Source organism: Phyllopteryx taeniolatus, chromosome 18 (assembly GCF_024500385.1).
Source record: "Phyllopteryx taeniolatus isolate TA_2022b chromosome 18, UOR_Ptae_1.2, whole genome shotgun sequence".
NCBI classification, from domain to species: Eukaryota; Metazoa; Chordata; class Actinopteri; order Syngnathiformes; family Syngnathidae; genus Phyllopteryx; species Phyllopteryx taeniolatus.
The window spans coordinates 1213865-1358043 of record NC_084519.1 but is presented as its reverse complement, the minus strand read 5'-3'; the positions used below and the strand labels follow the sequence as shown (position 1 = coordinate 1358043).

At 44.2% G+C, this 144179-nt stretch overlaps 5 protein-coding genes across 18 annotated transcripts in view; 2 read left to right on the top strand and 3 right to left on the bottom strand.

Annotated features, from left to right (window-relative positions):
• The window catches only part of tab2 (TGF-beta activated kinase 1 (MAP3K7) binding protein 2), a 67785-nt gene extending 50263 nt beyond the window's left edge, over window positions 1-17522 (top strand). For all 9 annotated transcript variants that reach the window (XM_061753370.1, XM_061753368.1, XM_061753369.1 and 6 more), the window contains one exon: window positions 16095-17522. In XM_061753370.1, coding sequence (XP_061609354.1) covers window positions 16095-16219 — 125 coding nt within the window. In that variant the 3' untranslated portion in view covers window positions 16220-17522. The remainder of the gene's footprint in view (window positions 1-16094) is intronic.
• Window positions 17523-22488: 4966 nt separating this feature from the next.
• Window positions 22489-37923, bottom strand: LOC133468021 (probable ribonuclease ZC3H12D). Of its 2 annotated transcripts, none has more exons than XM_061753373.1 (6): window positions 37786-37923; window positions 35360-35756; window positions 32706-32845; window positions 26198-26432; window positions 26006-26112; window positions 22489-25548 (listed from the first exon to the last, which is right to left on the bottom strand). In XM_061753373.1, the coding sequence occupies exons 2-6, from the start codon at window positions 35644-35646 to the stop codon at window positions 24701-24703; spliced, it is 1617 nt and encodes a 538-aa protein (XP_061609357.1). In that variant the 5' UTR covers window positions 35647-35756; window positions 37786-37923; the 3' UTR covers window positions 22489-24700. The 2 variants fall into 2 exon arrangements, with proteins under 2 accessions (XP_061609357.1, XP_061609358.1); XM_061753374.1 differs by having other exon boundaries at window positions 35360-35721.
• An 8505-nt stretch (window positions 37924-46428) lies between these two features.
• On the bottom strand, window positions 46429-61326 carry ppil4 (peptidylprolyl isomerase (cyclophilin)-like 4). Its single transcript, XM_061755047.1, has 13 exons — window positions 61142-61326; window positions 60814-60881; window positions 59547-59611; window positions 59350-59467; window positions 58257-58399; window positions 58056-58152; window positions 57614-57730; window positions 57405-57529; window positions 57258-57324; window positions 55189-55300; window positions 55014-55110; window positions 54778-54916; window positions 46429-46893 (listed from the first exon to the last, which is right to left on the bottom strand). The coding sequence occupies exons 1-13, from the start codon at window positions 61209-61211 to the stop codon at window positions 46699-46701; spliced, it is 1413 nt and encodes a 470-aa protein (XP_061611031.1). The 5' UTR covers window positions 61212-61326; the 3' UTR covers window positions 46429-46698.
• Window positions 49442-71223, top strand: ginm1 (glycoprotein integral membrane 1). 4 transcript variants are annotated; one of them, XM_061755048.1, is made up of 10 exons: window positions 49442-49692; window positions 54864-54899; window positions 59872-59999; window positions 65805-65870; window positions 65943-66042; window positions 66122-66276; window positions 67381-67540; window positions 67609-67829; window positions 68789-68952; window positions 69509-71223. In XM_061755048.1, the coding sequence occupies exons 3-10, from the start codon at window positions 59895-59897 to the stop codon at window positions 69609-69611; spliced, it is 1074 nt and encodes a 357-aa protein (XP_061611032.1). In that variant the 5' UTR covers window positions 49442-49692; window positions 54864-54899; window positions 59872-59894; the 3' UTR covers window positions 69612-71223. The 4 variants fall into 4 exon arrangements, with proteins under 4 accessions (XP_061611032.1, XP_061611033.1, XP_061611034.1 ...); XM_061755049.1 differs by having other exon boundaries at window positions 54864-54965; XM_061755050.1 differs by lacking the exons at window positions 49442-49692; window positions 54864-54899; window positions 59872-59999 and adding an exon at window positions 61247-61413.
• A 101-nt stretch (window positions 71224-71324) lies between these two features.
• Window positions 71325-105153, bottom strand: katna1 (katanin p60 (ATPase containing) subunit A 1). 2 transcript variants are annotated; one of them, XM_061755045.1, is made up of 11 exons: window positions 104821-105153; window positions 97424-97589; window positions 97212-97351; window positions 94695-94890; window positions 94249-94364; window positions 92386-92491; window positions 92157-92315; window positions 90747-90873; window positions 90475-90609; window positions 81300-81426; window positions 71325-76600 (listed from the first exon to the last, which is right to left on the bottom strand). In XM_061755045.1, exons 2-11 carry the CDS (start codon window positions 97583-97585, stop codon window positions 76402-76404), a joined length of 1467 nt encoding a protein of 488 aa, XP_061611029.1. In that variant the 5' UTR covers window positions 97586-97589; window positions 104821-105153; the 3' UTR covers window positions 71325-76401. The 2 variants fall into 2 exon arrangements, with proteins under 2 accessions (XP_061611029.1, XP_061611030.1); XM_061755046.1 differs by lacking the exon at window positions 104821-105153 and adding an exon at window positions 99077-99097.
• Between the last annotated feature and the right edge of the window lie 39026 nt (window positions 105154-144179).

Genomic DNA, 144179 nt, shown 5'->3' with positions numbered 1-144179 from the left:
TTTATAAATTGATAGTCGACTGTTGATCAACATTACAGTCTCAAATCTTCATATTTTCAGTGCTAACTAACTGCCCAAATTATAATGCAAGTAATGCTAGCATTGAAGCATGTTGTTAGCCTGCAAGCTAATTAAGTATGTAAGTCCAAAGCTATATCTTATTTAAAATGGTACAATTTTAATAAATAAATATTGGATATACTTACTTTACCTGAGATTCTTCACGAGTTGGGAGCTCCAACCAAGTCACTGTTGATCGCAAACATCAACAAGTTTTGCACATGTGCGTGTGAAGAATCGTGGTTTGTTTTCGTGTAACCTGCCTGTCACCTACGTGACGTCATTTGGACATTTTCTGATTCGTACCACCCAAGTAGATTTGTGTCCACAGCAGAGATTCATAGTCATAGAAATTAGAGACTGCGCTCACATCTTTTAAATTCATACTCACAAAAAAGCTCTCAACCAAAACCTTTTGATTCATACTCACGTAAATAAAATTCTAACCTAAATAATTTAGATTCATGTGTGCAACAACATTATACGAATACAAATTAGAATCACGCGTACACCTTTTTGATTGCCAGCTTAGTCCATATATATATTTACTCCCCCAGCTGATGCATGCAATAGATGTTAAATGCATTTGGCCCTAAGTTTTGACTGTTCAACATTGTTTTTTTACTCCACGTAATGCATAAGCAACAAATCAATTCTGTGTAAATATTTAGTAGCCACTACAAATATGTGCTGCAGTGTAGGGTTTGAAGGGCTGGTGTAGCGCACTCATGATCGAAGTAGTAAAAATTAAGTGTTGACCATATTTGACTTGAATTTAATCCCACTGGAAACAAAGCATTAAATGAATCTGTTGTGATAGTAATAAACAGAGGTGGGTATAGTAGCCAAATATTGTACTCCAGTAAGACTATTGTTACTTCAGAATAATATGACTCAAGTAAAAGTAAAAAGTAGCCCTCCAAATATTTACTTGAGTAAGAAAGTAAATGGTAACCTCTGATTCTTTCAAACCAAAAAATCAGAGCATGAACGTCAACTAAAATCAAAATTTATAATATATGGTTGCTGAACTGACTTATTGATTGTGTGTCTGTGTCTGTGTCTGTGTGCGAGGGAGAGAGAGAGAGCGATGATAATAAATAGAAACATCTGCAAAAATGAGTCATTTTCATTGGCCCACAAAGGCTTTGTGTGCGGTCATGTGACTGCCTTATGTCGTCTGATTGGTGAATTGAAGTCAAATGACACTAGTGTTCAGATTGGATTGGCGCAACTGCGCCTTATCGGAAGTTGACAAAATGTAAAAATAGAATGCGCACGCGATAATGGATAAATAAAAGTAGTGAGCGGCATGTCAATCTTTGTAACGGGGTAAAAGTATTGATTATTCTTAACATAAATACTCAACTAAAAAGTAAAAAGTGTGATGCATTCAAACTACTCTGACAAGTACAATTTATCCAAAATGTTACTTGAGTAAATGTAACAGAGTAAATGTAACCCGTTATTACCCACCTCTGGTAATAACTCATTCGTGGAGCTCATTGATTTGTGACACAAGTCGACGATGTGGCATCTTTGTCGTCTCCATGAAATAATGACATCAAGGAGCAAATGTCTCGGAATTTGTCCAAACATTTTTCCCTCCTTGCTCCTCTGTTGTTCTCTTCATCTCCTTGATGGTAGGTGCTGTCTTGTAAGAAGATCAAAAAAATAAGATTTGGCCTCAGTCTTGCTCCATGATGTGACATCACTGACGTGTGAAGCCGTCGTCACCTTTCTCAAAGCCGCAGACAAACCAAACTCGAGAAAGGTTGTCATATTTTCTAGTTTAGCTAGTTTGGGTTTTGCATCACATGATACTGTTAACACATAAATATGTATGCATTGTGCTAGCGAGAGGAGCTGTGAAACCTCTGAGTGCATGCCAAGACGTGCACATGGTTTAGGTCCCATTCATGAGTTTTTAAAGTTTCTATACAGTAAGTGAGTTCACTCCAATAGTTTGTTTGTGCTGTGGTTCCCATACTGACATGCATGTTATGGCTTGACTTGTGTGTGTGTGTGTGTGCTTGAAAACACATACATGCTCGATGCTGACGCCCAAGCTGCCATTTGCAGGTCTGTTTCCTTTTGGCGGGTAGCACAGTAACTCACACGAGCCACTTTGGCAGGTTGAATTGTATTCACTTTGTTCTACGTGCATATTCTGTTGCAATGCTGCTGTCTGTCTCTCTTCCACTCTGCCTGGGCACCTGCCGCCTGGCTCCTCCCCCTCCTCGTTGAGTCTACACACAGTGGCGTACGCACCCCTCACATGTACTCGTTGCATGATCGGCTGCATGTTTTTTTTTTTGATTGTTTTTTCAGGCAAATTTTAGCGAGCGTCTTTCAGTGGTTTTCATTGTTTAATTTGCATCATTGCGAACTAAACAAAGAATTATGTCACTGTCAACACCCATGTCCGCCATTATACACTATAATGCAGCATTTTAAAGTTGTGTAAGTTGCGCCTTTGTGACATACAACCCCAATTCCATTGAAGTTGGGACGTTGTGTTAAACATAAATAAAAACAGAATACAATGATTTGCAAATCATGTTCAACCTGAATTTAATTGAATACACTACAAAGACAAGATATTTAATGTTCAAACTGACAAACTTGATTGTTTTTAGCAAATAATCATTAACTTAGAATTTTATGGCTGCAACACGTTCCAAAAAAGCTGGGCCAGGTGGCAAAAATTTTAGGAATGCTCATCAAACACCTGTTTGGAATATCCCACAGGTGAACAGGCTAATTGGGAACAGGTGGGTGCCATGATTGGCTATAAAAGTAGCTTCCCTGAATTGCTCAGTCATTCACAAGCAAAGATGGGGCGAGCTTCACCTCTTTGTGAATAAGCGCGTGAAAAAATCGTTGAACAGTTTAAGGACAATGTTCCTCAATGTACAATGGCAAGGAATTTAGGGATTTCATCATCTACGGTCCATAATATCATCAAAAGGTTCAGAGAATCTGGAGAAATCACTGCATGCCAGCAGCAAGGCCGACAACCAACATTGAATGCCCGTGACCTTCTATTCCTCAGGCGGCACTGCATCAAAAACCAACATCAATTTGTAAAGGATATCACCACATGGGCTCAGGAACACTTCAGAAAACCAATGTCAGTAAATACAGTTCAGCGTTACATCCGTAAATGCAACTTGAAACTCTACTATGCAAAGCAAAAGCCATTTATCATCAACACCCAGAAACGCCGCCGGCTTCTCTGGGCCCGAACTCATCTAAGATGGACTGATGCAAAGTGGAAAAGTGTTCTGTGGTCGGACGAGTCCACATTTCAAATTGTTTTTGGAAATTGTGGACGTCGTGTCCTCCTGGCAAAAGAGGAAAAGAACCATCCGGACAGTTATAGACGCAAAGTTCAAAAGCCAGCATCTGTGATGGTATGGGGCTCTGTTAGTGCCAATGGCATGGGTAACTTACACATCTGGGAAGGCACCATTAAAGCTGAAAGGTACATACAGGTTTTGGAGAAACATATGCTGCCATCCAAGCAATGTCTTTTTCATGGACCCCCCCCCTGCTTATTTCAGCAAGACAATGCCAAACCACATTCTGCACGTGTTACAACAGCGTGGCTTTGTAGTAAAAGAGGCCTGCACTCCAGACCTGTCTCCCATTGAAAATGTGTGGCGCTTTATGAAGCGTAAAATACGACAACGGAGACCCCGGACTGTTGAACAGCTGAAGCTGTACATCAAGCAAGAATGGGAAAGAATTCCACCTACAAAGCTTCAACAATTAGTGTCCTCAGTTCCCAAACATTTATTGAATGTTGTTAAAAGAAAAGGTGATGTAACACCTGGAACGTGTTGCAGGTATAAAATTCTAAGTTAATGATTATTTGCTAAAAACAATCAAGTTTATCAGTTTGCACATTAAATATCTTGTCTTTGTTGTGTATTCAATTAAATATAGGTTGAACATGAGTGGAAATCATTGTATTAATACAACATCCCAACTTCATTGGAATTGGGGTTGTAGATACTGTAAATTCAACTTCACTGTTGCACGTTCAAGAAACACACAAGAAAGCCAGGCAATGAATAGTGCCCTCACTTACAAGTCCTACACATTAATATTAGACAGTACAACATGAAAGCTAGTAAGTATGTGAGGTTCCTTTGAACAAATAATCATTTAGTCACAACTCATTTTGTGAACAGTACAAACACAATATTTTCCTGACGAATGATGTCTCTCAGGTAACTCCCATATCCACCCCACAACTTTGAATCCATGTACTGGCCAGCACGCCGCTATGGGGGTGGAAACGTATAATCGTCGGAAGGGATCAAGATCAATGAGGTCGCCGGACACATTTAAGTCGCCAGTGATTTATTTATTTATTGTATTTTTTTTTTAACCAGCTCATTCTGTATTTAATAAGGATATACTACTAACAGCTCCAGTCACCCACTGGTCACTGAGTACTCTTCCGCAGATATGACGTCAAGACTATTTGCGCCGCTTTTAAAGGGTATGTAATAACCCGCTTCGATTGGACAGGATGGATTGTGGTGACACCCACACTAGCGCAGACGTCCCATTTTAAATATGCTGAGGGTACACTGGTCCATTAAAGCGAAGCACAGCTAATTTATTTATATAGCGCATTTCATACATTCTGATTTGTTTTCGCTACTGTACAGAAGTGTACCAAATTCTCACATGGAACATTTTAGGTAAGCGACAAGAAATGTTACTCACTTGTGCTCTAGTCACTAGTTTACTCTGTGAACAAATACAGTCCAACTCAGCCTCTGGCTAATGGGTGTCATGGCTAGCAATATGCTTTTGCAACTATGTCAAACTGATTTAAAAAAAAAAAAAAAAAAAAGGGCATTGAAAACATACAGCATATGTCTTCAGAGGCTATTTTTAAACAGCAAAAGGTTTTTTTATTTCGTTCTTAACTTCCTGAAAAGTGGGTCTCAACTTTGCAACAATAAGAAAATGGAGGTCCCTGCGTGACAACAGTTGCAAACCACCGCTTTAAATCACCCCACTGACTAGCACGTAGCTATGAGACAGGGGGGACATGCACGAACGATCACACATGGGTGGGGATAGATTCATGAGATTTTTGTGGCCCGCGGTTATCACCAGCTCATCCTGTATTTAATCACGTTGTCTTTTGCAAACACCATCCAAGTGACAGTGCTGTCACGCACAGATCACTTCCATGCATCCATGCAATACCATCATTGGGCCTCACTTAATTGGAATAAATTAATTAAGCCACTTTAACGGCTAATAGAGTTGTCTGTGTTTACGCCCACTGGTGCAGACAGCCCCCTTTTTTAAATACACCGGTTGCGTGCACCATGTGACGCGCTAAATTTGTGCTAGTCAGGAAAATAAAGCCCAATATAAGGTACTCCAGCTTTCATTCAACCATTTTCTATACCGCTTGTCCTCTTTAGTGTCACGGGTGAGTTGGAGGCCTATACCAGCTGACGTTGGGCAAGACACACCCTGAACAGGGCTCATGTAGACAACCATTGACCCTTACATTCACGCCTACAGTATGGACGATTTAAAGCCTTAAATTGACCTAATTTAGTCTTAAATTTACTCAAGGATGGATTTGGAATGCAGGAGGAAGTACCCGGAGGAAACTAACCAAGCACAGGGAGAGAATGTAAACTTTACATAGGAAGGCTGGAGCTGAGATTCGAACCCTGAACCACAAAACTCTGAGGCTTCCCAGTAGACTGTCAATTCCCAACTTCTGTGTCAAGGCACATCAGTGTGCCATGAGAGATTATTCGATGTACCGTGGGAAATTACAGTTGTGCCTTGAGATATGAGTTGAATTCATTCCGTGAACATGCTCTTATTTCAAAAGACTTGTATCTCAAAACATATTTCCCCATTAAAACAAATGGAAATGCAATTCATCCGTTCCAGCCCCCACAAAAACACTACAATTTTTTGAAAAAGTTTTGTAAATTTTTGTTCCATTTGAAAATTTGCCACAAATATCACATTGTCCTTCTGCTGTCGACTCTTGTGATTGGCTCTCTCTGGACATGTGCCATTCTGCCGTGGTCTCACACATGACATTTTTCCAAATATGACCTCAAAGCGCCAAAACGTAATCAAATGTAATTAGTTATATTAAAGTAATCCCTCGTCTATCGTGGGGGTTGCATTCCAGAAAACATCTGCAATAAATGAAATCTATGAAGTAGTGACCAAATATGTATTGTATATTATATAATTTTATAAGATTCATACATGCAATTTAATGCCAATATGTGATCCTTTAGGGAGGTGCGTGTATTTTATTTGTCCACACACTCTATACAAGCACATGCCTACAGAATTCATTGCAGTGATGTGTACTACAGCACTGTACAGTGGGGCAAAAAAGTATTTAGTCAGCCACCAATTGTGCAAGTTCTCCCATTTAAAAAGAAAGGAGAGGCCTGTAATTTTCGTCATGGGTATACCTCACCCATGAGAGACAAAATGAGAAGGAAAAAAAATCCAGAAAATCACATTGTCTGACTTAAATTATTCATTTGCAAATTATTGTGGAAAATAAGTATTCAAAAGTTCCTCTCAATAATTATATACTACTTTGTTGGCAATGGCAGAGGTCCAACGTTTTCTGTAAGTCTTCACAAGGTTTTCACACACTGTTGCTGGTATTTTGGCCCATTCCTCCATGCAGATCTCCCCTAGAGCAGTCATCCCCAACGACCGGTCCACGGACCGGTACCGTTCCATGAGGCATTTGTTACCGGGCCGCAGAGAAAGAATGACCAATTTATATAATTTCTGTTGTATTGCAATTCGCGTGTCAATGTGTTCTATTTTGTAAATTGACCGGTTCTTCTCCGCTGCACCAGCTGCACGTCTCATTTGACAAGCCGAGACTGGAACGCTTCCGAGCGGGCTGGCTAACGGCAGGAGAGCTCAAAGAACGAAATCATTTCATAAACTAATTCAGTTACTGAAATGATTTGTTTCTTTTGAACGAAATGTTGCGACCGAAGCAACACGACATCAGGAGTCCGACTTAAAATACGGGTTTATCGCAACAGTTAACTCTCACGCACCAAGTCCGCTCTGAGACAGATACAGTCGTAGGTTGCTGCTCGACGCAGGCAGAACTACTTTTACGGAGTTAAAAGTCTACTCATTGAGGAGCTACGGAACTGCAGTCTAGTCTGGCTGCCTACAATAACTCCGACCCCCACTCCTGCATCGCACCCACAGTGGACGCACCATGAACGGCGAAGGAGGAAGCAGAAGTGAGGCAAGCGTGTGTGTCTATATATATTATATATATATATATATATGTGTGTGTGTGTGTGTATTTGATATATACATATATACATATATATATACATACATACATATATATTATATACATATATATATGCGACCCATTGACTTCAACAGACTTGCATTCTTCATTTGAAATGCTTTTCCAAGCCTATACTGCAGCCTCGTTCAGTTCTTGTTTGTTTGTATGGGTTTCTCCCTTCAGTCTCCTCTTCAGGAGATAAAATGCATGCTGTTTTGGGTTAAAGTCGAGTGATTGACTCAGCCAGTCTAAGACCTTCCACATTTCCCCCTTGATGAAGTCCTTTGTTGTGTTGGCAGTGTGTTTTGGGTCATTGTCTTGTTCTTCTCCCGATTAGTTTGGATGCATTTTTTCTGTAAATTGCCAGACAAAATGGTTTTGTAGACTTCAGAAGTCATTCTGCTGCTACCGTCATTAGTTACATCATCAATAAAGACTAGTGAGTCCATTCCAGAGGCAGTCATGCAAGCCCAAGCCATGACATTACCGCCACCATGCTTCACAGAAGAGTTTGTGTGTTTTGGATCAATAGCAGATCCTTTCTTTCTCCATACTTTGGCCTTTCCATCACTTTGGTAGAGGTCTCATCAGTTCATAAAACTTTGTTCCAAAATTTTTGTGGCTCACTTCTTTGCAAAATCCAATCTGGCCTTCCAATTCTTTTTGCTGATGAGTGGTTTGCAACTCATGGTGCTATGGCCTGTATATTTCTTCGCTCGAGGTCTTCTTCAAACAGTGGATTATGATACCTTCACCCCTCCCCTGTGGAGGTTGACAGTGATGTCACTGACTGTTGTCTTTGGGTGTTTCTTCAAAGCTCTCACAATGTTTCTGTCATCAACTTCTGTTGATACCCTTGGCTGACCTGTTCGATGCCTGTTGCTCAGTACACCAGTAGTTTCTTTTTCAGGACATTCCAAACTGTTGTATTGGCTATGCCCAAATTTTGTGCAATAGCTCTGATCAATTTTCCCTCCTCTTGCCGCTTCAAAATGGTTTGCTTTTCTCACATAGACAGCTCTCTGGTTTTCATGTTTGCTTAACAGCAAATGCAGTTTTCACAGGTGAAACCCAAAGCCAAAAACAATCAATCTAAAACGCAACACCTGAGCAACTAGAAACACCCATGAGTCACGTGTTCCAATACTTGTGCTCACTTGAAAAGTGGGTGGGTTCAACCAAAAGGTGCTCTGTCCTGAGTTGTTTAACACATCTACATGTAAAGACCTTGAAATAAAAGCTGGAATTCTGAACTTTTGTCTCATATTCATCTTTCGATCTGAAACCCAAGTAAATGTCTTCAGTATATAACAAAAACAAAGGAATTTACCTTGCCGTACCAATACTTTTGGAGGGGATTATATTTCATAAAACTTTGACAGGGGCTTGTGTTTTAAACATTCGCTTTCTGGTCATCATATGCAAGCAATTTGGTGACTTACCAAATGTATGTATGTATGAGTTGAGATTACTCACTAATGCCTGGATCAGACCACAAGACAAATTTGGTCTTTCCCGATTGCACTATGTCAGACTACTGCCATCAAATCTTGCTGAATCTTGGTCAAACAGTAGCAACGCTACACGACATGTAGTCCGATACCACCGCATCCTGTCTTTTACGATCACGGAGCATTATTTCGTCAAATCAAACACTGCCGGAGTGGCGGAACCAGAAAACAACCCAACTATACTATAAACAAGCAATGCCCTATGGAGCATTGTTGTATATACAGTTGAATTTACTCACCAGTCGTAACCGTGTCGCCCATTTATAAAATGTGAAAGTTTTTTCAATTTTCCCCTTCACCCATGTATAATGTGCACGACTGACTTTTGACATTTTTTTAGGGGGGTGGGGGGGGAATGTGCATTTTACATGAGAAATGATGGTAAATGTTGTGCATTCCTACCCACCTCTGTATAGAATTGTTTTATATCAAACTGGATGTATAATAGAATGCCTGTTTATCCATCCATCCATCCATCCATCCATTTTTTTAGCCGCTTCTCCTCACAAGGGTCGCTCGCGGGAGTGCCGGAGCCTATCCCAGCTATCATCGGGCAGGAGGCAGGGTACACCCTGAACTGGTTGCCAGCCAAATCGCAGGGCACATACATACAAACAAACAACCATTCGCACTCACATTCACACTTACGGGCAATTTAGAGTCTTCAGTTAACCTACCATGCATGTTTTTTGGGATATGAGAGGAAACCCACGCAGTCACGGGGAGAACACGCAAATACCACACAGGCGGGGCCGAGGATTGAACCCCGATCCTCGGAACTGTGAGGCAGACGCTCTAACCAGTCGGCCACCATGCCGCCTAGAATGCCTGTTTATTCATATAAAATATAATTACAATTAAACTAGTATTATACTAATATTATTATTATTGTTATTATTATTATTGTTGTCGTAATTATTAATGTTATTATTAATATTTCAGTCTGTTTTTAATTTTATTACTTAGTATTCAACGTGTATTATAGTATAATAATAAGGATAAAATAATGCCTTTTTTGTACAATACGATCGAGATGCGATGAAAATGTATTTTGTTATTGTGCAATCAATACTGTTGTCATCTCTTTAGGTTAAATGACATGCATATTTCATACGGTTAATAACTTTGCTGTTAAAAATGTTGCTTTCATAGTGGAATCTGTTAAAATATTTGGGGCAGGGGCATCACTAGGCCTTATGGATTTGGGGGCTTAGCCCTCAGGAGATGCGCAGGATGTGAGTGAAAGTAGTGCGCGAGCACAAAAGTTCACAAACAGCTAACAAAGACTCGGAAATTGCTTTTTAACATTTTTGGATAGATTTTCAAGTGGGTAAAAGTTCAAAGTCACCGTTAGATTTGTAATTATTTGTGTTTTTTTTAATACAGTACACAAACACAGGAAGTATGTTTACAGCATTAACTACAAAAAAAAGAACAAAAAAGACACGCTCCGACAGTGTATGCAAAGGTATTGCAACAAAGGTCACTGTGTTTTCACAAAGTCAGCTGAGCCCATCATTTTCAATTGACAAAAAAACAGTACTTGGTGGGTGGAAGTATCATGAATGCTGTGTGTTTTGACGGGTGGCAGTCAATCACTCTGTTGTGCCTCAGATGCTGAAGTTTTTCGTTTTCAATTGACATTAGTGTATGACTGGGCGGCACGGTGGCCGACTGGTTAGAGCGTCAGCCTCACAGTTCTGAGGTGCGGGGTTCAATCCCCGTCCCCGCCTGTGTGGAGTTTGCATGTTCTCCCCGTGCCTGCGTGGGTTTTCTCCGGGCACTCCGGTTTCCTCCCACATCCCAAAAACATGCATTCATTGGAGACTCTAAATTGCCCGTAGGCGTGACTGTGAGTGCGAATGGTTGTTTGTTTCTATGTGCCCTGCGATTGGCTGGCAACCAGTTCAGGGTGTACCCCGCCTCCTGCCCGATGACAGCTGGGATAGGCTCCGGCATGCCCGCGACCCTAGTGAGGAGAAGCGGCTCAGATAATGGATGGATGGATTAGTGTATGACTGTGAATTCTTCTCCTTCAAGATGCATTGAAACACAATTGATAACTGATCAATAGAGAGGCTAATGACATGAATTTGGCTCACAATATAATAACTGTTTGCTCCCCATCCTGGTGAAACCACACATGTCGGATAGGCATGCGTCTTTGTCGCAATTTCAGGCACAAATAAGTTATTTATCATCTCAATGTCACGCTCAGAGGTGATAGGGACAGATCAAAGATGATGAAAGACCACAGACCAAATCAACAAAGCAATGTTGGAGAGATTGGAATTCTGGCACTTCCATCAACGCCTTCCGAAATGCATCAATGAAAACGGACACCACATGATGAATGTTATTTTCTAAACTTGATTGTGTCAAATGCTATTTCAATACGAACACATTGATGTCAATAAAATGTGTTTGCAGCTACCATTTACTATTTTGTGAGTTTTTCAGAAACATCTGTCCTTTCTGCCACACCCTATATTTATCTCTTGACTCTACACTTTCTAATCATTACTCTCCCAAGTAAAATTTCAAGTTAAAGAAGTCTTATACGATGCACCTTGAATGAAATGTCTCATATTTCATATCTATATCGACTTTTATATGATTCCTGGACTGCATCCTCAAATGGCTTTATTCTGTGAAATTCTGTAGGCTCACATTTCCAGTAGCTGTCACGAGGGCTGCAAGATATTGGGAAAAAAATGACTGTGATTTTTTAATTTATTTTTTTTAAAACCTACCTTATATATTGCAATGTGAAATAATACAGGATCCGTTTTGGAAAAGTTCATTCTCTACACAAACGCCAGGGTCGCGGGCGTGCTGAAGCCTATCCCGGCTATCTTTGGGTGAGAGGCGGGGTACACCCTGAACTGGTTGCCAGCCAATCACAGAGCACATATAAACAAACAACCATTCGCACATACCTACAGACAATTCAAATGAAAGTCTTCATGTAACCTACCTTGCATGTTTTTGGGATGTGTGAGGAAACCGGAGTACCCGGAGAAAACCCACACAGGCACACGCAAACTCCACACAGGCGAGGCCGGATTTGAACCTGGGTTTTCAGAACTATGAGGCAGATGTCTTAACCAGTCGTCCGCCGTGCCGCTCCTAGTAATTCCATCCATCCATCCATCCATCCATTCTCTACCGCTTATCCGGGTCGGGTCGCGGGGGCAGTAGCTTCAGCAGGGACGCCCAGCCTCTCTCTCTCCCCAGCCACTTCATCCAGCTCTTCCGGGGGGATCCCGAGGCGTTCCCAGGCCAGCCGAAGGATGTAGTCTCTCCAGCGCGTCCTGGGTCGTCCCCGGGGTCTCCTCCCGGTGGGACATGCCCGGAACACCTCACCAGGGAGGCATCCGAATCAGATGCCCCAGCCACCTCATCTGGCTCCTCTCAATGCGGAGGAGTAGCGGCTCTACTCTGAGATCCTCTGACCGAGCTTCTCACCCTATCTCTAAGGGAGAGCCCGGACACCCTGCGGAGGAAACTCATTTCGGCCGCTTGTATCCGGGATCTTGTTCTTTCGGTCACGACCCACAGCTCATGACCATAGGTGAGGGTAGGAACGAAGATCGACCGGTAAATTGAGAGCTTCGCCTTTCGGCTTAGCTCTTTCTTTACCACAACGGACCGATACAAAGTCCGCATCACTGCAGACGCTGCACCGATCCGCCTGTCGATCTCCCGTTCCATTCTTCCCTCACTCGTGAACAAGACCCCAAGATACTTGAATTCCTCCACTTGGGGCAGGATCTCATCCCCGACCTGGAGATGGCATGCCACCCTTTCAAGACTGAGGACCATGGTCTCAGATTTGGAGGTGCTGATTCTCATCCCAGCCGCTTCACACTCGGCTGCGAACTGCTCCAATGAGAGTTGGAGGTCACGGCTTGATGAAGCCAACAGAACCACATCATCTGCAAAAAGCAGAGATGCAATACTGAGGCCACCAAACCGGACCCCCTCTACGCCTCGGCTGCGCCTAGAAATTCTGTCCATAAAAGTTATGAACAGAATCGGCGACAAAGGGCAGCCTTGGCGGAGTCCAACCCTCACCGGGAACGAGTCCGACTTACTGCCGGATATGCGGACCAAACTCTGACTCCGGTCGTACAGGGACCGAACAGCCCGTATCAGGGGGTTCGGTACCCCATACTCCCGAAGCACTCTCCACAGGACTCCCCGAGGGACACGGTCGAACGCCTTCTCCAAGTCCACAAAACACATGTAGACTGGTTGGGCGAACTCCCATGCACCCTCGAGGACCCTGCCGAGGGTGTAGAGCTGGTCCACTGTTCCACGGCCAGGACGAAAACCACACTGCTCCTCCTGAATCTGAGATTCGACTTCCCGACGGACCCTCCTCTCCAGCACCCCTGAATAGAGCTTACCAGGGAGGCTGAGCAGTGTGATCCCCCTGTAGTTGGAACACACCCTCCGGTCCCCCTTCTTAAAAAGAGGGACCACCACCCCAGTCTGCCAATCCAGAGGCACTGTCCCCGATGTCCACGCGATGTTGCAGAGGCGTGTCAACCAGGACAGCCCCACAACATCCAGAGCCTTTAGGAACTCCTCGGGGCCCTGCCACCGAGGAGCTTTTTAACTACCTCGGTGACCTCAAACCCAGAGATAGGAGAGCCCGCCTCAGAGAACCCACACTCTGCTTCCCCATGGGAAGTCCTAGTAATTCATTTTTACAATTATGTACTGTATTACAAAAGAACACATTCACTCCCATGTACGCAGTGTCCCTGAACACACCTCGCACACTCACGCAACTGCCGTGTGCCTGTCTAGTTTTATTAGGAAAAGCGAAACAGGAAATGTAGCAGATCGACAAGCTTTTAATCTTTTGAGCATGTCCAAACAGGTCCCTCTGCGATGTGACTATTGCGCGATGATAAAGCTCAAACAAAATGTCTTCATCCCTAGCTGTTATTCCCTTGTTACTCTGTACTTAACTGTCCTAATTCCTAGAGTACAATATGGTTGGAGGAGTGAAAATAATAATAATAATTATCCATCCATCCATTTTCTGTAGCGCTTCTCCTCACTAGGGTTGCGGGCTACTACTACTACTACTACGAATAATAATAATAATTATTATTATTAATAATAATTATTATTATTAGGCGCAGAGTGAACGACTGGTTAGCACATCTGCCTCACAGTTCTGAGGACCCGTGTTCAAATCCGGCCTCCCCAGTGTGGAGTTTCCATGTTCTCCCTGTGCCTGCGTGGGTTTTCACTGGGTACTCCGGTTTCCTCGCACATCCCAGAAACATGCATATTAGGTTAATTGAAGACTCTAAATTGCCCGTAGGTGCGAATGGTTGTTTGTTTATATGTGACCTGCGATTGGCTGACCAACAGTTCAGGGTGTACCCCGCCTCTCGCCCAGAGTCAACTGGGATAGGCTCCAGCATGCCCGTGACCCTAGTTAGGATAAGTGGTATGGAAAATGGATGGATGGATGGATGCATGATGATTATTATTATTATCCACTGATGACAACTATAAGTGAATGAGGTGAGCTCCTGTTTCATGAAGTGAATTCATATATAAAGTTTACTCTATAACCTCCTTCATCTTTGTGAAAAGCAACAGTCCTGGGTTCTTCCTCACTGCTGGTAGAAACAATTAGCTTCTGTCAGCTAACAGCAGAAAGTCCCATGGTTCTACAAAGTAGCTTGTCAATTAGAGTGGACCCCCGTATAATTGCATACTTGGCTAAAGCCCCTCTAAAATAGGCCTAACAAGGCCACTGGTTTGGGCTTAAATTGTCAGTGAGACATCTCTTTAAGTGCATCTTCCCGCTAATAGACGATATTTGACGTATCCCTCTCTTGGTAAAAGTCAAGCAGTCTTTGACTGGTCACAGTAAAAACAAACTCTGAAACACGTTAACACGTTGAATTGTGCTCTAAACGTTACAGCCATGGGAAACTTTTACTATATCTGATATTTATATAAACACAAAAGACCTCCATAAAACCAAGAAAAGAACACCTTGTGTACAGAGCTTTTTTTGGTTCGCTAGTAACCGATGAGTAACTGCACTACAGTGACCTAAAGAAAACAAATCTGTGATGTACTAAATCCGCAATTAGTGAACTGCGATAAAGCAAGCCGTTTATGTACTTTGAGAAAGTAATTGAAATAGTAATACTCCTATTACATTTTCAACAGGGTAATATGTACCGTAATTTCTCGTGTATAATATGCACCTATGTATAATACGCACCCCCAAAGTTGACCTCAAAATTCTGGAAAACCCTTCTACCTATGTATAATGCATTTTTACAATGCATGATTTTGCTTCTACCCATATGATCAAAACATTAAGTATTATCTGTATTTTATTGTTTTTTTTTTCAAATAATTTTACTGAAGTTAAGCACTTTATTTGAACACGTAATCCTTTTTTTAATTTACTTGCTCTTATTTTGAAATTCACAGCCCTACTTTTATTTAGTAAATTAGAAAACACACAGTTGTGCTCATATGTTTGATTACCCAGGCAGAATTTGTAAGATGGGTACAATTCTTTAAAGAAAACATGAAGGACCTGGCAAAACACATTTAATTTTATTTTAATAGGATTCGAATTAAACGGTCAAGCATTATCAATAAACAAAACATAACCATAAAGAAATTAATAATGGTTGTTGTTCAGTCATCAGTCGTATTTAAAAATAAAACAATATTTCACAGATTTTGCCAGGGTATGTAAACTTATGAGCACAACTGTACATATATATTTTTATAACCACTCGGTGGCGGTGGCATTTTGGAATGAAAGTGTACAGCTTTTTCATAACCACTAGACTGCGGCATACATTTATAAAATGTGATTTTTTTTCCCATTTGGCCCTATGTATGTAATACCTATGTATAATGCGCACTATTGACTTTTGACAATTTTTGGGGGGGGAATACGCATTATACACAAGAATTTACGGTAATTGTAACCAACTCGATTTCCAAAATAATTTGACCAACACTGATGACCAGTTTGATGGTGTGTCATGTATGAGGGCAGTGTTATGTTCGCCTTTACGGGTATAATACCAAATTGTTGGGTTTGTGAAATTTGGAGTCCACTGTACAGATGAAGTGCACTAACGCTGTATTCCTCTCCATGGCAGACAGTAAGAGTGTGGCAGAGCAGGAGGAAGACGAGGGGACGCAGTGGAGCTGCACTGGCTGCACCTTCCTCAACCACCCGGCCCTCAACCGCTGTGAAGAGTGTGACCTTCTACGGGACTTCTGAGCCAGAGAGGCTGTGACGCGCCCCTCTACCTGCTTTCTACCACGCTTGAATTGGGGAAAAAAAAAATCAGGCTATGTGATTCTTTCCCTATGAAATCTCTGATGGGGTGTAATCATCGTGCAGCCTCTTTCCTCCTTGTTTTTACCCCTCTAAAATTTGCAGAATGCTGTCCTCCTGAAGGTTTGACTGGATACTGTTTACAGCTTGTTTCTTCCATACTTAAGGCAGGCACAGTTGGATAATACCTCACGTTAGACACTCAAGATTGTGTGGGGTCCTTTTTTCCGCTCAACTTCCCCCCTCCCTCAGGGGGGATACCTCGCTGCTCCCACTTCCAGTATTACGATTGCAGCCCCTTGCAGTGTCACATGTACACAACACAGGTTCCAATGTGCCTTTTGCAGAATGGAGTTTTTCCTCCTGTGGTGGCACGTCAAGGGGATTTGGGAATGTTGGGCCGCTGCTCTCTATCTGAAGGGAAAACTAAGACTACTCATGGACTTGGTTTGCTGTTTCTAGAGGATGTTAAAGGGGAAGCTTGCAGCATCACTGCCTTTGAAATGTGCCTCATACCCCTGCCCCTTTTTTCCAATATTCCTTCCTTTTGACTTAAAAAATGAAAAATTGCATGCTTTGTGTACAGAAAGTCCCTTTTTACTGTACATAAGTTCAGAATGTGCCTTCTTCCTCACACTATGAATCACATGTATTTCCTGTAAGTATAGCTTTATAGACATTTTTAGTTTCCCTCTTATTAAACCAATAAGTGAAACACCCCCCCCCCCCCACCCCCCACCCCCCCGCCCCCCTTTGTAAGCTTCTTAGTTGAGTTCTGCAGGAGCAGGAAAGAAAGTAAATAAAATCTCGCAGTCATCACCAAGCTCCACCTGCTGTCGCTCGTGTCACTCCTCGCTGTTCTGTGGACCATCTGCAGAGGAAGCAAAGCAGCATTTAAAATTTTTTTTTTTTGTCTTCCCAGGACACCAAAAATGCCAGAAATCACAATTACTATCTGCCTTTTTTTATCTGACAACTGGAATGTGGGTTTAATATTTTGGGGACAGCAACACCGCAGTGCAAAAAGACATCATTTCCAGTCCAATCTTCAACATCTGAATGCTCCTTCAACTGCTAAGGAAAATGTCCTATTTGTTATTGTACGTCCTTTGTGCTTAAAAAAAAAAAAAAAATTCCTTTTTTCTTTGCGGTACCGAGGTTCATCGTGAATATGTCTAAAGTGTCCTTAATAAAGTTAGGAATTTTTACTTTGAGTGAAACTACAAATAAGCACAACTTGACTATTCACTTTTGTCTACTTTTTTTAATTATCATTTGGCTCAGTTGATCCTCTGCTTTTATTGGTGAGGGTGCTTCTACCTAATAACCTTAATGTGGAGTTTTTATTTTCTGTTTTTGCCCTTCGCGTTTAAAAATGAAATATATTTGCATTTGTTCCTTTAGAACTATTAAATTTGTATCTTTTAATCTGTATTTTATAACCAAATTTCAAATCCGTCAAAAGCAGAAGATGAAAAATGTCTCTGAAGCACTTAATGCTTAAACTTTTGTCCTTTTTTGCAGCCCAAAGAAAAACATTTCAGCTTGATCTGGAACTTGGTTTGAAGAGGAAGTTTATTCGGGTTTTATCAAATGGAGAAAAAAATAATAATTTCGATATCTTTTTGGTTTTATCTGGGAAAACTCTGTATCAGATAAGTTATTTGTTTAAAAAAAAAAAAAAAAAAAAAAAAAAAAAAGGGAAAAAAAGGAAATAAAACCTGAAAAGATTTTTGGGAAAGAGCGTGAGTATGACTGTGTTGTGTTTTGTCCACTAGGTGGCAGATAATGGCTTGGTTTCAAGGTGTCATCAGAATCAGAATCATCTTTATTTGCCAAGTATGTCAAAAAAACACACACAAGGAATTTGTCTCCGGTAGTTGGAGCCGCGCTAGTATGACAACAGACAGTCTATTGACAGAGAACACTTTGGAGACATAAAGACATTGACAAAAACAGTCACTGAGCAATAAAGGGTTGCTAGTTATCTGGTAATGCCGGTACATTTTTACATTTTTTTTTTTTTGACAATTGTGCAAAAAGTTGCAGAGTCCTCTAGCATGCATGAATTATCCTTATTGCTGCCAATTTTCAATTGCTTTCAAAAGCTTGTCAAGTACCCATCCTCAAACTGATCATCAATGTGTCAACTTATGAGCATTTAAGAATTGAATCAATTGTTTTTAAAGGGATGGAAGAATATGGATGCTAATTCATTTAGGGTCCACTTGATATACGCTTAGTGGTTGTCTCACAGCAGGGCGGCTTGGAAGAATGCAGCTTATCAAGTTGTGGGGGAGGTTTTGGGATCACTCCAGCAATTATGGCAGAACTAGTCAAAAGTCCCAGTCAATATGACAGTCTCGACATGTTAACACAGTTTGTAAGTAACCTTACTAAAGATCTCGTTCCAAGTTATGCAGAATCTGTCAAAGATGCTAACCTTGGAAGGCCTCAATCGCAACATCACACAATTTATGAGCGATTTAAAAGATAAAAAAGCTCGCTCGAACGCTCGGTTGCAACGTTGTAAACTTGGTCTCAGAGTTGGAATGGAGCGAAAGGGAGCATAACCAAATGAAACTCAAACTCGAAGCTGAACAGCAACAACGAATCGACTTAATGGCACAGCTAACAGAGTCTTAACACTCGTTAAAACATTGCACAAGGCCGCTGAGTTGATGTTGATGCTCAGTTTGAGGATGCAAAGTGCAATGTGCACCTAATCCCCGGTGCCGGCTCTACTCCATAGTGCCGCAACGGCCCGTGAAAACTAGGAGCTCAAACAAGCTCTTTCTTTGTGCACACAAACTAACCGCACATTGGAAAAAAAACTGTTGCAAATCAAAAGCAATCTGTCGGAGTTGACTGATCATCCCTCAGAAGTCAAATTACGCCAAGCCAAAGCGGCTAACAAGCGCACAGAGTGGTCCGCTGAGGATATCAGCCAGCTCAAACAGACTGTTGAGATGCTCAAAGTGGAACATTCTCAAAGCGTTGTTACAAGTGCCAGCACTAGAATCTGACATGCGCCTTATTCAGAAGCTAAAGCTAGGACAGGAAGCCGAAATAACACGACGGGAATTCATTGTCTAGTCTTCCCACAACAAAGACTGTCTGATGAAATCAGTGAGCGCACACCTGTCAGCCTGTCTCCGAGATTCGACGCACCTGTCCCAGAGCTCGGCCCAGACCTCCCAGGGACGCCGTGCCAAGTGGAGTCTGCCTCAACGACTCGCATGGGTTGTTCGCTTTTCCAGGTGTCTCTGCAGGTATGAGCTTCAAAGACTTAGACAAAATTGCGTGCAACCTAAACAATACGGGTCACACGACACAGCCGCGTACCTTAAAGACATTGACTTTTACCTTAAACGATTTCCTTCTACTACTACTGATGACAGATTGTACCTTATTAAAGTTACATCTAGCCGAGGAGTAAGTAGCTTTATTGAACAACTGGCTCATGTACTGGCTGATTACCCGGCTCTCTGCCAGGCATTGTCTCAAGAATTTGGTGATCCAGAGACCGCAACCGGCTTATCTGCAGCCCTCACAGTTAAACAGGGGAGACTTGAAACACCACAAGCTTATTACTGTCGTTTGTGCAAAGCATATGTCGTGTTTCTAAACGAACTGAAGATGGAAGAAGACGTACATTTTAAAATTATTTTCGTTGGAAACTTGCACCCAAATATTAAACACCATTTGGGAGTGGCAGCGTACCCTCGCACGCTGTCCAGCTCACAACTTCTGAGCATTCCAGACAGAGAGAGAGTCGTGATTGGTGCAGATTGTAATGGACATGTTGGTGAAGGAAATAGGGGTGATGAAGAAGTGATGGGTAAGTACAGCATCCAGGAAAGAACTTGGAGGGACAGATGGTGGTAGACGTAGCAAAAAGGATGCAAAAGGCTCTAGTGAACACCTTTTTCCAGAAGAGGCACGAACATAAAGTGACCTACAATAGCGGAGGTTGAAGCACGCAGGTGGATTACATCTTGTCCAGACGATGTCATCTGAAGGAGGTTACCGACTGTAAGGTTGTGGTAGGGGAGAGTGTGACTAGACAGCATAGGATGGTGGTGTGTAAGATGACTCTGGTGGTGGGGAGGAAGTTTAGGAAGACAAAGACAGAGCAGAGAACCATGTGGTGGAAGCTGAGACAGGACGAGTGTTGTGCAGCTTTTCGGGAAGAGGTGAGACAGGCTCTCGGTGGACAGGAGGAGCTTCCAGAACACTGGACCACTACAGCCAAGGTTATCAGAGAGACAGGCAGGAGAGTACTTGGTGCATCTTCTGGCAGGAAAGGAGAGAAGGAGACTTGGTGGTGGAACCTCACAGTACCGGAAATCATACAAGAAAAAAGGTTAGCTAAGAAGAAGTGGGACACCGAGAGGCGAAAGGAATAGATCGTGATGCGACATAGAGCAAAGGTAGACGTGGCAAAGGCCAAACAAGAGGCATATGATGACATGTATTCCAGGTTGGACACTAAAGAAGGAGAAAAAGATCTATACAGGTTGACCAGACAGGGATAGAGATGGGAAGGATGTGCAGCAGGTTAGGGTGATTAAGGATAGAGATGCAAATATGTTGACTGGTGCCAGCAGTGTGCTAGATAGATGGAAAGAAACTTTGAGGAATTGATGAATGAGGAAAATGAGAGCGAAGGAAGAGTAGAAGAGGCAAGTGTGCTAGACCAGGAAGTGGCAATGATTAGTAAGGGGGAAATTAGAAAGGCATTAAAGAGAATTAAAAATGGAAAGGCAGCTGATGACATTCCTGTGGAGGTATGGAAACATCTTGGAGAGGTGGCTGTGGAGTTTTTGACCAGCTTGTTTAACAGAATTCTAGCGGGTGAGAAGATGCCTGAGGAATGGAGGAAAAGTGTACTGGTGCCCATTTTTAAGAACAAGGGTGATGTGCGGAGCTGTGGGAACTATAGAGGAATAAACTTGATGAGCACCACAATGAAGTTATGGGAAAGAGTAGTGGAGGCTAGACCACAGAAAAGTACAGAGAAGGTCAGAAGGAGCTACATTGTGTGTTTTTAGATTTAGAGAAAGCGTACCCAGAGAGGAACTGTGGTACTGCATGCGGAAGTATGGAGTGGCAGAGAAGTATGTTAGAATAATACAGGACATGTACGAGGGCAGCAGAACAGCGGTGAGGTGCGCTGTAGGTGTGACAGACGAATTTAAGGTGGAGGTGCGACTGCATCAGGGATCAGCCCTGAGCCCCTTACTGTTTGCAGTGGTGATGGATAGGTTAACAGATGAGGTTAGACTGGAATCCCCGTGGACCATGATGTTTGTAGATGACATTGTGATCTGCAGTGAAAGCAGGGATCAACTGGAGGAACAGTTAGAAAGATGGAGGCATGCACTGGAAAGAAGAGGATTGAAAATTAGCCGAAGTAAAACAGAATATATGTGCATGAATGAGAGGGGTGGTGGGGGAAGAGTGAGGCTACAGGGAGAAGAGATCGCAAGGGTGGAGGACTTTAAGTACTTGGGGTCAACCGTCCAGAGCAACGGTGAGTGTGGTCAGGAAGTGAAGAAACGGGTCCAAGCAGGTTGGAACGGGTGGCGGAAGGTGTCAGGTGTGTTGTTTGACAGAAGAGTCTCTGCTAGGATGAAGGGCAAAATTGATAATTTATTGGAAATGTATTGGCAGACCTGATAAGGGATGTGCGAGCAAGGTGGCATCCACAAACTTGGCTCAGTTACACCAGTTCTGTCAGGAGGAATGGGCCAAAATTCCTGCTAACTATTGTGTGAGAAGCTTGTGGAAGGATATCCAAAACATTTGACCAGCTATACAGTTTAAAGGCAATAGTACCAAATACTAATGAAATGTATGTAAAATTCGGACTTTGAAGAAAGTCATGAAAAATTGTTTGAAAAAAAAATAATAATAATAATTCTCCCATTGCTCTGGCATTTAGCAAATCTAAATAATTTTGGTAATCCTAATTGACGTAAAACAGAAAGCTTAGTCTGATTTAATGTCAGACCGTGAGGGGGAAAAAAAGCATATGGGTCTCTTTATATTGTGTATGTAAATGTCTGGTTTCAACTGGAACTCTTGCCACAAGTGCTTTCTAATGTATAAGAATGATGCCGAAGTTAAATCAAATTACATCGTGGCGCCAAGACTGTGAAAAGCAGTTGTGATTTGTAGTGGACAAGAACGGAACAAAAAATGACTGATTCAATTGCTTGTGTATTTAATTTAAAAAACAACATACCAATAGAGTAATGTACAGAATAGCCTTCCTCACTTTGAGGCAACATGAGAAAACAACACTTGCTGCTTCAATTTAAAAAGTCAGTGCTACAGTCAGTAGCTTGTCGGGAGCATAGTGCATTGCACTTTTACACTTTGTAAAGAGCAAATGTTTACATCACGTTTATGGGCACCCTTGGTCTCTTTCAGCCATACAATACACACTCAGTGATTGGTCAGCATTTTTCTGCATATGTGAACAATCCGAGTGAACCAGAAATTAAGGATGAGATAGGGAAAGCCATTTGAGCATTTATTCAATATCCTTGTTATCCATCTTGAGATCCATTTACAACCCCGATTCCAATGAAGTTGGGACGTTGTGTTAAACATAAATAAAAACAGAAAACAATGATTTGCAAATCATGTTCAACCTATATTTAATTGAATACACTAACTACAAAGACAAGATATTTAATGATAAAACTTTATGACAAAAAATCATTAACTTAGAATTTTATGGCTGCAACACGTTCTAAAAAAGCTGGGCCAGGTGGCAAAAAAGAAAACGAGTGAACAAGTGCGTGAGAAAATAGGTAGAAAAGGAGCTTCGCTGAATTGCTCAGTCATTCACAAGCAAAGATGGGGCGAGGTTCACCTCTTTGTGAACAAGCGCGTGAGAAAATCGCTGAACAGTTTAAGGACAATGTTCCTCAACGTACAATTGCAAGGAATTTAGGGAAATAATATCATCAAAAGGTTCAGAGAATCTGGAGAAATCACTGCATGTGAGCGGCAAGGCCGAAAACCAACACTGAATGCCCGTGACCTTCGATTCCTCAGCTGGCACTGCATCAAAAACCGACATCCATGTGTAAAGGATATCACCACATGGGCTCAGGAACACTTCACAAAACCAATGTCAGTAAATACAGTTCAGCGCTTCATCCGTAAGTGCAACTTGCAACTCTACTATGCAAAGCAAAAGCCATTTATCGCCAACACCCAGAAACGCCGCCGGCTTCTCTGGGCCCGAACTCATCTAAGATGGACTTATGCAAAGTGGAAAAGTGTTCTGTGGTCGGACGAGTCCACATTTCAAATTGTTTTGGGAAATTGTGGACGTCGTGTCCTCCGGGAAAAAGAGGAAAAGAACCCCGGTCCTCAGAACTGTGAGGCAGACGCTCTAACCAGTCGTCCACCATGCCGCTGTGGCGCATTATGAAGCGTAAAATACGACAACGGAGACCCCAGACTGTTGAACAGCTGAAGCTGTACGTCAAGCAAGAATGGGAAAGAATTCCACTTACAAAGCTTCAACAATTGTGTCCTCAGTTCCCAAACGTTTATTGAATGTTGTTAAAAGAAAAGGTGACGTAACACAGTGGTAAACATGCCACCTGTCCCAGCTTTTTTGGAACGTGTTGCAGCCATCAAATTCCATGTTCATCATTATTTGCTAAAAACAATCAAGTTTATCAGTTTGAACATTAAATATCTTGTCTTTGTAGTGTATCCAATTAAATATAGGCTGAACATGATTTGCAAATCATTGTATACTATTTTTATTTATGTTTAACACAATGTCGCAGCTTCATCGGAATTGGGGTTGTACTAGTATATTGCTGTATGACAAAGCAAGATGTCTTTGATTGAGGGGGAGGGGTGCCAGTTGCATGAGTCAGATGATAACTAACTGCCTGTTCATGTATATATGACCTCACTGAAGTTGAAATAGGCCGAAGCTTCTCCGAGTTGTACTTGAACTGTCTCCTTCAATGCATATCGCTTATTATTCTCAAATTGCTTGTCTTGGGCTAACACATTTCCCCTGAGGTCATTCGAGTCAGGCCCTACTAGTGCAGTGCTGAATTGTCTCGCGAGAGAGGACAAAGAGTGTACTCATACACGGACCTAATGCTGGATATGAAGGATAACAAATAAATGCTCAAACAGCTTTTCATAATGAGTTTTTTTTAGCATACTTCTTTTTAGATGATAATTAAGAATGTAAACCCATTAATAAAAACATTACCTGTATATTCATAAAGGTTTTATGACAGCGACAGTATGACCCTGGAATGGGTTGATAATATTTCCATTGTTTCCTATGGGAAAACTGATTTGAAATCCGAACAAATCGGACGCCACGTTATTATTATTATTTTTTTCCAGTACAGTAATTTGCTTCTAGAATCAGAAGCCAATGTGATTGCTCCTGTAGCTCTGAATCAGAGACATCAGTTCAGACATGTCTGACACATGTGGATAGGCGTTCATGACGCCATCAACTGTGTTCTTGGGGAAGAGTGTGCTCAGCTGGGTCCTCATCTCCTTGCGCAGCTCGCCTGACGGGCTGCCAGCGCGGTTGCCGTGCACCCACGCATCGTTGGGCAGGCTTTGGCTCTGCTTGTGTGCAGGGTGCCTGAAGTAGTGCTTCTCAGAAAAGTGTGAGGGATGCTCCTGCTGATGTAAAGGCACAGCCGGGTAGGAGGCCCAGGCAGGGTGGTGGGCGTGGGGTTGCGCCCCAGGCTGATGGTAACCACACGTACAGTGAGGGCATGCGGACCGCTCGCAACTATGTTGAGGAAGGTAGTAAGTTCCTCCGCTGAACTTTTGGTTGTTGCCGCTGTGCGACCCCGAGAGGGAGTAGTCGTCATGGCTCGGGCTGTAGCTGGCCACCCCGCTGCTGAAGCTGTAGGGGGGCCTGCTTATGCCGTAGGGCCCATCCTGGAATTGGAGTTTGGACATGCAGCTGTCCAGTGAGCTGAACGCTTCATCCGCTTCCATGTTTGGCCAAGGCGGGAGGCCTGCCGGACCCTTGGGGCTGCTGCTGTCTCTCTGATAGATGAAGTGGTCACTGTGCAGAGGCTCGTCTGTGTTGGTGGAGGGGGTATAGTGGTGTGTATGTGTGTCTTGAACGGTTGGTTTGTAGCTTGAGGTCTTGGCTCTGTCCCTGAGCTCATCAGCCACAGACAGTTGTGATTGGTTGGTCCTTTCTGGGTGATAGAACTTGCACTTCACGCCATACGTACACTTTTTTCCTAAAAGAAAAAAGTGATGTCAGCCCTTAGTATGCCATTCAAAAAGCCTAGTGAGCATGGCTGATATATGGCTATATTGTTATTGGTTATTGATCTAAGGAGCACTTATGATTCATCCATCCATCCATTTTCTGAGCCGCTTCTCCTCGCAAGGGTCGCGTGCGTGCTGGAGCCTATCCCAGCTATATATATATATATATATATATATATCATATTTTTCAACCTTATTTAAGTATAAAAAGATGAGTCAAAATATTTGAAACAGCTCTCAGTATGATTTGGTACAGTTCTACACTATAATTTACAACACAATAGCAAACATTGTTCTTGCGTCTGAACAATGTAAAGGCAGACTTTTTGATCCAGCTTTTGTATTGGCTCAAATCAGATTGATCGATAATGTCGTGGTCAGTGAGTTTATAATAAAATTGGATGTGTAACAGAGACATGAACCAACCATAAGGACAGTGTAGCAGTTTGTTGTCTGCATTCTTTGGCTTCTTTCGTAGAAAATCATCAATGGTGGGACCGTTTCTACCCAAAGGATCATCTGGAGGCATGAACCTGTAGCAGCAAAAAAAAAGTCGGTAATATCAAAGAGATTCACTTGACAACATGAATATTGTACGCAAAAAGTCATATGTCTTACTTGTCATTGGCAAAGGTGTACATCAGCAGTCGCTCCTCGATGAATTTCTTCCACTGGGGATTCTCCGTTTGAAGGTCACGGTAGTTGTCGTTGGATACGATGATCCCGTCTACGTCGTAAGCCAGCCTCACAATGTAGCGGTCGTCATAGCACACCACCCTCTTGCCGTTCACACAACGGGATGGTGTGTACACTAAAATCTTCCTCCTCTCTAGATCATGGAGAATGTGTTGATCTGTCAGGCACAAGACAAGATTAGCCGAAAATCACATTTCTATACAATGGAAGATTTTTTTAAATGGATAAAAAAAATAATAATCATAATTTCTCTCTTGCTGTCTATTGTGCTTTTTTACATGTATATATAAATTTCAATTGGGTTTTCAACATCAGTGACATAATAGTACAAACAACACGATAATCTAGCAGACAACGCAATTTGTCAGATTATTTTCCTCTTCACATGGTTTGCGGACCTTGGTGCAGGGCAAAATTCATATTGCTCAATCATCTCTGCCCTATAGCTGAAAGGGAAAAAAAAAATGCTATTTGCCAGTCACACCCACAGGGATGAATATAAATGGAATGGAAGACTGAATAAGTGCTGTGTATTTAATATAAAATAGAACATTACGAGGTAAGCACAACTCGTTTATTTAAACAGTAATTTTACTTTGTTTTTTTTACTTCTATTAAAATAAAAGGAAAACTCACATTTGTAAGAAGAACAAACAGCAATGTCTGGTGGTGCACTGGTCCAATGCAGTTGCCACTGGTTTGACGAAGCTTTTTTTTTTCAATGCAGTATAATTTAATTTGAAATTTATTATACTCAATAAAATTCAAAGTCACACTCTGCATTCTGCATCTGCATCTGGCTCCTCTGCACACTCAGAGGAGCCAGATGAGGTGGCTGGGGCATCTGATTCGGATGCCTCCCGGACGCCTCCCTGGTGAGGTGTTCCGGGCATGTCCCACTGGGAGGAGACCCCGGGGACGACCCAGGACACGCTGGAGAGACTACATCCTTCGGCTGGCCTGGGAACGCCTCGGATGAAGTGGCTGGGGAGAGGGAAGTCTGGGCGTCCCTGCTGAAGCTACTGCCCCCGCGACCCGACCCGGATAAGCGGTAGAGAATGGATGGATGGATGGACTCGGCTGTATATTTTTGAGTTGCATGCCACACAGAGAACCAGACCACACACATGGCAGGCATGCGAAGAGAGATCTCAGAGTCAAGGGTGCGCATTTAGTGTTCAAGGACAACGCAGCAGTCGTCGGGAAGCGGACTAGCATCTCTCCAGCAACTAGTTTTCATACATATATTATTGAGTTCTCCTCTCAATCATTCACAAAGGGGCAAATCAAAAGAAGGCCTCAGAAAGAAACAACAGCACTTTTTTCTTGAAATTTCACCTTAGCACTGTCTGTACTAAAATAGTAGCTGTGATTAATTAAGGCGTGACATCTATTTGAGAAAAAAAACAACAACAACACGGTCAACCATACATACACAATGACTCAGCGAAGTAAATTAATTGTCCAATATTGGATGACAAGATATAGATCTAGACAAGATATCTCGGATGTGTGTGTATATCGATCTATACAACCTAATGGTTCAATGTTGTTCAGTTTTTTTTCCTGGCATGTAAAAAAAGAACATTTTAGCTTTGAATATTAATTGTTTATTTAATAATATTTCACACAACCAATGTCTGTTGTATTTCAGCCTTTTTCGCTACCTCTTATCCTCGCGGGTGATGTGGAGCCTATCCAAGCTGACTCTGGGTAAGAGGCGAGGTACACACTGAACTCGTCGCCAGTCAATCGCAGGGCACCCATTGATAAACAACCATTAACACTCACATTCACATTTCCAGACAATTTAAACTTAAGGCTTCTTTATACTCGCGTGGGCGGCGACCGTGCTGACGTCACTGCGGCTATCCCGCGCGCAGTTTTCCTCGGTACTCGAGCGCAACCCACGCGCGCAGTTTGGAAAATGTACTGCCGTTCCCGTCCAAGTGTCGCTACGGCTGGTGTTGGCTAGGACACCACAGGGTGGAATTTCCTCTGCATTTTTTGGCCATTTCCTGTAGCCGTTTTTACTTTCCTTTCCGTAACAAGGAACGACGACCGTGGAACAGTGTCTGCTGGAACAAATGGACATGCAACGTAAATGACCAGATGATATGTTTAATCCATCCATCCATTTTCTTCCGCTTATCCGAGGTCGGGTCACGGGGGCAGTAGCTTTAGCAGGGAAGCCCAGACTTCCCTCTCTCCAGCCACTTCCTCCAGCTCTTCCGGGTGGATCTTGAGGCGTTCCCAGGCCAGCCGAAAGACGTAGGATACGCTATCCTGGATCATCCCCGGGGACTCCTCCCAGTGGGACGTGCCCGGAACACCTCACCAGGGAGGCGTCCTCCGAGCCACCTCATCTGGCTTCTCTCAATGCGGAGGAGCAGTGGCTCAACTCTGAGCCCCTCCTGGATGACCGAGCTTCTCACCCTCCCTCGAAGGGGGAGACCGGACACCCTGCGGAGGAAACTCATTTCGGCCGCTTGTATCCAGGATCTTGTTCTTTCGGTCACGACCCACAGCTCGTGACCATAGGTGAGCGTAGGAACGTAAATCGACTGGTAAATAGAGAGCTTCGCCTTTCGGCTTAGCGCCTTCTTCACCACAACGGACCGATACAAAGTATGCATCACTGCAGACGCTGCACCGATCCGCCTGTCGATCTCTCTTTCCATTCTTTCCTTACTCGTGAACAAGACTCCAAGATATTTGAACTCCTCCACTTGGGGAAGGATCTCATCCCTGACCTGGAGAGGGCACTCCACCCTTTTCCGATGGAGGACCATGGTCTCAGATTTAGAGGTGCCGATTCTCATTCCAGCCGCTTCACACTCGGCTGCGAACCACTGCAGTGAGAAACGAGTCCGACTTAACTGCCGTCAATGCGGACCAAACTCTGACACCGGTCGTACAGGGACCAAACAGCCCGTATCAGGGGGTTCGGTACCCCATACTCCCGAAGCACCCCCCACAGGACTCCATGAGGGACACGGTTGAACGCCTTTTCCAAGTCTCCAAACTCCAATGTACCCTCGAGGATCCTGCCGAGTGTGTAGTGCTGGTCCACTGTTCCACTGCCAGGACGAAAACCACACTGCTCCTCCTGAATCTGAGATTCGACTTCCCGATGGACCCTCCTCTCCAGCACCCCTGAATAGACATTACCAGGGAGGTTGAGCAGTGTGATCCCCCTGTAGTTGGAACACACCCTCCGGTCCCCCTTCTTAAAAAGGGGGAGCACCACCCCAGTCTACCAAGCCAGAGGCACTGTCCCCGATGTCCACGCGATGTTGCAGAGGCATGTCAACCAGGACAGCCCTACAACAATCCAGAGCCTTTAGGAACTCAGGACGAATCTCATCGACCCTGGGCTTTTTAACCACCTCGGTGACCTCAACCCCAAAGATATTATGTTTTGTCATGTTTATTACATAAATATTAATTCTGATCTTCTCCAGATGATGTACACTACGTGGCACAGTTGCATGTTGTTATATTGCATTTTTGTATACTGTTGATGTTTTAATTGCAACGTCGTAGCGGTGGTAGTAAGAGATGGATTAAGTCGGGTAAGTTCCCACTGTACCAAATGACGAGGTGAATGTGAGTGTCAATGGTTGTCTGTCTCTATATGTGCCACGTGATTCACTGGCAAACTGTCTCGGGTGTAGTCTGGCTTTCGTCTGAACTGGGATGGCAAAATTGTTGACAACCACCATGTAATGTTTTTTTTTTGTTTTTTTTTGAGAATGGAGGCCTTCTATACATCTGGCATTTGAAACTGATGAGAGAACCTCTCCTTCCCTTGGAAGGGAGTAGGCAGACTATAAATCTCTCTCCAATGCTCTGCAAAATATCAACATAGGTGCTTCGTAAATGCCTTGCTTGTAATGTCTCTATGTTTTGTAGTCTTTAGCTATAATATAAGCTATAATAATGTCACTGCCATGATATTGAGCCAGAAAACCAGGGAGACATGAGGATATGCTTTACTGTACACACACACTCTTCCTTGCTTACTAGCACCTAGAGAAATACATTTCTGAACCAAGTGTCTGAATCAGATCACAGAAATTTCCACAAAAAAGTTGACATCACTAATAGGATCGCGCGAGAGCATTCAGATTCCAGCGCAGATGTAGCGCCGATGAGCCTCCAACATCGGGAAGTCTTGAGACGGGAAGTCTTTCCGGGCTATGGGCTGGCTGCACGGCGATCATTGAATGAGAACAGTGTCGTTGATCCGGTGAGACATTAAAATAAAGTTTCTTCAATTTGTCTTATATTAACCTCTAAAATCTTATTCTTGATATTGATATATATTGATATTGCAATGATGTGAGCATAGCAATCTGACCCACTTTGGGATCCCTGATCTCACCAAACCAGCCACACAGACTGTGAATGAATACGCAGGCTGCGCAACATCAGTACTTCTACAAAAACATGGGGACTGCCTTCGGCCTATAGCATGTCTTGCTGCGTCCACCCAGCTGGCGAGCTACCAGCACAGAAGGAAAAAGCAGCCTCACATCAACTCTACTCCAGTTCTACTCCACTCAACTGAGAAAGGTGTGAGTCCACAAATTTGAGTAAATAGGTTTTAAAATAAGAATCTCAAAACATTCCCAACTTTGTACTCTCACGCATAAGAAGCATTGTTTAAACTTTGGTCGTGGCAGACCAATACAACATTTCGTACTGTTTGATTTCAAATAATGAACAGCTTTCAAAATCTTGCAGAGGACCTGTCAAAGTGAGAACGGGGACACAGACACCAAGGCATACATTTGGAATATTTCTACAGTTTGCACATTTTATCTTCTGTTAACAAACATCAACGCCACGTCCACAAGTTGCGCTTGCAGTTCCTCTCAATGCCAGTGTGTGGCGCCTCATGTGCATGGGTGAATATTAACCACATGGTCTGCTTGAAAGGAGTGTCCCTCCAATCTTTTGGTCAGGGAATGAGTCTTTTGAAGACAGGAATCAAGATTTGACGGGAAGGTGCTAATTAGGTTAAGGTCCACTCGACGTACACCAGGCACTGTCCTCGCCGCCATCTCACAGCAGGGCAGCGTGGAGGAGTAGGGGGTTCTCAGGTAGTCGTGAGTCTCTGTGACGCCTCAAAGTTGCGGCGTGCATGTCCGCTACACCGTCTATATATTTGCTGTTCGAAACTGATAAGAGAACCTGTCTTCCAGGTCTCTACGTTTTGTGCTCCCTCCCCAGTCAAGCTATGATAAGTAGTCAGAGATGCAGGGAGACAGGAGGATGATTTAGTGAACACGTTCATCTCTAACTTGTCTGTCTCTCTTCATGCTTAGCCCCAAGATAATGCATTTCTTAAAGACAGGTGTCTAGATCAGATACGTTTTTTTTGCGTCATCTCATGCCGACAAACTCAAATTCCTGCAACCGAAGTCGGCTGGGAAAGGCTCCAGATACCTGCAGCTTTCAATAGGTCAAGCAATAGAGAAAATGGATGGCAATGTTTGTACAAGCACTGCAAACATTATTAACTATAACAAGAGGCGCCGTGGTCGGTCCACCAATATAATCGACCACGAAAGAAGGTGTTAGAGGGTCATTAGGGCAATTAGAAAGTCCATATTCTCATAATTGAACATTTCTATGTAAAGCGCAGTACATACATAACAATAATTGCTACAGAATTGAGAATTTTTTTCCCCCTTCCAATCAAAGTCAGCAAACCCCTGATTCTGGAACATCTCTGACGTATTATAAGTACATTGTGGTGTGGGGTCTGTTTAGAGTGATTTTTCCTCCCCAATCTGCTTGGAAAATGGCTTGGACCAAGATTGTCAACGTAGTTGTGTGTGTGTGTGGTGTGCTGTTTTGATCGTTTCGACTCAAAAGTACACGGCATACTAGAAGAGCAGTAGCACTTTCGAGTCTGCAATCTCACATTTAAAAAAAAAAAAAACAGTTAAGATGTCAGCTTTGTGGTAGAATTTATGCACTTTGTTTGTTGTAAAACTAGCACAGTTCCACAATGCACAGTATGTTAAAGTCATAAATGTTCACTGTTGCAAGAAACCTCCTATGTCCAAATTTGGTGAATTTTATATTTTTTCAAAAATCGATAGTATTGGTCAGTCCCCTGGTGGATCTGTTCTTTTTACAAATTATTGACCAATCTAAAGCGTTGAAAATGGCTTGACGATGCAATTTGAATGACGGAACTTTTTTCTTTGGTTTCTTGAAAAGCGATGTTTATGAGACCCAGGGATTCCGCGAAGGGATGGCAGCGAAACGAAAAATGCCGTGCCTCCTGAGTCTGCAGTTAATTTGGGGAATCATGGCATTAACGTGACTTCACAGGGTGGCTGCAGCAAGGTTGAGAATTCTTCCATTTAAAACCGGCTGCGTCATGTTGCAATGATGGGTCATGTGACCTTACCTGTAATAGGGGCCTCGGGTCGTGGCTGCTCCTTCCTCCACAGGGGAATGAACACGGTGATGTCTCGCAGTCCCTTTTCCCAGAACCAGTTCACTGCCATCTGGAGGCCCTGACACGAGAACACCTTCTTGTCTCCGTAGCTACACACAAACACACACACACACACACACACACACTTTGGAGTCAACAACAGCACCACACTATCATTTTTTTTCAGGAAGGAGACAGCTCAACAGTGACACTTCTGCAAAACACCAGTACAGAAGTACTGTACTGCCGATAACACAGTACCATATAAATGTGGTTTAATGTGCACCCAAAGTTAACGTTATATAATCAGTCAGATTTAGTTTCCTCCTGATGTCACCTCGTAACTAGAAAGCTTGTCACATGAGGAAAATTCCCTTTCAATTAACTAAGTAACTTGTAACCTGTCTGGCATCATTTGTGGTGTTGAGACATGCGCCTTGTACACGCTCCAAAACTATTCCTAGACGTGCCTTACACTGCAAAGTGAGTAAGCCTAATAATTTGGGGATTTTGAATGACATGAATGAGTTATTGCACTTAATATTGGTTTTCTATTCAGCGGTCTTGTGCCATCTTTGAATGGTAATGTGTTAATAGTTGAATTTAACTGAAACATTTGTCATGATGTTGATTTTTTTTTTTTTTTTTTTTTTTTTAAATGTGTTTTGACTCGACTGACTCATATCATGAGAATAGTGTACTTGGGTGTTCTAGTACAGCAATGGTTCATCTGATATAAATAATAAAGAGAACTTGAGAGGAGATGGTGCATTTAAAAAAAGGTTTGTACCACTTTGCTAACGTAGCTGGCTCCCTTTCCAAATAATTTCAATTGTATTTGGAGCTTCCTTATCATGAATGTGTCAGGTGAGCATAAAGGTGTGACCGAGAACAATCTATCCCTCCTTTTCTTTATTGACAACTTCCTTGTGAGCTCGTGTTGATTACTCAGACACAACTGTTACAAGCATTGTGTTACATGTTTAAGAGGCAGTCGTTGGAATGTGACGGCTAGTTAAAAGTGGCGCTCTGGCCTGTGGGAATTTTGCGAGTCCCTGAAAAAAAGAGAAGCGAATGTCACATTTTCACTTCCTGGTACTTTAAAGAGGAAGTGAGGTTGGATGTAAACTGAATTAACAGGCGCTGATATCGGGCGAAATGTCAGTTATTAATTAGTTTGTTAACGTTTTGTGAAGGATAAATTGATTACTATGGTAGACGTATAGTGGCCTAATGCTTGCTAAGTGATCCCACCTTTAGTTCGGTGTTCCTCATTAATGATATTTACACTTCTCCCACTTCCAAACAGCAATATCAGAGATTTACTGGGATAAATAACAATCAAGTGTGACAGCAGCTTCAACTTGCTACATGGCAATTTATCTGTCTTTTAGCTGGAAATAAAAAATGTATACAGTGGTTCCTTGAGCTACAAGTGACCCGACTTCCGGGTTTTTCGTGATAAGAGCCGACATTCGGACAATTTTTTTTTGCTTTGACTTGACAGTGCAAAATTTGAGATAGGAGTGCTGTAAGTTGGTGGTGAACTGAACTCAGTTCACAGTGAGCAAATAGTGAACGATTCTTAAAAAAAAGAGGCTTCAAGCTGTTGATTGCCACTCGCAGTTGAAGTTTACTGTTAAGGGAATTGCACGTGTATTTAAAACCACTAAACAACTGCCTAAAGAAAGGCCCGGCTAGCTAAATGCTAACATAAAATGGAAAATGCCATTGATATGCTAACAGTTCGCATCACTTTTAACTTTAATGTCGCTGGAATTTGACATCCTCCCTCAGCAATATCTTCCATATTATACAGGACCACACAGCACGTCACAATTTCACGGGAGCTAAGAGCGAACGTCTCAGCACCCTAAACCGGAAGTGGTGTCATCAAATGAGACAACAGCGATAAACAAATCAATTTCAATCATCATTAACTGTATACTATTTATCCTACTCCTCTAAAAAAAAAAGATAAACATACTGTATAATTTATAATATTTTCAAAATATCTTTTTTTCCATTTTCTTTCTTTCACCTTTGTCATTTTCAAGGTCACCCAGCAGCGGTGGGGCAGTAACATAGCATCTCTCTTGATAAGCAACCACGCAACATAAAATGTTTTGTTTATTATTATTATTATTTGGGGGGGACTGGAACGGATTAATCACATTTCCATTCATTTCAATGGGGAAAGATGATTTAATCGTAAGCATGGTCACAGAACGAATTAAACTTGACTTTCAAGGCACCACTATATATAGATTTGATTGCGGTTTCGGGGAATTTGTGACGCTTGAGTGTGATTAAGAAACCCAATGCAAGCCTTTTGTGAAATATTTAATTTAATAAATTGATGTGTCTATCTATTTATTTATTATTATTATTATTTTTTAATTTAATTATAAGGTTTTTTTGGAACATTATAGTGGGGTTTGACACCAAAATAATTCATCACTATGTGTACCATGCATGCTTTTCATATTACCGAGGGGTAAAACATGGATGTCGCCAGCCACATTTACAGGGCACAAATAGATATGACTATTCACATTCACACATATGGCCAATTTAGTCAACCTAACATACTGTTCTTGACCAAAGCAACACAGCTGACTCACCTCATGGCAACATTGCTTCCATCTATGACGACTGGTCGGAAAGCAAAAGCAGTCTCTTTGTCTGGTACTGGTCTGGTGGGCCCGGGGCTGCAGCCTCTTGACACCAGTTTGGGGCTGCTTGGGACACTTTTGTCACTGCGAATGTGGCAGGTCTTGATGAGCTCTTCGAGAATGTCGTTGGTCTGGGCATCACGGTCGAGGCTCTTCAGTACGCTATCAATGTCCTCGTGGGAGTAACCCAGCTTGAGAAAACGCTCCACTTTGGTGTGCTGCTTTCGGTGGTCCATGACACAGTTTAGGGAGATTTGGGAATCTGGGCACCTTCTTAAGCTTGGTTCATCTGCATCTCCATAGCGATTGGCCTGCGTTTTGAAACAGTTGAATGTTTACTGTCAAACTAAAAAAAAAAAAAAAAAAAAGAATTACACGTTGTGTATTTAGAACAGTGATTTCCAACCTTTATGGATATTTCACAATTGAAGAATCTCACGGCACACCCACAAACAAACATCTCTCAAAAAGTGGATACGTTAATTACTGTGTGTACTTCCTGCCATCGAATAGAAGAGCATTTATTTGTTCTGTCTGCCACGCTGCCTCACTGGCATAAATAGATGAATAAAGATACATTATTTCTTGGAAATAAACAATTTCTTGAGCAATTAAGTCAAATTTGCTAATTTCCCGCGGCACACCTGAAGAGCGCTCACGTGTAATCACTGATTTAGAACAATCACACAACTTTGGCTTACAGTCAGCTAGCTTAATGCTAACACATAATAGGATGATTTGCAAAAGATATTTGAACACAAAAGGTGGAGCAACAGATAATATAACAATACTCACAGGAGGCAGACGTTACCCTCTGGGAAGTATATCTGTATGTGTGTATTACACTGCCCCCTGGTGGCCGAGGTGCACACCAGAAGGAGCAGCACAATGTCCATTGAAGTGAATCAAAGAAATTATACATTTCTTGACATTCTATTTGATTATGTGATTACTTTATATTTTATATAAATATACAGTGTGTTATTTTTCGTACTAAAAAAAAACACATTTCAAACATTTATGTTGTTTTTTGGAGGGAGGCTGCAATTGGTTAATAGCTTTTTAATAGATTTGGAATACGAGTGTTTTGATTTATTAACGTGGCCGTGGAATGGATTAAACTTGTATTTCAAGGCACCGCTGTACTGTATGTACTTTGTGGGAATACTTTAGGTCGGGAGTGTCACGTGCACACGTGCACAGTTTGCCGTTACAGTCAGCTTGCATTGGGGCCAAATGGGGCAGTAGCCAAAGTAGTTCACTGGGCAATGTCATATGTTAGGACTGTCTTAAACTAAGGTCCCCCATTTGGTATAAGTTTTTTTTTTTCCCGGCACAACATTAATTTCCCAGTGAAAATGTGTAATATTGTTTCAATACTTCATACATGTTTCTAAGTATTATTTCAAATTTCTGAAGCAGCAACCACTAAATTCCAGACACTGTCAAAACTGGCCACAACTCTATGGTTCATGGTCCGTGAAGGCAGGAGTGAATGAGTTTGTTCTGGAAGAATTTGACTGAACCGTGACTTCAGCCTAACGGATGAATTCGGACAGAGATTGTGAACCAGCAGACCCTCTCTCTGGTCCAACATCTTGCAGAAAGTCTTCCAAGAAGTGAAAAAGACTTTTTTTTTTTTTTTTTATAAACTTTCTCTATATGCAATAATAGTTCGTCCCAATACGTTCGTCCATTCACGCTGCTTCTTCCACTTACGATAAATACCCACGCTTGGAACAAAATTGGTTACTGTGGGCTTGGTAGCAGCCAGTAATAAATATAAAACAGTGCAATTAGCAAAATTCCGGACAAAAATGGTGCAGCATAGGTAAAGTAAAACAAAACAAAAGTAGTCCCATTTGGGAGGATGTTGTACATCCAGTGATGTGATGTCTTATGTGCAATTGTGTGCAGCAGTATGATGTGGTTGAGTGGTATGGTATGAGCTTAAAATACAACGCATGCTATATTATGACTAAACTAAATGACTACACAAACACAAAACTTCCTGTTCTTATCTTACAAACAAAACATTGCTATCAGTACTGTATTCCCAGTGTTATTTCAAGTATGAGGAACAACGTGACACATTCTGACTTTTCTACCGACAAAAAAAAGAATACTTGAAGACATTTTATGAAAACATTTATTTTGCTGACAGTTACTCATCCAGATGCAAACAGAATTAGTCTAAATTTGCTCATATTGGGCCGCTTTTGGGTCCTTCTTCAAGTGCAATAGTTCCTTTTGTTAAGTTCATAACTCATCTGCTGTATGTAAACAACACGTAACGTAACCCTAATGACAAGCCTCAAAAGTAATCAGCTTCATATTGAAAATAATTCAAATGTGAAATGGTAAGAAGTACTTACACATCAGAAGTTAAGGGAAGCCGGATCACAGAGCTGATTTGGAGCGTTTCTATGGCTGCTGTGCCTCGCCACTCTGAGCAATGCGGCCGTCATTGTGAGCAACTCTTATTACTCATAGGAGGAAGTAGCTTCTGAGAGAAGTAGAAGAAGAAAAAAAAAAAACTCAGTAAATTTGCACTCACTTCCTCATCAAGACTCTCAGCCTGAGGGGTTTATTTTCCTTTTGAGCTCTTCCTGGTAGGTTGCTACCAAACATTTACTGAAAGGTTGAGACTTGTTCACATGGTAAAAGTGCGGAATCACCCATGACTGATTTTCTTTCTAACTGGAAACACAACAAAGGCATTCAAGTATCACAGAATGGCTTACTGGAGGTTTCTCTGGGAAATGTGCACATTTTACAATACTTCAATCTCTCTCTTGATTTTTTTATTCCAATTTTTCTTTAAGCACAAATCGCATGAGTCACGCAAAAGTGATAATAATAATGATCATTTGGGTTATCTAGTAAACATGGCAATGTTGATTAAAGAGTTGCTTAGATTTATTTTCTGGTCATGTGATGTGTGCAAAGAGTCATCCGTTCCCCATCGCCCACTGGAAAAAATACAAACACTAGCCACGCCCACTAGGATAGGGGCAGAAAGAGATGTGCCCCAGTTGAATCATGACATTAAATATACACATTGGAAAGAAAGAGCTACATTTTTGCCATCTTAAAGGCCATTCAATGGCCATCCATTCATTTTTTACACTGCTTATCCCGTTAATGGTCGAGTAGAGCTGCGGCTTATCGCAATTGACTTCGGGCAAAAGGCAAACTACACCCCGGATTGGTCACTAGTCGATCACAGGGCACATGGAGACAGACATTCCCATTCACACTGCCACTGAGTGGGACTTGAATGCACGCTGTCTACAAGTGTGTCGACCATCGGTGACTTGATGATGTTGAAATAGAACTCACTCCATCCATCCATCCGTCCATTTTCTGTACCGCTTCTCCTCACTAGTGTCGCGGGCGTGCTGGAGCGTAGCCCAGCTATCTTCGGGCGAGAGGCGGGGTACACCCTGAACTGGTCGCCAGCCAATCGCAGGGCACATAGAACCAGAACTCACTGAGTGCAAATCGTAACATATTACATTTTGAAGCAACTTTACCAACTTTACTGTTTAACAAGCTCTTCTAGTGGGGAGGTATCGTGAATTCAGAAGTGCTCAGACTGGAGTTGTAGGTTCTTTCCTTTACTTGTATTATGTATGTAAGTGTGGTGAGAATGTTTCAAATAGAAAAGACGCCTGGACAGACATGACGAGGTTGACGAAACTGAAAAGACAGGGAAGTAGTTTACTCGCAATGAAAGTGCGCTGTAACTCTGCTATCTAACCAGGATGTCAAAGTTCTCCAACGAGTGTTGAAATGATTTGTAGCGACGGGCTCGCAAAGGGTTTTGTGGACTTGAGTGGAAGTTTGAATTGTAAAAAGAATACGCACGTCATGGTGACAATATTGTACTGACACGGGAAGCTTCAAAACCACACACACACACACACACACAAACAAAACAAAATATATACATCACAGATCCAAAATGGTGGCTGGAGGATGTTTCGCTTTGAGCCCATAATAAGATACAGTCAGTGGACACAAAATTAGGTACACCAGCACAAGACAATGAGATTCAATGCAAGAGCCGAAATGATAATAACGCTCAGTTTTGATTATTATTATTATGTTTAATCTTTTGTAATATTTCATAACATAACATTTCATTACATTTAATAATATATATATATTTATTAATCAATACATTTTTCACTGATTGGCTGGGAGCAATCACATGGTTCGAGTACATCATTAGAGTGCGGCATCCATTTCCACTTTTCAGTTCCTTCCTCAAACAAACGGCTTCTATATTTGTTTGCTAAAGGGGGCATCTACATTGTTCTCATGACTTATTTATATTGGTAAAGGAAAGAATGAGCATTGTGACAAAGTTACGTTCCCCAGACAGAGCTCGTGAAGAGGTGGAGGGGGACGACGGGTCTCAGTGTTTCCAACATGAGACATCGCATGGCGCTTTTTACAGCGTCACTTCAGGGCCGCTACACCTTGGAATGGGGAACAGGTTGTGAAACTTACTGTAAACCATTTTCCCACATTGGAACTTTCAGTGGGAGTTTATGAACACTTTCACTGTGGACATATCTATAAACACAGCAAAATCACACAACACAAAGGTCAACCTAAAGTTTAACTTTGGTTCATTATCAAATATAAGTTCAGATGTATTTGTTAATAATAACAAACACTATGCACATGCAAGTACAGTGATCCGTCGTTTTTTTTCGGGTAATGGGGACCAGAACCCCCTCCGAAAGTTAAACAACTGCAAAGTAGGATTTTCCCCCCGTCCCCCCACCCTGTATGTGGGTACCAGAATGTTTAAAATGGGTAAACAGTATATATACTTTACATATTTGAGACAAAGATTACAACAGTACACATATTTACTTAAATCTTTAATAATAAAACCTTATGCAGTAATTAACATTCATCAACATTGCCTTCTGAGAGAGGCGAAGAGGCTTGCTTGCGTTGGTGGCGGAGGAGAGGCTCTCACTTGACTCGTAGAGGCTTTAGGTTCACGTCTGCTGGACGCGCTGATGCTGTAGCTTGGGTTTTACCTTGGAGAAAAACATGGTGATGGGTAGTTGTTGTCTTTGTTTTTTCTTTTGCTTCAAAATTCCACCACGTTTCGCTTCCTTATTGAAGCAGGTTTGCGGATGTTTGCTTCCTCTTTCTTGATGAACCGCACTGTAGATTCATTCACGCCATAATGGCGTGCCACAGATGCATAACTTCTGCCCTCTTTGATCATATCTAAAAGTTTCACTTTTTCGCTGATGGTCATTATCTTCTTCTTCCTCTTGGGCGCCCCGGAGGAAGCTTTCGCAGGGGCACAGCGCTTAGGCGGCATTGTAAGGGATTAACTAATCAAAAAAAGTTATCGCTTAAACAAAAAAGGTTATCACGAACACAACACTAAGATACAGTATGCGAGACAGTCAACAGCGTGGACGAGACTGGCGAGACACAACAAGGGAAGATCAGCATCTTCAAAATTGGGTGAGGCTGCGATGATGCGCAGCCAATCACCTCACGGGATAAATCCACTCGTGCTCTCATTGCTCGATGTCGCGCCGGGAACCAATCACGCGCCTTGCATGAGTGCCCGTGACATGTACAGTACAGTACAGGCATGTGCAAAGCCTCGGCGTCAACTCGTCTCTTTATTTGGCATGCAGGGAAACCTTCTCTCTCGTGCATCAACATGAAACAACGCGTCTTTCCGCAATATGGTTGCTGATATGGCTGTATTTTTTTATTTTAATTTTTTTATTCTTTTTTTTTTTTTTGATGAATCATTTGGAAAATCCCGCGAAGCACTGAAGCCGCAAAACGTGAAGCGCGAAGTGGCGAGGGAACACTGTATTCACAGGGAACAGATTTGCAAAAATCAATAATGTATAGATTTTAATCTTTTGTACTATAATCCCAATTCCAATGAAGTTGGGACGTTGTGTTAAAGATAAATAAAAACAGAATACAATGATTTGCAAATCATGTTCAACCTATATTTAATTGAATACACTAACAAAGAAAATATATTTAATGTGCAAACTGATAAACTTTATTGTTTTTAGCAAATAACTTAGAATTTTATAGCTGCAACACTTTCCAAAAAAGCTGGCACAGGGTCATGTTTACCACTGTGTTACATCACCTTTTCTTTGAACAACATTCAATAAACGTTTGGGAACTGAGGACACTAATTGTTGAAGCTTTGTAGGTGGAATTCTTTCCCATTCTTGCTTGATGTACAGCTTCAGCTGTTCAACAGTCCGGGGTCTCCGTTGTCATATTTTACGCTTCATAATGCGTCACACATTTTCAATGGAGACAGGTTTGGACTGCAGGCAGGCCAGTCTAGTACCCGCACTTTTTTACTACTGTCATGGGTGTGTGTGTTCCGGTTTTTGTCTTCCCCCTGTTTCACACACACCTGCTCCTGAGACCATCTTCACCACCTGTGCCTCGTTCACCCTACTTACCCCTTGAATTTAACCTCGTGTCTCATTCTTTCTCGTCGCCAGTTCGTTGTACCTTGTCGTCGCGTTCCAGCATTCCTTGTTTCCACGTCACAGACTCACAGTAAGACTAGACCCTGTTCCGATTATTGACCCCGCCTATTTGCATAGTAGAGTTTTAAGTTGCACTTACGGATGTAGTGCCGAACTGTATTGGTTTTCTGAAGTGTTGATTGTTTATTATTTACACATTGATGTTGGTTTTTGATGCAGTGCCGCCTGAGGGATCGAAGGTCACGGGCATTCAATGTTGGTTTTCGGCCTTGCCGCTTACATGCAGTGATTTCTCCAGATTCTCTGAACCTTTTGATGATGATATGGACCGTAGATGATGAAATCCCTAAATTCCTTGCAATTGTACGTTGAGGAACTTAAACTGTTCGACTATGTTCTCACGCACTTGTTCACGAAGAGGTGAACCTCGCCCCATCTTTTCTTGTGAATGACAATGGCAATTCAGTGAAGCTCCTTTTATACCCAATTATGGCACCCACCTGTTCCCAATTAGCCTGTTCACCTGTGGGATGTTCCAAACAGGTGTTTGATGAGCATTCCTCAACTTTCTCAGTCTTTTTTGCCACCTGTCTCAGCTTTGTTGGAAAGTGTTGCAGCCATAAAATTCTAAGTTAATGATTATTTGCTAAAAACAATTAAATTGATCAGTTTGAACATTAAATATATTGTCTTTGTAGTGTATTCAATAGGTTGAACATGATTTGCAAATCATTGTATTCAGTTTTTATTTATGTTTAACACAATGTCCCAACTTCATTGGAATTGGGGTTGTATTTATACCAGTTACATGAATTTATTTGTGTTTATCAAATGATGTCCAATACAAGAGCTGTATCAAACAATGGCATGGAGAGGTACGCTATTAATACTGAGGTTGTATTTGTACTGGTGCAGAACTGGACTGCATCATACTCGAAGCTATTTCTATTTTGCCCCCTTAATGTAGTTAATACTGGCCAAAATATTAGAAACAACTGTAAGTATGGTGCTGTGCAGTTCTACATCACTGCAAACCACAAGCACAACAAAAACATGTTAAACAAACACCTACAGTAAGTGATTATAATTCAAAATTGACCATAATCTTAGTACATTGCGAACTGGGTATAGCTCTTCTATCAGACCTTACTTTCTTGTGTACCAACTGAAGTGGCCAGTGAGTGAAGTATTTATTTATTACATTTTTTTTTTTAGAGAATCTTGTCACATATTTTAGTGACAGTGTTATTTTCCGACACAATAGCATCGTAAACATGACATGAAGTGGCAATACAATTTCCTATACCACTGTGCTGCCACAATGCAATTCAATTAGATCACATATCCTAAACCCAACTCTAATTACTGTGGTGAGGTGTATATGCTTACTCACTCCATGGCGAGCTCATTTGACAGGAAAAAAATGCTCACACACACTGTCACGCCTATTAACAACTATGTTGTACAGATCCCATAGAGAGGATGTACTAAAGAGTGAAACAGAGAGGTGACAGATGAAAAACATTTACTTTCACCTCTAACTGACAACTTCAGATTGGTGGCATAGATTTCAACAATTTTACAACCAAAAAAAAAAAGTTTGGAAAGACTTCCAGCTCCAGGCAGTCAGTAGGATAACACTTTCAAATGTCACAGTTTTGTACATTTTCATGCAATTTCAATCTCATTTTTATGAAAAAGCCTCACACTTTTTGGGAATGTCTGTGACTAAACCATCAAATCTGAGAAAGGTTATTTAAATTTTGAGCCACAGCATAAGAGGAATGGAGTGGATTCATAAAACAAACATATCTAACCATAAAACAAACATATGTAACCATACTAATTCTGGGGGAAGATAACATACAACCGCAGCTCTACATACACGTTGAGTATCCTTTTTTTTTTCTGGCGTAAACCATCCCCGTGTAGTATTAAAAATACAATGGACCTTAGACTTATTTTTGTGACTTCTATATAAAGTCCAATGCAAAGCACATTAAACAGAAATTTACGTCTGTGAATACTTTAAATGTAAATTTTTCCAATCTTCTTTTTGCTCCTCCCTCTCTCTGTGTCCTAATAGGAGTTACGGGCAGTTAACTTGGCACTACCACATTGGAATTATTCTTGGAATAATGCTAATTACACAATAGCTAGCTTCTCTTATTCCAATTCAAACACTTCCAACTTGGAAAAAACTTCAACTTAGTCCTACCCAACAACATAAACGGTGAGCTACAATTAAATGCAGCAAAAATGAGTCATTGGAATGATGATAGTGTGCTGGTATTGAGTGGTTGAAGTTAAGAAATGTCCCACATATGGTTGAAGCCAGGTATTACACAACTGTACATCACTGGAAGGCAGCGTATTGTACTGTGCAGCTCTTTCCCATTCTTGCTTGATGTACAGCTTCAGCTGTTCAACAGTCCGGGGTCTCCGTTGTCGTATTTTACGCTTCATAATGGGCCACACATTCTCAATGGGAGACAGGTCTGGACTGCTGGCAGGCCAGTCTAGTACCCGCACTTTTTTACTACGGTCATGGGTGTGTGTTCCGGTTTTTGTCTTCCCCCCGTTTCACACACACCTGCTCCTGAGAGCATCTTCACAACCTGTGCCTCATTCACCCTAATTACCCCTTTCATTTAACCTCGTATCTCATTCTTTCTCGTCGCCAGTTCGTTGTACCTTGTTGTCGCGTTCCAGCATTCCATGTTTCCACGTCACAGACTCACAGTAAGACTAGACCCTGTTCCGATTATCGAACTCGCGTTTTTGGATACTGTTGCCTTTTTTGGATTGCCTGCCTGTGGACCGACCTCTGCCTGTATATTAAACCTCTCTTTTTGAAACTGTCCATTTGTTTTGGAGTCATGCATTTTTGGGTCCTATCCTCTGTTCCGTTCATCACAACTACGAGCCCACACTGTTGTAACACGTGCAGAATGTGGTTTGGCATTGTCTTGCTGAAATAAGCAGGGGCGTCCATGAAAAAGACTTTGCTTGGATGGCAGTATATGTTTCCCTGTATGTACCTTTCAGCATTAATGGTGCCTTCACAGATGTGTAAGTTACCCATGCCATTGGCACTAACACAGCCCCATACCATCACAGATTCTGGCTTTTGAACTTTGCGTCCATAACAGTCCCGATGGTTCTTTTCCTCTTTGGCCTGTAGGATATGACGTCCACAATTTCCAAAAACAATTTGAAATGTGGGCTCGTCGGACCACAGAACACTTTTCCACTTTGCATCAGTCCATCTTAGATGAGCTCGGGCCCAGAGAAGCCGGCGGCGTTTCTTGGTGTTGTTGATAAATGGCTTCTGCTTTGCATAGTAGAGTTTTAAGTTGCATTTACGGATGTAGCGCCGAACTGTATTTACTGACATTGGTTTTCTGAAGTGTTCCTGAGCCCACGTCGTTATATCCTGTACACATTGATGTCGGTTTTTGATGCAGGGATCGAAGGTCACGGGCATTCAATGTTGTTTTTCGGCCTTGTCGCTTAAATGCAGCGATTTCTCCAGATTCTCTGAACCTTTTGATATTATGGACCGTAGATGATGAAATCCCTAAATTCCTTGCAATTGTACGTTGAGGAACATTGTCCTTAAACTGTTCGACTATTTTCTCACGCACTTGTTCACAAAGAGGTGAACCTCGCCCCATCTTTGCTTGTGAATGACTGAGCAATTCAGGGAAGCTCCTTTTATACACAATCATGGCACCCACCTGTTCCCAATGAGCTTGTTCACCTGTGGGATGTTCCAAACAGGTGTTTGATGAGCATTCCTCTTTTTTGCCACATGTCCCAGCTTTTTGGGAACGTGTTGCAGCCATAAAATTCTAAGTTAATGATTATTTGCTAAAAACAATTAAGTTGATCAGTATTCAATTGAACATGAACAGGTTGAACATGATTTGCAAATCATTGTATTCTGTTTTTATTACTAATATTATTATTACACAACGTCCCAACTTCATTGGAATTGGGATTGTATATTGATGATGGACCAATGGGCCACCCACTGTCACCAGTCTAGCCCTGTAAGTGCATACTGTATACCAAATTATTTTCTCTCTCGGTCCCTCATTCAATACCTGCAGGCCAAATTCCAGTGAAATTTGAAATGTTGAACGAATGATCTTTGATCCCCACACTTCAGGTGTGTGTTTGCACAAGTGAATGGATCTTGCATGACTACAATGGAAGTGTACTTGCACTGGAATCTCATGAGTAGATTGATGCTTGAAGTGACCGCTAAGGGGGTGAGACAGAGAGAAAGAGAGAGAGAGAGAGAGAGAGAGAGTTAAAGTAAAAGAATAGCTGTCGAAACAGGAAAACATTACATACCTCATGTGAAGGGGGAAGATTTGTTGTGTTGTGTGTAGTTTAACTCAATACAGTATATCAAGGGTAAAAACTAAAGATTTTTGTTTCACAATTTAACCTGAATAACTGTATTCACTGATATTGATGCCAAAGTCAGACAATTGCACGATCAGATTTTATATTTCAGTAGACTTTCATCACATGATGTAGCTATTACAGTTGAAATGGGCAAACACATTGTCCAAGTGTCCCACTACTTTTGTTCATATAGTGTACTGTAGCTTAAGGGACACACTACCTACTTGAAAGTAGTCTATGGAGAGGTCTCATGAAAAGTGTGTTCATTTTTTAAGACAATATGACATACAGAAGAGGCAGTAGAATAGTTTTCACTGCTCTATTATGAGGACAGATGAAACATGCTCTTCATCTGTATCTGCTTCTGTCTTTGTCCTTCGACTTCCTGGGCGAACGACTGCGACTCCTTTGACTCCTGACCTGGCCCTCTTTCCCATGTTTTTCCCGGGACTTGGCATGCTTGTGGTCCCTGTCTCTGGAGCGGGAACGTGAGTGGGAGCGCTGCCGGTCTGACTTCCTGTCCCGTCGGCTGACTTCGTCGTCCTGGACAGGTGAGAGAGGACAGAGAATGGACTAACACTTCATAATTCTAAGTGATACAATTCTGATGTTTTGCTCGTTTTGCTCTCAAGGGACAGTTGGGATATGTGTCATGGCAGGGGAAAGAGGGTGGGGGAGGACAGGGGTGGGGGGAGTGTGTATAATAGAATCTCTTGGAATCAGGCCTATTCCAAAAGTGGATGAAAATCCGATACGTATTTGATATCTGCCAATAAGAGTGCAGTGGAAAACGGATTGATCGGAAGCCTGAAGTCATCCATCCATCCATTTTCTGAGCCACTTCTCCTCAGTAGGGTCGCAGGCCTGAACTGGTTGCCAGCCAATCGCAGGGCACATACATACAAACAAACAACCATTCGCACTCACATTCACACCTACGGGCAATTTAGAGTCGTCAATTAATCTACCGTGCATGTTTTTGAGATGTGGGAGGAAACCGGAGTGCCCGGAGAAAACCCACGCAGGCAGGGGGAGAACATGCAAACTCCACACAGGTGGGGCCGGGGATTGAAACCCGGTCCTCAGAACTGTGAGGCAGACGCTCTAACCAGTCTCCACCGTGCCGCCTTACTTTAAGATCCAACAAATGTAAATATCAGACAAAGATAACCCAACTAAAATACATTTGAAAAATGGTGATTTTATTTATTAAGGGGAAGAAAAAAAACTTCAGCGCTACCTGGCCCTGTGTGAAAAAGCAATTGCCCCCCTAATTTAACAACACCTTGAGCAGCAACAACTGAAATCAAGGATTTTCTATGAGTCTTTCACATATGTATCTGTGGACCCACTCTTCCTTGCAGAATTGTTTTAATTAGAGCATGAACGGCCTTTTTAAGGTCATGCCATAGCATTTCAATCGGTTTCAAGTCCGGACTTTGACGAGGCCACCCCAAACTTTATTCTTTATTTATTTATTTTTAAAGCCATTCAGAAGCTGACTTGCTAGAGTGTTTTGGATCGTTGTCAATTTTCTGAAAGAGCAGAATTCATGGCTCCATCAATAACAGCAAGTCATCCAGGTCCTGAAGGAGCATAGCAGCCCAAGACCATCAGACTACCACCATGTTTCACTGTTGGTATAATGTTCTTCTTCTGAAATGCTGCATTGCATTTACGCCAGATGAGACATATGCAACGGCTGAAATAAGTATTTAACACGTCACCATTTTTCTCACTAAATATAATTCTAAAGGTGCTATTGACATGAAAATTAACATTTACTTTGGATATTGACTATTTTTGGTGTCGTCGGCAAATAATTTTAATCAAATTATCCGTGACTGTCACAACAGCAGCTGCTGGCGACCAGCGTGTCACTGAGTGGGATGGATCTTATCCGTCCAGTTTTATATTTAGTTTTGTATTTCACAGTTTTTATTTTTATTTATTTAATCATTTTTAACTCGGACCGAGGGCTGTGAAGCCATCCCCCCCCGTAGTATCACGTAGTATTAAAAGAAAGTACAAGGAAGTGTACACAAGATAATGTAGTGATACTAAACAAGACTAGCTATTGTGTTTGCATGGCTGGACAGGAGTCAGACTTCTGCTTACGGCTAAAATAAAGCCCATATAGTCATGAATACAGCATTGGTCTAAATCACAGGTGTCAAACTCGTGGCCCACCACATCATTTTATGTGGCTTGTGAAAGCGAATACAGGCAGTCCTCGATTTACGAACGAGTTCCGTTCCTACGCTGGCGACGTAACACGAATTTCCGCGTAAGTCGGATTTCACCTTTAAAGTCGAAATTTACGGCGAAATACTGCTGTTACGGTTATTGTCCCACGTGCTTGTGACAGCAAGCTCAGTGTGTGTGGGCGTGTGCGTCAATGTGTGAGTGAGACGGGACTGCGAATCGCTGGTGCGATTGTGTACAGTGGCAAGTGTAGTGACGGCGACCGGGGAAGAGTAGCGATTAGCAGAGGACCCAGAGGAGCTAATAAAGGCATTAAAGCAGCAAATCGGTGCTTCATGCCTTTATTGTTGCCGCCACCCAGCTCAGCTGTGCAACGAGAGAAGGGAGTTAACCCCTGCGTCACCCGACCACGGTCAGGTGACCGTAGCAGGAAAGGTTAACACTTCATATAAATAAACTAAAATACATTAAAATAAAAAAAATAAGATGCTGTACTTACTGCTGAGTGTGAAAAAAGGAGGGCGAAAAAGGCAACGAGACTCCCGGCGCACAAACACAGACAAGCACTATGCACTAGCTAAGCAGAAACACTATGGTGCTGGGACAAAATGGCGGACGAGGCATGGGCGTCGTAAAGTCCAATGCTACAGTGGAACCTCGATAAAACAGACCTCGATCTAACAGATATTGGATAAAACGGGCCGTCGGGACTGAACAATGTGTCCAAAAATAGTTTCCATTTGTCACTTAAACTGCAATTGACAAAGTCTGTTAGTTCCAGAATTGGCTATTGTTTACTGGCGTTGTGGTGCAATGCAAACAGAGAATGGGACTGATGTATTTCCGGGTCACAGACGGAGGGAGGGAGGGAGGAAGGGAGGGAGAGAGAGAAAGAGAGAGAGAGAGAGAGCGAGCAAGAGAGAGAGAGCGCTGCATGGCAGTGTATTAACTCAGGAAAACAAAAGTCTCTGGAGTCTGGAACACGCTTTTTTGCTACAGTAACATTTGTATATCAAGCCTTTGGCAACGGATTTGAAACTACACAGCACACTCATTCCTCGCGGCTCATGAAATCAAGTCGTCCATGATGAAATACTGTACGTCAACAATGCCACCATGACCAAGCACCACGGCGTGGTAAGTTTGGATAAAATGTTTTAGGTTATGAAAAAAACCTACCAAACAATTTTGTACTGTACAGTAATATGGGTGCATATGGCCTCAAAAAAAAGTTATTCAATGTAACTGACAATCGGCTATATCAGACGACCCCCTGCCCCTATTAGTCCGTTCTCTTACGGTTCCACTGTATGTACGTTCACTTCATGTCTCTTGCTAAAATACCAAAAGTACAGATTGTCTTTCTTACACACAATGATTCACCGATGTGTCAAACCGCCACAGTGTAGCACCAACTACTGGCGAGGTGGACTACCTCAATATCAGATTTTTTTTTGCATCAAGTATCAGCGGCTGGTATCGGCAGTCTTCACGAGTACCCAAAACCTTTAAATAAGGCTAGTATCGACTAGATAACTGGTATCGGTACTCATCCACCCCTAGTGCCCTCATAATGGCCCTCTGAGGGAAACCATAACTACGATGTGGCCCGTGACAAAAATGAGTTTTACATCCCTGGTCTAAATAATAGTTGTAACCATTAGGGTTGGGGTAAATTAAATACATAATAATAAAAAAAACATCGATATTGCAATGCATTTATTTTGCTCATGGTGAAGTATTGATACACCAGCATCAAATACTGACATTACTGCTGTCCACTCAAATGCCAACTTTTCAATGCACTGTTCGGCTATATAATCAATTAAACCGATTTATTGTTTCATGCTAGCTAGTCTTTCCACTGACCACCAAACGTCCGAACTTGTACTTCATAATGCACCGGACATAGTTTCTGTTTCATTTGAATTTTCATACCACTTTTTCTGTGCTGTTGACGATGGATGAGGTACACGATATTGCCAAAAGTATTAGCACACCCATCCAAATAATCAAAATCAGGTGTTCCAATCACTTCCATGGCCACAAGTGTGTAAAATCAAGCACCTATGCATTGTGAAATAATGTGTCGCTCTCAGCAGCTCAGTGAATTCCACTTTGGAACTGTTGATACAGTGGGTATGGAAAGTATTCAAGCCCCCTTCAATTTTTCACTCTGTTATATTGTAGCAATTTGCTAAAATCATTTCAGTTCATTTTTCTCCCTCATTAATGTACACACAGCACCCCATATTGACAGAAAAAACAGAATTGTTGAAATTTTTGCAGCTTTATTAAAAAAAGAAAAAGTGAAATCACAGAGCCATAAGTATTCAGACCCTCTGATGTGACACATTTACCACAGGTGCTGTCCATTTCTTGTGATCATTCTTGAGATGGTTCCATGCCTTCAATGGAGTCCAGCTGTGTTTGATTATACTGATTAGACTTGATAAGGAAAACCACACACCTGTCTATACAAGACCTTACAGCTCACAGTGCATGTCAGAGCAAATGAGAATCATGAAGTCAAAGGAACTGCCTGAAGAGGTCATACAGAATTGTGGCAAGGCACAGATCTGGCCAAGGTTACAAAAATAATTCTGCTGCACTTAAGGTTCGTAAGAACACAGTGGCCTCAATAATTCTTAAATGGAAGACGTTTGGGACGACCAGAACCCTTCCTATAGCTGGCCGTCCGGCCAAACTGAGCAATCGGGGTAGCACACCCTTGGTGAGAGAGGTAAAGAAGAACCCAAAGATCACTGTGGCTGAGTGGCCCGACAGAAGCCTCTCCTCAGTGCAAGACGCATGAAAACCCACATGGAGTTTCTAAAAAAAATAAATAAATAAAAATAAAAAATAAAACACCTGAAGGACTCCAAGATGGTGAGAAATAAGATTCTCTGGTCTGATGAGACCAAGATAGAACTTTTTGGCCTTAATTCTAAGCAGTATGTGTGGAGAAAACCAGGAACTGCTCAGCACCTGTCCAATACATTCCCAACAGTAAAGCATGCTGCGGGTGTGTTTTTCAGCTGGACGATTGGTTGCAATCGAAGGAAAGATGAATGTGGCCAAGTAGAGGGATATCCTGGATGAAAACCTTCTCCACAGTGCTCAGGACCTCAGACTGGGCCGAATGTTCACCTTCCAACAAGACAATGACCCTAAGCACACAGCTAAAATAACGAAGGAGTGGCTTCAGAACAACTCCATGACTGTTCTTGAATGGCCCAGCCAGAACCCTGATTTAAACCCAATTAAGCATCTCTGGAGAGACCTGAAAATGGTTGTCCAACCAATGTTCACCATCCAACCTGACAGAAGTGGAGCGGATTTGCAAGGAGGAATGGCAGAGAATCCCCAAATCCAGGTGTGAAAAACTTGTTGCATCATACCGAAAAGACTCATGGCTATATTAACTCAAAAGGGTGCTTCTACTAAATACAGAGCAAAGGGTCGGAATATTATGGCTGTGTGATATTTAAGTTTTTCTTTTTTAATAAAGCTGCAAAAAGTTGAACAATTCCCTTTTTTTCCTGTCAATATGGGGTGCTGTGTGTACATTAACGAGGGAAAAAATGAACTTAAATGATTTTAATAAATGGCTGCAAAATAAAAGTGAAAAATTGAAGGGGGTCTGTATACATTCCGTACCCACTGTAGGATGCCACCTGTCCAACAAGTCCAGTTGTGAAATTTCCCCACTACTAAATATTCCACAGTTGACTGTTCAGTTGTATTATAAGAACATGCAACCATTCGGGAACGACAGCCAACTCAGCTGTGAAATAGTAGGCCACGTAGACTGACGGAGCAGGGGTCAGCAGATGCTGAGGCGCATAATGCGAAAAGGTCAGCAGTGTCAATCGCTATAAACCTCCAAACTTCACGTGGCTTTCAGCTTGGCTCAAGAACAGTGCGCAGAGAGCTTCATGGAATGGTTTTCCATGGTCGAGCAGCTGCATCCAAGCCATATATTACCAAATGCAAAGCGTCGGATGGAGAGGTGTAAAGCACACCGCCGCTGGACTCTAAGAGCAGTGGAAACACGTTCTCTGGAGTGATGAATCACGCTTCTCCATCTGGCAATCTGATGGACGAGTCTGGGATTGGCAGTGGTCCGGAGAACGGCACTTTTCTGAATGCATTGTGCCAAGTGTAAAATTTGGTGGAGGAGGGATTATGGTGTGGGGTTGTTTTTCAGGAGCTGGGCTTGGCCCCTTAGTTCCGGTGAAAGGAACTCTGAATGTTTCAGCATACCAAGAGATTTTGGACAATTCCATCCTCCCAACTTTGTGGGAACAGTTTGGGGCTGGTTGCTTCCTCTTCCAACATGACTAGCTTGCGCAGAGTCCTGACCTCAACCTGATAGAACACCTTTGGGGTGAGTGGAGACGAGAGCCAGGCCCTCTCGTCCAACATCAGTGTGTAACCTCACAAATGTGCTTGTGGAAGAATGGTCAAAAATTCCCACAAACACAGTCCAAAACATTGTGGACATCCTTCCCAGAAGAGTTGAAGCTATTATAGCTGCAAAGGGTGGACCGATGTCCTATTGAACCCTATGGCTTAAAACTTTCCCAAACAAATATGAGCGTTCATCCAAAGAATTCCATACCGGATCGGGCGTGGACCGGGTTAACAATGTGCGCCACTGGCGCGTCAACCTGCAGGGCGGCAGTGGAAATTGAGCTACTGTGGGTCGAAAACAAAGGAGAGGTGGAAAGAGGGTTCTTAGGCAGAAAGAGAAGAGGAAATCACAGAGCCTAGAACTGAATGTGGGGACTTTGAATGTTGTGACTATGACAGGAAAATCTCTGGAGTTGGTTGACATGATGATTAGGAGAAAGGTTGATATATTGTGTGTCCAGGAGAGCAGGTGGAAAGGCAGTAAGGCTAGAAGTTTAGGGGCAGGGTTTAAATTATTTTACCATGGTGTAGATGGGAAGAGAAATGGAGTAGGGGTTAATTTAAAAGATGAGTTGGCTAAGAATGTGAAAAGAGTATCAGATCGAGTGATTAGGCTGAAACTTGTGTATGTATAATGTGATTCGTGGCTATGCCCCACAGGTAGGATGTGACCTAGGTGAAAGAGAAAATCTGGCAGGATCTAGATGAAGTAGTTCTGAGCACTGAGTTCTGACAGAGAGAGAGTCTTGATCGGTGGACAGGAGGAGCTTCCAGAAGACTAGACCACTACAGCCAAGGTGATCAGAGGCAGGCAGGAGAGTACTTGGTGTATCTTCTGGCAGGAAGGGGGAAAAGGTAACTTGGTGGTGGAACCTCAAAGTATAGGAAATCATACAAGGAAAGAGGTTAGCTAAGAAAAAGTGGGACACTGAAAGGAATACATTGAGATGTATTCCTTTCAGCATCTTCAAACAACAAAAGATTAACAAAGCGGCAGGCCCAGACCATGTGTCCCCATCCTGCGCCGACCAGCTCGTTCCAGTCTTCAAGAACCCAAAACCCACTGCCAACACAACAAAGGAGTTCATCAGGGGAAAAAAGTGGAAGGTCTTACACTGGCCAAGTAAATCACCGGCCTTAACTCAATAGAGCATTACCTCCTGAAGAGGAGACTGAAGGGAGAAACCTCCAGAAACAGACAAGAACTGAAAGAGGCTGCAGTAAAGGAAAAGCATTTCAAATGAACAATGCAAGTCTGGTGAAGACAGTGGGTCGTAGACTTGATGCAGTTATTGCATAAGAGTTATGCCACCAAATATTAAATGTTAATCACTAAGTTAATTTAATGTCTGTTTCAAAACTTTTGCTCATTTGAAAAGTGTGTGGCTTCAAACAAAAGGCACTCTAGCCTGAGTTGTTCAACACATCTAGATGTAAATACCATGAAATAAAAGCTGGAATTATTAACTTTTTTCTCATATTCATTTTTTGATCTGAAACCCAAATGTCTTTAGTATGCAACAAAAACAAAGGAATTGACCTTGCGGTTCCAATACTTTGGGAGGGGAATGCATATATGACATCATAATTGGTCAAAATTTAGAACAGCTCATCAAAAACAAATTTTGAAAAAGGCAGTTAACAAAAGAAAATTTAAATTTCACTCTTGATGGGTGGGGAGGCACTCCAGAGACTGAACTGTTTGTATACAAACTAATTCTTAAAATGTACATAATATCGTCACTTACAAACAATTTTGTTCACGTGTATGGACTCCTTTAAACTAGGTTTTGTTTTACACAGTACCTTGTGCTTTTTGGACTTCTTGCTTCCCTCTGCATCGGAATGATGATAATGTTGATGATGTCTCTTATCTTTGTGTTTTTTCTCAGAGTGATGTCGTCCCGGCACCTCCTCTTCCTCCAACAGTAGGTCATATCGGGAACTTTTGGAGGGGTTAAAGAAAGCTTAAAGATGCTAGGAGTACATCACAGGTACAAATTGGTTCTGACCAAAGGTCCCAGGTCAACATGTGAGGATACTCTTGTTTGGGCTTCACTTGATCTTTCAGAGTCAGTTTGGATCGCTTCTCCAAGTCGTTCTCATAAGCCTTAAAGTCTTCTTTGGTGTACTTTCCGCCTACAACACATCATGAGGAGAATAGTTACTTAGTACTAAATGTTTAAAATCATACAAGCCGCAGATGGCAGCGAGTACCTTTCCCTTTCCATTTGATCTTTGACACAGACTGGCTGAAGTCGACATGAATGCGTCGATCGTCTATTAGCACATTATCCATTTTGAAGTAGGCCTTTTCACAGTCTTCTTGCTATCAAGACAGAACGGGTACAACCAGGGGGTAAACAAATAAGAAAATGAAGAGGATACACAGGTATAACATAGCACAGTTTTTCCCTACATGTACAACTTGGAAGAGCCTGTCTGCACCTAATTCCATCCACCTCTGGCTCTAAAAGCTCCAACTACCGGAGACAAATTCCTTGTGTGTCCCAATATACAGTCCCTTACGTGCATTGCGTGAGGCAACAGGGGGATACAGCTCTGTATCCAGTCTTTTAGGATTACTGGGAATGTGAGTGCGAATGGTTGTTTGTTTATATGTGCTCTCCGATTGGCTGACGACCAGTTCAGAGTCTACCTCGCCTCTTGCCCAGAGTCAGCTGGGATAGGCTCCATGGAGCACACCCGCAATCCTAGTGAGGATATGTGGTACTGAAAATGGATGGATGGATGAATGGACTTTATCTTGTCAAATCAAACACTGTTGGGGAGGCGGGACCACAAAACATGTCACCGGTCAACACGACTGGATACAACCATTACCATTGCAACGATAACAATGGATCACACAATTGTATTGTGTAGGGGTAAAAAAGAACAAAAGGAGGAAAAGCGTGGTGTCGTCACCGATGCTCAGGAATGGGCTGTCCATTCAAGCAGCGCTAGGGGTATGTTCAGGTACTTGTAACACAATACGGCTAGCAAGCAGGCAACATAATATGTAACATAGCAAGCTAGTACTAGCACTAACGTTTGTACGTAAACATGCCAGCATTGTCCAATCATGCTCTAAAGCTTCGGTAAACATTGGTTTGTGTACGTGAATAAATGTTGACAATAGTAGGGGGGCGAAGTGCTGGCAACAATACGCAATCCTATTGGTCGACTTCAGGGTGCGCTGTCGGAGAGTTGTCGTTGATATATGTCACACTGCCGCCCGTTGATATGTCACGCCACCCCCCACCCCCCCAAAAAAAATTTCCAACATGTGAGACATTTTGGCCTCGTAGGGCTAATGTAAGGCCAAATTGGTTGTTGTGGACTTTGTCACATTACAAGAAGTTTTGTCGTTACAACAAAATACGCGGGGGCTGATCCAGGAAATCGGCCGCTATAGCTAATCGCGCCAATATCGGGGCTAAAATCCTGTAGTCTGGATCTAGGAATTACCGTGACACGCTGCCCCTCCACCAATGTTCTGAGAGGGCCAATTTCAAAATAAAAGCTTCATATATTACTACACTGGACATAAATGTCTGGACAAAAAAAACAACGGTAAGCAGTTTTGATTGCAGTTGGTGGACAAATTTCTTTCGTTCAGACATACTAATGCATGCTTTGTAATATTTGCAAGATTGCATTGCATTGCTATCCAAAAAGTCAGCAATTTAAAAAAAAAAATAAATAAATAAAAAAAAATATATATATATATAGGTAGCTAGCTCATAAAGATATTACACAAGTTACAAAAAAAACTACTATAATGATTGTTTTAAAGGTTGACCATTGCTTAATGTTTTTACTTTTTAGGGAAAACACCACTTAAAACTGTAGTTTATGATCAATCACTATCACTGTTCATGTTTGTATCTAAATCATAAAAATGTATTAATTCATTAATGGTTTGATATTTCTAAGGTGAAGCAGCAGGCTTAAAGCAAGGCACTTGGATATTTAAAGATGGTGCCATGAGAATGGCAGCAGGTTACAGCAACTATGTCCCATTTTCCTTATTCGAGTGTGTTTTACTACTGCCAGCACCAATGTGGTGCCCACAGGCACCAGGTCACCCCCATTGACCACAGAGGTAGCCCTCTGACCTGTTCTACGACAAATACTGTAACTAACCAGTGATGAGACATTGTAATTTCCAAGGAATGTTGTAGAATGTGAAAAATCTTGTTTTTCTTGATCGTAAAAGCAGACTCTTTGACAGCGTTGTTAAACTAATTGGATTGTGCCAGTGAGTATAGATAAGAGCTCACCTTCTCAAATTCAATGAAAGCATAACAGAGGGAATCTCCTGTCTTCCAGTCACGAATGATTTCACAGCTGAACAAAACAGAACCAAAGACAGCATATTAGAGCAGCATAGACACAGGACGTCCACAATAAAAGAAACTCCGTTTCACGTTTTAATGTGTCCAAAGCGAGAAAAGATGATTTCCAGATCCTCATCTGTGGTCACTGGGTTTAGTTTGCACACAAATAGCACATCCTCTGGAGGCTTTACATCTGCATCAGGGAGGTCGCCCACCTGGAGGAATGGAAAAGAGACACTTAACACAAGCATGAAGATGCATCTTGGGTAACTTCACTTGAGGGTTGAAGCTTTTCTTACCATTTCCAACAGGATGGCACGGGTTTTGGCTTCTTTCTCCTTAAGCCTCTCCTCCACTTCTTCAGCTGCTTTCCCATCTGCATTGTCTATGACTTCATCTGCTCCAATCCGGCCACTCTACACCCAGAGAAAATAACCCGTTGAGCATATTTAGTTGATCGTTAGGTGCATTTCTGCGATGTAGCGTTAAACAGAGGACTCAATATAGCAATTGAACCGTGGATTATCAAGCGTGTACCAAACTTGAGGGAATGCATCTCTGAGTTTGAATAAGTTTGACAGTGTTTACAGCGTGTGGGAGGGTTATTTCAAGGCTTAAACCGGTGGGTATGTAATGGAACTCTCGCAATGAACGTGGGAATCACTATAGTAGTATCTCCAATATGGATGTAAAACTTACAGGACATTAAGTAAAAATCTAGGCCAAAAACCCTGCACTCACATCTAGCTGCTCTTTGGTGGGATCAGGAGACTGATCAGGCACTGAGAGATCTGGAGGATCATCAAATGGGTCATCAAGGATCACAGTGTGGTTTATTCTAAAGTAACATGACATGAACAAAGCTTTGTCAGATATTATCAGAACAAATGCCCACCAGTACAACCTTAAGAAGACATTTATTTTAGTCACAACCCAACTCACCTGATGTCCTGAAATGGGACAAAGTCTGTGTCGACAAATGTCTCATTGATTTTAGCCACAACATCCAATCCCTCTGACACTTCCCCAAAAACAGTGTGCACACCATCAAGGTAATCCAGGTTTTCGCCAGTGGTAATAAGGAACTAGAAAAAAAAAAAAAAAACTTTGATCAGTGCTTTATAATACTGTAAACTAGTGCTTGGCGATATGTCAAAAATCTATCGCGATATAACTCAGGGCAACTTGTCTTCGGTTTGAGAAAAATTCTGAAAGTGAGACATCACACTGTCGTCTAAAAGATTATTTGCTCTGTTGGCCAATTTGCTGCACGTTTCTTTTGATCATTATCATTTATTGATTGCGTTGCTCACGCTGAGCCCATCTAATAAAGAGCTAAAAACAACAAATATACAGTCCCTTACGTGCATTGCGTGACGCGTCGAGAGCCAATGGTGGTTACACAATGCTAGTAGAAAAACAGCTCAGATCTTTCCACTCATCTATGACAAGTGCTACCTAACAATATTTTTAGCAGTTTCCCTTTTCTGAGGAGCCATTTTGACTCTTTCGCCCTTTTATAGCAAATGTTTCATGCGCCGAATTCATAAACAACGCGCCTGCTTGAATTTGTGATTGGCTGAATGTGCATAGGCGGAACTTCTGCGGCGGGGTTGCCCGCTTCAGCTTTCAAATCAGTTTGGGGGTCCTTGGTATGGAAATTGTTAAAGACCCCTGATATTAATATTGAAATAATATTGGTTATCAGTATTGGCTTGGAGAAGCAGCAAGTTAGGGGTTATTTGTATCAGTAGGAAAATCGTTATTGTGCATCCCGAATTGTATGATTTATAATTTCCTATAGTAAAGATAGATAGCATGCAGTTGCTCAGTTGTCGTTAATCAGATGGTTTGCTGCGAGTGGGACAAAGCTGGGGAGAGTAGTCACAGAAGGCAGAAAGGTAGAAATAACGGTAGAAACGACAGAAGAGAAACAGCACAATAGACATTTTTCTATTGTCCCCGTGATATATATCGCCATATCACCAAGCACTGATGATCACGCTGCAGAAGGTTTTGTAACACTTGTACTCACCTGTGAACCATGCTGGTCACTCCCATTGTTAACCATAGACACTGCCCCCTTTTTTCTGTGTTTAATACGTGGTGCTTTCTCTGAATCAAAAAACCGGGCCTGGTCCCCGTACAGTTTGCTCATGACACACAAAAGAGGACACAGCTTTCAATATGCTGCGTTGATGAAAGGTAGCAATAGAGATGAAGATGACTCACCAGTAGAGTGACTCTCCACCTCGACCCGTCCCAGTGGGGTCCCCAGTTTGGATGATGAAATCTCTCTGTAAAAATAAATGAATAAATAAATAAATAAAAAGGGGGGAACAAATACATAGATTAGTAGTTATATACATTCAGTTGTGCTATTGTTGTAGTTAAGTTTTAATTAAAACACACAAAGCTTAACAAATACACCACCGTCCAACGTAAGGTGTATCCCACAGCTGCCCTCAAATTTGGATGTAACAAGGTGAATGCAGTTTAACATTCCTCATTTCTGTTCAAAATGGTAAAACCCATTTTCTTTGTGTTTTGATAAAAGGAAAAAAAACTCAAACTGTGGAGATGTGTTTTTCAATGGACGGCTACAATATGACAAGTGGATCTCTCAGTGGCTTGCTTGCTTCTTTTCTCAGTGAGGTACACTCTGTTCTTGTCAGTGAACACCAGGTAAATCTTTTTTTTCCTATCAATCACCGACTGTTTTCAGGTCAAAGTGGAAAGTTTGGTCATCTTTTCTCCATAAAGCTGCGCACTGCATATAGGCGCAATTATTTTACGCCACTGTAAGCTTTACCCATGCCGTGTCTGCACTGCAGGCAATGTGGTAAAGTGGTACATGTTTCTTGAGAGAAAACATTTATTTTGCACTTTATTAAACTGACAAAACTGAGAAAGCGCTCTCTGGTGATAGTGTGAGGGAGGAAATTAAAAAAAAAAAAAAAAAAAAAAAAAAAAAAAAAGATTACAAGAAATGTGTAGCAAATTGGCCACCAGTGCAATTCATCTTTTAAATGACAATGTGACATCCCACTTTCTGATTTGTTTTCTGAACAGAATAAGAAAAGTTCCATTTGATCTGCTTGTTGTGCCAAAATCAACCATTGAATTAGAAAACAAACCTGACTCAGAATTCCCCCGTGCTATTATGGAAGAAGGCTTTTCCTCAATGAGGAGTTGTATTGCTCCTCCCCTTTCCCCTTCTTCGTTTAAGTTAATGAGCAATAAACATGATATTTATTTCGTGTTTTATTTATTCAAGATAGTGCGTTTTCACTTATTTCTATATTGCACTATATTTATCTTTAACCACACACTGATAACAAAAAAAGGTAAGTATAATAAAATTTTAGTATATATATAGCTATATATATATATATATATATATATATAGCTATATATATATATATAATTTTTTTAAAAATATATATATATATTACAATAAGTTTCTGCAAGAGGATTTAGATAAGAGATCGTACGTTACCTGTACATTGTGGATAAGGCAGTAGTTGTAGTATTTAATCTTGCATAATTTCAGAAAGTTGAGGCAAGCTGTAAAGGAAAAAAACTATGTGGTTAACGTTGTTCGTCACATTTGTAAAACCTTTTCGCGTTCCACTTTCTTTTTAGCCTGAGGGACCCAAGGCAAGTCTACAACGGCGTGTTGCTTTCATAGCTGAGTAACTTAGCTAGCTAACGCTACAGCTCGCAGATGCTACAGCTTGAATCCATTAAACCTTCCCGGTAGCTTTATTGAACGATAATTAACATATGACAATCGTTGTATTTAAAGACTGAAAGGAGTTTCTTACCTTTCGGCCTTTCTTCTGTGAATAAATCAATCACAACATCGCCGAGCGTCGTTTCAAGGAGGACCGCCATGTCAACTTGTGTGATCTCGCGAGAAGAAAATGAGTTGCCAGTTTCACACGCATGCGCAGTTTCTACTTCCTTGTAAAAGATTTGCGAACCATTGCGGCTCACCAGAATTAAAATGGCAGGGCGAACTGTTTCTGTTATATTTCTTTTTTTTGTCAGTATAAAGCGTGCCGAGTCATCGCCGAATACGGTAGGAACTACACTGGTAAACACGTTTTTAATGCTATTATATTAATGACACATGTTACAGCCAGTAGTAAACCTCCGGATATTTCTATTTTTGTTGTTTTCACGTGTTACTGTTGATGTTCGCTTATTCCTTCTTTCGAACTGTGGTGAATTGTGTGAATGGGCGTTTATTAGACATGTGTGACAATTGGACAGTCTGCGAACCAACAATGTGAAACAACAAAAGAAAGACTCAAGCCTTGGTTGAGTACTGTATGCTAATTTAGGACTACTGTTTTGGCACTACTCCTGCTCACACACACACACACTCACAAAAACAAACAAAAAAACTTAGAATTGCACAAAAATGAAGTCATAATATTACGAGAGAGAAAAAAAAAACATATTTGATGACAATGTTACATAGTATACATTATATTGTTCCATCCATCCATCCATTCTCTACCGCTTACCGGGGGGATCCCGAGGCGTTCCCAGGCCAGCCGAAGGATGTAGTCTCTCCAGGGTGTCCTGGGTCGTCCCCGGGGTCTCCTCCTGGTGGGACATGCCCGGAACACCTCACCAGGGAGGCGTCCGGGAGGCATCCGAATCAGATGCCCCAGCCACCTCATCTGGCTCCTCTCAATGCGGAGGAGCAGCGGCTCTACTCTGAGATCCTCCCGGATGACTGAGCTTCTCACCCTATCTCTAAGGGAGAGCCCGGACACCCTGCGGAGGAAACTAATTTCAGCCGCTTGTATCCGGGATCTTGTTCTTTCGGTCACGACCCACAGCTCATGACCATAGGTGAGGGTAGGAACGAAGATCGACCGGTAAATTGAGAGCTTCGCCTTTCGGCTTAGCTCTTTCTTTACCACAACGGACCGATACAAAGTCCACATCACTGCAGACGCTGCACCGATCTGCCTGTCGTTCTCCCGTTCCATTCTTCCCTCACTCGTGAACAAGACCCCAAGATACTTGAATTCCTCCACTTGGGGCAGGATCTCATCCCCGACCTGGAGATGGCATGCCACCCTTTTCCGACTGAGGACCATGGTCTCAGATTTGGAGGTGCTGATTCTCATCCCAGCCGCTTTAAACTCGGCTGCGAACTGCTCCAATGAAGAGTTGGAGGTCACGGCTTGATGAAGCCAACAGAACCACATCATCTGCAAAAAGCAGAGATGCAATACTGAGGCCACCAAACCGGACCCCCTCTACGCCTCAGCTGCGCCTAGAAATTCTGTCCATAAAAGTTATGAACAGAATCGGTGACAAAGGGCAGGCTTGGCGGAGTCCAACCCTCACCGGGAACGAGTCCGACTTACTGCCGGATATGCGGACCAAACTCTGACTCCGGTCGTACAGGGACCGAACAGCCCGTATCAGGGGGTTCGGTACCCCATACTCCCGAAGCACTCTCCACAGGACTCCCCGAGGGACACGGTCGAACGCCTTCTCGAAGTCCACAAAACACATGTAGACTGGTTGGGCGAACTCCCATGCACCCTCGAGGACCCTGCCGAGGGTGTAGAGCTGGTCCACTGTTCCACGGCCAGGACGAAAACCACACTGCTCCTCCTGAATCTGAGATTCGACTTCCCGACGGACCCTCCTCTCCAGCACCCCTGAATAGACCTTACCAGGGAGGCTGAGCAGTGTGATCCCCCTGTAGTTGGAACACACCCTCCGGTCCCCCTTCTTAAAAAGGGGGACCACCACCCCAGTCTGCCAATCCAGAGGCACTGTCCCCGATGTCCACGCGATGTTGCAGAGGCGTGTCAACCAGGACACCCCCACAACATCCAGAGCCTGTAGGAACTCCGGGCGAATCTCATCCACCCCCGGGGCCCTGCCACCGAGGAGCTTTTTAACTACCTCGGTGACCTCAAACCCAGAGATAGGAGAGCCCGCCTCAGAGAACCCACACTCTGCTTCCCCATGGGAAGGCGTGTCAGTGGAATTGAGGAGGTCTTCGAAGTATTCTCCCCACCGACTCACAACGTCCCGAGTCGAGGTCCGCAGCGCCCCATCCCCACTATACACAGTGTTGGTGGTGCACTGCTTTCCTCTCCTGAGACGTCGGATGGTGGATCAGAATTTCCTCGAAGCCGTCCGGAGGTCTTTCTCCATGGCCTCACCGAACTCCTCCCATGCCCGGGTTTTTGCTTCAGCGACCACCAGAGCTGCATTCAGCTTGGCCAGCCGGTACCCATCAGCTGCCTCAGGAGTCCCACAGGCCAAAAAGGCCCGATAGGACTCCTTCTTCAGCTTGACGGCATCCCTCATTGCTGCCACGACAGGCACCGACCACCTTACGGCCACAGCTCCGGTCGGCCGCCTCAGCAATGGAGGCGCGGAACATGGTCCACTCGGACTCGATGTCCCCCGCCTCCCCCGGAACATGAGCAAAGTTCTGTCGGAGGTGGGAGTTGAAACTCCTTCTGACAGGGGATTCTGCCAGACGTTCCCAGCAGACCCTCAGAATACGTTTGGGCCTGCCACGTCGGACCGGCATCTTCCACCACCATCGGAGCCAACTCACCACCAGGTGGTGATCAGTTGACAGCTCCGCCCCTCTCTTCACCCGAGTGTCCAAGACATGCGGCCGCAAGTCCGATGACACGACCACAAAGTCGATCATCGAACTGCGACCTAGGGTGTCCTGGTGCCAAGTGCACGTGTGGACACCCTTATGCTTGAACATGGTGTTCGTTATGGACAATCCGTGACGAGCACAGAAGTCCAATAACAGAACACCGCTCGGGTTCTGATCGAGGGGGGCCGTTCCTCCCAATCGCGCCCTTCCTGGTCTCACTGTCATTGCCCACGTGAGCATTGAAGTCCCCCAACAGAACAATGGAGTCCCCAGCGGGAGCGCTCTCCAGCACCCCCTCCAAGGACTCCAAAAAGGGTGGGTACTCTGAACTGCTGTTTGGTGCATAGGCACAAACAACAGTCAGGACCCGTCCCCCCACCCGAAGGCGGAAGGAGGCTACCCTCTCGTCCACCGGGGTGAACCCCAACGTACAGGCGCCGAGCCGGGGGGCAATAAGTATACCCACACCTGCTCGGCGCCTCTCACCATGGGCAACTCCAGAGTGGAAGAGAGTCCAACCCCTCTCGAGAGGACTGGTACCAGAGCCCAAGGTGTGTGTGGAGGCGAGTCCGACTATATCGAGTCGGAACTTATCGACCTCACACACCAGCTCGGGCTCCTTCCCTGCCAGAGAGGTGACATTCCACGTCCCTAGAGCCAGCTTCTGTAGCCGGGGATCGGATCGCCAAGGTCCCCGCCTTCGGCCACCGCCCAGCTCACACTGCACCTGACCCCTATGGCCCCTCCCACAGGTGGTGAGCCCATGGGAAGGGGGACCCACGTTACCCTTTCGGGCTGTGCCCGGCCGGGCCCCATGGGTGCAGGCGCTCCCCTTCGAGCCCCACCACCAGGCCTGGCTCCAGTGGGGGGCCCCGGTGGCCCGCGTCCGGGCAAGGGAAAACGAAGTCCATTGTTTGTCGTCATCATTAGGGGTCTTTGAGCCGTGCTTTGTCTGGTCCCTCACCTAGGACCTGTTTGTCATGGGTGACCCTGCCAGGGGCATAAAGCCCCAGACAACTTAGCTCCTAGGATCACTGGGACACACAAAGCCCTCCACCACGACAAGGTGACGGCTCAAGGAGGGGCATTATATTGTTATATATTATATTATGGGGAAAACAACACCCCAAGGTTTACAGGAATATAACCGAAATATTATGAGTAAAAAATATCCGAGACTAAAGACGGTATATAACAAGAAATAACAAAAACATTTGTACAAGAGAAAAACAAAGTCCAAATTATAGGTATGTTACTCAAAATATTAAACCATCTGTATTTCAATATAGAGGCTTCATCACGTCCATATACAGTAGTTTAAAATCGTGTCCAAATCCTATGAACGTGTGATTTTGGACGCCGAAGAACATTTTCATCTTTGTCAGAATCACAGAAAATCTCAGCTGAATTGAACATTTCAAAAAGGAGGCGGTGGAGGGATTTCCTGTAACGTCATCGGAAAAGAACAAGGAATACCCTGCGCGAAACAACAAAATAAAATAGATTTGTAATTTTTGAGAATAAAGTCAAAACATGACAAAAAATGTTTTCCATTTTACAGAAATAAAGTCAAAATGTTAAAAGCAAAAACATTACACTTTCAAAAAAAACCTTTTCCGAATTAATGATTGAATAAAAATTCTACCTAAATAAAGATTTAACAATTCTTAATGCAAATGTGTAGAACCAAAATGTTAAGTACAACTGAAGTGTACTTGAGCAGTCAATCATTCATGTACCATTAGTGGGATCCCGCCAGCCACTAGTGATACCTATGCCAAACTTTGAGAATCACTAAGAGATTAATATTGTATTAATTATGATAGGAAAATATCCTGATCAACGTGACAGCGGGGGCGTTGGCAGATAGACAAGAGTCTAACAACTTGCAGGTACAATCCATGCAGTTTTTTGTTTTCCTAACATACAGCATGACAAATCTGACAAAACTGTTGTCGTTTCAGCTTAATTTAGACATATCGGTGGGCAAGGAGGAGGTATTGGTAAACGATGTTCCTGTTCAGTTGTCCGGGGTGACCAGATTCAACTGTCCAGCGCTTCTCTGTGAGCCAAAATGATGTTCTTTTTAGGTTCTTTCACCACTGTTAACACTAATGCCTGTTACCTGTTTGTTTTTTGTCAGTGGATAGCACGAATGCAAGCAGTGAGTATGAAGGTGGGGACTTGGTATCTACTGTCACCCGGGTTATGGTGACACAGAACCGACTGTATAGTGACTTGGAAGAGGTGGTGGCTCTGCAGGTGTTTAGTGAAGTCATTGAGTTGGAGGGCAAACAGGTACACGTCATCTAACGTGGTGATTACTTTTTGCTTTGTTTACTTTTTGATCTCATGCTAACAGTCAATGGAAAACTCGGTTGACGGGCTAGCTAACATTAGCATTAGATCACAGGACGGATTTACCTTCAAATAACGAATGTTCACACAGATATGCCGGAGTAACACATACAGACAGACAGACAATATAACAATACACATAGGCATTTATTCTTTCTAATCCTTGAAAAACAAGTTTAGTAAGGTTTTATTGTGACTTACTTATGTTTTTTTTTTTTCCCCCGCTTACTCTAAATATGCAGCTCCATGGATGCATCGCACCACACTGCCCATAACAGGCCAGGACACACACAGCAGGAACAGCAGATACAGTCATGGCTTTGTAGAAAAAGACAAACAAATCAGGCTAAAAATGTTCCTGGTTTAGGTCAATTAGGATTACCATCATTTCTATTTCCTAAATGCCAGAATATTGAGAGGATGTTATTTTTTTTTTTTGGAACAAATATATATTAGGGATGTCTCGAATGCATTTTTAAATACACGCACACACACATATAATCATTTAAATTCATTTTCCCCCTCATTAATGTACACACAGCACCCCATATTGACAGAAAAAAAGGGAATTGTTGAAATGTTTGCAGATTTGTTAAAAAAGAAAAACTGAAATATCACACAGTTATAAATATTTAGAGCCTTTGGTCAGTATTTAGTAGAAGCACCCTTTTTGATCAAGTGATCCGATCAGGACATCCCTAATATATACAATAGACAATACAGTTACCCCAGGCATGCCAATGGTTTTAGCCATGACTGTTTTTTGTTTTTATTTATATTTTTTAAGATATTATTTTACTTAGTACAAAGTTATTTTCCGGTTCTTTTAAATTATATTTAAAGTTGAGTTTTGGTACTCACATAATCAAGTTTTGAAATCGATGAATAATTGTGTTAATTAATCGTGATTATTATTATTTTTTCCATAATCCTCTTTTGGACAAACGGTTGTAATTAATCATGATTACGATGAAAACCCAAAATGTTAGCAAAAGGCTTATAAAGGAATGTTTTAACATTTAAATTTGTATTTGTGTTTTGTAGGTTCAACAGCCTGATATGTGCGAGGTGAAAATACTGATGAGCCCTGATTTCCAGAAGGTGGCTCAGATGACCAACATTTACCCCATCGAACTCAGTGAGATCTTCAGGGTATCCAGAGACAACGATGTGGTCGTCACAGATCCAACCAACCGTAGAAAAGGTATGGCGAACACGTTGTCTTTGTAACATGCAGTCCACCTAAATCTTTCTCCCTTTTTTAATCATCAGAGGAGCAAATGTTGCTACAGACGACAAGTCAGTACCCACTTAAACACTCAGAGACGACACAAGAAGAGATCGCAGCTCCTGGCAAACTCCCAGAGACTCCACTTCGCATGGACCCCGATCTCATGAAGGATCTCAAATATCAAGAAGCTGAAGATCGAGACCTGGGCCAACAAGACCAGATTCCAATTGAGAGTTCACCAAAAGAATTCCTCTCATACTCGGTGCGAAAATACCTTTTAATAAACAGTCCTATGTATTTGGGAGGGTGTAAATTACAGTAATACCTTGCTATCTCGCAGTTCACTGATTGTGGATTCAGTGTGTCGCGGACTCATATTTGTTAACTACGCAAATTGATTGAGGATACAAAGAACATGAACAGGAAAGCCACTGTTTAAAACACAAACCACAGTCAAGAGTTTTAGGCAATTAACAAATACCAATATTGGCCTGACGACGAGCTAATGCACACGCCCATAACAATATCCACAGGAACAAATGCCAGTCAGGAGCCACGTTAAGCTTGATTTTCTACAGCAAAATATCAATGCAACGAATTCCGGGTTCACATGCTTTTCGCTGACTGCATTGCCAGTATCGTCAGTGTGAGGAATGGTGATAAGGCTTAAAGCAGGAAATCGCCTGTTCACGCCATTTATTGCGGGTTTTTTGTGGAACGGAACCACCGGGATAAGCGAGGTCTTTCCTGAAATTCAATGACACCTGTCACTCTGCCTTTTAAAATACATTTGTGTCTCCAAGTTTTAGTTGTGAATGATGGGAATTACAATTTCAAGTAATGTAAAGATTGTCAAAGAAAACTAAATATTGTAATTAATTTCCAGGTGTGTCATCCATTTATTACTAAATGGGGCATCTCAAATAAACGAATGTCATTAGTTGTGGGGGGGAAAAAAACAAACATGAAAAATTGTGATGCTCGGTGCTGTAAAACGCTCACGCGTTTACGATATTTATAAATTCAACCCATCGATCCATTTTCTTGTCCGCTTATGCTCACTCGGGTCGCGGGCGAGCTGGAGCCTATCTTCGGGCGAGAGGCGGGGTACACCCTGAACCGGTCGCCAGCCAATCGCAGGGCACATAGAAATCTTGTGATTAAATGCGTCTATTCGTAGCGCGTAGAATGAAATCTCTGTTTTGCTGTGTTTCTTGTCAGGCCGTGTGTCGCTGGGTGGAAGATTTCAGGGAGCGTTTGAGGCACTTCTGCGCCGAGTCACTGCCCCTCTTCTTCTTGGTTATGTGGGTGGTTGTCATTGGCGTCGTTGGATCAGCGGTCATTGTCAAGATATTGGACTTATTCTTCCCAACTTGTGAACACAAGTGAGTTTGATTTAAGCTCTAATTTATCTTATTATGAATTGGTAGGTAATACGCGACGAACATCTAGAATACATTTTAATTTGTTGTGATAATTACACTGTGTTACAAATAAAAAAATAAATGTTGTCTGTTTTTTTCCACTGATGTAGGACAATTTTGCATTGCTGAATCCAAAAATGACATCTGTTTCTCTTGTTCAGATCAGGTTCTTATACCGAGTTGTTAACAGTTTATTCATCAAATGTTACAAACTTTGCTTACTGTAAATTGAATAGTGGACATTGATAAAAGTATCTGGAAATTGAATGTTATGCCATCATTGTTAATAATTCAGGGCATGAACCTCCGTTTATTTGAACCTCTAAAGCAAAAATACCTGTACATGTAAACAAAAGCATTTGGTAGTTAAAAACATTGACCTGATTGAGTCAAACCAATGTAATGTTTCGATTCAGCACATTCAAATTGTCCTAAATCAGCAAAAAAAAATGTAGACAATACATTTGTTGTTGACCAGTGTTATCAACTAAAGTCAACTTTTTGGGGGTTCCAACAGGCGTATTTGTCATCTAAACTCAGTCACTCTGTTGCCGGACGATGAGAAGCACACGCTCCTGGAGAATACAGAATTAGAAGAGGAGGATGAGATGAAGCCTTAAATGAAGACTAAAATGGCTGGCTACCTTAGTGTCAGTTGTTTTTTTTCTTCTCTTTTGCATCTTGTGGTATTATGAGAAGTCATGGCCTGGTCCTGTTTGCTGTAAATTAAAAGGGTTTGTCTTGATGGCATTTAACACAGATGCAGTCTGTATCCATCAAATTGTCTCCAGGCCAATTGGTTGGGTTATTTCAGACATTTATCCATGGGAAAGCAATGTAAAGCAAGTACGTTTTTTGAGGATCTTTTTTGCTGTCTGCATATTGTCTCCAAACACGAACCACTCGAGAAGCGCTAAGACGATGTGAAGAAAGGTGGCATCAAGAAACTGTCACGCACACACTGGCCATATCATTAGGTACATTTTGATTCATCTTATTTAGATGTGTGGCAAAATATTAGAACACACTGCAAACAACCACCACAACAGATTGTAAATACAAGACAGGTATTAATTTGACAGTCATTTATCCATTGCACATTTTAGTTAAGATGTCAAAAATGGACAAAAAGTCCTATTTCAATTTGGTCAAATTTAAGATTTTCTGAGTTAAGACTTATTTACCAACTTCCAATGATGAGCATGTACACTCATTATACAATACTATGCCTTCACATTATTGCGTATTGGAGTGGGTGGGAAAATCCTAAAGATTTCTGGTGAAATGCACTGTGGTGTTCACAATTTGTAGTTATATTTGAAAAGGCATAATTCATGTGCTGGATTAGATTTCATCCTGGTATGCAGGTGTACCTAATTGTATGGCCGGGAAGTGGATATATTTAAAATATTGTTGCATTTATTGTATTTTTAAAAAAAAAAATCTAAATTGACACATTTATATACATAACCATGTCAAATCTGTCTCATGCACTTAAAGTAGAATTGTTCTTTTCTTACCCCTAACACGTGAATGACACCTTCCAGATACACTCAGTTTTGTGATGTTATTTGATGTCCTTTTCACAATCCCACACTTGCGATTTAGTGTTGGATGAGTCGGGGCAGTTGAATGTGTGTTTCTTGAACTATTAGTACAAAAGCATGTACACGATACAAACACGACTTTTTTTCCCCCCCAACTTGTCTTTTTCAATCATCCTGGACTCAAATCAATATGAATGCTTCAGTTAAGAGTCAAGGAGGCGGTGAAGGCAGACAAGGGAAATTTAAGAAGCCTTTATCCCTTGTCATGCTTTCTTAAAAGAAACACACTAATTTGGCGCATGGACCCGTGTGCATCTGAGGGCGGCTCCGTAGCGTCATAGTGGTCCATTTTAGCGGCACAATGCATGATGTACTGCATTACTGAGATGCATGTGTAATCAATCCAGTGAATACATTTTGCTGTTCTATCTACAGCATGGGAATTCAATGGTAATAGGTTAATTGGAACACATTTTTTTACAGTTTGCTCCTGGTGGTAAGATACTGTATAGGCATGCACGGACGGATTAAAATGTCCTTTGAATCGTATTCGACCCATGCAGTATTGTTAGGCCACGTTTGTTAGCATACATTTCATCAATTACTACTGGACTGCGTATGTGTGCGCGCGTGTGTGTGTGTGTGTATATATATATAACCCTGTGAATTAAAGGCTTTATCGCCATCTTTATGTTTTGTCTGTCTTTTGTTGCCCAATACAGGCAAGCGGAACACACTGAACACGTTGGAGTGAGTAGGGTTGGATAACATAAATACAAGGTGGGGCAGAAAGGACAGACATTTTATTAAAAAAAAAAAAAAAAAAAAACTATAATAAATGGTAGCTACAAACATTTTGACATCAGTGTTTGTATTGAAATAGCATTTGACAATCAAGTGTGGAACATAATGTGATGTGCGTTTTCATTGATGCATTTCTTGAAGGCGTTGATGGAAGTTGGCTTCCGCTCCAACATTGCTCTGTTGATTTGGGCGACCAACGCAAATAGCTTCCTTCAATTCATCCAGTGTAGAAGTTCTATGCACTTACACGCGTACCTTGAGGTGTCCCCACAAAAAAAATAATCACACATGGACATATCAGGCAGACACTGTCGGCAAACTTGGAAAAGAGGTGGTCACCGAAAAGCTACAGAATCTCAATTAGCTTCCACCAAACTATCCCAAATCTGGCACAATCAAGATTTCAAAATTAACAACATATCCCTTTATTGCAGCACAGAACAGTGTGGAATTGACCACCTACAACAATTATTTAAGAATATTTTTATGACACGTGATGAGTTGTTCCAAGAATTTAAAATAAGCAGAAATGTCCTGCAATACAATATATTAAAAACAGCAATAATAATAAAAACAAATAATAATAATAATCCAAACACTTCAGAGCACTCGAACTGCCGGGGTTTGTTAAACAAATAGTGAAACTTCTCCCACAAAGGGAAGGAAAAAAAAAAAAAAAAGTTTATAAATTAATCTCATATATATATATTTTTTCACTGGTCACATCCAGGCACACACACATATGCTCAGGGTTTCTTGGGGTGGGGCTGGTGCGGGGTCGAGGGGATACGATAGTTGGACTGGGATTCAGTATGTCTGTGCTAGTTGCCGGTCCAGATGCTCCTCTGCCCTGCCTACCCCCCCAGGTCTTTTAATGCACTACACACACTGATCTCTGGGGGGACAGTGGGATTGGGGACACCGTTTTACCCTCTGACTGGGCAGGGACTGGCTACAGTGGCGCATCCTGGGTTGGTGAGGGGCGTCTCGCTCTCCTGCGGCCTCCTCCGGGTGGCTGGTTTTGGGGCACCCCGTTGGGGCTTCTGGGCCTGGCCCCGACTCTAGGGTGGTTGGGGTGGGGTCCTCAGCCCCCACATTGCCCATCCATCAATCCATTTTCTACCGCTTATCCGAGGTCGGGTCACAGGGCAGTAGCTTTAGCAGGGACGCCCAGACTTCCCTCTCCCCAGCCACTTCATCCAGCTCTTCCAGACGCCGCACCGATCCGCCTGTCGATCTCCCATTCCATTCTTCCCTCACTTGTGAACAAGACCCCAACATACTTGAACTCCTCCACTTCGGGCAGGATATCATCCCCGACCTGGAGAGGGCACGCCACCCTTTTCCGACTGAGGACCATGGTCTCAGATTTGGAGGTGCTGATTCTCATCCCAGCCAATTCACACTCAGCTGCAAACTGCTCCAGTGAGAGTTGGAGGTCATGGCTTGATGAAGCCAACAGAACCACATCTGCAAAAAGCAGAGATGCAATACTGAGGCCACCAAACCGGACCCCCTCTACCCCTCGGCTGCGCCTAGAAATTCTGTCCATAAAAGTTATGAACAGAATCGGTGACAAAGGGCAGCCTTGGCGGAGTCCAACCCTCACCGGAAACGAGTCCGACTTACTGCCGGATATGCGGACCAAACTCTGACTCCGGTCGTACAGGGACCGAACAACCCGTATCACGGGGTTCGGTACCCCACACTCCCGAAGCACCCTCCACAGGACTCCCCGAGGGACACGGTCGAACGCATTCTCCAAGTCCACAAAACACAGACTGGTTGGGCAAACTCCCATGCACCCTCGAGGACCCTGCCAAGGGTGTTGAGCTGGTCCACTGTTCCACGGCCAGGACGAAAATCACACTGCTCCTCCTGAATCTGAGATTCAACTCCCCGACGGACCCTCCTCTCCAGCACCCCTGAATAGACCTTACCAGGGAGGCTGAGTAGTGTGATGCCCCTGTAGTTGGAACACACCCTCCGGTCCCCCTTCTTAAAAAGGGGACCACCACCCCAGTCTGCCAATCCAGCTAGTGTGTCTTTTGTTGTCTTTTCCTATATTGTTTAGTTATCTTTTCACTGTCTCTCCCTTTTGTTTTTTCTGTCACTCCCCTTTAAAACTGAAATTTTTAATATGCATCAGAATACAAAGAACCATAGCGGCTGCTTAAAAATTCCATTGTGACACAGTAAAACTGTTCTGGCATAAAAGGAATACAAGATCCTTATTTTTCCTTGACCCCACAGCTAAATATTTTTTAAAAAAGTTACATTTTTTTCTTTTTTGGGTGTAACCAACCCCCAAAACGCTTATTGGTGATTTATCCTCACTTATTCAAGAATTGTTTGAGTTAAGAAAAAATATATACGTACTTTTTCAAATGCAATTATAATGGGAATCAGTTATCTGCGGATTTCCGCTGTCTGCGGTCTGGCACGAGTCCTATCCTATCTAGTGGGGGTCCACTTTATATGCAAATATGTCTACTGTACTGTACGTAATAGGATGTCTCAACTTTCTCACAAATTATTTTTTGGGACCTGTTCCTCAAGGACTTTGAGCACTTCACGCCGAACATCACCTTTGGGGGTTAGGGTTAGGGTTGGCATGAAGTCTGCCAGTCAAGGGCTGAGCTGAACAGTATTTGTTTACAGAGTAAACTAGTGGCCTCTTGAGCCCAAGGAAGTAACCTTTGTGTCACTTTACTACTAATTTCCGTGTGGGAACTTAGTACGCCTCTGTACTGTACCGAAAAAACAAAAATCATTGAATCAGGAATACATTGAATTTTTTTTTTTCCAGTAACTGTCCGCGACCCACTTTTGGATCTCGACCCACCAGTTGAGAATCACTGGTCTATACAGTACATACAGTAGGGCAGTGCTTCTCAAATAGTGGTCCATTCTTCCCTCACTCGTGAACAAGACCCCGAGATACTTCAACTCCTTTACTTGGGGCAGGATTTCCTCCCTGACCCGGAGAGGGCAATCCACCCTTTTCAAACTGAGGACAATGGCCTCAGATTTGGAGGTGCTGATTGTCATCCCAGCCGCTTCACACTTTGCTGCGAATCGTTCCAGCCAGAGTAGGAGATCATGGCTTAATGAAGCCATCAGAACCACATCGTCTGCAAAAAAGCATCGACGTGATACTGACGTCATCAAACCAAATCCTCAACACCCGGGCTGTGCCTAGAAATTCTGTTCATATAGGTAATGAACAGAATTGGTGACAAAGGGCAGCCTTGGCGGAGTCAACTCTCACTGAAAATGAATCAGACTCACTGCCGGCAATGCAGACCAAACTCTGACACAGCTCGTATCAGGGAGTCTAACACCCCATACTCCCGGAGCACCCATTCCAACTAGAAAGAAACATCTGGGCCTCTCTACCATTTAACTTCCATGGACCCTCGAGGACCATGCTGAGGGTGTAGAGCTGGTCCACTGTTCCACTGCCAGGACGAAAACTACACTGCTTCTCCTGAATCTGAGCTTCAACTTCCTGACAAACCCTTCTTTCCAGAAGCCCTGAATTGACCTTACCACGGAGGCTGAGGAGTGTGATCCCCCTATAGTTTGAACACACCATCCGGTCCCCACCACCCCGGTCTGCCAATCCAAAGGCACTGTCCCCGATGTCCACACGATGTTGCAGAGGCGTGTCAACCAGGACAGCCCCACAACATCCAGAGCCTTGAGGAACCCGGGGCGGCTCTCATTCACCCCTGGGGCACTGCCATCGAGGAGCTTTAAACCACCTCGGTAACCTCAATCCCAGAGACAGAAGACCACATCTCAGACTCTGCTTCCTCATGAGAGGGCGTGTCAGTGAAATTGAGGAGGTCTTCGAAGTATTTGGCCTGTCAACTCACAACGTCCCAAGTTAAGGTCAGCGGCGCGCCGTCCCCACTATACAAAGTGTTAACGCGGCTCTGCTTTCTGCTCCTGAGACGTTGGATGGTGGACCCGAATTTCCTCAAAGCCATCCGGAAGTTGATTTCCATGGCCTCACTGGTCGGCGGGCGTTCCTACCAATCACACCCCTACAGGTCTCACTATCATTTCCCACGTAAGCATTGAAGTCCCCCAGCAGAACGAGGGAGTCCCCAGGGGAGCACTCTCCAGCACCCCCTCCAAGGACTCCAAAAAATGGTTGGTACTCTGTGCTGCTGTTTGGTGCATAGGCACAAACAACAGTCAGGACCAATCCCCCCACCCGAAGGCGGAGGGAGACTACCCTCTTGTCCACCAGTGTAAACCCCAACGTACAGGCACGAATCGGGGGCAATAAGTATGCCTATACATGCTCGGCGCCTCTCACTGTGGGCAACTCCAGAGTGGAAAAGTGTCCAACCCCTCTCAAGAGGACCGGGACCGAAGCCCAAACTGTGTGGGGAGGTGAGCCAGACTATATCTAGTCATAACTTCTCAACATCGCACACCAGCTTGGGCTCCTTCCCTGCCAGAGAGCTGACATTCCACGTCTCTAGAGCCAGTTTCTGTAGCCGGGGATCGGACCGCCAATGTCCCAGGCTCTCGACCCACTTGGGCCCTCCCACGGATGGTAGGTCCATGGGAAGTGGAGAAGCCCTGTAAAATTGTATTTTGAACAAAATGTTAAGCTTTTGTACACATTTCAAAGGGAATTAGATATTTAAACAACAGTTTTCTTTAAAAAATACCATTTTATTTATAGAATTTTAGTTATGAATTGCATCACTAGAATGTGCAAGAAACACACAATTCCATACAAAAGAAGTGCAAGAAAAACAAGTGTCGAGAGATGACCTTTTGGTGTTGTGGTTATATAATATTGTCACACAATGATCCAAGGCATATGTAAAGGCACAAAAAAAATGTGGTCAGTTCTGTGGTTTGTGTTGCCAAAAAACAAAACAAAAAAAAAACCCTCTCATATTTTAAAAACTACAGATGATTATGTGAAGCTTATTAACACATTTACAAAACAAACGACAACAAACCACCTTTCTCTGTTATCCCCAGGAAGATATGAACAACAACTCATACTACCCGGCCGAGTCTCAACCCTTCAACAGGACCCAAACTCCTCAATCCACTTTTCATACTTCTCGAGGTCTGCTGCGGACACAGATTTGGAAACTTTCCTCAGCGCTGCCTCAAAGTCCTCCATGGTGGTGGGCATGTGCATCTCATCCCGGGAGATGTTGCGTATCTCCTCTGGTGTGAGCCCTTCGATTCTTCGCCTCATGGCCATCAGGGAGGCGTCCCTGCAGCCATAAAAAAAACAATGCTTTTATTCCCCAACACTTTGCAGCAACCCATTGGTTTAAGTACGGTAATAATTAAATGGTCAAGAAATGTAAGGGGAAGCTTGTTTTTAGATTGCACACTGTATATACAATTTCTAAATGTGTTTGTAATGAAATTCAAAATCATATTTGAATTGAATACAAATATTTCAATTTCGAACAGATTTTGGTTGACAAATAGCTACAGGTATGTTAACTTGTGACTAGCATTCCTAGCTGCCTAGCGTTAGCACATCTGAAAATTGTCCATAAGCATGAATGTGACCGTGAATGGTTGTTTGTCTATATGTCCCCTCCAATGGGCTGGCCACCAGTTCAGGGTGTACGCTGGCTCTCACCCAAAGTCAGCTGAGATAGGCGCCAGCATCCTTGCGACTCTAGTGAGGATAAGCGGCTCATCAAATAAATTGATGGATGGAACTTGTAACAACAGAATCAAATCAGGCCATTACATCCACACAAAAATTGCTGTAGTGCTTTTTCTCCCCCCAATTTTAAGCTACATGACAATATTCATCAGGCTCAATTTAAAATTGACTTAAGAATTTTCAAGCACTTTTAGATATTTGATATTTGTTTTACTGACCCCCCTCAAAGTCTATGTCTTCTTATCTTTCACGATGCCGTGGAGTGATCACAACTGTAAATTATAACCAGGGGTGCACATACAAATTCTGGCCCGGTTCTCAAATTAGCACCAGAGGTTGTTGCTTGGTCCTCATTTATTTCATGACACACTGACCTCAATGGATGAACTTATGTCTGTTTGTAGACATATGTCAGATTGGCTACTTATTTTCTGTACAAAAAAAGGAATACAACTTTGTTTATTGACTTAATAACTGCTTCTTTTCCTTTTAGGTCTTTTTGCACGTGCTTTACCTTTTACTGTATTAGTCTGAGCCAGTTCACAGCTGGTAAACAGCCTGTACACATACGAGTAGAAATAGACATTAATTGAGACAAATTTCAAATTATTTCATACCTTGCATCCACATATGTAATTATAGATAGACGTAGTTAATTATAGATACTTATTTCATAAACCCATGAGGAAATTGTCATGTTATTTATTTGCAATTTATAGCAGAAGGGGAAGACCGTGGTTGTGCCAGCCTACACAATGTCATTAGTAATGAGGAGTAGGACGATGATAGGGTGGGGGGCATCGAGGGGTCTTTCACAGGGTGCCATTGAAGCTAGGACCGCCCCTGACTTGTAGTGGGGGATTTTGAGGGACCATCTTATCTGCTGCATAACAAAACAGTCGGCTGCATGCCCCATGAAGCCCGCTCAGACACTGCTATCGGCTTCCCCGAGTGGCGCCTTTCTTGTATACCAGGGCCTCGCAGCTGAGCTCAACTAAACTGAGGAAGGAACGAATCAATCATGAAGTGATTATTTTCAGTACGTTCACTCAAAAGATTGGATTGTTTGAACGAGTTGTCTGTGAACGACAACACCATACTCTAGCCCCATCTACCGCTGCGCTCCGCCCCCAAAAAGAAAATCCGCAGCACTTACAATGGGTGTGAAAAAGTGTTTGCCCACCTTCTTGCTTTTTTTTTTTTTTTTTTTTTTGCATGTTTGTCACACTTAAATGTTTCCATCACCAAACAAATTTAAATATTAGGCAAAGACAACAAACACAAAATGCAGTTTTTAAATTCAGGTTTTTATTACAGGAGAAAGAAAATCCAAACCTTCATGGCCCTGTGTGAAAACATGATTGCACCACCTTTAAAATGTAACATAACTATGTTTTCTCATACCCGAGTTCAATTTCTCTAGCCACACCCAGGCCTGATACTGCCACACCTGTTCTCAATCAAGAAATCACGTAAATTGAACCTGCCTGACAAAGTGAAAAGATCCTCAAAACCAAGACATCATGCAGAGATCTAAAGAAATCCAGGAACTGTAATTGAGATCTATCAGTGTGGAAAGGGTTATAAACCAGTTCTAAAGCTTTGGGACTCCAGTGAACCACAGTGAGAGCCATTATCCAAAAAATGGTGAAAACATAGAACAGTGGTGAACCTTCCCAGGAGTGGCCGGCCAACCAAAATTACCCCAAGAATCAGCGATGACTCATCCAAGAGGTCACTAAAGACCTCACAACTTCATCTAAAGAACTACAGGCCTTGCTTGCCTCAGTTAAGGTTCATGACTCCACCATATGCAAGAGACTGGGCAAATTTGGCCTCTATGGCAGCGTTCCAAGACGTAAAGCACTGCTGAGCAAAAAGACCATTAAGGCTTGTCTCAAATTTGCGCAAAGACATCTTGATGATCCAAGACTTTTGTGAAAATACTCTGGTCTGATGAGACAAAAGCTGAACTTTTTTGAAGGTGTGTTTCCCATTACATCAGGCGCAAAAGTAACACCACATTTCAGAACTAGAACATCCTACCAACAGTAAACTGTGCCGGTGGTAGTGTGACTTTCACACCACTCACTGTATGTGTACCCCTGATTATAACCCCAATAAAAAACAGGTGTGTAATGATTCGTTTTTACATTGATTTGATTTCTATCACCATTTGTGGTTGCTGATTCGATTCAAGGACGATATTGGTTCATCTAGAACACAGGTGTCAAACTGGTGGCCCGGGGGCCAGATCTGGCACGCCACATCATTTTATGTGGCCCGCAAAAGTAAATCCAAATTGCTAATTGTGTACTATTGTAATAACGTTGAGATATCGCAAACATTTTTTTGTTACCAACCCCCCTTTGAAAAGAAATGTACTAGTTGAAAAATGTTTTATAGGCTTCTGATTTTAAAAATAGTTATTCATCAATTTGTCGTGTAATTATATGAGGTGATAATTCCTTTATATGGGTTCACAGTCATAATGACCCTCAGAGGGAAGCCATAATTACGATGTGGCCCGTGACAAAAATAAGTTTGACACCCCTGATCTAGAACGATACGATCCAAAACGATTCAGTGGATTGAAATCGATTCAGTAAGTTATAAACCAAAAATTCAACCAGTGTGTCTGTGTAATAAATACCTGGATACTGGACAGTGTAGGTAAAATTTCCTAAATTCCTTTTGTTTCTTGTAGAGGTATTAGGTAAAATTAATTTTGGATACAATAAAAAAAAAGCATTAATGGCAATGCATTCACACTTCATTTGAAAAAAGTGCAACTAACATCTCTTAGGTTGGATTAACAGTAGGTTTGCCTGCTACTTCTGATGCTGTTTTTCAACATAGAAATAATACAAATGTTAAGAAGAAAAACACTTACAGGAATTGAACACAAAATGCGTAATGCTCAAATTTTCAAATCCTATTTATCAATTGCTGTCACAATGTGTGCCATTGTGGTTACGTAGCTTTGAGTAGCTTGTGACAGTATAACTATCTGTCATGTTTACGTTTTGCTGAAGTATGGCTATGATGGAATTTTGTACCTTGGCTCAAGCGTGTTCACAAACCTTTTAGCTCTCGTGCTGTCATGAGGAAAAACGGTTTGAAATGTATCACAAATTGATGTTCGCCTTGCTTGTTTCCCACTGACTGTACCTGATTGGCTTCAAGTTCTCTTATTACCGTAATTTCCCGCCGTGTATAATGCGCATTTTTTCCCTAAAAAATTGTCAAAAGTCAATAGTGCGCATTATACATGGGTATAAGGGAAAATGGAAAAGACTTGCACATTTTATAACTGTATGCCACCATCTAAAGGTTATGAAAAAGCTGTACACTTTGATTCCAATATGCCACCGCCACCTAGCGGTTATGAGAAAAGAGTACACTTGCATTCCAATATGCCACCGCCAACTTGTGGTTAGGAAAAAGGTGTAGCCTACACTTCTATTTCAATGTGACAGGGGTAAGTATGACTGCACATATGTACAGTTGTGCTCATAAGTGTACATACCCTGGCAGAATTTGTGTAATGTTTTTTTAAATGGCTGATGTTCCCCAACTTGTAGACAACAGCTGTCAGCAAACTATATTTTCGCACGTCCGTTATATTTCCTCCTCGATCGTTTTTGATAACTGCAAAACCCAAATGCGTCCACACTTCTGATTTAAGCTTCGCATGACGTTTGTATTTGTTTTGCCCTTTGCTGTGCTCCTTTCCTGCATTGCGCATCTCCCATGAGGCCCCGCGCAGCTCATGGGAAATGTGGTTTTCTTCTCAGACTGGCCAACTCAATAACGTCAGAAAAGTAACTATTTGATACTCGTATGATCCCCTGCGATGTCACATACAGGAAAACTTAATCGAGTCATGCTTGACGTCTTTATCATTAAAAGTGCTAAAAAATAAAAAATAAAAAATAAAAAACACACACACACACATGCATCCATATAAAGTCTGCTGTGTGAAGAACCAATGGGGTTTTTTCCTAGTATCGATACAATTGACTGATGATCTTTTAAAACGATTTAAATCAATATACTTTCGCCTGAAAGGCTAAGTTGCCGGGCAGACATCGATGCAGTTGGATCATAGGACTATAAATCCATACATTGATATAATGGATGAATCGTTACACCAATAATGACTACTAAATATATGGTAAAATATTGAGAAATACCTGTCCTGTATTAATCAACAGAGAATTTGTGAAGAAAAAAACTACATCTCAGAACCTCTACATAATGTAGAATGTGACCAATTTTAGTCTGACCTGCACACGTTTGTGATGTCAGCTCCTGAATAACCTTCCATCTGCTCAGCGATCTTGTCTAAATCCACATCATTGGCCAGCTCCAACTCCTTCAGGCTAATCCGGAGCAGCTCCACCCGTCCTTTTGCTGAAGACACAATGTTAGGGCACACAGTATCACCACAAAGTGTTATTACGAATACGTTTTGTATATCTCTATGTGGTTTTGACAGTACATGTGAAGTGGAAGTACACAAATGACAGAACATTTCTGTTGTTGTTATTCAAAACAGCAGGACAAGTCCTTGCAGATTAAATAATGATAATATTAGTTTGCAATGCTGGGGTGTTGCTACAGTATTTGCCAACCCTCCATATTAGCCTATTTTCTCTTTAAGCCACTGGCAAAGTGTGGGAGGATAATCAATTTACACAGGCATGAGGAACCACCTGAAGCTAACAGATAGGCTAATGCACAAAACAAATAATCCACAACCCAGAACAGAAAGAGAGAGCCAGAGAATCCACGAGTTGTCTAATGTTCTATTTTGTGCAAATATCTTATTGAGACCACAGAGACTCACAGGTCACTTTATTAGGTACACTAGAACCAACGACAATGCCCTGCCTCTTTCTGTTTTTAATTTAGCGATTATTTTCATGGTTGCAGTGGTATATAATGATATGGCATCATGAAAAGTGTCTATTTGGTGACTTACTGAAGGGCATCCTTAAATAAATGCCTGACTGTGCCCCTAAGGACTAGTAATTCCATCAGGATTACAGGTTGTTTACTGGGTCTCAGAGGGAAATACAAAAGAACTGTACAAAAGGTTGACGAGAGTGAGAGGCAGAATGACAGGAATGTGGAGCTGAGGAAGCTAGTTTCGTGTTGAGGGGGGCTGGTATGATAATCCAGCTCTGGTCCCACATTAAGCAGTTAAGTGTTTGGCGCACTGTAATATTGTTTGACATTGCACTCTGTTATCAACCTGTCAGGCACGGGTGTCAAAATTAAAGCCTCGGGGCCAAATCCGGCAGCTACATCAGTTCATGTGTCCCCATTTAAGTGCATAAAGTGTGTCTCCTTCATGTTGCTTGCTAAATGGATTTGTTCTTTTTAGGGATGCACACCAACAGTTTGTTTCCACCGATACAGATAACCGATGACTTGCTGCTTCAGCAAGCTGATACCGATAACAGATATACATTTTTTTTTATGGTTTATATCAAGGGCCTTCAAAAATTTCCAGGCTGAGGCCCCCCCCAAACTGATGGAAGGCTGGACCGGGGACCCCCTACTTATTTACATTGTATATAATTGTATTTTATATCAAACTGGTCATATAATACGATGCTTTTATAGTCATAAAATGAAAATAGTATTATATGAATATCATATTTATTATATATTGTATCATATGCATATGACGTAATATAAGAATAAAGCAATTCTTTTTATTATCACTATACACAAGCACAATGAATTGAGATGAAATACGATGTATAAATTAGGGTTGGGATTCTCTGGCACGAGGCCGATTTGATACGTAGCTAGATACACAGGTAGCAATTCGATTAAAAAAACGATATCTTTACGGGCTAAACAATTACAATCTCGCTCTCCTTTCACGCTAGGAATGCCACTGCTTTTTTTTTTTGGCTGCTTGTTGCTGAGTGCTGACTGACTTTGAACTTTTCAGTCGCGATGACTAGCTTCGTTCAACTGCCGATTGTTGCGTCAGTTTCGGGACATACCTGGCCGTGTATCCTCTCGGAGGTTTCTTTTTAGGGTCGCACAGTACCAACTCGAACGTACAAGTGGACTGTGAGGACTCGAGAAGAAGCATGAGTTTGCTTCGTTACAGCCCAAGGAAATTGCCGAAATGCAAATCTTTGCCACATTGTTTGCATGATTACAATCTGGGGCGCACATTTCGCCGCCGGCCCTGGTGTCGACGGTGGACTTGAGATAAGGTAGGTAAGGTGATGTCACATTCAATATTTACAACTCCTGGGGAATGCTACTTTGCTATATCTGTGACCACGAAAGTAGCTTAACTACTTAAAAGCCATTTGATGTTGTAATAGTGACGCTACGGAGAACTGTAGTTAAACTAGTAGGGTTGCTAGTATCCAGCACTGCTGTGTTTGATTATAAACATAACACCTGCGTAACACAGCGCGAGATCTCTCGCGCTTGTTTTACGAGATGATAACCACAAAGCCTCAGGCAACCAATTCCTAGCCTCGCGATATGCAGTCCGCAGCCCTACAACCGCCGTATCTAAGGATTCCTGGCAGATTTTGTAGGTGGAAAGCGGGTTCTTTGGCAGAAAGAGAAGAGGAAAGCACAGAGCCTAGAACTGAATGTGGGGATTTTGAATGTTGGGACTATGACAGAAAAATCTCTGGAGTTGGTTGACATGATGACTAGGAGAAAGGTTGATATATTGTGTCCAGGAGACCAAGTGGAAAGGCAGTAAAGCTAGAAGTTTAGGGGCAGGGTTTAAATTATTTTACCATGGCGGAGATGGGAAGAGAAATGGAGTCGGGGTTATTTTAAAAGAAGAGTTGGCTAAGAATGTCTTGGAGGTGAAAAGAGTATCAGATCGAGTGATGAGGCTGAAATTTGAAATTGAGGGTGTTATGTGTAATGTGATTAGTGGCTATGCCCCACAGGTAGGATGTGACCTAGAGGTGAAAGAAAAATCCTGGAAGGAGCTAGACGAAGTAGTTCTGAGCATCCCAGACAGAGAGAGAGAGTCGTGATTGGCAACGAAGTGGCCAGGTATAATATGCACAGATGACTATAATTGCCAAAACTACGTCACACTGTCAGTGATTTCAAATCATGTCGTTTGCAAGCGGTTTCGGTGTTCAAAGGCTTTCGCATTCTAACGACAAACTGCATCAATGTCAACCATTGACTATGTCACGGACACATTTTGACCTATGTTATGCATAAAACAGTAGAAAAAAATTATCCTGATGGAATGGCACCTTTAGAAGATAAAAAAATAAAAAACGGTGAATAAAAATAAATACAGCCATGGCTAAAAACATTGGCACACTTGGGGTGACTGTATTGTGTATTATATACTGTATATATTTGTCTACAAAAATACTCCCAATATTCTGGCATTTAGCGAATAGAAAAAATGTTGGTAATCCTGAATGACCTAAAACAGGAAAACTTTAGTCTGATTTCATGTCAGGCAGTCATGGGGGGAAAAAGCAGTTGTCTTTTTGTACAAAGCCATGCAATTTATCTGCAGTTCCTCCTGTGTGCAGCTTGGCTTCTTTGGGGCAGTGTGGTGCGATGCATGCATGGATGGACATGAATATTTACAGTAAGGTTACAAAAAAAAAAAAAAAAGGTCAAAGAAGGTTGCGATAAAACTTCATTAAAGTCGTTTTTCACAGATTTGGCAGAATATACGCCTGTATTGTTATTTTGTCTGTCTGTATGTGTTACTACAGCATTTGTGTATGAATATTTATTTGATCCCTATTGCTAATGTTGGCCAGCCCATCAATGGGGTTTTCCATTGACTGTTAGCATAAGGTGACGGTTTCTAAAACGATGCGTGTCTTGTATTTAAAAATACGTGTGGAATTCTTTTTGTTGTGCGTTTTACAGTAAACTCCAACTGGGGTGTCTAGTCACCCCTATGCTCAGGGAGGGCAGGAGAACATTCAACAGGCTATAAAGTACGAGCTGCTGTATGAGGCTAGCGGCATTAACTCCGGTTCAGCTATCGCTGCAACACGGTGCATTCAGGGTGCGTTTACTTCTGCGTTAACCATCCACGAACAGGATGTGAGACGCATCTTCAAACAACAAAAGATTAACAAAGCGGCAGGCCCAAACCGTGTGTCCCCATCCTGCCTCAAAGTCTCCGTGGACCAGCTCGCTCCAGTCTTCACGCAGATCTTCAATAGATCTCTGTAACTGTGCAAACTACCATCCTGTTTCAAACGCTCCATCATCCCAGTCCCCAAGAAACCTGCAATCTCGGGTCTGAATGACTTTGACATCTGTGGTCATGATGTTCTTTAAACGCCTTGTGCTGGACCACCTCAAGAGCGTCACCGGTCCCCTGCTGGGCCCCCTACATTTTGCCTACCGAGCAAACAGGTCAGTCAACATGGGACTGCACTTAATCCTAGAACACCTTGACAGCGCGGGGATCTCCGCGAGGATCCTGTTCGTGGACTACAGCTCTGCGTTCATCCCTGACCATCATCCCTGAGCTCCTTTCCTCCAAGCTTCTCCAGCTCGGCATCTCGCCTGCCATCTGCCAGTGGATTTACAGTTTTCTGACGGGCATGATACAGCAGGTGAGGCTGGGGGAGGCCAACTCATCCACACGCAGCATCAGCACTGGGGCACCCCAAGGTTGTGTCCTCTCTCCACACGAACAACTGCATCTCAACGCACCCGGCTGTCAAACTCCTGAAGTTTTCAGATGACACCACTGTCATTGGCCTCATCAAAGACGGTGACGAGTCTGCATATCGACAGGAAGTGGAGCGGCTGGAGCTGTGGTGCGGCCGGCACAACCTGAACATGCTCAAGACTGTAGAGATGATTGTGGACTTCAGGAGGCATCCTTTGCCACAGCTGCCCCTCACGCTGTCCAGCTGCCTTGTGTCAACCATCGAGACCTTCAAGTTCCTGGGGATTACAGTCTCTCAGGACCTGAAGTGGACGATCAACATCAGCATGGCCTGCCACAGGAGCTGCTGAGTCAGTTCTATGCAGCGGTCATCGAATCAGTTCTGTGTTCTTCCATCACAGTCTGTTTTGGTGCTGCTACAAAAAAGGACAAAGTCCGACTGCAACGGACAATCAAAACTGCTGAAAAGATTGTCGGTACTCCCCTACCAACCCTTGAGGACTTGCACGCTGCCAGAACTAAGACAGGAGGCGGGGTACACCCTGAACTGGTTGCCAGCCAATCGCAGGGCACATAGAAACAAACAACCATTCGCACTCACAGTCATGCCTACGGGCAATTTAGAGTCTCCAATTAATGCATGTTTTTGGGATGTGGGAGGAAACCGGAGTGCCCGGAGAAAACCCACGCAGGCACGGGGAGAACATGCAAACTGCACACAGGCGGGGCCGGGGATTGAACCCGGGTCCTCAGAACTGTGAGGCTGCCGCTCTAACCAGTCGGCCACCATCTTACGATCATAATAACATAATGGAAAAAAAACGATTAATGTGCCGCGGGGTGGGATGTATATGCAAGTAAACGCACCCTGAATGCACCCTGTTGCAGCGATAGCTGAACCGGAGTTAATGCCGCTAGCCTCATACAGCAGCTCGTACTTTATAGCCTGTTGAATGTTCTCCTGCCCTCCCTGAGCATAGGGGTGACTAGACACTCCAGTTGGAGTTTACTGTAAAACGCACAACAAAAAGAATTCCACACGTATTTTTAAATACAAGACACGCATCGTTTTAGAAACAGTCACCTTATGCTAACAGTCAATGGAAAACCCCATTGATGGGCTGGCCAACATTAGCAATAGGGATCAAATAAATATTCATACACAAATGCTGTAGTAACACATAGAGACAGACAAAATAATACAGGCGTATATTCTGCCGAATCTGTGAAAAACGACTTTAACGAAGTTTTATCGCAACCTTCTTTGACCTTTTTTTTTTTGTAACCTTACTGTAAATATTCAGGTCCATCCACGCATGCATCGCACCACACTGCCCCAAAGAAGCCAAGCTGCACACAGGAGGAACTGCAGATAAATTGCATGGCTTTGTACAAAAAGACAACTGCTTTTTCCCCCCCTGACTGTCTGACATGAAATCAGACTAAAGTTTTCCTGTTTTGGGTCATTCAGGATTACCAACATTTTTTCTATTCGCTAAATGCCAGAATATTGGGAGTATTTTTGTAGACAAATATATACAGTATATAATACACAATACAGTCACCCCAAGTGTGCCAATGTTTTTAGCCATGGCTGTATTTATTTTTATTCACCGTTTTTTTTTTTTTTTTTTGTATCTTCTAAAAGGTGCCATTCCATCAGGATAATTTTTTTCTACCGTTTTATGCATAACATAGGTCAAAATGTGTCCGTGACATAGTCAATGGTTGACATTGATGCAGTTTGTCGTTAGAATGCGAAAGCCTTTGAACACCGAAACCGCTTGCAAACGACATGATTTGAAATCACTGACAGCGTGACGTAGATTTGGCAATTATAGTCATCTGTGCATATTATAACTGGCCACTTCGTTGCCGTTACCCGCCCACTCAATTCAGCTGAATGGCAAGACAGCATTTCCGGGTTTTAACGAGTCTCAGCTGCTGCAGAGCCATAAAAATATGTTGTAAAATATGTGTTTTACAACAATACTTGGCTGTATTTATAATTTTTTATGTGGTTGTGGTGGATGGAGTGGCGAGGGTTGTCTTCATTGTCGCCAGCAAAAATTCCACTCACATGGGTGGGAGCGAGGGACAAGCTCTGTGTGGTTGCCTCTCGTGTCTCCGCCGATTCAAGTTCTCTATTGGTGGGCCAGCGGTCCACCACTTGGTGAATTGTGATTCACAATGAGTTGTGCACACTGGACACTTGTCTCGACCGTGCCGCACGGATGTGCCACCTTGGTGACAGAAGCGAGGGAGTGCTCCACGGCCCCCCCTTTGAATGGCGAGAGCGCTACGGTGGTGGAGGTCCCGCGCCCGGTGGGAGGGCACTTCTGGGCCGCTGAGGCGGTGCAAGTCCACCGGGGCTTTTCATGGCCAGAGTGCTGTGGTACGCTTGACTTTTGCTCCCAATCATGTAAATGGCGGTGGCCAGACAACCATCGCTGGAGACTATGAGTGTGGGTCTCACTATTTAAGCCACCACGGTTCCGTTGGAAATTGCAAACATAGTTAGGTGTTGTTGTAAAACACAACGTGTATACTTGAATACTGGATTTAAATGTGGGTTCCGAGTGTATACATAACTCCCACGATGAAACTCATGCGAGGGATTGAAGGGTGTCATCTATCTGGCAGACTCTGATATGGACCAATCAAAGCCATGCTGTTTTCCATATTTAAATCAGCGAAGATTCAATCAGAGCAAAACACATTTACATGTCACATAATAATGCAGAGTCTGACAAAGGCGGAACTGGGCCATACGCCACTGTGTCGGGCAACCAACTACGTACAGACACTGGCCTGCTCGGGCCATTACAAATTTCTCAGTCACACAAAATTTTCACCTGCCGAAAATGGCCAAAACTACATTTTCAGTGTGAGTCTGAAATTCTTTTGTCACCGAAACATCCCATCCAAGACAGGATGTTGTGATGAGGCAAGGAGAAACCGCGACTAACACTGCCTGACTGGATAAATAGGCACCCATTCGTGTTAGCCTCAAGGCTCATATAGCAGCTCGTACTCTGCAGCCTATAGAATGTTATTCCGAGTTGGAGTTTACTGTAAAACTAAGTGCGCAAAAAAGATAATTACAAGGCACACATCATTTTAGAAATTGGCAGTTTAATGCTAACAGTCAATGGAAAACCCTATTGACAGGCAAGCTAAAATGACCATTTGGTCACAGGACCTTCAAATATTCCCACACAAACGCTGTAGTATTATACATGGACAGCTAATATAACAATACTCACGGGCATATATTCTTCCTAATTTATGAAAAACTAGTTCATTAACTATAGTGCGCAAGAACTGTGATGCAAACCCATACATGTCAGATCATACACCCAATAAACTCACCATGATCGTGTCTGCATTGATTCGGGAGACGTCACTCACGGTACCAGAATCGGAAGCATAAAACCCTGATCGGAGCACCCCTAATTATACAAAGTGTGCACAACATCAAGACAACACATTGTTGGAATGTCAGTGCTAAGTAAATTTTTTAATAATTTTGTAATTGATTTATTTTTTTAAGCATTATTAATTTATGCAATTGCAATGCCTTGATTTTAGTGAGCGATCACCCTGAGTACAATTGGCCGAATAATTTCTTAGAGGGGCTTAAATAACACAGTATAAAGACGCTAAATACGAAGTCACCACTAAAACTTATATCATGAATATACGGGGCCAGTACAAGTTCTGATAGGGCCACCACAACTTGGCTCATGATGGCCCGAGAGGACCAGCACTCATAAAGGCTTAACGTCAGACTCTGTAATGAGAAAGCCGACCATCTCAAATGCCAGGCAGAAAAGACCAACCGCAATAGCTTGAAAAAGGACATTTTTTAGCATTTCCAACCAAAATTATCATGCAAACCAGATACTGTATAAGGACATCAAAGGTTAGGAAAATTAATTAGTAAAACAGGCATGAAAGGGAACCCTTCATATATTATTATTTTACTTGTTACTAATTCATTTTTTGGTTGTTCTTTTAAGTTATATTTAAAGTTGAGTTTTGGTAGTCAAATAAATACTAAGTTTCAAAATCAATGAATAATCGTGTTTATTAATTGTGATTTCAATATCAATCAAAATAATAAAATGCTTTTTTCCATAATCACACAGCCCTAGTGATGGGGTAAGTGTGACAATTTCCCCACGATGGTTACGTACATCACATACAACTATCATGTCAGCAACCCGCAGCATCCACAGAGTCTGCGAGCCTGTTTTCTGGCTTTGGTCACGTGACATACAGAAGCATTGCGGGGGTAGGTGTGATGTTAATTTCAGTCGCCAGCGGGGCGTAATATTGCCTAAAATGGTCACAACCTGAGTTTGTCGGAGATTGATGAATTATTATGTTTAATTCTTATTCCACAAACCCAATCTTAACCAGAAAACTGTGTTCTGATACGTGGTGGCACATGCAACGTATTCTTGCAAAAACAAATGTGGGTTTACTTCTACTTTAACACAAATTGAACAATAGCTGTATACTTAAACATTTGCTTTCCACCATTTTCCATGATTTTGTAACTTCAATTCAATTTGTTTTTAAAATATACAGAACAAACAAATGCAGGGCGAATTGTGTATATAATATATTGAAGTGATGATACATTTATGCATTGTAACAGTTATAAAGGACCTCTGAGGAAAAGTACAATTACAATGTTGCCTGCAATGGAAATTAGTTTGACACTCCTGAATGTAGGCAAATTTAAGGACCATTAGGCCAATGAGATCGATGAACAGGAGATGTACCTGAGGGCAGGGGAATGTAAATCCTCTTCTCTAAACGTCTTCTCAGAGCCTCATCAATGTCCCACGGGAAGTTGGTGGCAGCCAGCACCATCACCATCTTTGAGGGGTCATCATTTTCCAATGCTCCACCAACACCTACCCATTAGAAACAACAGAAATGTGTTTTTGCTGACAGTGTCTGGGCTCACAATAGAAATATTCTACGCCCATGAAAAAAATAAAAACCTGTTAAATCATTTCTAGCTGTAATTGAGAGAATCTTATTGATCTACCGTCCATCTGCACCAGCAGTTCTGCCTTGACTCTTCGACTGGCCTCATGTTCCTCAGAGGTACCTCTGCGACTGCACATGGAGTCGATTTCATCGATGAAGATCGTAGTGGGAGCATAAAATCGGGCCTGAACAAGGACAATGCGAGACAACCACGATGTGCCCAATTGTTCACACTGGATTTCACATATATTACAGCTAGGGTTGGGCATCATTTGAATTTGAGCGAATCTGGTCGGGATTCCGGTTCCTCATTTCGATTCTGGTTCCAAACGATTCTTGACTCAGATTCTTTTAGGGGGCTGGGTCAAAAAGGTTTGCATGGTTTAAATAAAGGGTGCCCAAATTATGAACATCCATTTTCTTAGCAGCCCACAGCATAGACTAAAATGAACATTTGACTCAGGGTTCTTTAGAACCAGTATCAACATCAAACCTATGAACGAAAAGGCAATGTGTGTGGAATTAACCAAATTGACTAAATATTCATTAACTGTTTTAGCGAAAAGTTCAATATAGCATTGTTAAAATTATTTGCGACTGTTTTATCACGTTAAATGGTTTATGTGTGCAAGTTTTAACTTGACTTCCTGTTTTAAGCTTGTAGCCTTTTATTTTGAAGGGTACACGCTGGAACTCAGCATTTTGGCACGAAAAGTAACTTCACACGACACCGGAGAATTTCGAAAACAATAACTAGATAGAACCAAATGCTCTAAAACGTTGCTTCCTTTACCTACCCACTGATGAGGCACAAGGTTAGGGTTTGTGATACTGTGCGACAACGTTTGTGAATTTTGTCCCAATTCATTGTGATGTAAAGTTGCTACTTTGACCTTTGGTGAAGTTTTCTCTCAATGTTAAGCTTTTTTTTTTTCCCCTCTCCCCCCTCATCGGCTCTTACGTTGGTTTGAAGACTACAATAATTGCTAAAAACAATCAGTGCATCAGTGCAACCCACCGTTTAACTTGAACATTGCCGCAATGTTGGCACAGATGTATTTTTTTTGTTTCACTCACCCAAGTGACTTGACTCAAGTTCCGCGTGGTGTAGCCTTATGCTCAGAGCGGAAAGGAGCGCATCAGACTTCTACACACCATGAAAGCCTCCTTTGCACAATATAATCTTATTACAAGTGTTGCGCTGAAGCGACTGGTCATTTATTTTAACAAAGTTAAGACACACTTTTGTCCGCAGTCTCTGTTGGGCACAAGCACTTCTTCGTGCACGTTCTTCGTTGGTTTTCCCCACTCTCTTCTTCGGGGTCGGCGGACTGGGAACCGAAATTATTAAATTTGAACGATTCCGGGAGAAGTGGAATGTTAGCCCCGGTTCCAATCGGTTCTCGATGCCCAACCCTAATTACAGCTCCTGAATTGAAAAACATTGACGGTGACACCAAAGTCTTACCATCTCAAAGAGCAGGCGCACTAACTTTTCAGACTCTCCTCTGTATTTAGAGGTCAGTGTTGATGAGGAGACGTTGAAGAAAGTAGTCCTGCATTCAGTTGCAACCGCCTTTGCTAAAAGTGTTTTCCCTGTGCCGGGAGGTCCCACCATGAGCACTCCCTGAGGTGAGAGTTTCATGGACTGCTGTCAGTGACATGCCATACACACACATTTTAATCTAGATAAGCACCTTCCATGGTCTCCGTATGCCTTTGAAAAATGCTGGCATCCACATTGGCAACACAACCGCTTCTTTCAGGAGTTTTTTTGCATCACCGAGGTCTGCAATGTCGTCCCTTCGAAACAAGATTACGATAGGTCAAATTTAGCCAGATAGTCTGGAGTGCAACATTGTATTATTAAAGGTCCCATGCCATCATTTTTCCCCCCTCAGAATCTTTGAAGTCACAAATAAACCGTCTCTATGGCTAAATTACTACTACCACCACAAATGTCCACTTAATGCTTTATATCCTTAGTGGGATTACATTAAAGTCAAATATAATCATCTGTTACACTTTACAGATGCAAAGATGATTGGGATTGGTCAATCCCCATTACCCCTTCCGCGCACAGCGCATTTTCAGAGTGACTCGTAAATATATGTGTTAATTGTATTATGCTTTACGTTGAATGCAAAAACAGTGCTGAACCAACAGAACGTTTTGATTTTCTTTATCAGTCCAAATGCCTTTCACAAAATGACAAGCTAATTAATACACAAATCCTAGAAATATGTGGTAAGTTAGGCGTATAGTAACTATGAGCCAGTGTAATTAAGTGATTAAATACTGCCATAAATACAACACACACTCTGCAAAATATGTATATTCAAACTAAAATAATCAATGAATGACGAAAACAGAAGACTAACTATTTAACTAAAAGTTCTACTCTGTTCACGAGCCAGCTGGTGCACATCCATTTTCAAGCCTCACCATCGAGGAGCTAATGGACTTCTGCGGAGGATACATCAGATGGCCCTCAATTTAAGGTAGCTCCTGGAGGATCCTCCATGCTCGCTCCTCTATGGGCGTTTAAGACACTTGAGATGCTCCTTAATATGGCGGGATGACATCAACTTCCGGGTCGCGTTTGATGTTTTGAGGAGAGAGGAGCCGGCAACGTTGCATTTAAGGGACTTGAGATGCACCCTAGCTTAATTAAAACCGTGACATGCCATGTTGCTGTTCAGTTGAGCTGAGTGGGTGGGTAGCAACCATGAAGTGGGCAGGTACTAGAATAATTAGTAACTATGTCACAAACGGAAATCTGATCTGGTCTTTTAACAAGCTATTTATTCTCTTTTATGTTTAAATCGACAAATCACATAGATGTCAAACTTGAACCATGTCACAGACTCAATTTGTTATGCATCAAACAGAAAAATTTGTATTTTAATGGCATTGACCTTTAACCATAATACATATATGCTGTAACTACGCTTACATTATTGCTGCACAATCTAGTCACAGTGTCTGCAATTCTGCCTTTACAATTTATTAATTTTTTTACCCTCCCCCGATACTGATGAAGAAATATTCGTGCAACAACATTTTACTCTTCTTGTGGATACAATTGGAGACCTGAGAAGGGTTCCTAAAACAGTAAGGCTTAAATATCTATTTTCATAAACCTAATTAATTTGACACTGCTCTCATTTTAGAGCTCATTAGACTTGTGTGCATTTACCCAAAGTTGTGGCCAGTTCGTATACATGGAATCTATGCAGTAGTCTTACAATAAGCAGGTTTGTTTAGAAAAGTAGCAAGATGCAATTCAAGATTCTCCGTGACAGACAAATCAAATTCCACTCGTAAAGCCTTCTGTACCAATAAAGCACAGCACCCTAACAGAATAAATGTTAACCTTTTAATTGAAACTAATTATCAAATGTTTACTTTTTAGGGGTTATGTCTTTTGTGTGGCTGTTGGTCGTACACATTGGCACACACCCTCTTACATTTAGGTGAGCAACTGTGTTCCCTCTGTAGCGCATTATTTACAATACATGAATCTCCAGAAACAAAGACAAAAATGGACGAACACATACCATTTAATGTTTGGATTCTGAGATATGATATCTCTCTCCAGGGCTTCTACAAGGTCTTTGTCATATCCTGTCCCATCAAACTTTTTCAATTCTTTTTCCTGGCCATCTCCTTTGCTCTGGGAAACAAACCAACACAAAACAGTATTTATTGCGCCTTAACGGAGAGTGTGAACAATTGTTTGGTCTGAACTTTTAGGGGTGCTCAGCTCTCTGCAAAGCAGAATGGAAGAATTACAGTATAGTACCTTGCAATTAACACAATCAAGAGAGTCCCTTTTAATGGAAAAAAAGGTTAAATGAATGCTTTAAGAATTATAATAATGACAAATGCTCATTCCAAATACTAAGAAAATATCACCTGTCTAAGAAGCTGAATTAAATGAGAATGTGATTGCAGATTTTTTGATAGCTAATTTGGAGCAGGGGTAGAACAATAAAAGCTTCACCTTATCTTCCTTTGCTTTGCCAGCAGACGCTTCCTTCGTTTCTTTTGTTTTGCCCTTAGCGGGTTTGTGTCTGCCCCCGTTGGCCCCACGAGATGAATGCCTTTGCTGGGCATTCACGGCCACGCTGAGGCGGTTGTTGATTGGTTTGCTGTCTTTATACGGGTTTGTAGGCCTCCTGACAGGACATGGGGAATGCCTGCGGATGACGAGAGAGAGAGAAAAAAAAAAAAAAAAAAAAAAAAAAAAAAGAGGAAATGTTACTCTCGAGATATATTTCAATTCAGTCATCTCATTATTACTGTAATGAAAGGCTTCAGCAAGCTGGGAGATTTGAAGCAAGATGTATTGATCTTATTTCATTAACATTGATAGCAGTTTCCATTTTTACCTTAAAAAGCTAGTCAAAGCACTTTTACAAATTTGCTTCAATCAGATGATGATGGTGTGTGCTGTCACAGAAGCCAAGACTCATACGCATATTGATGCCTTCTTTTCTTTGCTTTTTAAAAATTTTTTTTTTATAAAGACCTGTTTCCCACCTAGTTTTATCATATCATCTGCTGAATAGCATATTTGCCCAAGTAATTTTTAACTGTCACAATGTCAATAAAAAATTATCAATGTGTTTGCTAATAATTATCCATCCATATCCATCCATTTTCTTCTGCTTATCCAAGGTCGGGTCGCGGGGGCAGTCGCTTTAGCAGGGATGCCCGGACTTCCCTCTCCCCAGCCACTTCATCCAGCTCTTCCGAGGGCATGCCGAGGCGTTCTGAGGCCAGCCAAGAGACAGTCTCTCTAGCGTGTCCTGGGTGATCCCAAGGGTCTCCTCCAGGTGGGACGTACCCGGAACACCTCACCAGGGAGGAATCCTAATCAGATGCCACAGCCACCTCATCTGGCTCCTCTCAATGTGGAGGAGCAGCAGCTCTACTCTGAGCTCCTCCCGGCTGACTGAGCTTCTTACCCAAAAGGGAGAGACCAGAAAGCCTGTTTTGTTCGCCACCGCCGTTGAGCATAAGCACATCTTCATGTGCTTTCTTCATTGGTTTTTGCCGCTGCTTCTTCGGGGTGGGCGGACAGTAGGCATCGAAACTGAAAACCAAAATATTTTAATTTGAACGATTCCGGGAGAACCGGAACGTTTGTGCCAGTTCCAATCGGTTCTCGATTCTCAATGCCTAACCCTACCTGGTCCCACTAAATGGATTTCACCTGAAGTATACAGAAGCTTAATTGTATTGTTAAATTTTATTTTGGTTATTATCAAGAAAACCACTGCAAACTGCTAGAGCTTCATATCAACTCTTATTAATCTCTATTCTCTCAGCCATTTTCGTTGTCCATCCATCCATCTTCTTTACCGCTTATCCTCACTAGGGTCGAGGGCGTGATGGAGCCTATCCCAGCTATCTTCAGGATGTACCCCGCCTCTCGCCCGAACTGGTCGCCAGCCAATCGCAGGGCACATAAACAAACAACCGTTTGCACCCAAATTCACACTTACGGGCCATTTAGAGTCTTCAATCAACCTACCATGCATGTTTTTGGGATGTGGGAGGAAACCGGAGTACCCGGAGAAAACCAACGCAAGCTCGGGGAAAACATGCAAACTTCACGCAGGCGTGGCCGGGATTTGAACCCCGGTCCTCAGAACCGTGAGCAAGACGTGCTAACTACTCATCACCGTGGCGCCCTATTTTCGTTGTCATCATCATGTTTGTCCAAACAAATGTACTTTTAGTTGCATCCATCCAACCATAGATTTTCCAGACCGCTTATCCTCACTAGGGTCACAGGCGTGTCAGCTAACTCTGGACTGGTCGCCAGCCACTCACATACTAAATTGCACCAGACAAAAATGAACAAGAAAAAAACAATGGATCTGTTTTTTCCATGACTATATTATTCATACATATTTACTTTACTCATACGTAATACTAGTTTAGTGTGCAATATCTTCCACAAATATACAGTAATATCAACTTCTACTGTTAGGCGGATGACAGCCAGCTCTAGCCCCCCCCCCCCCATCTCTGGAGCGTCCACCCTCCTGACATCCGCAATATGGACTATCTCCCCACCTTCAAGTCTAAGCTAAATACTCATCTGTTTAAACTGGCTAATATGATTTAATCTCCTGTTCATTTGATTTGACACTTTTTACACTCACTTTTAGATTGAACTTTTACCTGTATGTAATAATTCTCTGTGCTTGTTCTGTTGTTGTTGCTTCCTTGTTTTTATTTGCTTCGTAAGGAGACCTTGGGTGCTCAGAAAGGCGCCTACAATAAAATGTATTTATTATTCTTACCATGTCCGCACTCTCGAAGCCAGCCAGCGAGCACTCTCAGCGGGCAGGCTTAGGGCGGTAAATAGACATGGACGTACAGGAAATATGGTGCAAGCGGCGCTTCGAGGCAGAGAATTTGCCTCGAAGCCCCCCCCCAATCGACTTTTTTCCCCCCAGGCCTAAAAAAGTATTTAAAACAAAGAAGGATCCTGGAGCTTCCTTACCTTGGTTCAATGGGTACAGGCCTCATCTCAAAATCATCTGGTTCAATTGGTTTAACAGCTCCGGCGTGCAGCTGAACGCTCTCCAGTGTCGACAGGAGGTCTTGAACCTGGCTGCTCTCCTCGCTAACTTCTTGCCACAACTGGAGAAAGAAACCAGATATATAATAGCGTCCAAGCTGATTGTTCTTGTTTTTAATCATCATATTATTTACGCTCTGCCATCTCTGTTGAAGACTAGGGTCTCGTGTTGTGTACACATGTTTCTTGATTTGTTCGAGCAGGCCTTGGTAGAGAACACTGGCTGAGTTGTAGTTTCCCAGCAAAGCATATTCACGGGCCAGCTTCATGTTCTCAAAGATCTCTTGTAAACTCATAGTGCTGTGGAAACAGACAGGTTGTCAAAATAGGATTAACTGATGGAACTGGCTTAGTTTCATTCATATTGACTTGTAACAATCATTTTCAAGCTAACAAAAAATGTCCACGTGTATTTTATTAGGGATGTTCGATACCACTTTTTCAGACCGATACCAGTATGAGTATTCACTCGAGTACCCACCGATAACAATACCACTAGTACTTTTGATACATAAAATTTCACTTAACACAATGACAGATACAGTGGTGTGAAAAAGTGTTTGCCTCCTTCCTGATTTCTTATTTTTTGCATGTCACACTTAAATGTTTCCCATCGTCAAACAAATTTAAATATTACCCAAAGACAACAAGTAAACACAAATTGCAGTTTTTAAATGAAGGTTTTGATTATTAAGGGGGAAAAAAATATCCAAACCTACATGGCCCTGTATGAAGAAATAATTGCCCCCTAAACCTAATAACTGGTTGAGCCAGTCTGAGCAGCAACCAACTGCATTCAAGCATTTGTGATAACTTGCAATGAGTCTCTTACAGTGAGGAATTTTGCTCCACTCATCTTTGCAGAATTGTTGTAATTCAGGCACACTGGAGGGTTTTTGAGCATGAACCACCTTTTTAAAGTCATGCCAATAGGATTAAGGTCAGGACTTTGACTCGGCCATTCCAAAGTCTTCATTTAGTTTTTCTTCAGGCATTCAAGAATTGGACTTGCTGGTGTGTTTTGGATCATTGTCCTTCCTTCCCCCTATAGCGGACACGCCATGAAAAGATGACACCCAGCGAGACTCGAGATAGACGACCACGGAGTGGCGAGACGTAACTTCACATTCGGACGTTAAATGAATCAGCAGCCATAATCAACAGAAGCAAGACACAGACATTTGCTTTGGCAGGCCGACGCTAAGTGAATTACGAGCACCCGGAGCTTCAAAGCGGAGACCAAAGATACCGAGTTTGCCCGAGGAAGCTAAGTTAATTAACTTACAGCCAGCCCGGAGGATTTCACCAACAAAGGCGCCTCCACTCTGCTGGGTACCGCGCCACATGGGAGTTTGAACAGGCAACAGCGACACCCACAGGTGACGGAATGGCACTACAGACGCAGATTCATGAAACACAGTCTGTACCGGACTTAGCTGGGAGTTAATATTTTAAGAACTTTACATGAACGCCACTAGTGACTGTATTGCTGCAAACATGAATGTCTGATGTCGAATCCGTTGTCAACTGAACCAGATGAAATGTTTCACTCCACACCACACAAATGCCACATTGAAAATAGTAGTGTTGCTCAACAATCCCAACATTTGAAACATTTGTTACAGGTATTAAAGAGGATAAGCAATGCAGCCCTATGGGGGGCACAAGTCAGTGCAAACTGTAGGCCGGTCCCAAGCCCGGATAAATGCAGAGGGTTGCGTCAGGAAGGGCATCCGGCTTAAAACCTTGCCAAACAAATATGAGCGTTCATCCAAAGAATTCCATACCGGATCGGTCGTGGCCCGGGTTAACAACGTCCGCCACCGGCGCCGTCAACCTGCAGGGCGCTGTTGGAAATTCAGCTACTGTGGGTCGAAGTCAAAGAAGAAGAAGAAGAAGAAGGTGGAAAGCGGGTTCTTCGGCAGAAAGAGAAGAGGAAAACACAGAGCCTAGAACTGAATGTGGGGACTTTGAATGTTGGGACTATGACAGGAAAATCTCGGGAGTTGGTTGACATGATGATTCGGAGAAAGGTTGATATATTGTGTGTCCAGGAGACCAGGTGGAAAGGCAGTAAGGCTAGAAGTTTAGGGGGAGGGTTTAAATTATTTTACCATGGTGTAGATGGGAAGAGAAATGGAGTCGGGGTTATTTTAAAAGAAGAGTTGGCTAAGAATGTCTTGGAGGTGAAAAGAGTATCAGATCGAGTGATGAGGCTGAAATTTGAAATTGAGGGTGTTATGTGTAATGTGATTAGTGGCTATGCCCCACGGGTAGGATGTGACCTAGAGGTGAAAGAGAAATTCTGGAAGGAGCTAGATGATGTAGTTCTGAGCATCCCAGACAGAGAGAGAGTCGTAATTGGTGCAGATTGTAATGGACATGTTGGTGAAGGTAATAAGGGTGATGAAGAAGTGATGGGTAAGTACGGTATCCAGGAAAGGAACTTGGAGGGACAGATGGTGGTAGACTTTGCAACAAGGATGCAAATGGCTGTAGTGAACACTTTTTTCCAGAAGAGGCACGAACATAGGGTGACCTACAAGAGCGAAGGTAGAAGCACACAGGTGGATTACATCTTGTGCAGACGATGTAATCTGAAGGAGGTTACCAACTGTAAGGTAGTGGTAGGGGAGAGTGTGGCTAGACAGCATAGGATGGTGGTGTGTAAGATGACTCTGGTGGTGGGGAGGAAAATTAGGAAGACAAAGGCAGAGAAGAGAACCATGTGGTGGAAGCTGAGACAGGACGAGTGTTGTGCAGCTTTTCGGGAAGAGGTGATACAGGCTCTCGGTGGACGGGAAGAGCTTCCAGAAGACTGGACCACTGCAGCCAAGGTGATCAGAGAAGCAGGCAGGCGAGTACTTGGTGTATCTTCTGGCAGGAAAGGAGAGAAGGAGACTTGGTGGTGGAACCTCACAGTACAGGAAATCATACAAGGAAAACGGTTAGCTAAGAAGAAGTGGGACACTGAGAGGACCGAGGAGAGGCGAAAGGAATACATTGAGATGCGACACAGGGCAAAGGCAAAACAAGAGGCATATGATGACATGTATGGCAGGTTGGACACTAAAGAAGGAGAAAAGGATCTATACAGGCTGGCCAGACAGAGGGATAGAGATGGGAAGGATGTGCAGCAGGTTAGGGTGATTAAGGATAGAGATGGAAATATGTTGACTGGTGCCAGCAGTGTGCTAGGTAGATGGAAAGAATACTTCGAGGAGTTGATGAATGAGGAAAATGATAGAGAAGGGAGAGTAGAAGAGGCAAGTGTGGTGGACCAGGAAGTGGCAATGATTAGTAAGGGGGAAGTTAGAAAGGCATTAAAAAGAATGAAAAATGGAAAGGCAGTTGGTCCTGATGACATTCCTGTGGAGGTATGGAAGCATCTAGGAGAGGTGGCTGTGGAGTTTTTGACCAGCTTGTTCAATAGAATTCTAGTGCGTGAGAAGATGCCTGAGGAATGGAGGAAAAGTGTACTGGTGCCCATTTTTAAGAACAAAGGTGATGTGCAGAGCTGTGGCAACTATAGAGGAATAAAGTTGATGAGCCACACAATGAAGTTATGGGAAAGAGTAGTGGAGGCTAGACTCAGGACAGAAGTGAGTATTTGCGAGCAACAGTATGGTTTCATGCCTAGAAAGAGTACCACAGATGCATTATTTGCCTTGAGGATGTTGATGGAAAAGTACAGAGAAGGTCAGAAGGAGCTACATTGTGTCTTTGTAGATCTAGAGAAAGCCTATGACAGAGTACCCAGAGAGCAACTGTGGTACTGCATGCGGAAGTCTGGAGTGGCAGAGAAGTATGTTAGAATAATACAGGACATGTACGAGGGCAGCAGAACAGCGGTGAGGTGTGCTGTCGGTGTGACAGAAGAATTTAAGGTGGATGTGGGACTGCATCAGGGATCAGCCCTGAGCCCCTTCCTTTTTGCAGTGGTGATGGATAGGCTGACAGATGAGGTTAGACTGGAATCCCCGTGGACCATGATGTTTGCAGATGACATTGTGATCTGCAGTGAAAGCAGGGAGCAGCTGGAGGAACAGTTAGAAAGATGGAGGCATGCACTGGAAAGAAGAGGAATGAAGATTAGCCGAAGTAAAACAGAATATATGAATGAGAGGGGTGGTGGGGGAAGAATGAGGCTACAGGGAGAAGAAATGGCAAGGGTAGAGGACTTTAAATACTTGGGGTCAACCGTCCAGAGCAATGGTGAGTGTGGTCAGGAAGTGAAGAAACGGGTCCAAGCAGGTTGGAACGGGTGGAGGAAGGTGTCAGGTGTGTTATGTGACAGAAGAGTCTCTGCTAGGATGAAGGGCAAAGTTTATAAAACAGTGGTGAGGCCAGCCATGATGTATGGATTAGAGACAGTGGCACTGAAGAGAAAACAGGAAGCAGAGCTGGAGGTGGCGGAAATGAAGATGTTGAGGTTCGCTCTCGGAGTGACCAGGTTGGATAAAATTAGAAATGAGCTCATCAGAGGGACAGCCAAGGTTCGATGTTTTGGAGACAAAGTTAGAGAGAGCAGACTTCAATGGTTTGGACACGTCCAGAGGAGAGAGAGTGAGTATATTGGTAGAAGGATGATGAGGATGGAGCTGCCAGGCAAGAGAGCTAGAGGAAGACCAAAGAGAAGGTTGATGGATGTCGTGAGGGAAGACATGATGGCAGTTGGTGTTCGAGAGGAGGATGCAGGAGATAGGCTCTCATGGAAAAGGATGACGCGCTGTGGCGACCCCTAACGGGACAAGCCGAAAGGAAAAGAAGATTAAAGAGGATAAGCGTGGGACAATGCAAAGTGGTAAAATGGTCTCGTTATCTTAAATCCAATCATTAATATTTTATTCCACTGGTTTTAAACCACGAAAACAACACCAAAATGGGAAATTAACACTCAGAAGCGGTCCAGCTCACCTTTTGGTCCCGAAGGTGGTAAAGGAAGGCGGGAGGGGGTAAACCACCCCCTTCTGGCTCGCTTCGGCCATAAAAAGGCCGGAGCTATGCTGTCTGAGTAGCTCTTGTCTCACCCAATCAACTTGCCGACGACTGGCCCAGGCAGGACGCCCACCTCACCACAAGGTGACAAAGACACATCGGAGCATCCCGACTGCAGAGCATCCTGCAAGCTCTCCAAGCTGCCCTGTTTGGGGGCCTGAGCAGACTCAGAGGGAACGGAAGCGGGCACAACGCGCCAGTTCTTGCGAGACGAGACACTCCTGCCGTCCTGCCTGGGAACTTTTTGGGCTCCTTTTTTTCCTTCTTCCCTTCATCCAAATCCACCTGTTCCCGGTCTGGACGCAGGCGTCGCTTCTAGCTCATTCTTTCCTCCTAAATTAATTACAATTTTATTTATTTACGCTACACCCGTGTGAATCGCTTTTTCACACAGGGCCATGTAGGTTTGGATTTTTTCCTTTAATAATAAAAAACATTTAAAAACTGCATGTTGTGTTTACTTGTCTTGTTCTTGATCAATATTTTAAAAAAAATTGACGATGGGAAATATTTAAGTGTGGCAAACAAGCAAAAAAAAAAAAAAAAAAAATCATTAAGGGGCCAAACACTTTGTCACATCAGCGTAATTGTGAAAAAGACATTTCGTTTTGTCTGACGCACATGAAGACTCGCCATTGTCTCAAACCACTGTAGTGTAGCGCCAAATACCGGAGAGGACGACTTACTTGATGTCAGATTTGTTTGCGTTAAGTATCAGTGGCTCGTATCAGCAGCCTGCATGAGTACCCCAAGACTAAGGTTGCAGAATTAATCGAATTTTAATCGTGATCGCAATTTTGGCTGCCATGATTAAATGAGCCTGATCGTCAGCGATTTTTTTAATTTAAAATGCGGCGCTGGTGCATAAGAAAAGTGCTTTATTTGTACCAGTGCCCGCAACCCAGTCAGCCAGCCACCGGGGGAAAACGTATGGTTCAGGCATTATTTTGTTGTTTTAGCCGCTGCATTGACTTTATCTTTTTGGCTGGCCTGACCGCAGTAAAGAGACCTTGAAATAAGGCCGGTAGCGGCACAATACTGATAACAGTACTTTGATTACCATTAACAAGAACAAGAGCCCATTAAAATTATATGCAAAGTCACAATGACATGTTCTCCCTACTGCTCAACTGAAACGGGCTCCGTCCCTTAAACGCTTGTGTCATCCTCTGTGTATCACAAATTGTGTCATTGAGGTTATGTTGACTTATGATGTTTTAATGACAAGTTAATGATAATCCATCCATCCATTTTCTGAGCCGCTTCTCCTCACGAGGGTCGCGGGCGTGCTGGAGCCTATCCCAGCTGTCATCGGGCAGGAGGCGGGGTACACCCTGAAGTGGTTGCCAGCCAATCGCAGGGCACATAGAAACAAACAACCATTCGCACTCACAGTCATGCCTACGGGCAATTTAGAGTCTCCAATTAATGCATGTTTTTGGGATGTGGGAGGAAACCGGAGTGCCCGGGGAAAACCCACGCAGGCACAGGGAGAACATGCAAACTCCACACAGGCGGGGCCGGGGATTGAACCCGGGTCCTCAGAACTGTGAGGCTGACGCTCTAACCAGTCAGCCAATGATAATGTTACACAAATTGTTAACTGGCTCTAAGCAGGAGAGGGATCACTGCCTTTTGTGTTTGGCTTCACCGTTCACTAACAATCTACTTTCTGGTCAGAGTCCGCACTGCTGATTGCAGAAACTGCTACTCGCTATCTTATGGTCGGATGCAGAAACCCAAATATGGTGCCCCAGGAGTTTTAAAATGATAATTTCATTAGGGTAGCGGGTGAGCTGCAGTATGTCCCATCTGACTTGAGAAGAAAGGCAGGGGACACCCTGGACTGGTCAAGGGCCAATTGAGTCATCAATTATAGTCTTCAATTAACCTAATATGTGGGAGGAATATGGGAGTAAGCCAGAGTATGTGGAGAAAACCCAAACAAGCACAGGGAAAACATCCAAACTCCCCATAGAAGAGAGTCTAACCCAGAGCCTCAGAACTGTAAGGGCATTGTGCTTACAAAACATAGCTCCATGATATTACTTTGAAAAAGCACAACTGCCACATCTCACACATTACGAAGTGTATCGGTGTTTCAGAGAAACTGGAATGATACTAATTTTAATTATATAGCACTTAGTTACAAGGTTCTGTACATGTGCTGATGACTACAAGCTTATTTTGAGATCATTGCTTATTCAGACTATTAATTGATGGAATATATTTACACAGCTATCACTTGCATTGTGTCTTCGTGTTCTAAACGTACGCAATGTATGTAATATTTGCCTTTAACGACTAATTTGTTTGCTAGAGTGACAAATTAACTTTGGCAGACAAGATTCGGTCGCTCACCAAGTAAACAGTTGTTAGCACAATGTACCACAAATGTATCGTTCTACATTAGCTGCACTTCAAATTGCTGACAATTGCGGTGTCTTTCGCGTTCGGTTACATTGTTGTTGGCTTACTTTCTACAAAGTTTTTTTAATGCTTGAAATCGAACGAAACAGGTACGAAACTCAACTTTTTCGAATGAGCCCACGCAGAGTTCTGGCAGCGACAGACGTGACGAGTTCCGCCGTCGGAGTTCAAAGAGGAGACGACACAGATAAACACTTTTAACCCGGTGGGGGCCCCGTGGCGGCGATTGGTACACGGAAGTGGAGAACAGCGCCCTTTCCTGGAGCTCCAAGGGAAGGGAAGGCAACTGTCAAGTTAGCGGTTCACCTAGCTAGCGTGTCGCGCTAACTGCTGTTATTGCCATTAATTTTCCAGACAACGAACAAGTTGGACTTCTTAACTAGAAGTAAATTACATTGGTAGCGTAATTATTTTTGCAAAACTCGTTTTGCAGCCGGATGTCTGACTTGACTTGAGCATGTGACGACCAAAAATGATGGATTTCCGCCCTTGATTTTCAAAATAAACTGCGACTAATATTCAAACGTCATAAAACCATCCGTTCTGTACTGCTTATCCTCACAATTAACTTACCACGCATGTGGGAGGAAACCGGAGTACCCCGAGAATACCCACACAGGTACAGGGGGAGCATGCAGACTCCACACAGGCGAAGCCGGGGTTTGAACCCGGTCCTCAGAACTGTGAGGTAGATGTGCTAACCAGTTGTTCACTGTGCCACCTTGTCATAAGACCCCACCAAAATATTATAATAATAGTAAAAATGGCATGGTTTTAAACTCGTGCCACTGAATAATGGGTGAGTCACACTATTTATAACATACGAGACATTTTTGAAATTGAGATCGCAACTAGAAAAGCAGTGATGTCATTTCTTTACCAGAATACCATAGCCTTGATAAGATGGGTGTCAAACACAGGGCCGGTGGGACAAATCTGTCCCTCCATTCCTCTGTGGAGGGCCAGATTTGGCCCGACGTGCCGATTAATCACAAATAAAGCCCAGATGTTCTAGTATGCGTTTCCTGACAATTGTTTATGCCTTCTATTAGAAGCCCGATGGTTTTGTGCTAAAACTGACTGCTATTTCGAACTGTTAATAATTCCCTCCACCTTGACTAAGGCCCTAGTTCCTAGTTCCACCACCATGCGTCACTGAAGGTATGGTGTTCTTTTTGTGATGAGCAGTGTTGTGTTTTCACCAAACTGGAATTATGGCGAAATAGTTAACCTTGGGTTCATCGGACCATAACACATTTTCAACCACACACGTGCTGGAGATTTCAAGTGTGTTTTGGGAAAATGTTGCCTGGCTTGGATGTTTTTCTTTGTATAGTAAGGCATCCTTCCGTCTTGACATCTAGTTCTTGGTAATGTCACTCCCATATTTTCTCCACTCTCTGTCTTTACTGTGTTCCTTGATACATTGAAGGCCTTGTAAAGTGCTAGAGGACTCTGCATCTTTTTGCACAATTGTTGTTTGTTGTTGTTTTTTGTCAATGTCTTTATGTCTCCAAAGTGTTCTGTAAATTGACTGTCTGTTGTACTAGAGCGGCTCCAACTACCGGAGACAAATTCCTTGTGTGTTTTGGACATACTTGGCAAATAAAGATGATTCTGATCTGATTCTGATTCTGATTCTTTTTCACCCTTCTCCTGACTGATGCCTTTGAACAGTGAGTTCCCTATGATGCCGTGGAAGCTCCCTGAGGACCATGGCTTGTGCTCTGGAATGTAATAAAAAAAATGCCAGTAAATGTCGACTAGAACGTTTGAATTTTATTTTGTGTGCTGACTCTTGAGAGGTGTGTTCTGACTCCTATTTAATATGAGTTTGAATGTAATTGGTTAATTGTAAACACAGCCACATCCTCAGCTACAAGAGGGTGTGCATGTGCAGACTTATCCAATGGCATTATCTCAGTTGTTTAGTTTTACTTCCCCTCTTCAAAATATATGTTATTTTTCAATTCAGTTGTACAGATTATAGATGAAATTTACGGGGGAAAATGATTTGTCTTGGTCTCATTTTTTGATATCACAAAAATGTGGCATTTAACAAGGGTGTGTAGACTTTTTACAGTTCATCCACTGTAGTTTCCCTTCACCTCCTTTGTAATAGTCTGATTATTGACTGTGTTGTGATTGTTTTAACAGAAATAAATATTGCTACATCCGTTAAATACAGACTACAGTTTTGTTCTTAATTTTAGTGATGGGTGTCCTTATTTTGTACTTGAGCATCTGCCCCCCAAAATATCTGTGCATGTCCCTGCTATTATGGACTGTAAAGCACTGAAACCAGCTTTCCACGAGTGTGGACATATGGTAAAAGCTCTTAGCATCCATCCATCATCTGACTATTAAATATGTATGTAATGCGGATAATGCAACATGACACTACCATGATTAATTCGTGTGAATAACCCAATTGAACAGTAACTTTTTGCCAACCAACACACCATGTGAGCATTTGGTGACGACACGGTGAGCACTTGTATCGTGTTGATTGTGAATACATATGAAATTGACCAGGTATGGACATAGGAGTTTTCAGCTCGATGCCATGATATGCAGTTCTTCACAACTGCAAAATGACACCACAATTATATAGATATTATTACATTAAAGGTGCCATATTTTACCAAACCGACTTTTTCTAGTACTTGTGATGTAATATAGGCTCTATGGTGCCTCAGTAAACATGTGAAATATAAATTTAAATCGTCCACGCGTTCCTGAGTTCTAGACGTTTTTCGAATTCGAATTTCTCAAGCTTATCTACGTCACTAACGAAGATCTCCGCCTACCTATCAACATAACAAACATGTGCTGTCATAAGTGGGTCTTCTACATGTAGGGAAAAAAATTAAACAAAAATTATATATATATATATATATATATATATATATATATATATCGCTGATCACGAGTTATCGGGGTTTACACGCTTATAAACGAATGATTCTTAGGGCTTTTACGGCATCCCAAAGACGCATGACGCTCATTGAAAGCTTACGTGCAAACAAGTTACACAAGTTGAACCATACTGACTGACCATGTTTGGTTTCAGCACTTTATACAGTTATATAGGTTAGACACTTAACTTTATAATAATTTGTTTTGCAATATAATATTACAATATTAGATATAATTGTTCGTATTGAATGATGTTTGGAACAAAGGCAATGACCAAAGATAACTCCTACATTAGCTAATAACCAAAAAATATTCTTCCCTATGAAAGGTTTTTACCAGTTCCCTTGTTGTGATTGTACAAGGTATGTGCAACAGTACACAGCACAATGTGTGCATATCTCACATCCTTTGACTTTCCAAAACTGAATTACAAATATCTGCAACACACATCCAGTCTCGCTGTGTAATGTTAAAAGGGCTTGCCATTGGAGTCCAACATATCAGCAAAGGAGTAGGCCTTGATTGACTAAATTGTAACATGACGACCTATGTGATTTCGGCAGAACTTTTGAACCCTTAAGTTTGAGCTAGTGGGCTGACGTTCGATACACTCGATCGTTGTGAATCCACCTTTCAGGGGAGGTCTCTCCCAAGCCTCTCGGAGGTCGTGCGGCCCAAAGGCGAGCGTCAAAGCATTCAGTTTGACTCCAGTAGTAGGCCTTTATTGACTAAATTGTAACATGACGACCTATGTGATTTCGGCAGAACTTTTGAACCCTTAAGTTTGAACTAGTGGGCTGACATTCAACACTCGATCGTTGTGAATCCACCTTTCAGATGAGGTCTCGTCCAAGCATCTCAGAGGTCGTGCGCCCCAAAGGCGAGCGTCAAAGCATTCCGTTTCGCTCCAGTAGTAGGCCTTTATTGACTAAATTGTAACATGACGACCTATGTGATTTTGGCAGAACTTTTGAACCCTTAAGTTTGAGCTAGTGGGCTGACGTTCGACACACTCGATCGTTGTGAATCCACCTTTCAGGGGAGGTCTCCCCCAAGTCTCTGGACGGTTGTGGGGCCGAGCGGCGACCGTCAAAGCATTCAGTTTCGCTCCAGTAGTAGGCCTTTATTGACTAAATTGTAACATGACGACCTATGTGATTTCGGCAGACCTTTTGAACCCTTAAGTTTGAGCTAGTGGGCTGACGTTCGACACACTCGATCGTTGTGAATCCACCTTTCAGATGAGGTCTCTTCCAAGCCTCTCGGAGGTCGTGCGGCCCAAAGGCGAGCGTCAAAGCATTCCGTTTCGCTCCAGTAGTAAGCCTTTATTGACTAAATTGCAACATGACAACCTATGTGATTCCGGCAGAACTTTTGAACCCTTAAGTTTGAGCTAGTGGGCTGACGTTCGACACACTTGATCGTTGTGAATTCAACTTTGAGATGCGGTCTCTCCCAAGCCTCTCGGAGGTCGTGCGCCCCAAAGGCGAGCGTCAAAGCATTCCGTTTCGCTCCAGTAGGAGGCCTTTATTGACTAAATTGTAACATGACAACCTATCTGATTTCGGCAGAACTTTTAAACCCTTAAGTTTGAGCGAGTGGGCTGACGTTCGACACACTCAATCGTTGTGAATCCACCTTTCAGATGAGGTCTCTCCCAAGTCTCTGGATGGGTGTGGGGCTTAGCGGCGAGCGTCAAAGCATTCCGTTTCGCTCCAGTTGTAGGCCTTTATTGACTAAATTGTAACATGACGACCTATGTGATTTCGGCAGAACTTTTGAACCCTTAGGTTTGAGCGAGTGGGCTGACGTTCGACACACTCGATCGTTGTAAATCCACCTTTCAGATAAGGTCTCTTCCAAGCCTCTCGGAGGTCGTGCTGCCGAAATGCGAGCGTCAAAGCATTCCGTTTCGCTCCAGTAATAGGCCTTTATTGACTAAATTGTAACATGACGACCTAGATTTCGGCAGAACCTTTGAACCCTTAAGTTTGAGCTAGTGGGCTGACGTTCGACACACTCGATCGTTGTAAATCCACCTTTCAGATGAGGTCTCTTCCAAACCTCTCGGAGGTCGTGCTGCCGAAAGGCGAGCGTCAAAGCATTCCGTTTCGCTCCAGTAGTAGGCCTTTATTGACTAAATTGTAACATGACGACGTATCTGATTTCGGCAGAACTTTTGAACCCTTAAGTTTGAGCGAGTGGGCTGACGTTCGACACTCGATCGTTGTGAATCCACCTTTCAGGGGAGGTCTCTCCCAAGTCTCTGGACGGGTGTGGGGCTTAGCGCCGACCGTCAAAGCATTCCGTTTCGCTCCAGTAGTAGGCCTTTATTGACTAAATTGTAACATGACGACCTATGTGATTTCGGCAGAACTTTTGAACCCTTAAGTTTGAGCTAGTGGGCTGACGTTCGACACACTCGATTGTTGTGAATCCACCTTTCAGGGGAGGTCTCTCCCAAGCCTCTCAGAGGTCATCCGCCCCAAAGGCGAGCGTCAAAGCATTCCGTTTCGCTCCAGTAGTTGGCCTTTATTGACTAAATTGTAACATGACGACCTATGTGATTTCGGCAGAACTTTTGAACCCTTAAGTTTGAGCTAGTGGGCTGACGTTCGACACTCGATTGTTGTGAATCCACCTTTCAGGGGAGGTCTCTCCCAAGCCTCTCGGAGGTCGTGCGGCCCAAAGGCGAGCGTCAAAGCATTCCGTTTCGCTCCAGTAGTTGGCCTTTATTGACTAAATTGTAACACGACGACCCATGTGATTTCGTCAGAACTTTTGAACCCTTAAGTTTGAGCTAGTGGGCTGACGTTCGACACACTCGATCGTTGTGAATCCAACTTTCAGATGAGGTGTCTTCAAAGTCTCTCGGAGGTCGTGCGGCCCAAAGGCGAGCGTCAATGCATTCCGTTTCGCTCCAGTAGTTGGCCTTTATTGACTAAATTGTAACATGACGACCTATGTGATTTCGGCAGAACTTTTGAACCCTTAAGTTTGAGCGAGTGGGCTGACGTTCGACACACTCGATCGTTGTGAATCCACCTTTCAGATTAGGTCTCTTCAAATCCTCTCGGAGGTCGTGCGGCCAAATTCGAGCGTCAAAGCATTCCGTTTCGCTCCAGTAGTTGGCCTTTATTGACTAAATTGTAACACGACGACCCATGTGATTTCGTCAGAACTTTTGAACCCTTACGTTTGAGCTAGTGGGCTGACGTTTGACACACTCGATCGTTGTGAATCCACCTTTCAGATTAGGTCTCTTCCAATCCTCTCGGAGGTCGTGCGGCCCAAAGGCGAGCGTCAAAGCATTCCGTTTCGCTCCAGTAGTAGGCCTTTATTGACTAAATTGTAACACGACGACCCATGTGATTTCGGCAGAACTTTTGAACACTTAAGTTTGAGCTAGTGGGGTGACGTTTGACACACTCGATCGTTGTGAATTCACCTTTCAGATGAGGTCTCTTCAAAGTCTCTCGGAGGCCGTGCGGCCCAAAGGCGAGCGTCAATGCATTCTGTTTCGCTCCAGTAGTAGGCCTTTATTGACTAAATTGTAACATGACGACCTATGTGATTTCGGCAGAACTTTTGAACCCTTAAGTTTGAGCTCGTGGGCTGACGTTCGACACACTCGATCGTTGGGAATCGATCTATGAGGGGAGGTCTTTCCCAAGTCTCTGGACGGTTGTGGGGCCGAGCGGCGACCGTCAAAGCATTCAGTTTCGCTCCAGTAGTAGGCCTTTATTGACTAAATTGTAACATGACGACCTATGTGATTTCGGCAGAACTTTTGAACCCTTAAGTTTGAGCTAGTGGGCTGACGTTCGACACACTCGATCGTTGTGAATCCACCTTTCAGATGAGGTCTCTTCCAAGCCTATCGGAGGTCGTGTGGCCAAAAGGAGAGCGTCAAAGCATTCCGTTTCGCTCCAGTAGTAGGCCTTTATTGACTAAATTGTAACATGACGACCTATGTGATTTCGGCAGAACTTTTGAACCCTTAAGTTTGAGCTAGTGGGCTGACGTTCGACACACTCGATCGTTGTGAATCCACCTTTCAGATGAGGTCTCTTCCAAGCCTCTCGGAGGTCGTGTGGCCAAAAGGCGAGCGTCAAAGCATTCCGTTTCGCTCCAGTAGTAGGCCTTTATTGACTAAATTGTAACATGACGACCTATGTGATTTCGGCAGAACTTTTGAACCCTTAAGTTTGAGCTAGTGGGCTGACGTTCGACACACTCGATCGTTGACCTTTCAGATGAGGTCTCTTCCAAGCCTCTCGGAGGTCGGGCGGCCGAAAGGCGAGCGCCAAAGCATTCCATTTCGCTCCAGTAGTAGGCCTTTATTGACTAAATTGTAACATGACGACCTATGTGATTTCGGCAGAACTTTTGAACCCTTAAGTTTGAGCGAGTGGGCTGACGTTCGACACACTCGATCGTTGTGAATCCAACTTTCAGATGAGGTGTCTTCAAAGTCTCTCGGAGGTCGTGCGGCCCAAAGGCGAGCGTCAATGCATTCCGTTTCGCTCCAGTAGTTGGCCTTTATTGACTAAATTGTAACATGACGACCTATGTGATTTCGGCAGAACTTTTGAACCCTTAAGTTTGAGCGAGTGGGCTGACGTTCGACACTCGATCGTTGTGAATCCACCTTTCAGATTAGGTCTCTTCAAATCCTCTCGGAGGTCGTGCGGCCAAAGGCGAGCGTCAAAGCATTCCGTTTCGCTCCAGTAGTTGGCCTTTATTGACTAAATTGTAACACGACGACCCATGTGATTTCGGCAGAACTTTTGAACCCTTAAGTTTGAGCGAGTGGGCTGACGTTCGACACTCGATCGTTGTGAATCCACCTTTCAGGGGAGGTCTCTCCTGAGCCTCTCGAAGGTCGTGCGGCCTAAAGGCGAGCGTCAAAGCGTTCCTTTTCGCTCCAGTAGTAGGCCTTTATTGACTAAATTGTAACATGACGACCTGTGTGATTTCGGCAGAACTTTTGAACCCTTAAGTTTGAGCTAGTGGGCTGACGTTCGACACACTCGATCGTTGGGAATCGATCTATGAGGGGAGGTCTTTCCCAAGTCTCTGGACGATTGTGGGGCTGAGCGGCGACCGTCAAAGCATTCAGTTTCGCTCCAATAGTAGGCCTTTATTGACTAAATTGTAACATGACGACCTATGTGATTTCGGCAGAACTTTTGAACCCTTAAGTTTGAGCTAGTGGGCTGACGTTCGACACACTCGATTGTTGTGAATCCACCTTTCAGATGAGGTCTCTTCCAAGCCTCTCCGAGGTCGTGCGGCCCAAAGGTTAGCGTCAAAGCATTCCTTTTCGCTCCAGTAGTAGGCCTTTATTGACTAAATTGTAACATGACGACCTATGTGATTTCGGCAGAACTTTTGAACCCTTAAGTTTGAGCTCGTGGGCTGATGTTCGACACACTCGATCGTTGGGAATCGATCTATGAAGGGAGGTCTTTCCCAAGTCTCTGGACGATTGTGGGGCTGAGCGGCGACCGTCAAAGCATTCAGTTTCGCTCCAATAGTAGGCCTTTTTTGACTAAATTGTAACATGACAACCTATGTGATTCCGGCAGAACTTTTGAACCCTTAAGTTTGAGCGAGTGGGCTAACGTTCCACACACTCCATCGATGTGAATCCACCTTTCAGGGGAGGTCTCTCCCAAGCCTCTCGAAGGTCGTGTGGCCCAAAGGCGAGCGTCAAAGCATTCCGTTTCGCTCCAATAGTAGGCCTTTATTGACTAAATTGTAACATGACGACCTATGAGATTTCGGCAGAACTTTTGAACCCTTAAGTTTGAGCTCGTGGGCTGACGTTCGACACACTCGATTGTTGTGAATCCACCTTTCAGGGGAGGTCTCTCCCAAGCCTCTCAGAGGTCGTGCGGCTCAAAGGCGAGCGTCAAAGCATTCCGTTTCGCTCCAGTCGTAGGCCTTTATTGACTAAATTGTAACATGACGACCTAGATTTCGGCAGAACCTTTGAACCCTTAAGTTTGAGCTAGTGGGCTGATGTTCGACACAATCGATCGTTGTGAATCCACCTTTCAGGTGAGGTCTCTCCCAAGTCTCTGGACGGGTGTGGGGCTTAGCGGCGAGCGTCAAAGCATTCCGTTTCGCTCCAGTTGTAGGCCTTTATTGACTAAATTGTAACATGACGACCTATGTGATTTCGGCAGAACTTTTGAACCCTTAGGTTTGAGCGAGCGGGCTGACGTTCAACACACTCGATCGTTGTAAATCCACCTTTCAGATAAGGTCTCTTCCAAGCCTCTCGGAGGTCGTGCTGCCGAAATGCGAGCGTCAAAGCATTCCGTTTCGCTCCAGTAGTTGGCCTTTATTGACTAAATTGTAACACGACGACCCATGTGATTTCGTCAGAACTTTTGAACCCTTAAGTTTGAGCGAGTGGGCTGACGTTCGACACACTCGATCGTTGTGAATCCAACTTTCAGGGGAGGTCTCTCCCAAGCCTCTCGAAGGTCGTGCGGCCCAGAGGCGAGTTTCAAAGCGTTCCGTTTCGCTCCAGTAGTAGGCCTTTATTGACTAAATTGTAACATGACGACCTATCTGATTTCGGCAAAACCTTTGAACCCTTAAGTTTGAGCTAGTGGGCTGACGTTCGACACACTCGATCGTTGTGATTCCACCTTTCAGGGGAGGTCTCTCCCAAGTCTCTGGACGGGTGTGGGGCTTAGCGGCGACCGTCAAAGCATTCCGTTTTGCTCCAGTAGTAGGCCTTTATTGACTAAATTGTAACATGACGACCTATGTGATTTCGGCAGAACTTTTGAACCCTTAAGTTTGAGCGAATGGGCTGACGTTCGACACACTCGATCGTTGTGAATCCACCTTTCAGGGGAGGTCTCTCCCAAGCCTCTCGAAGGTCGTGCGGCCTAAAGGCGAGCGTCAAAGCGTTCCGTTTCGCTCCAGTAGTAGGCCTTTATTGATTAAATTGTAACATGACGACTTATGTGATTTCGGCAGAACTTTTGAACCCTTAAGTTTGAGCTAGTGGGCTGACGTTCGACACTCGATTGTTGTGAATCCACCTTTCAGGGGAGGTCTCTCCCAAGCCTCTCGGAGGTCGTGCGGCCCAAAGGCGAGCGTCAAAGCATTCCGTTTTGCTCCAATAGTAGGCCTTTATTGACTAAATTGTAACATGACGACCTATGAGATTTCGGCAGAACTTTTGAACCCTTAAGTTTGAGCTAGTGGGCTGACGTTCGACACAATTGATCGTTGTGAATCCACCTTTCAGATTAGGTCTCTTGCAATCCTCTCGGAGGTCGTGCGGCCCAAAGGCGAGCGTCAAAACATTCCGTTTCGCTCCAGTAGTAGGCCTTTATTGACTAAATTGTAACACGACGACCCATGTGATTTCGGCAGAACTTTTGAACACTTAAGTTTGAGCTAGTGGGCTGACGTTTGACTCACTCGATCGTTGTGAATTCACCTTTCAGATGAGGTCTCTTCAAAGTCTCTCGGAGGTCGTGCGGCCCAAAGGTGAGCGTCAATGCATTCCGTTTCGCTCCAGTAGTAGGCCTTTATTGACTAAATTGTAACATGACAACCTATGTGATTTCGGCAGAACTTTTGAACCCTTAAGTTTGAGCTCGTGGGCTGACGTTCGACACACTCGATCGTTGGGAATCGATCTATGAGGGGAGGTCTTTCCCAAGTCTCTGGACGATTGTGGGGCTGAGCGGCGACCGTCAAAGCATTCAGTTTCGCTCCAATAGTAGGCCTTTATTGACTAAATTGTAACATGACGACCTATGTGATTTCGGCAGAACTTTTGAACCCTTAAGTTTGAGCTAGTGGGCTGACGTTCGACACACTCGATTGTTGTGAATCCACCTTTCAGATGAGGTCTCTTCCAAGCCTCTCCGAGGTCGTGCGGCCCAAAGGTTAGCGTCAAAGCATTCTGTTTCGCTCCAGTAGTAGGCCTTTATTGACTAAATTGTAACATGACGACCTATGTGATTTCGGCAGAACTTTTGAACCCTTAAGTTTGAGCTCGTGGGCTGATGTTCGACACACTCGATCGTTGGGAATCGATCTATGAGGGGAGGTCTTTCCCAAGTCTCTGGACGATTGTGGGGCTGAGCGGCGACCGTCAAAGCATTCAGTTTCGCTCCAATAGTAGGCCTTTTTTGACTAAATTGTAACATGACAACCTATGTGATTCCGGCAGAACCTTTGAACCCTTAAGTTTGAGCGAGTGGGCTAACGTTCCACACACTCCATCGTTGTGAATCCACCTTTCAGGGGAAGTCTCTCCCAAGCCTCTCAGAGGTCATGCGCCCCAAAGGCGACCGTCAAAGCATTCCGTTTCGCTCCAATAGTAGGCCTTTATTGATTAAATTGTAACATGACGACCTAGATTTCGGCAGAACCTTTGAACCCTTAAGTTTGAGCTAGTGGGCTGATGTTCGACACAATCGATCGTTGTGAATCCACCTTTCAGGTGAGGTCTCTCCCAAGTCTCTGGACGGGTGTGGGGCTTAGCGGCGAGCGTCAAAGCATTCCGTTTCGCTCCAGTTGTAGGCCTTTATTGACTAAATTGTAACATGACGACCTATGTGATTTCGGCAGAACTTTTGAACCCTTAGGTTTGAGCGAGCGGGCTGACGTTCAACACACTCGATCGTTGTAAATCCACCTTTCAGATAAGATCTCTTCCAAGCCTCTCGGAGGTCGTGCTGCCGAAATGCGAGCGTCAAAGCATTCCGTTTCGCTCCAGTAGTAGGCCTTTATTGACTAAATTGTAACATGACGACCTATCTGATTTCGGCAGACCTTTTGAACCCTTAAGTTTGAGCTAGTGGGCTGACGTTCGACACACTCCATCGTTGTGAATCCACCTTTCAGGGGAGGTCTCTTCCAAGCCTCTCGGAGGTCGTGCGGCCCAGAGGCGAGCGTCAAAGCATTCCGTTTCCCTCCAGTAGTTGGCCTTTGTTGACTAAATTGTAACATGGCAACCTATGTGATTTCGGCAGAAGTTTTGAACCCTTAACTTTGAGCTAGTGGGCTGACGTTCGACACACTCCATCGTTGTGAATCCACCTTTCAGGGGAGGTCTCTCCCAAGCCTCTCGAAGGTCGTGCGGCCCAAAGGCGAGCGTCAAAGCGTTCTGTTTCGCTCCAGTAGTAGGCCATTATTGACTAAATTGTAACATGACGACCTATGTGATTTCGGCAGAACTTTTGAACCCTTAAGTTTGAGCTAGTGGGCTGACGTTCGACACACTCGATTGTTGTGAATCCACCTTTCAGGGGAAGTGTCTCCCAAGCCTCTCAGAGGTCATGCGCCCCAAAGGCGAGCGTCAAAGCATTCCGTTTCGCTCGAATAGTAGGCCTTTATTGATTCAATTGTAACATGACGACCTAGATTTCGGTAGAATCTTTGAACCCTTAAGTTTGAGCTAGTGGGCTGATGTTCGACACACTCGATCGTTGTGAATCCACCTTTCAGGTGAGGTCTCTCCCAAGTCTCTGGACGGGTGTGGGGCTGAGCGGCGAGCGTCAAAGCATTCCGTTTCGCTCCAGTAGTAGGCCTTTATTGACTAAATTGTAACATGACAACCTATGTGATTCCGGCAGAACTTTTGAACCCTTAAGTTTGAGCGAATGGGCTGACGTTCGACACACTCGATCGTTGTGAATCCACCTTTCAGGGGAGGTCTCTCCCAAGCCTCTCGAAGGTCGTGCGGCCTAAAGGCGAGCGTCAAAGCGTTCCGTTTCGCTCCAGTAGTAGGCCTTTATTGATTAAATTGTAACATGACGACCTATGTGATTTCGGCAGAACTTTTGAACCCTTAAGTTTGAGCTAGTGGGCTGACGTTCGACACTCGATTGTTGTGAATCCACCTTTCAGGGGAGGTCTCTCCCAAGCCTCTCGGAGGTCGTGCGGCCCAAAGGCGAGCGTCAAAGCATTCCGTTTCGCTCCAATAGTAGGCCTTTATTGACTAAATTGTAACATGACGACCTATGAGATTTCGGCAGAACTTTTGAACCCTTAAGTTTGAGCTCGTGGGCTGACGTTCGACACACTCGATTGTTGTGAATCCACCTTTCAGATTAGGTCTCTTGCAATCCTCTCGGAGGTCGTGCGGCCCAAAGGCGAGCGTCAAAACATTCCGTTTCGCTCCAGTAGTAGGCCTTTATTGACTAAATTGTAACATGACGACCTATGTGATTTCGGCAGAACTTTTGTACCCTTAAGTTTGAGCTCGTGGGCTGACGTTCGACACACTCGATCGTTGGGAATCGATCTATGAGGGGAGGTCTTTCCCAAGTCTCTGGACGATTGTGGGGCTGAGCGGCGACCGTCAAAGCATTCAGTTTCGCTCCAATAGTAGGCCTTTTTTGACTAAATTGTAACATGACAACCTATGTGATTCCGGCAGAACTTTTGAACCCTTAAGTTTGAGCGAGTGGGCTAACGTTCCACACACTCCATCGTTGTGAATCCACCTTTCAGGGGAGGTCCCTCCCAAGCCTCTCGGAGGTCATGCGCCCCAAAGGCGACCGTCAAAGCATTCCGTTTCGCTCCAATAGTAGGCCTTTATTGATTAAATTGTAACATGACGACCTAGATTTCGGCAGAACTTTTGAACCCTTAAGTTTGAGCTCGTGGGCTGACGTTCGACACACTCGATTGTTGTGAATCCACCTTTCAGGGGAGGTCTCTCCCAAGCCTCTCAGAGGTCGTGCGGCTCAAAGGCGAGCGTCAAAGCATTCCGTTTCGCTCCAGTCGTAGGCCTTTATTGACTAAATTGTAACATGACGACCTATGTGATTTCGGCCGAACTTTTGAACCCTTAAGTTTGAGCTAGTAGGCTGACGTTCGACACACTTGATCGTTGTGAATCCACCTTTCAGATGAGGTCTCTTCCAAGTCTCTCGGAGGTCGTGCGGCCCAAAGGCGAACGTCAATGCATTCCGTTTCGCTCCAGTAGTAGGCCTTTATTGACTAAATTGTAACATGACGACCTTTGTGATTTCGGCAGAACCTTTGAACCCTTAAGTTTGAGCTAGTGGGCTGACGTTCGACACTCGATTGTTGTGAATCCACCTTTCAGGGGAGGTCTCTCCCAAGCCTCTCGGAGGTCGTGCGGCCCAAAGGCGAGCGTCAAAGCATTCCGTTTCGCTCCAGTAGTAGGCCTTTATTGACTAAATTGTAACATGACGGCCTTTGTGATTTCGGCCGAACTTTTGAACCCTTAAGCTTGAGCTAGTGGGCTGACGTTCGACACACTCGATCGTTGTGAATCCACCTTTCAGATTAGGTCTCTTCAAATCCTCTCGGAGGTCGTGCGGCCAAAGGCGAGCGTCAAAGCACTCTGTTTCGCTCCAGTAGTTGGCCTTTATTGACTAAATTGTAACACGACGACCCATGTGATTTCGTCAGAACTTTTGAACCCTTAAGTTTGAGCTAGTGGGCTGACGTTTGACACACTCGATCGTTATGAATCCAACTTTCAGATGAGGTGTCTTCAAAGTCTCTCGGAGGTCGTGCGGCCCAAAGGCGAGCGTCAATCCATTCCGTTTCGCTCCAGTAGTTGGCCTTTATTGACTAAATTGTAACATGACGACCTATGTGATTTCAGCAGAACTTTTGAACCCTTAAGTTTGAGCGAGTGGGCTGACGTTCGACACACTCGATCGTTGTGAATCCACCTTTCAGATTAGGTCTCTTCAAATCCTCTCGGAGGTCGTGCGGCCAAAGGCGAGCGTCAAAGCATTCCGTTTCGCTCCAGTAGTTGGCCTTTATTGACTAAATTGTAACACGACGACCCATGTGATTTCGTCAGAACTTTTGAACCCTTAAGTTTGAGCTAGTGGGCTGACGTTCGACACACTCGATCGTTGTGAATCCACCTTTCAGATGAGGTGTCTTCAAAGTCTCTCGGAGGTCGTGCGGCCCAAAGGCGAGCGTCAATGCATTCCGTTTCGCTCCAGTAGTAGGCCTTTATTGACTAAATTGTAACATGACGACCTATGTGATTTCGGCAGAACTTTTGAACCCTTAAGTTTGAGCGAGTGGGCTGACGTTCGACACACTCGATCGTTGTGAATCCACCTTTCAGGGGAGGTCTCTCCCAAGCCTCTCGAAGGTCGTGCGGCCCAGAGGCGAGTTTCAAAGCGTTCCGTTTCGCTCCAGTAGTAGGCCTTTATTGACTAAATTGTAACATGACGACCTATCTGATTTCGGCAAAACCTTTGAACCCTTAAGTTTGAGCTAGTGGGCTGACGTTCGACACACTCGATCGTTGTGATTCCACCTTTCAGGGGAGGTCTCTCCCAAGTCTCTGGACGGGTGTGGGGCTTAGCGGCGACCGTCAAAGCATTCCGTTTTGCTCCAGTAGTAGGCCTTTATTGACTAAATTGTAACATGACGACCTATGTGATTTCATCTGTACGTTTGAACCCCTACGTTTGAGCTAGTGGGCTGACGTTCGACACACTCGATCGATGTGAATCCACCTTTCAGGGGAGGTCTCTTACAAGCCTCTCGGAGGTCTTGTGGCCAAAAGCCGAGCGTCAAACCATTCCGTTTTGCGACAATAGTAGACCTTTGCTGACTAAATTGTAACATGACGACCTATGTGATTTCGGCAGAACTTTTGAAACCTTAAGTTTGAGCTACTGGGCTGACGTTCGACACACTCGATCGATGTGAATCCACCTTTCAGATTAGGTCTCTTCCAATCCTCTCGGAGGTCGTGCGGCCCAAAGGCGAGCGTCAAAGCATTCCGTTTCGCTCCAGTAGTAGGCCTTTATTGACTAAATTGTAACACGACGACCCATGTGATTTCGGCAGAACTTTTGAACACTTAAGTTTGAGCTAGTGGGCTGACGTTTGACTCACTCGATCGTTGTGAATTCACCTTTCAGATGAGGTCTCTTCAAAGTCTCTCGGAGGTCGTGCGGCCCAAAGGCGAGCGTCAATGCATTCCGTTTCGCTCCAGTAGTAGGCCTTTATTGACTAAATTGTAACATGACGACCTATGTGATTTCGGCAGACCTTTTGAACCCTTAAGTTTGAGCGAGTGGGTTGACGTTCGACACACTCGATCGTTGTGAATCCACCTTTCAGATGAGGTCTCTTCCAAGCCTCTCGGAGGTCGTGCGGCCCAGAGGCGAGCGTCAAAGCATTCCGTTTCCCTCCAGTAGTAGGCCTTTATTGACTAAATTGTAACATGACGACCTATGTGATTTCGGCAGACCTTTTGAACCCTTAAGTTTGAGCTAGTGGGCTGACGTTCGACACACTCGATCGTTGTGAATCCACCTTTCAGGGGAGGTCTCTCCCAAGTCTCTGGACGGGTGTGGGGCTTAGCGCCGACCGTCAAAGCATTCCGTTTCGCTCCAGTAGTAGGCCTTTATTGACTAAATTGTAACATGACGACCTATGTGATTTCGGCAGACCTTTTGAACCCTTAAGTTTGAGCGAGTGGGTTGACGTTCGACACTCGATCGTTGTGAATCCACCTTTCAGGGGAGGTCTCTCCCAAGCCTCTCGGAGGTCGTGCGGCCCAAAGGCGAGCGTCAAAGCATTCCGTTTTGCTCCAATAGTAGGCCTTTATTGACTAAATTGTAACATGACGACCTATGAGATTTCGGCAGAACTTTTGAACCCTTAAGTTTGAGCTAGTGGGCTGACGTTCGACACAATTGATCGTTGTGAATCCACCTTTCAGATTAGGTCTCTTCCAATCCTCTCGGAGGTCGTGCGGCCCAAAGGCGAGCGTCAAAGCATTCCGTTTTGCTCCAGTAGTAGGCCTTTATTGACTAAATTGTAACACGACGACCCATGTGATTTCGGCAGAACTTTTGAACACTTAAGTTTGAGCTAGTGGGCTGACGTTTGACACACTCGATCGTTGTGAAATCACCTTTCAGATGAGGTCTCTTCAAAGTCTCTCGGAGGTCGTGCGGCCCAAAGGCGAGCGTCAAAGCATTCCGTTTCGCTCCAGTAGTAGGCCTTTATTGACTAAATTGTAACATGACGACCTATGTGATTTCGGCAGAACTTTAGAACCCTTAAGTTTGAGCTCGTGGGCTGACGTTCGACACACTCGATCGTTGGGAATCGATCTATGAGGGGAGGTCTTTCCCAAGTCTCTGGACGATTGTGGGGCTGAGCGGCGACCGTCAAAGCATTCAGTTTCGCTCCAATAGTAGGCCTTTTTTGACTAAATTGTAACATGACAACCTATGTGATTCCGGCAGAACTTTTGAACCCTTAAGTTTGAGCGAGTGGGCTAACGTTCCACACACTCCATCGTTGTGAATCCACCTTTCAGGGGAGGTCTCTCCCAAGCCTCTCAGAGGTCATGCGCCCCAAAGGCGACCGTCAAAGCATTCCGTTTCGCTCCAATAGTAGGCCTTTATTGATTAAATTGTAACATGACGACCTAGATTTCGGCAGAACCTTTGAACCCTTAAGTTTGAGCTAGTGGGCTGACGTTCGACACACTCGATCGTTGTGAATCCACCTTTCAGATTAGGTCTCTTCAAATCCTCTCGGAGGTCGTGCGGCCAAAGGCGAGCGTCAAAGCACTCTGTTTCGCTCCAGTAGTTGGCCTTTATTGACTAAATTGTAACACGACGACCCATGTGATTTCGTCAGAACTTTTGAACCCTTAAGTTTGAGCTAGTGGGCTGACGTTTGACACACTCGATCGTTATGAATCCAACTTTCAGATGAGGTGTCTTCAAAGTCTCTCGGAGGTCGTGCGGCCCAAAGGCGCGCGTCAATGCATTCCGTTTCGCTCCAGTAGTTGGCCTTTATTGACTAAATTGTAACATGACGACCTATGTGATTTCGGCAGAACTTTTGAACCCTTAAGTTTGAGCGAGTGGGCTGACGTTCGACACACTCGATCGTTGTGAATCCACCTTTCAGATTAGGTCTCTTCAAATCCTCTCGGAGGTCGTGCGGCCAAAGGCGAGCGTCAAAGCATTCCGTTTCGCTCCAGTAGTTGGCCTTTATTGACTAAATTGTAACACGACGACCCATGTGATTTCGTCAGAACTTTTGAACCCTTAAGTTTGAGCTAGTGGGCTGACGTTTGACACACTCGATCGTTGTGAATCCACCTTTCAGATGAGGTCTCTTCAAAGTCTCTCGGAGGTCGTGCGGCCCAAAGGCGAGCGTCAATGCATTCCGTTTCGCTCCAGTAGTAGGCCTTTTTTGACTAAATTGTAACATGACGACCTATGTGATTTCGGCAGAACTTTTGAACCCTTAAGTTTGAGCGAGTGGGCTGACGTTCGACACACTCGATCGTTGTGAATCCACCTTTCAGGGGAGGTCTCTCCCAAGCCTCTCGAAGGTCGTGCGGCCCAGAGGCGAGTTTCAAAGCGTTCCGTTTCGCTCCAGTAGTAGGCCTTTATTGACTAAATTGTAACATGACGACCTATCTGATTTCGGCAAAACCTTTGAACCCTTAAGTTTGAGCTAGTGGGCTGACGTTCGACACACTCGATCGTTGTGATTCCACCTTTCAGGGGAGGTCTCTCCCAAGTCTCTGGACGGGTGTGGGGCTTAGCGGCGACCGTCAAAGCATTCCGTTTTGCTCCAGTAGTAGGCCTTTATTGACTAAATTGTAACATGACGACCTATGAGATTTCGGCAGAACTTTTGAACCCTTAAGTTTGAGCTAGTGGGGTGACGTTCGACACTCGATTGTTGTGAATCCACCTTTCAGGGGAGGTCTCTCCCAAGCCTCTCGGAGGTCGTGCGGCCCAAAGGCGAGCGTCAAAGCATTCCGTTTTGCTCCAATAGTAGGCCTTTATTGACTAAATTGTAACATGACGACCTATGAGATTTCGGCAGAACTTTTGAACCCTTAAGTTTGAGCTAGTGGGCTGACGTTCGACACAATTGATCGTTGTGAATCCACCTTTCAGATTAGGTCTCTTCCAATCCTCTCGGAGGTCGTGCGGCCCAAAGGCGAGCGTCAAAGCATTCCGTTTCGCTCCAGTAGTAGGCCTTTATTGACTAAATTGTAACACGACGACCCATGTGATTTCGGCAGAACTTTTGAACACTTACGTTTGAGCTAGTGGGCTGACGTTTGACACACTCGATCGTTGTGAAATCACCTTTCAGATGAGGTCTCTTCAAAGTCTCTCGGAGGTCGTGCGGCCCAAAGGCGAGCGTCAATGCATTCCGTTTCGCTCCAGTAGTAGGCCTTTATTGACTAAATTGTAACATGACGACCTATGTGATTTCGGCAGAACTTTTGAACCCTTAAGTTTGAGCGAGTGGGTTGACGTTCGACACACTCGATCGTTGTGAATCCACCTTTCAGATGAGGTCTCTTCCAAGCCTCTCGGAGGTCGTGCGGCCCAGAGGCGAGCGTCAAAGCATTCCGTTTCCCTCCAGTAGTTGGCCTTTGTTGACTAAATTGTAACATGGCGACCTATGTGATTTCGGCAGAACTTTTGAACCCTTAAGTTTGAGCTAGTGGGCTGACGTTCGACACACTCCATCGTTGTGAATCCACCTTTCAGGGGAGGTCTCTCCCAAGCCTCTCGAAGGTCGTGCGGCCCAAAGGCGAGCGTCAAAGCGTTCCGTTTCGCTCCAGTAGTAGGCCATTATTGACTAAATTGTAACATGACGACCTATGTGATTTCGGCAGAACTTTTGAACCCTTAAGTTTGAGCTAGTGGGCTGACGTTCGACACACTCGATTGTTGTGAATCCACCTTTCAGGGGAGGTCTCTCCCAAGCCTCTCAGAGGTCATGCGCCCCAAAGGCGAGCGTCAAAGCATTCCGTTTCGCTCGAATAGTAGGCCTTTATTGATTAAATTGTAACATGACGACCTAGATTTCGGCAGAACCTTTGAACCCCTTAAGTTTGAGCTAGTGGGCTGATGTTCGACACAATCGATCGTTGTGAATCCACCTTTCAGGTGAGGTCTCTCCCAAGTCTCTGGACGGGTGTGGGGCTTAGCGGCGAGCGTCAAAGCATTCCGTTTCGCTCCAGTTGTAGGCCTTTATTGACTAAATTGTAACATGACGACCTATGTGATTTCGGCAGAACTTTTGAACCATTAGGTTTGAGCGAGTGGGCTGACGTTCAACACACTCGATCGTTGTAAATCCACCTTTCAGATAAGGTCTCTTCCAAGCCTCTCGGAGGTCGTGCTGCCGAAATGCGAGCGTCAAAGCATTCCGTTTCGCTCCAGTAGTAGGCCTTTATTGACTAAATTGTAACATGACGACCTATCTGATTTCGGCAGACCTTTTGAACCCTTAAGTTTGAGCAAGTGGGCTGACGTTCGACACACTCCATCGTTGTGAATCCACCTTTCAGGGGAGGTCTCTTCCAAGCCTCTCGAAGGTCGTGCGGCCCAAAGGCGAGCGTCAAAGCGTTCTGTTTCGCTCCAGTAGTAGGCCTTTATTGACTAAATTGTAACATGACGACCTATCTGATTTCGGCAGACCTTTTGAACCCTTAAGTTTGAGCTAGTGGGCTGACGTTCGACACACTCGATCGTTGTGAATCCACCTTTCAGATGAGGTCTCTTCCAAGCCTCTCGGAGGTCGTGCGGCCCAGAGGCGAGCGTCAAAGCATTCCGTTTCCCTCCAGTAGTTGGCCTTTGTTGACTAAATTGTAACATGGCGACCTATGTGATTTCGGCAGAACTTTTGAACCCTTAAGTTTGAGCTAGTGGGCTAACGTTCGACACACTCCATCGTTGTGAATCCACCTTTCAGGGGAGGTCTCTCCCAAGCCTCTCGAAGGTCGTGCGGCCCAAAGGCGACCGTCAAAGCGTTCCGTTTCGCTCCAGTAGTAGGCCATTATTGACTAAATTGTAACATGACGACCTATGTGATTTCGGCAGAACTTTTGAACCCTTAAGTTTGAGCTAGTGGGCTGACGTTCGACACACTCGATTGTTGTGAATCCACCTTTCAGGGGAGGTCTCTCCCAAGCCTCTCAGAGGTCATGCGCCCCAAAGGCGAGCGTCAAAGCATTCCGTTTCGCTCCAATAGTAGGCCTTTATTGATTAAATTGTAACATGACGACCTAGATTTCGGCAGAACCTTTGAACCCCTTAAGTTTGAGCTAGTGGGCTGATGTTCGACACAATCGATCGTTGTGAATCCACCTTTCAGGTGAGGTCTCTCCCAAGTCTCTGGACGGGTGTGGGGCTTAGCGGCGAGCGTCAAAGCATTCCGTTTCGCTCCAGTTGTAGGCCTTTATTGACTAAATTGTAACATGACGACCTATGTGATTTCGGCAGAACTTTTGAACCATTAGGTTTGAGCGAGTGGGCTGACGTTCAACACACTCGATCGTTGTAAATCCACCTTTCAGATAAGGTCTCTTCCAAGCCTCTCGGAGGTCGTGCTGCCGAAATGCGAGCGTCAAAGCATTCCGTTTCGCTCCAGTAGTAGGCCTTTATTGACTAAATTGTAACATGACGACCTATCTGATTTCGGCAGACCTTTTGAACCCTTAAGTTTGAGCAAGTGGGCTGACGTTCGACACACTCCATCGTTGTGAATCCACCTTTCAGGGGAGGTCTCTTCCAAGCCTCTCGAAGGTCGTGCGGCCCAAAGGCGAGCGTCAAAGCGTTCTGTTTCGCTCCAGTAGTAGGCCTTTATTGACTAAATTGTAACATGACGACCTATCTGATTTCGGCAGACCTTTTGAACCCTTAAGTTTGAGCTAGTGGGCTGACGTTCGACACACTCCATCGTTGTGAATCCACCTTTCAGGGGAGGTCCCTCCCAATCCTCTCGGAGGTCGTGCGGCCCAAAGGCGAGCGTCAAAGCATTCCGTTTCGCTCCAGTAGTAGGCCTTTATTGACTAAATTGTAACACGACGACCCATGTGATTTCGGCAGAACTTTTGAACACTTAAGTTTGAGCTAGTGGGCTGACGTTTGACTCACTCGATCGTTGTGAATTCACCTTTCAGATGAGGTCTCTTCAAAGTCTCTCGGAGGTCGTGCGGCCCAAAGGTGAGCGTCAATGCATTCCGTTTCGCTCCAGTAGTAGGCCTTTATTGACTAAATTGTAACATGACAACCTATGTGATTCCGGCAGAACTTTTGAACCCTTAAGTTTGAGCGAGTGGGTTGACGTTCGACACACTCGATCGTTGTGAATCCACCTTTCAGATGAGGTCTCTTCCAAGCCTCTCGGAGGTCGTGCGGCCCAGAGGCGAGCGTCAAAGCATTCCGTTTCCCTCCAGTAGTTGGCCTTTGTTGACTAAATTGTAACATGACGACCTATGTGATTTCGGCAGAACTTTTGAACCCTTAAGTTTGAGCTAATGGGCTAACGTTCGACACACTCCATCGTTGTGAATCCACCTTTCAGGGGAGGTCTCTCCCAAGCCTCTCGAAGGTCGTGCGGCCCAAAGGCGAGCGTCAAAGCGTTCCGTTTCGCTCCAGTAGTAGGCCATTATTGACTAAATTGTAACATGACGACCTATGTGATTTCGGCAGAACTTTTGAACCCTTAAGTTTGAGCTAGTGGGCTGACGTTCGACACACTCGATTGTTGTGAATCCACCTTTCAGGGGAGGTCTCTCCCAAGCCTCTCAGAGGTCATGCGCCCCAAAGGCGAGCGTCAAAGCATTCCGTTTCGCTCGAATAGTAGGCCTTTATTGATTAAATTGTAACATGACGACCTAGATTTCGGCAGAATCTTTGAACCCTTAAGTTTGAGCTAGTGGGCTGATGTTCGACACACTCGATCGTTGTGAATCCACCTTTCAGGTGAGGTCTCTCCCAAGTCTCTGGACGGGTGTGGGGCTTAGCGGCGACCGTCAAAGCATTCAGTTTTGCTCCAGTAGTAGGCCTTTATTGACTAAATTGTAACATGACAACCTATGTGATTCCGGCAGAACTTTTGAACCCTTAAGTTTGAGCGAATGGGCTGACGTTCGACACACTCGATCGTTGTGAATCCACCTTTCAGGGGAGGTCTCTCCCAAGCCTCTCGAAGGTCGTGCGGCCTAAAGGCGAGCGTCAAAGCGTTCCGTTTCGCTCCAGTAGTAGGCCTTTATTGATTAAATTGTAACATGACGACCTATGTGATTTCGGCAGAACTTTTGAACCCTTAAGTTTGAGCTAGTGGGCTGACGTTCGACACACTCGATTGTTGTGAATCCACCTTTCAGGGGAGGTCTCTCCCAAGCCTCTCAGAGGTCATGCGCCCCAAAGGCGAGCGTCAAAGCATTGCGTTTCGCTCCAATAGTAGGCCTTTATTGATTAAATTGTAACATGACGACCTAGATTTCGGCAGAACCTTTGAACCCTTAAGTTTGAGCTTGTGGGCTGATGTTCGACACAATCGATCGTTGTGAATCCACCTTTCAGGTGAGGTCTCTCCCAAGTCTCTGGACGGGTGTGGGGCTTAGCGGCGAGCGTCAAAGCATTCCGTTTCGCTCCAGTTGTAGGCCTTTATTGACTAAATTGTAACATGACGACCTATGTGATTTCGGCAGAACCTTTGAACCCTTAGGTTTGAGCGAGTGGGCTGACGTTCAACACACTCGATCGTTGTAAATCTACCTTTCAGATAAGGTCTCTTCCAAGCCTCTCGGAGGTCGTGCTGCCGAAATGCGAGCGTCAAAGCATTCCGTTTCGCTCCAGTAGTAGGCCTTCATTGACTAAATTGTAACATGACGACCTATCTGATTTCGGCAGACCTTTTGAACCCTTAAGTTTGAGCTAGTGGGCTGACGTTCGACACACTCCATCGTTGTGAATCCAGCTTTCAGGGGAGGTCTCTTCCAAGCCTCTCGGAGGTCGTGCGGCCCAGAGGCGAGCGTCAAAGCATTCCGTTTCCCTCCAGTAGTTGGCCTTTGTTGACTAAATTGTAACATGGCGACCTATGTGATTTCGGCAGAACTTTTGAACCCTTAAGTTTGAGCTAGTGGGCTGACGTTCGACACACTCCATCGTTGTGAATCCACCTTTCAGGGGAGGTCTCTCCCAAGCCTCTCGAAGGTCGTGCGGCCCAAAGGCGAGCGTCAAAGCGTTCTGTTTCGCTCCAGTAGTAGGCCTTTATTGACTAAATTGTAACATGACGACCTATCTGATTTCGGCAGACCTTTTGAACCCTTAAGTTTGAGCTAGTGGGCTGACGTTCGACACACTCCATCGTTGTGAATCCACCTTTCAGGGGAGGTCCCTCCCAAGCCTCTCGGAGGTCGTGCGGCCCAAAGGCGAGCGTCAAAGCATTCCGTTTTGCTCCAATAGTAGGCCTTTATTGACTAAATTGTAACATGACGACCTATGAGATTTCGGTAGAACTTTTGAACCCTTAAGTTTGAGCTAATGGGCTGACGTTCGACACAATTGATCGTTGTGAATCCACCTTTCAGATTAGGTCTCTTCCAATCCTCTCGGAGGTCGTGCGGCCCAAAGGCGAGCGTCAAAGCATTCCGTTTCGCTCCAGTAGTAGGCCTTTATTGACTAAATTGTAACACGACGACCCATGTGATTTCGGCAGAACTTTTGAACACTTAAGTTTGAGCTAGTGGGCTGACGTTTGACACACTCAATTGTTGTGAATTCACCTTTCAGATGAGGTCTCTTCAAAGTCTCTCGGAGGTCGTGCGGCCCAAAGGCGAGCGTCAAAGCGTTCCGTTTCGCTCCAGTAGTAGGCCATTATTGACTAAATTGTAACATGACGACCTATGTGATTTCGGCAGAACCTTTGAACCCTTAAGTTTGAGCTAGTGGGCTGACGTTCGACACTCGATTGTTGTGAATCCACCTTTCAGGGGAGGTCTCTCCCAAGCCTCTCAGAGGTCGTGCGGCCCAAAGGCGAGCGTCAAAGCATTCTGTTTCGCTCCAGTAGTAGGCCTTTATTGACTAAATTGTAACATGACGACCTAGATTTCGGCAGAACTTTTGAACCCCTTAAGTTTGAGCTAGTGGGCTGATGTTCGACACAATCGATCGTTGTGAATCCACCTTTCAGGTGAGGTCTCTCCCAAGTCTCTGGACGGGTGTGGGGCTTAGCGGCGAGCGTCAAAGCATTCCGTTTCGCTCCAGTTGTAGGCCTTTATTGACTAAATTGTAACATGACGACCTATGTGATTTCGGCAGAACTTTTGAACCATTAGGTTTGAGCGAGTGGGCTGACGTTCGACACACTCGATCGTTGTAAATCCACCTTTCAGATAAGGTCTCTTCCAAGCCTCTCGGAGGTCATGCTGCCGAAATGCGAGCGTCAAAGCATTCCGTTTCGCTCCAGTAGTAGGCCTTTATTGACTAAATTGTAACATGACGACCTATCTGATTTCGGCAGACCTTTTGAACCCTTAAGTTTGAGCAAGTGGGCTGACGTTCGACACACTCCATCGTTGTGAATCCACCTTTCAGGGGAGGTCTCTTCCAAGCCTCTCGAAGGTCGTGCGGCCCAAAGGCGAGCGTCAAAGCGTTCTGTTTCGCTCCAGTAGTAGGCCTTTATTGACTAAATTGTAACATGACGACCTATCTGATTTCGGCAGACCTTTTGAACCCTTAAGTTTGAGCTAGTGGGCTGACGTTCGACACACTCGATCGTTGTGAATCCACCTTTCAGATGAGGTCTCTTCCAAGCCTCTCGGAGGTCGTGCGGCCCAGAGGCGAGCGTCAAAGCATTCCGTTTCCCTCCAGTAGTTGGCCTTTGTTGACTAAATTGTAACATGAAGACCTATGTGATTTCGGCAGAACTTTTGAACCCTTAAGTTTGAGCTAGTGGGCTAACGTTCGACACACTCCATCGTTGTGAATCCACCTTTCAGGGGAGGTCTCTCCCAAGCCTCTCGAAGGTCGTGCGGCCCAAAGGCGACCGTCAAAGCGTTCCGTTTCGCTCCAGTAGTAGGCCATTATTGACTAAATTGTAACATGACGACCTATGTGATTTCGGCAGAACTTTTGAACCCTTAAGTTTGAGCTAGTGGGCTGACGTTCGACACACTCGATTGTTGTGAATCCACCTTTCAGGGGAGGTCTCTCCCAAGCCTCTCAGAGGTCATGCGCCCCAAAGGCGAGCGTCAAAGCATTCCGTTTCGCTCGAATAGTAGGCCTTTATTGATTAAATTGTAACATGACGACCTAGATTTCGGCAGAACCTTTGAACCCCTTAAGTTTGAGCTAGTGGGCTGATGTTCGACACAATCGATCGTTGTGAATCCACCTTTCAGGTGAGGTCTCTCCCAAGTCTCTGGACGGGTGTGGGGCTTAGCGGCGAGCGTCAAAGCATTCCGTTTCGCTCCAGTTGTAGGCCTTTATTGACTAAATTGTAACATGACGACCTATGTGATTTCGGCAGAACTTTTGAACCATTAGGTTTGAGCGAGTGGGCTGACGTTCAACACACTCGATCGTTGTAAATCCACCTTTCAGATAAGGTCTCTTCCAAGCCTCTCGGAGGTCGTGCTGCCGAAATGCGAGCGTCAAAGCATTCCGTTTCGCTCCAGTAGTAGGCCTTTATTGACTAAATTGTAACATGACGACCTATCTGATTTCGGCAGACCTTTTGAACCCTTAAGTTTGAGCAAGTGGGCTGACGTTCGACACACTCCATCGTTGTGAATCCACCTTTCAGGGGAGGTCTCTTCCAAGCCTCTCGAAGGTCGTGCGGCCCAAAGGCGAGCGTCAAAGCGTTCTGTTTCGCTCCAGTAGTAGGCCTTTATTGACTAAATTGTAACATGACGACCTATCTGATTTCGGCAGACCTTTTGAACCCTTAAGTTTGAGCTAGTGGGCTGACGTTCGACACACTCCATCGTTGTGAATCCACCTTTCAGGGGAGGTCCCTCCCAATCCTCTCGGAGGTCGTGCGGCCCAAAGGCGAGCGTCAAAGCATTCCGTTTCGCTCCAGTAGTAGGCCTTTATTGACTAAATTGTAACACGACGACCCATGTGATTTCGGCAGAACTTTTGAACACTTAAGTTTGAGCTAGTGGGCTGACGTTTGACTCACTCGATCGTTGTGAATTCACCTTTCAGATGAGGTCTCTTCAAAGTCTCTCGGAGGTCGTGCGGCCCAAAGGTGAGCGTCAATGCATTCCGTTTCGCTCCAGTAGTAGGCCTTTATTGACTAAATTGTAACATGACGACCTATGTGATTTCGGCAGAACTTTTGAACCCTTAAGTTTGAGCGAGTGGGTTGACGTTCGACACACTCGATCGTTGTGAATCCACCTTTCAGATGAGGTCTCTTCCAAGCCTCTCGGAGGTCGTGCGGCCCAGAGGCGAGCGTCAAAGCATTCCGTTTCCCTCCAGTAGTTGGCCTTTGTTGACTAAATTGTAACATGGCGACCTATGTGATTTCGGCAGAACTTTTGAACCCTTAAGTTTGAGCTAGTGGGCTGACGTTCGACACACTCCATCGTTGTGAATCCACCTTTCAGGGGAGGTCTCTCCCAAGCCTCTCGAAGGTCGTGCGGCCCAAAGGCGAGCGTCAAAGCGTTCCGTTTCGCTCCAGTAGTAGGCCATTATTGACTAAATTGTAACATGACGACCTATGTGATTTCGGCAGAACTTTTGAACCCTTAAGTTTGAGCTAGTGGGCTGACGTTCGACACACTCGATTGTTGTGAATCCACCTTTCAGGGGAGGTCTCTCCCAAGCCTCTCAGAGGTCATGCGCCCCAAAGGCGAGCGTCAAAGCATTCCGTTTCGCTCGAATAGTAGGCCTTTATTGATTAAATTGTAACATGACGACCTAGATTTCGGCAGAATCTTTGAACCCTTAAGTTTGAGCTAGTGGGCTGATGTTCGACACACTCGATCGTTGTGAATCCACCTTTCAGGTGAGGTCTCTCCCAAGTCTCTGGACGGGTGTGGGGCTTCGCGGCGACCGTCAAAGCATTCCGTTTCGCTCCAGTAGTAGGCCTTTATTGACTAAATTGTAACATGACAACCTATGTGATTCCGGCAGAACTTTTGAACCCTTAAGTTTGAGCGAATGGGCTGACGTTCGACACACTCGATCGTTGTGAATCCACCTTTCAGGGGAGGTCTCTCCCAAGCCTCTCGAAGGTCATGCGGCCTAAAGGCGAGCGTCAAAGCGTTCCGTTTCGCTCCAGTAGTAGGCCTTTATTGATTAAATTGTAACATGACGACCTATGTGATTTCGGCAGACCTTTTGAACCCTTAAGTTTGAGCTAGTGGGCTGACGTTCGACACACTCGATCGTTGTGAATCCAGCTTTCAGGGGAGGTCTCTTCCAAGCCTCTCGGAGGTCGTGCGGCCCAGAGGCGAGCGTCAAAGCATTCCGTTTCCCTCCAGTAGTTGGCCTTTGTTGACTAAATTGTAACATGGCGACCTATGTGATTTCGGCAGAACTTTTGAACCCTTAAGTTTGAGCTAGTGGGCTGACGTTCGACACACTCCATCGTTGTGAATCCACCTTTCAGGGGAGGTCTCTCCCAAGCCTCTCGAAGGTCGTGCGGCCCAAAGGCGAGCGTCAAAGCGTTCTGTTTCGCTCCAGTAGTAGGCCTTTATTGACAAAATTGTAACATGACGACCTATGCTGATTTCGGCAGACCTTTTGAACCCTTAAGTTTGAGCTAGTGGGCTGACGTTCGACACACTCGATCGTTGTGAATCCACCTTTCAGGGGAGGTCCCTCCCAAGCCTCTCGGAGGTCGTGCGGCCCAAAGGCGAGCGTCAAAGCATTCCGTTTCGCTCCAGTCGTAGGCCTTTATTGACTAAATTGTAACATGACGACCTATGTGATTTCGGCCGAACTTTTGAACCCTTAAGTTTGAGCTAGTAGGCTGACGTTCGACACACTTGATCGTTGTGAATCCACCTTTCAGATTAGGTCTCTTCCAATCCTCTCGGAGGTCGTGCGGCCCAAAGGCGAGCGTCAAAGCATTCCGTTTCGCTCCAGTAGTAGGCCTTTATTGACTAAATTGTAACACGACGACCCATGTGATTTCGGCAGAACTTTTGAACACTTAAGTTTGAGCTAGTGGGCTGACGTTTGACACACTCAATTGTTGTGAATTCACCTTTCAGATGAGGTCTCTTCAAAGTCTCTCGGAGGTCGTGCGGCCCAAAGGCGAGCGTCAAAGCGTTCCGTTTCGCTCCAGTAGTAGGCCATTATTGACTAAATTGTAACATGACGACCTATGTGATTTCGGCAGAACTTTTGAACCCTTAAGTTTGAGCTAGTGGGCTGACGTTCGACACACTCGATTGTTGTGAATCCACCTTTCAGGGGAGGTCTCTCCCAAGCCTCTCAGAGGTCATGCGCCCCAAAGGCGAGCGTCAAAGCATTCCGTTTCGCTCGAATAGTAGGCCTTTATTGATTAAATTGTAACATGACGACCTAGATTTCGGCAGAATCTTTGAACCCTTAAGTTTGAGCTAGTGGGCTGATGTTCGACACACTCGATCGTTGTGAATCCACCTTTCAGGTGAGGTCTCTCCCAAGTCTCTGGACGGGTGTGGGGCTAAGCGGCGACCGTCAAAGCATTCCGTTTCGCTCCAGTAGTAGGCCTTTATTGACTAAATTGTAACATGACAACCTATGTGATTCCGGCAGAACTTTTGAACCCTTAAGTTTGAGCGAATGGGCTGACGTTCGACACACTCGATCGTTGTGAATCCACCTTTCAGGGGAGGTCTCTCCCAAGCCTCTCGAAGGTCGTGCGGCCTAAAGGCGAGCGTCAAAGCGTTCCGTTTCGCTCCAGTAGTAGGCCTTTATTGATTAAATTGTAACATGACGACCTATGTGATTTCGGCAGAACTTTTGAACCCTTAAGTTTGAGCTAGTGGGCTGACGTTCGACACACTCGATTGTTGTGAATCCACCTTTCAGGGGAGGTCTCTCCCAAGCCTCTCAGAGGTCATGCGCCCCAAAGGCGAGCGTCAAAGCATTGCGTTTCGCTCCAATAGTAGGCCTTTATTGATTAAATTGTAACATGACGACCTAGATTTCGGCAGAACCTTTGAACCCTTAAGTTTGAGCTTGTGGGCTGATGTTCGACACAATCGATCGTTGTGAATCCACCTTTCAGGTGAGGTCTCTCCCAAGTCTCTGGACGGGTGTGGGGCTTAGCGGCGAGCGTCAAAGCATTCCGTTTCGCTCCAGTTGTAGGCCTTTATTGACTAAATTGTAACATGACGACCTATGTGATTTCGGCAGAACCTTTGAACCCTTAGGTTTGAGCGAGTGGGCTGACGTTCAACACACTCGATCGTTGTAAATCCACCTTTCAGATAAGGTCTCTTCCAAGCCTCTCGGAGGTCGTGCTGCCGAAATGCGAGCGTCAAAGCATTCCGTTTCGCTCCAGTAGTAGGCCTTCATTGACTAAATTGTAACATGACGACCTATCTGATTTCGGCAGACCTTTTGAACCCTTAAGTTTGAGCTAGTGGGCTGACGTTCGACACACTCCATCGTTGTGAATCCAGCTTTCAGGGGAGGTCTCTTCCAAGCCTCTCGGAGGTCGTGCGGCCCAGAGGCGAGCGTCAAAGCATTCCGTTTCCCTCCAGTAGTTGGCCTTTGTTGACTAAATTGTAACATGGCGACCTATGTGATTTCGGCAGAACTTTTGAACCCTTAAGTTTGAGCTAGTGGGCTGACGTTCGACACACTCCATCGTTGTGAATCCACCTTTCAGGGGAGGTCTCTCCCAAGCCTCTCGAAGGTCGTGCGGCCCAAAGGCGAGCGTCAAAGCGTTCCGTTTCGCTCCAGTAGTAGGCCTTTATTGACTAAATTGTAACATGACGACCTATCTGATTTCGGCAGACCTTTTGAACCCTTAAGTTTGAGCTAGTGGGCTGACGTTCGACACACTCCATCGTTGTGAATCCACCTTTCAGGGGAGGTCCCTCCCAAGCCTCTCGGAGGTCGTGCGGCCCAAAGGCGAGCGTCAAAGCATTCCGTTTTGCTCCAATAGTAGGCCTTTATTGACTAAATTGTAACATGACGACCTATGAGATTTCGGTAGAACTTTTGAACCCTTAAGTTTGAGCTAATGGGCTGACGTTCGACACAATTGATCGTTGTGAATCCACCTTTCAGATTAGGTCTCTTCCAATCCTCTCGGAGGTCGTGCGGCCCAAAGGCGAGCGTCAAAGCATTCCGTTTCGCTCCAGTAGTAGGCCTTTATTGACTAAATTGTAACACGACGACCCATGTGATTTCGGCAGAACTTTTGAACACTTAAGTTTGAGCTAGTGGGCTGACGTTTGACACACTCAATTGTTGTGAATTCACCTTTCAGATGAGGTCTCTTCAAAGTCTCTCGGAGGTCGTGCGGCCCAAAGGCGAGCGTCAAAGCATTCCGTTTCGCTCCAGTCGTAGGCCTTTATTGACTAAATTGTAACATGACGACCTATGTGATTTCGGCAGACCTTTTGAACCCTTAAGTTTGAGCGAGTGGGTTGACGTTCGACACACTCGATCGTTGTGAATCCACCTTTCAGATGAGGTCTCTTCCAAGCCTCTCGGAGGTCGTGCGGCCCAGAGGCGAGCGTCAAAGCATTCCGTTTCCCTCCAGTAGTTGGCCTTTGTTGACTAAATTGTAACATGGCGACCTATGTGATTTCGGCAGAACTTTTGAACCCTTAAGTTTGAGCTAGTGGGCTAACGTTCGACACACTCCATCGTTGTGAATCCACCTTTCAGGGGAGGTCTCTCCCAAGCCTCTCGAAGGTCGTGCGGCCCAAAGGCGAGCGTCAAAGCGTTCCGTTTCGCTCCAGTAGTAGGCCATTATTGACTAAATTGTAACATGACGACCTATGTGATTTCGGCAGAACTTTTGAACCCTTAAGTTTGAGCTAGTGGGCTGATGTTCGACACACTCGATTGTTGTGAATCCACCTTTCAGGGGAGGTCTCTCCCAAGCCTCTCAGAGGTCATGCGCCCCAAAGGCGAGCGTCAAAGCATTCCGTTTCGCTCCAATAGTAGGCCTTTATTGATTAAATTGTAACATGACGACCTAGATTTCGGCAGAACCTTTGAACCCTTAAGTTTGAGCTAGTGGGCTGATGTTCGACACAATCGATCGTTGTGAATCCACCTTTCAGGTGAGGTCTCTCCCAAGTCTCTGGACGGGTGTGGGGCTTAGCGGCGAGCGTCAAAGCATTCCGTTTCGCTCCAGTTGTAGGCCTTTATTGACTAAATTGTAACATGACGACCTATGTGATTTCGGCAGAACTTTTGAACCCTTTGGTTTGAGCGAGTGGGCTGACGTTCAACACACTCGATCGTTGTAAATCCACCTTTCAGATAAGGTCTCTTCTAAGCCTCTCGGAGGTCGTGCTGCCCAAAGGCGAGCGTCAATGCATTCCGTTTCGCTCCAGTAGTAGGCCTTTATTGACTAAATTGTAACATGACGACCTATGTGATTTCGGCAGAACTTTTGAACCCTTAAGTTTGAGCTAGTGGGCTGACGTTCGACACACTCGATTGTTGTGAATCCACCTTTCAGGGGAGGTCTCTCCCAAGCCTCTCAGAGGTCATGCACCCCAAAGGCGAGCGTCAAAGCATTGCGTTTCGCTCCAATAGTAGGCCTTTATTGATTAAATTGTAACATGACGACCTATGTGATTTCGGCAGAACTTTTGAACCCTTAAGTTTGAGCTAGTGGGCTGACGTTCGACACACTCCATCGTTGTGAATCCACCTTTCAGGGGAGGTCTCTCCCAAGCCTCTCGAAGGTCGTGCGGCCCAAAGGCGAGCGTCAAAGCGTTCTGTTTCGGTCCAGTAGTAGGCCATTATTGACTAAATTGTAACATGACGACCTATGTGATTTCGGCAGAACTTTTGAACCCTTAAGTTTGAGCTAGTGGGCTGACGTTCGACACACTCGATTGTTGTGAATCCACCTTTCAGGGGAGGTGTCTCCCAAGCCTCTCAGAGGTCATGCGCCCCAAAGGCGAGCGTCAAAGCATTCCGTTTCGCTCGAATAGTAGGCTTTTATTGATTAAATTGTAACATGACGACCTAGATTTCGGCAGAATCTTTGAACCCTTAAGTTTGAGCTAGTGGGCTGATGTTCGACACACTCGATCGTTGTGAATCCACCTTTCTGGTGAGGTCTCTCCCAAGTCTCTGGACGGGTGTGGGGCTTAGCGGCGACCGTCAAAGCATTCCGTTTCGCTCCAGTAGTAGGCCTTTATTGACTAAATTGTAACATGACAACCTATGTGATTCCGGCAGAACTTTTGAACCCTTAAGTTTGAGCGAATGGGCTGACGTTCGACACACTCGATCGTTGTGAATCCACCTTTCAGGGGAGGTCTCTCCCAAGCCTCTCGAAGGTCGTGCGGCCTAAAGGCGAGCGTCAAAGCGTTCCGTTTCGCTCCAGTAGTAGGCCTTTATTGATTAAATTGTAACATGACGACCTATGTGATTTCGGCAGAACTTTTGAACCCTTAAGTTTGAGCGAGTGGGCTGACGTTCGACACTCGATTGTTGTGAATCCACCTTTCAGGGGAGGTCTCTCCCAAGCCTCTCGAAGGTCGTGCGGCCCAAAGGCGAGCGTCAAAGCGTTCTGTTTCGCTCCAGTAGTAGGCCATTATTGACTAAATTGTAACATTTTTGTTTTGATTGTCCGTTGCAGTCGGAGTTTGTCCTTTTTTGTAGCAGCACCAAACCAGACTGTGATGGAAGAACACAGGACTGATTCGATGACCGCTGTGTAGAACTGTCTCAGCAGCTCCGGTGGCAGGCCATGCTTTCTCAGAAGCCGCAGGAAGTACATCCTCTGCTGGGCCTTTTTGAGGACGGAGTTGATGTTGGTCGCCTACTTCAGGTCCTGGGAGATTGTAATTCCCAGGAACTTGAAGGTCTCGACGGTTGACACAAGGCAGCTGGACAGCGTGAGGGGCAGCTGTGGCGAAGGATGCCTCCTGAAGTCCACGATCATCTCTACAGTCTTGAGCGTGTTCAGCTCCAGGTTGTGTCGGCCGCACCACAGCTCCAGCCGCTCCGCTTCCTGTCGATATGCAGACTCGTCACCGTCCTTGATGAGGCCGATGACAGTGGTGTCATCTGCAAACTTCAGGAGTTTGACAGTCGGGTTCGCTGAGGTGCAGTCGTTCGTGTAGAGAGAGAAGAGCAGCGGAGAGAGGACACAACCTTGGGGCGCCCCAGTGCTGATGCTGCGTGTGGATGAGGTGGCCTCCCCCAGCCCGACCTGCTGTGTCCTGCCCGTCAGAAAGCTGTAGATCCACTGGCAGATGGCAGGTGAGACGCTGAGCTGGAGAAGCTTGGATGAAAGGAGTTCAGGGATGATGGTGTTGAACGCTGAGCTGAAGTCCACGAACAGGATCCTCGCGTAGGTCCCTGCACTGTCGAGGTGTTCTAGGATGAAGTGCAGTCCCATGTTGACTGCATCATCCGCAGATCTGTTCGCTTGGTAGGCAAACTGCAGGGGGTCCAGCAGGGGACCTGTGACACTCTTGAGGTGGTCCAGCACAAGACGTTCAAAGGACTTCATGACCACAGATGTCAAAGCGACAGGCCTGTAGTCATTCAGTCCCGAGATTGCAGGTTTCTTGGGGACTGGGATGATGGTGGAGCGTTTGAAGCAGGATGGAACTTCGCACATTTCCAGTGATCTGTTGAAGATCTGAGTGAAGACTGGCGCTAGCTGGTCCGCGCAGACTATGAGGCAGGATGGAGACACGTGGTCCGGGCCTGCCGCTTTGTTAATCTTTTGTTGTTTGAAGATGCGTCTCACATCCTGTTCATGGATGGTTAACGCAGAGGTCAGAGGTGTGATTGTGGTCGCGGGTGCGGCCGGGTTGGTGTGTGGTGTGAAACTGTCCTTTTCAAATCTGCAGTAGAAGGTATTCAAGTCGTTGGCTAGTGTGCTATTGTTCTCAGCTTGGGGGGATCGTCGCTTGTAATTAGTCAGCGACTGGAATGCATGCCAGACTGATTTAGAGTCGTTTGCGCTAAACTGTTTTTCCAACTTTGCTGTATAGATCCTCTTTGCAATGTTAATTTCTTTGGTCAGCTGGTTTCTAGCTCGATTATACAGGGCCCTGTCCCCGCTCTGATATGCGTCCTCCTTAGCTTGGCGAAGCTGCTTAAGTTTAGCAGTGAACCACGGCTTATTGTTGTTGAATGTGCGAAATGATTTTGTTGGAACACAGACGTCTTCACAGAAACTGATATAGGATGTAACAGTGTCCGTATATTCATCCAGGCTGCCAGCTGAATTTTCAAAGACACTCCAGTCTGTGCAGTCTAAGCAGCTTTGAAGTTCCATCTTGGCTTCATTTGTCCACTTTTTGACTGTTTTCACTGTAGGCTTCGCACATTTAAGTTCTTGCCTGTACGTCGGTATTAAGTGAATTAAGCAGTGATCAGACGAGCCCAAGGCTGCACGAGGTATAGCACGGTATGCGTTTTTTACCGTGGTGTAGCAGTGGTCTAAAGTATTATTTTCCCTGGTAGGACAGTCGATGTGCTGCTTGTATTTAGGGAGTTCGTGGTTGAGTTTAGCTTTGTTAAAGTCCCCGAGAATAATGAGGGGTGAGTCGGGGTGTTTTTTTTCAATTTCGTTGACTTGATCGGCGAGCGTTAGCAATGCGGCGTTCGTGTTAGCTTGAGGCGGAATATAGACGCCAGCGAGAATGAATGATGCGAACTCACGTGGCGAGTAGAATGGTTTACAATTTAAGAATAGCGACTCCAAATGCGGGCTGCAGTGTGTGCTGATCACCGTGACGTCCGTACACCATTTTTCGTTGATATAGAGGCATATCCCGCCGCCCTTTGTTTTCCCCGATGATTCCATGTCGCGGTCCGCTCGATGAATGTGGAAACCGGGAAGCATAATGCCGGCATCAGGTACAGCGTCGCAGAGCCAGGTCTCCGTGAAGCACATGGCCGCGGAACGTCCGAAGTCTTTACTTGTCTTTAACAGAAGATGAAGCTCGTCCATTTTGTTGGGTAGGGAGCGTACGTTCGCGAGGTGGATCGACGGGAACGCCAATCTGTGTCCTCTCTTGCGGAGTTTCACCTGAATGCCGGCTCGCTTCCCTCTGTGGCGCCGCTTCCGTCTCCATGCGCCGAAAACCGCGGACGCCGCTCCGGTGAGTAACTCTGGGAAAAAACTGAGCGGATATTCGAAAGTTGGTGACAGAAAGTCTGGAGTAGACTCCTTGATGGTTAGCAGGTCTCCCCTTGTGTAAGTGAGTCGTGTAAGGTCTCCAAAGACGGACGAAAAACACAAAAACAAAGACAATACTAGAGAGCGCGTTACCGAGGTGACCACACTGGTAGGCGCCATCTTGCACATGTGATATGTGATTTCGGCCGAACTTTTGAACCCTTAAGTTTGAGCTAGTAGGCTGACGTTCGACACACTTGATCGTTGTGAATCCACCTTTCAGATTAGGTCTCTTCCAATCCTCTCGGAGGTCGTGCGGCCCAAAGGCGAGCGTCAAAGCATTCCGTTTCGCTCCAGTAGTAGGCCTTTATTGACTAAATTGTAACATGACAACCTATGTGATTCCGGCAGAACTTTTGAACCCTTAAGTTTGAGCGAGTGGGCTGACGTTCGACACACTCAATCGTTGTAAATCCACCTTTCAGGGGATTTCTGCCCCAAGTCTCTGGACGGTTGTGGGGCCGAGCAGCGACCGTCAAAGCATTCAGTTTTGCTCCAGTAGTAGGCCTTTATTGGCTAAATTGTAACATGACAACCTATGTGATTTCGACAGAACTTTTGAACCCTTAAGTTTGAGCTAGTGGGCTGACGTTCGACACACTCAATCGTTGTGAATCCACCTTTCAGGTGATGTCTGCCCCAAGTCTCTGGACGGTTGTGGGGCCGAGCGGCGACCGTCAAAGCATTCAGTTTCGCTCCAGTAGTAGGCCTTTATTGACTAAATTGTAACATGACGACCTATGTGATTTCGGCAGAACTTTTGAACCCTTAAGTTTGAGCTAGTGCGCTGACGTTCGACACACTCGATCGTTGAGAATCCACCTTTCAGATGAGGTTTCTTCCAAGCCTTTCGGTGGTCGTGCGGCCGAAAGGCGAGCGTCAAAGCATTCCGTTTTGCTCCAGTAGTAGGCCTTTATTGACTAAATTGTAACGTCGACCTATGTGATTTCGGCAGAACTTTTGAACCCTTAAGTTTGAGCTAGTGCGCTGACGTTCGACACACTAGATCGTTGAGAATCCACCTTTCAGATGAGGTCTCTTCCAATCCTCTCGGAAGTCGTGCGGCCCAAAGGCGAGCGTCAAAGCATTCCGTTTCGCTCCAGTAGTAGGCCTTTATTGACTAAATTGTAACACGACGACCCATGTGATTTCGTCAGAACTTTTGAACCCTTAAGTTTGAGCTAGTGGGCTGACGTTTGACACACTCGATCGTTGTGAATCCACCTTTTAGATGAGGTCTCTTCAAAGTCTCTCGGAGGTCGTGCGGCCCAAAGGCGAGCGTCAATGCATTCCGTTTCGCTCCAGTAGTAGGCCTTTATTGACTAAATTGTAACATGACGACCTATGTGATTTCGGCAGAACTTTTGAACCCTTAAGTTTGAGCTAGTGGGCTGACGTTCGACACACTCGATCGTTGTGAATCCACCTTTCAGATGAGGTGTCTTCAAAGTCTCTCGGAGGTCGTGCGGCCCAAAGGCGAGCGTCAATGCATTCTGTTTCGCTCCAGTAGTAGGCCTTTATTGACTAAATTGTAACATGACGACCTATGTGATTTCGGCAGAACTTTTGAACCCTTAAGTTTGAGCGAGTGGGCTGACGTTCGACACACTCCATCGTTGTGAATCCACCTTTCAGGGGAGGTCTCTCCCAAGCCTCTCGAAGGTCGTGCGGCCCAAAGGCGAGCGTCAAAGCGTTCCGTTTCGCTCCAGTAGTAGGCCATTATTGACTAAATTGTAACATGACGACCTATGTGATTTCGGCAGAACTTTTGAACCCTTAAGTTTGAGCTAGTGGGCTGACGTTCGACACTCGATTGTTGTGAATCCACCTTTCAGGGGAGGTCTCTCCCAAGCCTCTCAGAGGTCGTGCGGCCCAAAGGCGAGCGTCAAAGCATTCTGTTTCGCTCCAGTAGTAGGCCTTTATTGACTAAATTGTAACATGACGACCTAGATTTCGGCAGAACTTTTGAACCCTTAAGTTTGAGCTAGTGGGCTGACGTTCGACATACTCGATCGTTGTAAATCCACCTTTCAGATGAGGTCTCCTCCAAGCCTCTCGGACTTCGTGCGGCCAAGCGGCAACCGTCAAAGCTTTCAGTTTCGCTCCAGTAGTAGGCCTTTATGGACTAAATTGTAACATGACGACCTATGTGATTTCGACAGAACTTTTGAACCCTTAAGTTTGAGCTAGTGGGCTGACGTTCGACACACTCCATCGTTGTGAATACACCTTTCAGATCAGGTCTGTTCCAAGCCTTTCGGAGGTCGTGCGGCCGAAACACGAGCGTCGAAGCATTCCGTTTCGCTCCAGTAGTAGGCCTTTATTGACTAAATTGTAACATGACGACCTCTGTGATTTCGGCAGAACTTTTGAACCCTTAAGTTTGAGCTAGTGGGCTGACGTTCGACACACTCGATCGTTGTGAATCCACCTTTCAGATCAGGTCTCTTCCAAGCCTTTCGGAGGTCGTGCGGCCGAAACACGAGGGTCGTAGCATTCCGTTTCGCTCCAGTAGTAGCCCTTTATTGACTAAATTGTAACATGACGACCTATGTGATTTCGGCAGAACTTTTGAACCGTTATCTTTGAGCTAGTGGGCTGACGTTCGACACACTCGAACGTTGTGAATCCACCTTTCAGATGAGGTCTCTTCCAAGCCTCTCGGACTTCGTGCGGCCGAAACACGAGCGTCGAAGCATTCCGTTTCGCTCCAGTAGGAGGCCTTTATTGACTAAATTGTAACATGACGACCTATGTGATTTCGGCAGAACTTTTGAACCCTTAAGTTTGAGCTAGTGGGCTGACGTTCGACACACTCGATTGTTGTGAATCCACCTTTCAGGGGAGGTCTCTCCCAAGCCTCTCAGAGGTCATGCGCCCCAAAGGCGAGCGTCAAAGCATTCCGTTTCGCTCGAATAGTAGGCCTTTATTGATTAAATTGTAACATGACGACCTAGATTTCGGCAGAACCTTTGAACCCTTAAGTTTGAGCTAGTGGGCTGATGTTCGACACAATCGATCGTTGTGAATCCACCTTTCAGGTGAGGTCTCTCCCAAGTCTCTGGACGGGTGTGGGGCTTAGCGGCGAGCGTCAAAGCATTCCGTTTCGCTCCAGTTGGAGGCCTTTATTGACTAAATTGTAACATGACGACCTATGTGATTTCGGCAGAACTTTTGAACCGTTATGTTTGAGCTAGTGGGCTGACGTTCGAGACACTCGATCGTTGTGAATCCATCTTTCAGATGAATTGTCTTCCAAGCCTCTCGGACTTCGTGCTGCCGAGCGGCAACCGTCAAAGCATTCCGTTTCGCTCCATTAGTAGGCCTTTATTGACTAAATTGTAACATGACGACCTATGTGATTTCAGCAGAACTTTTGAACCCTTACGTTTGAGCTAGTGG

What these genes read in the sequence shown, in the direction of transcription:
- LOC133468021 (XM_061753373.1), bottom strand. Translation starts at nt 35,646, where the DNA reads ATGGACCACCGAAAGCAGCACACCAAAGTGGAGCGTTTTCTCAAGCTG. An exon ending in ACCCGAGGCCCCTATTACAG is followed by an intron (nt 26,433 to 32,705) that starts GTAAGGTCACAT and finishes TGTGCCTGACAG; the next exon opens with ATCAACACATTCTCCATGAT. An exon ending in TACACCTTTGCCAATGACAA is followed by an intron (nt 26,113 to 26,197) that starts GTAAGACATATG and finishes TTGCTGCTACAG; the next exon opens with GTTCATGCCTCCAGATGATC.
- ginm1 (XM_061755048.1), top strand. Translation starts at nt 59,895, where the DNA reads ATGTGTTTTTCAATGGACGGCTACAATATGACAAGTGGATCTCTCAGT. An exon ending in TCCAACCAACCGTAGAAAAG is followed by an intron (nt 67,541 to 67,608) that starts GTATGGCGAACA and finishes TTTAATCATCAG; the next exon opens with AGGAGCAAATGTTGCTACAG. An exon ending in AAGAATTCCTCTCATACTCG is followed by an intron (nt 67,830 to 68,788) that starts GTGCGAAAATAC and finishes GTTTCTTGTCAG; the next exon opens with GCCGTGTGTCGCTGGGTGGA.
- ppil4 (XM_061755047.1), bottom strand. Translation starts at nt 61,211, where the DNA reads ATGGCGGTCCTCCTTGAAACGACGCTCGGCGATGTTGTGATTGATTTA. An exon ending in GCCTTATCCACAATGTACAG is followed by an intron (nt 59,612 to 60,813) that starts GTAACGTACGAT and finishes TTATTTTTACAG; the next exon opens with AGAGATTTCATCATCCAAAC. An exon ending in CTTTCATTGAATTTGAGAAG is followed by an intron (nt 55,301 to 57,257) that starts GTGAGCTCTTAT and finishes CTGTCTTGATAG; the next exon opens with CAAGAAGACTGTGAAAAGGC.
- katna1 (XM_061755045.1), bottom strand. Translation starts at nt 97,585, where the DNA reads ATGAGTTTACAAGAGATCTTTGAGAACATGAAGCTGGCCCGTGAATAT. An exon ending in CCTGTACCCATTGAACCAAG is followed by an intron (nt 94,891 to 97,211) that starts GTAAGGAAGCTC and finishes CGTCATCCGCAG; the next exon opens with GCATTCCCCATGTCCTGTCA. An exon ending in TTACATTCCCCTGCCCTCAG is followed by an intron (nt 81,427 to 90,474) that starts GTACATCTCCTG and finishes TTGTGTCTTCAG; the next exon opens with CAAAAGGACGGGTGGAGCTG.